Genomic DNA, 139,627 nt, shown 5'->3' with positions numbered 1-139,627 from the left:
GGGAGAAGGTGGCCTTTCAGGAAGACCAGCACTCATCCCACAAACAGCAGGCACCTGCCCAGGTAGTTGGCTCGCCAGTGCTCTGGCTGAGGGGTGGCCACTCAGCATTGTTCCAGCTTGGGACAGTCCAAGCTTCTCCCTTCACTGTTGTTTTTAGGGACTTTGCCCCTTGAGCAGTGGTGTTCATGGCAACATCATCTCACCCATTTTGCTGTCCCATGTGTCATCATTTGGGGGATTAGGACTAGCGGGCAGGAGCTCATGGGAGCTGTACTCTGCAGGCTTGGGGCCTTTGTGAGGAATATGCATCATGTGTGCATGGGGAGAGTCTACTGGGGCAGAGGGAGGGAAGGTCCTTTCTGTATAAAGGCAAAAGAAGGAGACAGAGGAGGAGGACCAGTGGGCAGGAACAAGTCCCCACAGCCCAGCAGTCCTCACACATAACAAATGCCCTAGGCAGGAGAGCTCAGGATCCAGGTGTGGAGCTGTGGCAAGGTGGCTCCTGTGTCATCTTGTCATTGTGGCTGGGAGGATGTTCTTGTCTCCACAGTGCGGAAAGTACTTGGCCTCTGGGTCAGTCCAGGCGGGCATCTGATTCCCTGCTGTGACCCTTAGGCCACCATAGGGCAAAGTCACCATGTCTTTTCTCTGTACAAGGTGACAGCCACAGTCTGTTTGAGCACAACCATGGCTGGACTGAGACTTGGCCTTGCAGATGCCTTGTCGGTGGTCCCTCCCCTGTCCACAGATCATGGGAGCTGTGTTGCAAAAGTCCCTGAGTGTCTCTGATGAGAGGGCTGGATGAGCCTTCTGCTGAAAGCTTGGTGCTTTTATCCATTTTCTTTTTTTGCCTGCTAGTGACTTCCCTTTCAAAGGGAGCTCCAGGACCAGGGATGTAGAGCATGTAGATCCCAGGATCTTAATACTGGGATCCCCATCCTTGATACTGGGATAGGACAAGGACTGGTTTTTTATACTTTGTGGCGTCAGCTGGGGGAGCTAGCTGGGACCCTGCACAACGTGGCCCCAGCCAGGCAGTGGCTAAGCTTTCATCCATGGGGAAGAGGGGGAGCTGAGAGGTCAGACACTAGGAAGGTAAAGGATGAAGTGATCAGTGAGATCCAGGAGCTTTCGAGCAGGGTGGACTTAGGGGTCAGCATGCAGAGGGCTGTGGACACACACTGTGTCTGTCTCACTGGGAAGGCTGCAGGACAGAGAGCGCTGCACGGCTAGGCAGCCCAGGGGCCCATCCTCGGTGGCGACCGGGAGCTGAGGGCCCTGGGTGGTGCTGGATCTGCCATCGGAGCAAAGCAGGACACTGGAGTCTGCCTCGCACTTGGTGGTACGGCTGTAGTAGGGCTCCATCATGTGCCGGAGCTCCAGGGGCATGGTGAGCGGCAGGACCTCAGCTTTGATTACAGTGCCCAGGTGGGCCTCAGAGGATGCCTGGAGGCTCTCAGAGCGGCTCATCTTGATCAGCAGGTCAATGGTTTTGTTCTCGGTCTCAAGGAGGCAGTTTGCCAGCCCTTCCCCATCTCCAGCCTCCCCAGTGGCCATACATTTGGTGAGGGCCCCCTGGTCTTTGCTGTGGAGCTTCTCACTTCCCAGGCTGATGTTGCAGGGATCTTTCTTGGCCTGCTGGACCTTCCCCAGACCTTCGGAGGATCTCTTCACTGAGAGGTCCAGAGGACCCTCGTGGGGTTTGGTGGCTTTCTCCAGTGCTTGGTGGATGTGGTAGAGCTCCTTTCGGATTTTGACCAGCTGGTCCCTCAGCTCTTTTTGCCCAGGGGTGTCCTCTTTTGCCAGATCAGACAGTTTCTTCTCCACCTCTTGGTACTCCTCTAAGGTTTTGGACAGGTCCCCAATAAGCACTGTTGTGGCCTCAGAATCTGTCATGGTGGCAGAAGTTTCTTGGGGTCTGCTCTGCTTGCAGAGGCTGTGGTCCAGGCCAGCACCCACAGAAGGAAGAACTTCAGTGTCATTGCCCCTCTCCAGTTCCTCAGGCCGGCCCGCGAGGACCTCCGTGTGCCAGTGGTCCAGGGTCTTGTGGATGTGGCCAGGGTTGGCCCTTGAACCACTGCAGAGAAGTAGTGGATACAATCAGTAGGGAAAGAGATAGGAAAAATTCTTGGGCATATGTCCAGGGCCAGAATTGCCAGATTCAGCCAGGGTACCTCCACTGTCTGCTGCCAGCATGAGGCCCTTCCAGGAAAGGCTTTGATCTGGGCATGCAGAGCCCTGGCTGGACCCACTCCTGCCATGGTTCTCCCAGGAGGTGGATGGACCCTGACACAGGCTATTGTCGTGAGACCCATTGACAAAGGGAGAGAGACCAGCCTGGGGAGATTGTGCTGATAAGTGATCCCCTCTCAGCTAGCCAAACCTGGATTCTCCTTCTTCCTGGAGAACGTTGATGGAAATGACCATCCCACAGTCCTGGAGGCCCAGTTGGAGGGGATCTCTCCAGCTAGACTGAGAGCAGGGAAGAGGCAGCTGGAGATAGAAGACCATGGAGGGCTTCTCCAGAGATCACTCCTCTGGGTGCCAAAAGCAGTGGGTTTTACAGCGACATTTTCTTGGAGCCACAGCTGGAGTTGCACAACCAGGGGAGAACTAAAATTTTGTTAAAAGGGGCTGTGCACATTTCTAGCCCCAGGTAAAAGGAAATGTTTGGAAACGTGACCCTCCCTCTGGGCTTTGAAACCAGAAGGCAAATCAAAGGAATGCAAATGTGTATGTTTAAAAATAGACAATGATTGCTCCAGCAATCCTCAGATATCTGGGGACCCTAGAAGAGCTTTTCAGGTGCCTGGGGAGCACAGGTCCACACCACACAGACACCTCACCACTTCTGGCTCTGTATAAAACAGAGGGAAGCAAGGGCCAGCAAGTGGTGATATAGCCCGGGTGCATGGATGGACCTGAAGGCTATTCAGGTCCTTTGCTCCTGGAAGGCCTGTTCTGAGTGGGCGTTGGTATGGACCACCAGCCTGGTGTGTGCTTAGCCCTTGGAGACTCATCTCATGGTTTAGAGGCAAGTGGGGGGAATCAGTAATATGACAGGGTATTAAGATGATGTTTAGGGCCAACCAGACGTGAGGAAGAGGCAGAGATCACAAGTATCTTACCTGCTCTGGTAGCTGAGTTTTCCAGGCATCAGCCTTTCGGGTCCTATCAAATCCAGCCCATTGGCAGTGAACTTGCTCTTCAGGGAGTTGCCTGGAGGGCTGCTGGGCTCCAGAGAGGTCACCATTGGTAAGTCTGTCTTCTGGATGCTGCCGGGCGCAAAAGTGCCGTCTTTCATCCCCACCATGTTTTGGTAGATGTCAGTGGCTGGCTTTTTGCGCACGTTGTTGAGGCCCAAAGCTGGGTTGCTCTCCTCTTGGGACAGCCATTTCTCCTCTTCTTCCTGCCCTAGCATGGCAGGATGGCCAAGCTCGGAGGCTGGCTCCTCTCTGACACTTTTGGACCAAGGAAAACCTGTCTTCAGAAGTGGTACCTTCAGCAGCCCTGGCTTGGTTTGCTCACTGGGAGGTTTGGCTTGGGGTGGCGTGGGCATGACAGAGCCTACCTGTTGCTGGGCTTCTGGCTTGCTGGAGGACATCTTCCTTTCACTGGAGCTGAAGGTGTGCTCAAAGAGCAAGGGGTAGTAGAAGCGGGGAAGGAAGGCTGAGCGCTCAGGGCTCTGCAGAGGCTGAAAGTGGGAGGCATGTGGGTGCATCAGCTGTGTTGTGGAGGCCAGGAAGGGCAGCTGAGCCAGGTGCGGGTGTGTCGTAGCACTGTTGGCCATGGTGGGGCTCAGGTAGGAGAAGAGGCTGGGGTTCAAAGGGTAATTAATACCCAGCAGTGAGAGGTTGAGGCCCTGAGGTTCATGGTAGTCACTGTAGGCTGGAGGGGGGTAGCATGGGATGATGTTGTTGTCAGTACAAGATGGGGAGACCTCAGGTGTGTTCCTTCTTTGCCCGTTTGCCACCAGCTTCCACTGCTCCATGAGGATCCCACTGCTGGCCAGGCATTTCTTTGGCACTTTGCAATGCTTTGGCTTAGCATCTAGGTCTGGGGAGGCCATTTCCCTGCTTTTCATGACATGGTTCTTGAGGGAGAAGACATCTGTGATGATGAAGTCAGGCTCTACCTCCTTGCAAGGCTTGTCCCTCTTGTTCTTGAAACCGAAGACCAAAGTGTTCACTTCTGGTTCAGCTGGGTCACCTTGGCAACCTGCCTCATTTTTCTCTTTCTTCTCCCCTGCATCCATCTCCCTCAACAGGCCAGCAACGTCATCCTCCTCCTCTTGGAATGGACCACCTTCTTCACCAGCCCCTTCAGCAGGCAGGATCTCCACCCCTGACATCGGCTCGTCCTCGTGGCCATCCCTGCCAGATGCCTGTTTGGTCCTCACTGGCCCTCCCAATGTGGCTGAGGAGTCACAGATCTCCTGCTCATCCTGCCGCCCGCGTAGGCGAGAGGTCTCCGTTGTGTGCAGGAGCCGCAGCTCCGGGTGGAGTAGATTGCCCTTCTTGTAGGGCCAGTCAGACTCGATGAGGAGGGAGAGGGAGTTCTTGCACAAGCTGTACTTCATGTGGTTGTAGAGGTGGGATTTCTCCATGCAGGTGAAGGGGCACTGGAAACATTTGTAGTTGTACGGTTTGCCCCATGGCCTCGGGATGTAGTGGGGCTTTTTTGGCTTCCTTTCCTTGTGCTTGTAGACCGACGTCAGCTTGCAGCCCATGTCATCCTTGGACATGGTGGTGGGTGCTGGAGATGGCTCCTTGTAGGAATGGAGGGGCACAGCACGAATCTTCCCACACCTCTCCAGAAACTACGGCGTGCCCTGGAAGAAGGACAGCATGGAGCTGGTGAGCTGTGTGTGTGTCTCCCTGGGATGATGGCTCTGCTCCATGGGCACCTCCTGGTCCCAGTGGAGCTGCTGGGACCTTGGCCTGGAGCTCCTGTGTTTGGGATTTAAACCCAAGCCAGTGATGGAATTTTTGCCCAAGCCCTATTGGTATGCCCATACATGATGGCTCCATTTTTAACCCTCTGTCAAACCACCCCAGAGGAAAAGGAAAGCAAACACTATTAAAGGCATTGAAGCTAAACCACCTCAAGCTGATGCTGAAGTTCTTAGGTGACCTGCCCACCCAGCCAGAGCCTACATGGGGCAGCCCCAGCACAGACCAGGGACAATTTCCCTGCTGAGGGTAGGGAATGGAGGAGAAACCTGCCCGCAGCCCTGAGCGCTATGCTGGGCACAGACCTGCACAGCTTTGCCATCTCCTGGGGTGCCATAGTGCTGGAGCCAACTAAGATGTTCCCAAGTTCACATGCCAAAGCTGGTGCAGGGCTGGGCTTAATGCAGATACCTGCAACCCTGCACATGAACGTGCAGTTGTGGTGCAAAGAGGACAGTCGGATGGACAGACTGGATGGGGAGAGGTTGCAGACTGACTGCCTTTAACATGGCGTTGGCTGCTGGAAAGGTAGTCCTGCCTCCCTGGCTGTGCGGGGCTGATCCTGTCCTGTGCCAGGACAGGTGTAATCCAGCCTGGAAAACCAATCTGGGCTAAAATGCACCTTCCCTCTTCCAGGTGGCTTCCCCAAGATCAAAAAATCTGGGAAATGTCCCCCACAGCCCTGCCATGCAGTGCTGGCCCTTGCGTGCTTCCCACTGCAGCCTCCCTGGGGATAGTGGGGTCGTGCTCCCGCAGCCTGTCACCCCACCTGCCCTGGGAGCAGGCAGGGGAGCACAGCACCCCAACTCCTTGCCTCCCGGAGAAGCCAGATCTGCAGAGGCTCCATGCTCATGAAATTAGGCTCCTCCACATATGGCCAAGCAGCAATCTCCTGCAGTTGCAGGGCACCTGACACCAATGCACATGCCTGCATCATCCCTCCAGATGCCACTTTGCCCTTGCTGGCTTCTTCCAGGCCTGGGGAGGGCAGCAAATGTGAGGGCTCATTCTGCATGGGTGGGGCTTATTTCTCAAAGGCCAGATCCTTCCCCCACACGGCAGGTCCCAGGGCAGAGCTCTACCCCAGGAGATCTCCGCAGGCAGGCTGATGTGGGGATGCACAGCCCACGAAGGAGAAAGGGGCAGCAGCATCTCCAGATTGCTCCAATGTAGTAGCTGGAGCCATTCAGGGAAACAGTCTGCTCCCTGGCTTTTGGGGAGAAGGAGACGAGTTTTCCAGGACGGGAAGGGAAAGAGTGCACCCCTGCGCACTGGGATATGTGGCAGCTTTGGGCAGCCAGGACCAGGAGCTGCCCAGGGGCAGGTCAAGGCAGTGGCTCAAGGAGATGACAGCCCCTGCAACGGGCATTGCTCCCCACCGGACTGGAGCATGCCTGACCCATCCCAGCTGTAGCCTGCATCCTTCTGCACATGACCTGGGCAGCTTCCCTGCGGGGCTGGGGGAAGCATTGCAGCTCCTGGGGTGGGACAGACACAGCAGGGCCAAAGAGTTGGGATCTGAGTGGGATGGGCAGGGAAGGGGCTCGAATGGGTGCAGCACCACACTGGGAGGCAGGTTGCCATGTAGCTCTTGCGATGCTCCCCACCTCCTGGGGCTGGATTGCATTCCTGCTGCAGACAGCTCCCCTCAGTCAGCCCAAGTCCTTGGGGCTGGCTGCTCACCCTGCAGCCCCACGGTCCCGCACTTCCCTCCCTAAGCATCCCACTCCCGGTACACATCGCTGCCTGGAATACCGTGTGCCCTGCAGGAAAGGTGGCCTCAGGGACAGTCCCAGCAGCCCCATGCCCAGGCGGTGGCTGTGCTGGGCCGAAAGATGCTCTGTGCTCTGCTTCCCACTCTCCTCACTGCTGCCACCAAGGGGCATCACCTTCCTGTGGGAGCACGGTGAGAACATTTACGTGACAGAAGTGGGAATTACATGCTCAGGATCCTTTCCACTTCTTCCTGAGGTTTGTTGTCAAACAGCAGAGAGTATCTCCTGCCTGAGATGGGGACAGAGAGCAAGCCATGCTGTGGCATCCCCACAGCATGGGGCACAGGAGCCTGTGGCACAGGAGCCTGCAGGGCGGGCTGAGCTGCATGCAGGGTTTGGGGACAGCCCTCTGCATGCCCAAGTGTCAGCTGAGCTGGAAGCTGACCCCGCCACTAAGAAAATAGGCAGAAAATAGGCAAAAACGTCCACTTGTAATGAACCCGTGTCCCCATGGATTTTGGGGGAAGCTCCAGGAGTGCAGACCTGACCTACAGCAGCCAAGGCTGATTTCTCCCATCACAGTAGGATATGCAGACAGAGCCCGGGGCCTCCTTCCTGCAGGTTCACTGCAGCCAGCGACAGCCTGACCACTTGCCCAGAGGGATATGCTTGCCCTTGAGCCCTCAGACACTTTCTGTGTGCATCACGCCTGTAAGCCGTGAGAGCCCTGCACACACACTGCAATGCTCAGGGGAGCAGAAGGGATGCAGCAGCAGTTATGCAGGATGGGTCCCTCTAAGCATCAGTCCCTGGCTCCAGCCACCAAGTCTGGGGTGCCCTGAGGACCCTGGATGTAGCTGTGTCCTGGTCCCTTGCCCCATCTCCCTGTACACCCACCCTGCTAGAAACAAATAGCAGCTGAGTAGAGAGCTGGGTGCCTCAGCCCTGCTGCGATGCCCCTGCTGCCTGTTTGCAGGTCAGTTGAACAAATATTTGCTGTTTATATGCCAGAGGCAGATTAAATCTTTGCTGGGAGACTGGAACTGGTTGTTCCATTCCTGCACACCTGATCCTCCTTCTCCAATGCTGTGGCAAAAGCCATTCGTTCCCCTTCTTTGCCTGGTAGTGCAGGGGACAGCAGGGAGCCGTCCTGTGTGGGGACAGGCAGCTTGGCTGCTTCCACCTCCGTAACATTGCAGAGAGGAACAGCAAGAGAGGAGAGAGCAAAGGAAAAGAAGGGGAGAGGGTGGGAAAGTGCCCTGCATGTAAGGCAGGCAGGCTCCGGTAGAGCGGAGGCATCCCCAGAGCCGGATCAGGCCCTGCGGAGCTGGGAGACAGGCGTTGCGGCTCCTGGTTGCTGAGCAGTTCCCGCACCAGCAGATCTTCGTGGTCTGCTGAGTCTCTCTCTGCCACAACACATTATTTCCAGTGAGCTGTCAGCTGTGGTGGTGGGGGCCGTGCCTGGGGGCAGCGCACGGCGGGGACTGTGCACCTGTGCCTGGGAATTGCAGCATCCCTGCTCTCCTCCCCGGGAACGCCAAGGGGAGGGGGGCATGGTCAGATGGAGGGAGCAGAGTGGCAAGGGGAGAAGAAAGAGAGGGAGAGACAAAGGGAAGGAAGAAGGGAGAGATGCTCAGGAAAGAGATCTGCAGTCCCTGGTACTCCAGTACATTAAAAAATCCCAGCCCCAGCCTGAGCTCCAGACACAGGGATGCAGGGAAGTGCATACAACTGTTGGGGCAGCTGTACTGCATCGCATCAAACGTCCATGTAGCTCATGTCTCTAATAACAGTCAAAAGCAGATTCCCAGGATGTAGGGCAAGTGTCTATTGTACTGTTCTGATTTTCCTAACCCCTCAGCCATCACGACACATCCCTACAGTAGACCAGGTGCTGATGCACGCAGCACGTGGCAGTGGTCCTCCCTACCATGAATCTACACAGGCTTCTCTTGGAGCTGTGGAAATGTTCAACTCCAAAAGCATCCTGCAGCGAGGAGTTCCCAGCACACCGCTCAGAGCTTCATCCTTCAGCTTCCCAAGCTTTTTGGTCCCCACAAGTTTCATTTGGTGTCCCCAACTCCCTGGCTGGAGGAAGCAGCAACCATGGTCCCTGTCCACCCTCCAGCCACATGGTTCACCATCACACCCCTGCTTCACCATCTCCTTTCTAGGCTGAAGCTGGACGTACAGCCAAACCCTTCCATACCTCTTCCCCTTCCCTGAGCCTCCTCTCAGTCTCTGGCAGCCATTTGCAGGAAGGGGCTCAGTCCAGCAGGTTTCCTGTACCAATACAAACCAGATAGGCACACCCACTGCCCGTCGCTCAGGGGAGGGAGAGACAAGAAGACTCTGCTGAAGGACATCAGTCTGGTTCAAAGACAGGTCTTCTGCAACCTGTGTGTCCATCAGAGAACCTCTACCACTGTGGACTTGTCCTGATCTGCTTTTGCAGACCCCCAAGAGCTTTTCTGGCTGGAATGAAGACCCTATCTCTCAAACTGATGTCTTCCCTTCTTTGCCACCGTCCTCCAAGTCCTCCAAAGCTGTGTGTAGGCTGCCAGGGAGCCACAACACTCCCATGGAAATCGGTTCTCCCCAACCTTTCCCAGATGGCCATAGGACATGGCATGGAGGAAGGGACTCAAGAAAGGCACTGAAGTTCTCCACTCAATGACACTGCAATGAACCTCCTGCCTCCCACCTCATCCTGCAGATGTGGGCTCCCATGGTTTCTCATGAGCTGGTTCTACCTTGCACAGGGGGGAATTCATTTGGCAGCCCCCTGCACACCCAGCACCAAGTGCAGCGACAACTCTTCTCTGCACCTATGTCCATCCAGCTGCTCCCTTTTGGGCTGTCCAGGTCGCTCATGCTCCTGGGGCTCAGCATCACGCCAGTCTGTGTGTTCCCGGCATTGATATTTGTCAGCAGCAATTGCCATCCCAGGGACCTCACTGCACTGATGACCATGATAGCCAGGGCAGTACAGTGGGGAGCAGGGGTTAAGGTAGCTTTTCTATGAGATCTCACAACAACCCCATAAACCACCCCTTTCCTGCCATTAGCTGGACTCTCCCGTTGTGGTGCTTCCCATGGGGTTTTATCCCTTTTTTAGCAGCGCTGAGGCTGGAGCAGCCAGATAGGCATTGCAGGGAGGGGAACAGGCAGCAGCCGGGAGCCACCGATCGATGCAAACCACTTTCCCTAAGCTACATGCTTTTGCCGTAGGGGCTGCTTGGCTGTTAGTGGATATTGGGTCCCTTTTTTGTTTTCATAGCCTGGGGTTGTGTGATTTGAGCTTTTAAGTGTTTATTGGAGGCTTGGACAAGGGCAATTGGCCATGGCAAAGCAGCATGCACTCAGCAAGAGGAGGGAAGCCTGGCTGGTGAGGCCTGGGAGCTCTGCACTTCCCGAACCACACCGCTGGTGGCTGTGTGCTGAATCACTCTTGTAAAAGTGACTGTGTGAGACCATCCTGCTACCTCCGCCTTTGGGGGTCCCTGCATCAGCAGCTTTGAAACTATTCCCACTTCAAGATGTGCCTTCATCTGGCTTGGTCTCTGTTGTTGCACCAAAATCTATTCTCTTCCCAGAGCCACATGTCTTCTGAAAGGCCTGGGGTTTTGCATCTGTCCCAAACTGCCAATCCTTCCATGTCTGCCCATCCACCGTGTCTTTGCATGTAAGACCCAGATGCTGTTACCCATGTCCTGTAGCTCAGTGTGGTTCTGCTGCCTGGAGGGTTCTTCATCACCAGTTGCATGTCTCCATGTGTAGGGTCACCACCATGTGCTTCACATCCAGGGGGCAAGCCAAAGTCAGAGTCATGGTCTAAAAATCTGATAGGATTTGGATTCCCAACCTTTAGTTTTCTGGTATTCAGAGGAATCTGGAATTTTTGGTTAGGAAAACTCATATTTCCTTTACAGCTTTTGGTGAGGGCCACCTGCAGACCCAAAGCCAGTCTGTAGCCCTTCCCAAAGAGCAGCCCAGACATCAGGTGGCTTCATCTTTGTGAGTACTGCTACCTTTCCAAGTGTGGGCTGTCTGGGATCACCTGCCCAGCCTTGGAGTCTCCTTCAGGCCAGATGATGAACTTACTCCCTGCTGCGTGCCAGAGCCACAACACCTTCATGCACACAAGTCTTCCCTAATTTTGGGTCAAAATCTTCTCCCATCTGTGCACTTATTCAAGAAGCATTTATATGTCTCTGACCTCTCCTGACCACTCCTGCCTCTAGCCTCCATACCCAAAAAGCATCTGTCTGTGCCTGAGTCTCAGTTAGCTTGAAGATTCCCTGGGGCAACTCCAGCATCCTATGAAAAGCATGCATGGTAGCAAGCGTTCAACCACATGACAATGAATTGGAGTCATCATCTTCTGCCTGTGACACACACAGCACAACTCACAAGCTCCTTAAGAGATGAGATCAGGCCATCACAGCCTCCGGGCTACTCTCCAGAGATGTGAAGGTCCTCTACAGCAAATGGCTTTCCACCCACAGCCTTTCCCGCTGCAAGCCCTTCAGGGAAAGAGGCAGGTCCTTGTGAGGAGATGTAAGACTGTCTCTCCACATTATAACAACCACCTGCACAAGCTTGTGGCTGGGCCCCACTGCAGAAGCTTCCTACATCCTTCTCCACCTCCACGTCTATCTGCTAATGGAGCCCCAGGAGACCACAGGCTCCCAGCTGTGGAGTCAGTGGCTCAATGGCAAGAAGACTTCCAAATCTGTGAAGACAATATCAGTCTCCAAACGAAAAGGTGCAGCTGGATAAAGGGGAAAGTGGCTGTGCTCAAGCCAGGAGGGTCAGCAGCGTGGCTGGAACCTAAAGATATACAGAAGAGATGGTGTCCAAGGCTGGCATGGTGAGCAGGGGAAGACAATGATGCACATGAAAAATTCTCATACTTCTTCCAGTTTCTATGGCTTCTGAAGTTTCTTTCCCCACTTACAGTTTTCTCCTTCTCTTGCTGGTCTGACAGCCCAGGATGGCATCCCACTGCCTGTGACCGCTGTCCTGGGAGATGCCCACTCAGCCTTCCACTGGGCAGACCTTGGGGGATGGTTGCACATCTCCAGAAGCCCCTTCCTCCTGGTCACCTGGGCCCATCCCCTCCCGTGTGCTGTGGCACACAGGCATCAGTCTGCTCAGGGCAGTGAGGGGCTCAGCTCTGCTGATTCCCAGAATCTGCCTCTTCCTCCCACCACAGACCAAGCCATGTGAGGGTCCTCAGTGTGGACACAGACATTGGATCATCTCTTCTGCCCCATTGTGAGCATGGGTCCCGAGGCTGGGTATGGACACAGTGCACCCTGCCACCTCCCCTGCGAAGCAATGAGCTCTGTTACATAACAAGGTGCATTTTCTCACCCCTTGTCTTCATGTCCCCATTCAATGCTTCCTGCTTTCTTCAGGGTCTTTCCCATCCTTTCCTCTCTCGGTTCAGTTCCTGCAGAAAATGGTCTGGCTCTGCTCATGTGATGGATGTGGCTCCTTTCCTGCAAAGCTGCTTTTTAGCCAGTTGGCCCTGGATGTGTCCTGCTTCACAGGGTTACTCCATCCCAGACACAGGACTCTGCACGTCCCTTCACTGAGCTCTGGCAGGTCACTGCCAGCCCATTTCTCCAGCCAGGACCTGCACTTTGCATTGCTCAGCACAACACATCGAGCCTGGCTGTCCAGCCAGTTTTTGACGCACCTTGTACTTGTCCTTACACCTCCAATTTGGCCATGAGGATACTGCAGGAGACCATGTCAGGGGACCCGCTAAGGACACATAAACAACGTCACTTTCTCTCCCGTTATCCAGGCAGCCAGTCAGCTCCTCGCGAAAGGCAGTTGTGCTGCTCCAGCATGATTTGCGCCTGGTAAATTCACCCTGGCATCTTCTTGTCGTTCACAAGGCAGGAAAGGACTTTGAGGAGGACTTGCTTCAGAGCCTTCCCAGAGCCCAGGATGAGGCTGGTCTACCCTGGGCACTCCCTGATAGGTCTGATAAGGCACCTTGAGCCAAGAGCCATCGCATTCCTGCAGGGACCTCTGCACATCTCAGTGAAGCATGGGATGGAGGAAGCAGTGCTTGGAGGATTGCTTGGCTGTCCCACAGCTGACCCTCTTGGGACTTTCTGAGATAGGTCAGTGTCCCTGGGGACTTCCCAGGCAGAGCCCTGCCAGTGGCAGCCACCCATCTGTCATTTGGGATTGCCCCATGCAGCCAAAGAGCCTTCCTCAGTGGATCATCAGTGCACTGACCTACTAGTAGACACACTCATTCAGTCTCTTCTTCGTGCTGCACCCTCCTACCAGCCTGGGAAGGCAGGGATGGGGAGGGCAGGGCAGGACAGGGGACTGCAGGTCACGGGTGACAGACCTTGGCAAAGACAGAGTACACCCCTCCTTGGCTGGGATCCTGGCTCTCCCAGGGCAATCCCCAAAAGATCCCCCTTCCCTAGGTTAGTGGACAGGTCTCTTTTTAGCCCAAACATGGCCAAGATGGGTCAGTGATTTCAACCACCCCTAGAAAAGGGGGGCTGTTGCAATGTTGTTCCCACACCTGGGAGGATTTGGGCTCGTCCCTGCTCCTGCCTGCCAGCTCCCAGCACCAGCTCCCAGCATCGGCTCCAGTCAGCAATTTTAGGATGCAGCCAGCAAGGGAAATGTTTAAATCCTGAGAAGGTCTAACCAGCCACTAAGTAACTGCTGCCTGCAAAGGACTGGGTATGTTAAAGGTAAAAGCTGATAAACTCAACTGGGGGGGGGTGTGTGTGTAGGTGTGTTGATGTGCCAATCTGGCAGTGTTGTGTACAGTACAGATGGTAGCACTGGTGCACTTTGATGACCACATCCATGAAATCTAGCCTGTTGTAAACCCCATTTCAAAATGGCCCTGATTAGGAACCTCCCCTGCTTCTCCCTCCCCATCCTTAGATGAGCACAAGCAACTCCAGCCACAAAATAAAAAATGAAAAGGGAAATGGTTTGCTGCTGGTTGGGAGAGCTTGGGAACAGCAAGGGAAATTGCAGAGCAAAAGAGATGGTTGGGATCGACTCCAGTGAAGGGGCAGGAGCTGAAGAAGCCAGAAGACCTCTCGCAGGGGTGGGATCACCCTGACTCCAGGCCAGCAGGCAGGGATACCCACAAAGTCTGCAGGAGAGAAACTCTAATTTTTCCTGGGGGATAGCACGCTCCCAGCAGAGAGAAGGGACACGGCCCAAGGAAGAGGGGACCCTGAGCATGCCAGGCAGCACTCCTTTTCACAGCCGCTTTGCAGGCAGATTCCCTACCACCACACCAAAACACATATTTAGTCTTGGGCAGGAACAATTGGGATGCTGTGGGCTCACCTGCAGGCAGTGGATGCCTCTCTGCCTTCTGCATGTTTCTTGATAACGGTGTTTGGATGGTTTTTTTTTTTTAGTGCAGATCAAGGCAGCTCTAGGGTGATACTGCCTGGTGGTCTTGCTCCCTGCATTTCCAGGTCTTTTCCCCCCCAAAAAAGGGCAGAGTGGCTCAGCCCCTGGCCCTGCACCGAGGGCAGCGTTTGGGCTGCAGCATGGGGACTGGAGCCAAAGGATGTCACTGAAGGCAGAGGCTGAGATGCCAAGCGGGCAGGTAGCATTTGGCCATGAAATCACCCAGTGAGGTCTGTACTGGCTAAGGAATGACCAGGACGAGTAATAACGGCCTGAGGCAAAGCCACCGGGACTTTACACGCCGCTGGGATGTTATTAGCTGGAGCATAAAGCCGGGAAGGCAGCTTATTAACCTGTGCTGTGCCGTGGCACCATGCGAAATGGCCGTGCAGCCACATTTCTGCGAGTCCTTGTCTGCCCAGCACTGCATGTCAGCAGCAGTGGAGGGTGCTGGCCAGGGATGTCAGGAGCAGCTGCTGTGACAGTCCCAGAGATGCCCATGCAGGAAGAGGGATGACTTTCTGCCTCCCCCCTTCAAACCCGGGTCCCCCCAGACTGCATCTGGGTCAGGCAGGGCTCTGTAATGCCTGGGGTCTCCAGGAAAGGGTGAGAAGATGCAAGGGGGATGGGGGGGGTAACATATCCACAACCTCCCATCCCGGATTTTTACAGGGGAGAGCTCAAATTTTTCCTGTGAAGGCTGGGGAGTGGGATGGGATGAGTGCAGGGTGACCCCATGCAGCTGTGCAGGCAGCATCCAACAGATGCCCAAAACCTTTCCCCATCTCGGTCCCAGGGTTTGCCACCACTACGATACACATCTAGGACTGACTGACCTGTTTTCCTTGCCCTTTTTTTTTTTTAAGGGCCTAAGAAGGCACTGACTGCTGTGAACTTTTCCTCATTACGGGACCTCTTGATTTAATTGCTGAAATTACTGTAAACATGCATTCTCTGGTGTAAGGAGGTATATACATAGTCAACACCATCAAGCATTTCAGTAACTAACGTCCTCCAACAATTCAGCACCTCAGTTTCATTTTCTCTTCCATTAAGAAGGATTTAGAGGAAAAAAGATTACAGATAATATGGGTAATATTGTCTTAATGTTAAATTTCACCCTTCTCCTCCATTTGTATTTCTTTTTCACAATTCCAAATACTTATCATGTCTCCAAGTCTGCAAGAAAAACATTGCTCTTCTTCATTATTATAGGAACATGGAGAGGTAAATACGTTAAAATTAATCTGCACTCTGTGCCCACCCAGTCTGGTTCCCGACACATTGCTTCATTTTTCAGTGAGAAGTCAGACCTCTGCAATCCACCACATGGTCGCAGGGAAATGGTCCAAAATCCACCCCAAACTTTCTATTGTCAAAGACTCGCGTGAGCAAATTCCCAGCGAAGGCAATCGGACCTGTCATTAGGAGAGCAACCCAAGCAGAAAGGCCCCATATGACCTCCCCAGTGCCGAGCGTCTTTAGTAAGGAGTTACAACGCTTGCAAAGAGACTGGCGAGTTGGATCAAAAAGCATTACTTGGGAATGATTGTGTCCCTGCCCCAGTGGTTCCTCTGCCCATTCCTGCAGTTTGCAGATCCCCTGTCCGGGTACTGGCTCCTGCCCCCCAGCTGAGACCCTGGCTGCAGCACATCCATGGGGTGGCTGGGGTTTTTTTTGGAGAGTGCAAAACCAATGGGAGAAGGCAGCTTTTTCCCCCTTCAGGTCTTTGGTGCATTTTTTTCCCCTGCCTGGACCTACAGTGAGACCCTTGGCTGCCCCCCAGCGCCTTCCCCCCCCCCCCATCCAGCCCCAAAACAGATTGAAATGTCAGGACTTACAGCTCAGCCCCCTTTTCTGTCCCAGCTGGGTTCCTGCTCGGGGCCAGGAGGCTGCAGGGAGGCTGGGAGAGCAGGGCGGGGGCTGTGCCCCCCGGCTAGGACCCAGCGTTCCCAAACCCCGCTGAGGCAGGGGGCAGGTGACTTCCAAAGCTGCTCCTGAGCATTTACAGGGTTGTTTGCAGGAAACATCAAACTCGGGAACAGAAGCACCAACCCAGGAGTCATTCCCCCCCCCCTCGCCGTCCCTCCCCACCCTCTTGCTTGGTCTCATTTGTACCGATTTGCCCCGCAGGCTTCTTGCTGATTTGCCATGTCCCTGGCTGGGCTTTGACCAGGGAGGGGGAGCGGGAGCCAGACGGGGAGCGGATGGGGGGGAGCCAGCCATGGGGAGGGTGGTGGGGAGAGGGATAGGCCAACAGGAGCCTGGCTTGCCAAAAGCAGTTCAGACCTAGAAAAAGCTTTAATGTGCACAGACGGAGCAGGCTGGGAGCAAAACCAGCTGGGCTGGCAAGAGGCTGGTTTGGGGCTGGGTGCGTGTGTGGCTCGGGGCTGACTCCTTGCTCCAGCCTTCTGCCCCTGGGGGGAGGCAGAGGTGGGAGGGGAAGGTTAGATGTGAAAATTCCCCTTCCAACATCAACTTTTCCTGTCGACAAGTGACGGGCAGGATGCCAGCTTGGTTTTCTCCGGCATTAATCATTTACCTGCTCCAGCCGCCACCCTTGCCCTGACAACTCCTGCACCACCTCTCCAGGGCAAGATACCCCACTTTGTGCGACATGATGGACTCCTCAAGCTAGGACAGCCCTGCTGTCATCCCCACCCTGTGCCCACCCTGAAGCTTCTGCCATCGCCCCCACTCCACGTCCACACTGGAGCTTGTGCCTTAGGATCCCTGTGTGGGGCTGAGCACCATCACGCATGGAGAGAGACAGAAGCCCCCCAGGGGGGTGATTCAGACCTTGGGTGACCCCCTTCTCCCTCTGCTTGTCCCTTTCTCCTACAGCAGTGAGGCTCAGACCACCCAGTTTTGGTGTTTGGTACCCACCTAAGGGTTGGCCCTGGCTGGAAGGACCAGGGACAGCTCTAACCCGAGAAGCTCCTTGCAAGGAGACGCTGGATGCTGCCCAGACATCCGTGTCAGGCTGACCCCGCAGTGCATTGTTTAATGCAATTCCTTAAAATGGGATCCTCCCAAAACTGCCTGATGTTCTAGCCCAGCTCGTCTCTTTGGGGCCAAGCAAGGAGACCCTGTGTCCTCCTTCGTGGTTGACCCACCAGTTCCCTGCCTGGCCACATCCTCAGTTTAGGATCTCACAGGGCTCTGGCACCAGTGCGAAGTGCCGGATCTGGCACCGAGCACGGCAGCGCGGGGACCCAAAACTGCCTCCGGTGCCCTCTCGGCTCTGCACCCCCTGCGCCATGACGGGGGGGGCCTGGCTTTGCTCTTGTCCCTGAGCCGTGGCGGGGACGCAGCCCTTCCCGGGCACTTTGCAGGCAGCCGGCCCCAATCTGCCGTGGCGCAGGGCCACCTGTGCTGGCTGCCCACGCCATCTGCGAGGGGGGAGGTCGGGGGGAGCCGTCTGCCCCCCCCACCCGGGTCAGCGAGCAGGGGGACAGCCAGGGGGGGACACGGCTGACTCGCTCCATGTGAGGGTGCTGGCACTGTCACCCACACCCGGCAGAAGGCAGAGGAGGGTATGGGGGCAGCCCCCCCACAGGTTTCTCCCAGGGTCTGCTGCAGTGGGGCTGGTGGGGGGGGCATTTCTGAGCCCTTTGGTGGGGTCCCTGGGTGGGAACAGGCTGCACCCCGGTCCCCAGGTGTGAGCAAGTGCCTCTGGATGTCCCCTTGTGCACGGGAGCAGAGATGGACCCCGGCCGAGGTGTGTCTTTGGGGGTTTCTTGGATCTGGACCCCCCTGCGCTGTGCACATGGCTAGGCATGGGGCGGGGTCCCATCCCCTCCTGCCCAGGACCGCCCCGGTGCCAGCACAGGGGTGTCCCAACGGGAGCAGCCTCAAGCAGCCTCGGGAGCCTGTTAGCAGGCAGGAAAGCTGGAGATGACTCTGATCTGCCTTCCTGCTTGTGCTGGTGGCAGCCGCCATCCCTACCTCCCTCCTGCTCAGCTCCGGGAGCATCCTGGTCGCCCCCGGCCGCGGCCGGAGCCCACCGTGTATCTGGAGCTGTACAACTGCCGGAGCCTGGCACTGGCAGGTTCATTCCAGGAATCCCCACGGGCGCTGCAGGAATTGCTGTCCTGCTCGCAGGGGACGTCGTCCTTTGATGAGACGATAACGGAGCCTGCCCTGCGCCTTCCTACAGGTAGCCGGAAAGTTTTATTCATCACAGGCTGCTGGAAAGGTCACGGCGTCCTTCTCCCTTTTCTATTTCTGGCCCATGCCCTTTCACAGTCAGAGCGGGGAAGCACTCCTGTCTGCTGGACCCCGGACACGCAGTCTCGGTGCAACTGCATCCCTGATGCCTCGGCTCTGGAAGTGCATGGGAGGGCTGCAGGGAGGATGCTTTCCAGCTGCCCGCACGCTGCCCGTGCTGGCTGGGCTCTTTACAGCCCAGAAAAACTGCTGTGGGGTGATGAGAGCTGTGTGTGGGCTCAGTGCCGTCAGCTTTAGCCCTGATGCAGGGAAATGATGGGAATTTTGGGATGTGGGCAGCACGTGTGGTGCTGCTGGAGTCTTTTTGCTGCAAAACCCACAGGAGAGGGGTCTGGCCCCAGGTGTCATGGGCACAGACGTGCTCCCAAGGTAATGGGGCTGAAGCAGCCCATGCTGTGCCTGGCGTGGGGCAATAGTGGTACAGTGGGGAGCATGGGTCTGGAGGGTCCGTGAGAAGGGCTGAGCCCTTGCCCAGGGGATCAGTCCTTCAGCACACACACGCTGGCAGGCAGCTGACACCGGTGATGGGAGGGAGAGTCACAGGAGCACTGGCAAAGCACAGGCTGTGGGGTGCTCCTGGGTTTTACTGATACCACCCAAAATGGGGAGCAAAAAGGGGACATCATCACAGACAACAGGAGATGGAAAAATGGGATTCACCCTGAAAATTGCCCTTTGCCCAAACACTGCATTTTTTTCCCTAATTCTGGGAAATACCCAAACATTCATCTGAGCTCTCGTCTCCTGGGGGACCAGGCAGGATCAGCCCAGGGATCCACTGGGCTTCCCAGCTGCAGTGTCCTGGGATCACTCCGGATCCATCTCTGCATGTATGGATCAACTTGCAGCTGTACAAGGAGGCCCAGCAACCCTTTGCACCCTGGCAAGGGTGGCTGTGGACCCTCATTGCCACCCACTTCATCCTGGCACATCTTCGGAGCGTTGTGAACCCAGGAAGAGCTGCAGAGGAGCCCAGCTCCCGTTTCCAGCCTCCCCACCTTGCCCAGCCACTGTTGTACTGTTAGACCCAACCTTGCTGTACAGAGCCCACCCTTTTCCAGCTCTGGGCCAACCTGAAGAGGCTTAAGAAAAGCCCCAGGGAGCTTTTTCATGCCTCTTTGTTTGTGGAGCAAATATATTCCCAGCCCTGAATCTATAGATTGGCCCTTAAACTAAAACAACCTCTGGGGACCAGAGAAACAAAAGTAGATTTTGGTTGTAGTTTGTTGTGTTTTGTATTTTTTTCATTTTCTTTTTCTGAGTAGACAGCCTTTGCCCAGGAGGGGTTAGCATGAAAAATGCATGTGGGGATTGGGGGAATGGGGGAGTGTTAGGAAGAAGCTATCGATCAAGTATCTCCGAAAGCCACACAGCTGTGCCAGCCCCGCTGCCTCTGCCAGCCCTTCCTGGCACTCCTGGTGCCCAGCTCAGTGCCTGCCCCGAGTTTGGGCTGGGGCAGCTCATGTCGTGCCCAGGTAACTGCCCTGCCTCCCAGAGAGGAGCCTGTGCTGGAGACCGATCAGATGCCTCTGCTATCCTGGCCCTGTCTGTGGCTCCCTCCGGCTGGGCTTGCAGCTTGCTCCTTGCAATACAGCAAGTCAGGACTGGGGATGGTCCCTTTTCTCCCCAGATCTGAAGGCTGATTCTCCCAAGCTCTGCAGGACCATGATGAAGACCTATGGAACTGCAATAGGTCTGCCCTCTGTGCCCAACAACCCACCTGCCAGCCCCACACCTCTGTACTACTCCACTCCAGCAGATCAAAAATAATAACTACAAATAATAACAAGCCCCAGCTTGATGCAAACACAGACGGCAGCATTCAGCACGTGCATCCTGGTGCATTGCACAGCCTGAGCACTGAGGCAGGCGACAAGCCCCCCTCCTGGCATGAGAAGAGCAAGCTGAGGGCGCCTCCAGGTCCATCAAGCACTGGTGCTTGCAGGAGACTGGAGACATGGGTCCTGCTCTCAGCTCTGGAACTGCACTTGGCGTAGTCCATGCAGGGCTGGTGTTTCCGTACAGGCAGTGCCCTCACAGCCACGCAGGGGCTGTAGGTGCCACTGAGAAACTTGGGGTATGATCCTTGGAGTAGGGCAAGGCACTACAGGGGTAAAACTTTCTCCAGATGTTGCTCTTGAAAGCATCAGGAGTGGGAACATCCAGGGATGGCGCTGGAGTGGATGCTTCATGCTATTGATGTTGCCCCCAGTAAAACCAGCACTGCTGGCTGAAACCAGTCTGGGGGCTTACTTTAGGCTTCAGCTTCACCAAAAGCGCCCTGAAATTTGTCCCAGATTTGAAATTTTGGAAGGGTGGGAGAGGAGAAAAGCGGCAAGGAGAAAACAGTGGGAGATGGGGGTGGTTTGATCCCGTGAGGGGAAAAAAATCCCTGACATCTTTGCTTCTCTCTCTGGCTGGGCACTAGAGTAGGGTGCTGGGCACCTCTGTCTTTGCCAGTGGGCACCAGGATAGGGCACCTGGTGGTACCTGCCTTGCCACTCCTTTCACCTGATTTTGCCCTGCTCATGAGACGTGTGTACCTCCTGGCCTGGGGGTATGGCTTGGTGTCCTGCTTGTGGCTGGGATTTTGCAGTGGGGAAGCTGAGTGCAACTGGCATGGCAGGAAAGAGGAGGGGGCTCGAAAATCTGGAGGGGGAGTTGCACTGCCCTCATTTCAGTGGGGCAAATCTGAGAACATTTGCCACCAGGAAGGGTTTTGAAAGGTAAAGTCACCAGCAGTCCATCAGCTGTCCCCTTCCCGGAGCCAAGGGGATGCAGCTGCCAGCAGCTGATGGCTGGTGTCCTCTACTTTCCAAGGGATGTGGTCCAAGCCATGGGCAGGGGACTCCCCAATCCCCTGCTGGCTCTTCCTGCACTGCCTAATCCTGGTGATGCTGAGCTGTTGAGAGGAATCAGACTTTCCCCTCTCACCCAGGAAAAGCTCACAGCAGCAGAGAAAGAGTTTGGTCCAAATCATTAACCACATGACAGGACACCCTGCACAGACCCCAGCTCCTTGCCCACCACTGCCAAACCTCCCAGGCACATCTCTGGCCCCTTGGTCATGGGGGCATCAGACCTTGGGTCTGTAACCCAACTTGGTCACATGAGATTACCTTCAGGATTGGCAGCTCCAGCCATGCCCAGTGCCCTGGCACCCACAGGCAGGATGCACCGTGCTGCCCAGGCATACCTCCATCCTGGTCCAGTGTCGTGGGGCGCAGCCGCCCCTCTCCCACCCGTGCCACCCTGCAGAGCTGGCTCTGCTTGCAGAGGTGCCTCTGACTTAACATTGCAGGTCCTCTGAATCCCATCATCTAATTACAATCTTAATTACGATCTGTGGCTGGATTCTGATGCCTTGATGAAAAGCTGCTCCCCTGGGCTGACCTCTTTGTACATGCACAGGGGGACTGCAGTGAAGACTACCATTGCACGGGGCTGACAGGCAGGACTGCGGGAAGGTGAAATGCACAGATGGGAAAACTGAGGCACGGAACAAGGCAACATCCTCAGCCTGGTCCTTCCCTTGCACACACAGAGCAATTTTATCACCCATGCACTTGCTAGGGGTGTATAAGCAGAAATGCTCCAAAACATTAATTTTAATGATTTTGTCCCTCTAACTCATTTACAATCACAGACATCTGTTTTGCCTGGGACCGTGGGGGCTTGCTCAAGTCATGGACTTTACGGAGGTTCCCAGCCCCAAACGCAGCTGGGGCTCCTCAGTCCCCACGTCACCTTCAGACACAGTTGCTAGCCCAAAGGAAACCAGAAACACCACCCCCGCTATGAATTCTGTGTGGCCGCAGAGACCACATAGCTGTTGCTAGGATTGTTTTCCATTCAGCAGGACAAAAACTATCTCAGGCATGAAGTCTGTTCCCCCACTGTGAGGAAGGGTATATGGCATAGGGAAAACCGCAGCAGGTGGGCTGTATAGAGCCCCCCATACATACACACATGCTCACACACAGACACACGCATAGACAGACACTCACCCGGCACACTTTGTTTTGCATTTTGCCGCTGCGTTGCCCCCAGCCCACATCCCCCATTCAGCCCTGGCTGGGAATGGTTGCCTTTGCAAAGGAGATTCCAGCACAGGAAGGTGAGGGCAGCCAGGCAGGTGCTGGAGGCAACAGGCTGAGCAAAAGTGCTTTTAAAAGTTGTTTGATAATTCCTTTTGCTCCTTTGTAAAAGGCAAGGGGAGCCCCAGTGCGGCCAGATGGGACAGGACAGTGCCTGGGTGGGAGATGTCTCTGAGCAGCCAGGCGGGAGCTGTGCGCTGCCCGCAGCCCAGGCAGACATCGACAGCAAGAAATACAAGCAAACAATCCCGTAGTTCGGGATGCTCTCCAGCTCACGGCATCAGGGTTAGCAAGGAGAGAGGCTGAAGCTGTGCTCTACCAGACCCAATCTCCCACACACCCAGTCACTGTCCTGAACTCTGACTTGCACAGGCACTGCTGACATTGAAAAGCATTTAAAAAACCCCACTAATAACACTAATAACTGCCCCATCCCACCTGCCTGCACAACAGCCAGGCGCTGCTGCTTGCCACAGGAGTGGTTCGGGTCCCTCGCACCTTCCCCCTCCCCGGGACAGCCTGCTGGGGTAGGAGATGACAAGCACTTACCTGCACTCAGGACTCCTCTTCCCTCGCCGCGGCTCCACTCCGCCTGATGTTCACTCTGTGAAAGTGGGAAGCGTTTTAGATCATGCAGTAGGTTATATATTGTCTGCAAGTCTGGCCCTAGGGCGTCCATCAGTTGGTCTTGCTTTGCTCCTGCCCCTATATGGAAGATGCATCACATGCTCCGTGGCTCCCAGCTATCAGCCTGCCGAAAGGGGGAAAGAAGAAGGAGAGGAGAAAGGGGGAAGAAAAAAATTAAAAGGATCTTCATCATCATGAAAGAGGCAGAGAGAATTTCTCAGTGGAAAACCCACCAGCCAGAAATCCCTGCCTGACCCGAACTTTCCCTGCTCTCCTTTTGTTATCCGTGGCTCCCAGCGGCCCCCTTTCATCTGTTGTTCAAGGCCGACGAGATGTGAAGGCGCCTTTGCCTTGATCCCGTGCTTGCCTCGCTGCTGAGCAGGTGAGGGGCTACGGCTTTGCTTCCAAATGCCGCCGTCCATCTGCAGCTCTCTGAGTGCAAAATATTTATCCGTCCCCAGTAATGCCCCTGGTGCTGTCAGGCTGGGCAGGGGTGGAGTGTTCCCAGGGCTTTCCAACCATCCTTCCTGAAGCACAACCGGATACCAGGTCCTGGGGCATCAGGGCCACCATGCTGGTGCAAAGCTCTTGAGGTGGCATCTCCTGGAGCAGGGTGCTGGCCAGGAAGAGCTCTGTGCAGTGCTTGGGAATGGGGCACCCCCCTTCACCTGTCCAAGGGAAAGGGGGTGGTGGGGAGCTGCTGGCACATAGTCAGGCATCTGTGGGTGTCCCAGCCACCACCCCAGTGGGGACAGTAAGGACAGGCAGGAGGCTGCTGCACCTACTGTCCTGCCAGGTGTCCCTGATCGTTTGAGGACATTTCTCCAGCAGTAGCAGAGAAGTTTCCCCACTTTTACCCATCTACACCCTCCCCAGCAGCTGGGGTGTGCACATGGTTGTGTGGGGCAGGGACTGCAGGCTGTGGGCAGAAATCCCTGTTTCACCACCTTCTCCAACAAATTTTACCTGGTACCGCTGCCACCATCCCACCAGTTTCCCACGGCAAAGCACCAGCCCTGCTTCTCTGCTCACCTTCTGGGCCTCTTGGCTAAGAGCCAAGTGGGGCACATCTGTCTCCCTTTTTGGGTAGGGCCTTCCCAGCTGGAGCTCCTCTGGGAAAGCATGCCCCAAGCAATGTTTCTGGGTCAGCGCAGGAACTGTCACCCCAGCACCGTGGCTTGGTGCTCCCAGCAGCCGTGCAGGTGCCTTGGCCTCCTTGCTGAGCAAGCCTGTCCTCAGAAAGGGGACACCAAGGTAATGACATCCCTCCCAAACCTTTCTTGGAGCATGCCGTCTTCTGGTGGACTTGGTCGTGTACAGCACAGGTGTATTGTTTCTCTGTCCAAAATTATGGATTCCTGTTTTTCTTACAAATATGGTGTTTTCTTTCCCAAATATTTTTCTTTTAATTTATATTTTGTCAAGGTTCAAAAACTATGAAATTTTCATTAAAAACTTGGTTTTCTCCCTTCCCAAAACATCCCAGCCTGGTTTAGCTGGACTGACAATGTGCTCATAAGGTCTGAGACCCTGCTGGCAAACCTGTGTCTTTTTCTGACCTTCATTTCTACCTCCTCCAAAAATATTTGGAAGAAAAATAGTGTTGTACTATACTACTTGATTGAAACAATTCCGTAACCTTGGGTACACTCACAGCTGAGCATGGGAGAGGGACCTTCCATCTCCAGCCGGCACAAACTTGGGGGAATGTGACTTTGAGGTAGCATCTAATAGGACCATCTAATTACATGGCATCTAGGACTGAGTCCCATGAGGTTATGAGCAAATTTGTCCTTATAACCACGTTAGGAGCTGAAAGGCCAAGGCTCAAGCCGGTAGCATGCCTTCACAGAGGGTCTGTCTGGCTAGAAGGCATCTAGCATGTCTGCTGCCTTTGGCTCATCTGAGATGGACTGAATAGAGGTCTCCTACCTTGGATCTCATGCATCCACCCTGGTAAAGCTCAGAGAGCTCTTCCTTTGGCAACCCAGCCTCACCAGTTCTCATCTTTCTGCCAATCTCAGAGGGAAAGTCCTGGAGAGGCCAGTGCCTGGTCTGACCATGCTTTTTCCAGACAGACCATGGTTTCCCCAGAGACCCATGTTCTCACAACATAATTGCTTCTCATGCCCCTGCACGTTCTGGAGCCTTGATACACCACCGTAGAGGGGTCTATGGCAATGCCAAAATGGGTGGTCTTCCCAAACTCATTTAAAATAGCGGTGTCAGAGTAAAGGATGTGAGACTGGACCACCAGTCTCTGGGGACTCGCTGCTGTGTGTCAGACCTGGCTGAGGGCTACTGGGTGAGACCAGAACCTCTTGAGACCTTGTAAGAGTCCATAGTTCCTTCTCTCCAGCAGAGGAGCACAGTCCCCTCTCAGGACCCTTTCTCACAGCCACTGCTGCTAGCTTATGACCTGGGACATCCCATCTTATAGGGTCAAACAGCTCTATTTACAGATGGCTTAATGGAAGGGTAAAGGTGAATTATTCCAGAGGCAGAGTAACTCTTTGCCTTTCTGGGGAGTTCTCATCCAAGAGGGGAATGGCACTGCTGTTTTCTCCTTAGTTTCAACTGCACTTGGGTCCATTTCAGCCTCTTAAGGTTTTCAGTTACTCTTTCAGCAATCTTGAATGTGCAGTTCTGGTGCTGGAGTTTCTTGCTGGATCTGTACTTTTCCTAATACTTTGCCACATATGGAGATGGTCTGCCAGCTTTCGCACTGGGTACATGCCCCCTCTTCCCTCCCATGGATCACCACCCTACCTGAATAGAAACCTTCATCTCATGCCGATGTCAGCTTGGTGTGACCTCCCACTAAGCTGCAGGTGTCCTTGCCCAGATAACAGAGGTGGCTTCAGCCTTAAAGCTCAAAGGCAACACACCCTCTGTGCCTGTATCCTGCTGCCCACTTTGAACCACTACGCAGCCTTCATGGTTAGCTTGGTGGGAGACACCATTCTTGTTGCTGAATGACCCAGGAAAGCTGAGTCCTGGTGCAAACTCACACTTTTTCTGTGTCTTGCTGAGCTGGCTCCTACCCAACAGACTCAACCTGCTCTGAGGAGTTGGGAACAGGAGTCAAGGGATCAAAGCAACCAGGATAACTAATATCCCCACAGTTTTGTAAATCTTCCTGTATCTACGAATGGCTCCTAAAGACTTTGGAAGGGGATGGGTAGGAAGACCTAGCCAGGCACTGCTAGGATAGGTGCTCTACCAGGAGTTATTGAACACAGAGAAACCACATCTGGTTCAGAAAGTCCCTCAGCTATGACTGGTTGAAGGCTTGGAAAGTACCCAAGAGAAGTCTCATCTACGTTAGTTCTGCTTTTGTCCTCTCCCCTGGGCTTCTACTGTTGAATGCCACACAGGAACCTTACTAGAAGGACTTTTGGCATGACCTTGTGTAGCCACCGGGTTCTTCTGTAATGTGGGATAGGGCGCAGGCACTGAACAAGACAAAGAAGTCTCAGGTCAGTTCCAGAAAGGCCCGGATGATGTCCTCTAGACCTAGTTCAAACTTTCTGTTTCCCTTTTGGGAGGACTTATTCCCTTGACCACAACCTCCCTCAAGTCAGATGGACAATTAACAGCTGTGCATATCAATTTTTTGAAAAGAAGTTTCTTCTCTGAGGACTGAAGAAAGGACCAGTTCCCATTTTCATGGAGTCTAGCATCTGGAAGATTTTGCTCTTCTGACCAAAGCTAAAGATTGTTTCACTGGTTCACTTAGCCTGTCCAATAGAAAGTGCCACCGGAAGGGCTTTGCTGAAGGCCTCAGAGTGGAATACTCAGGTGCCTACATGTCAGTGCATAGGAGAGGTGTGGGTGGTTGGGACCTGAGACTACAAACCTCAGCCTGGCTAAGGACAGAGGGCTCTGTTCTCAAAGAATAAAGTCAGCCTAAGTCACCCTTACCTTTGCATCTGGCCTCAACCTGGTGAGAGGAACCTCCATAGGAAATGTCAGACACCTGTTACGGCAGCCTGCTCCACCACAGCGTGCAATGCTGGAGTGGAGAGGCTGGGGGAAATCCCTGCCAAGAGAGGGAATTTCCATATTGCTGTGTGGGTCATAGGTGATGGAAACCATCATCAGTGATGGAAACCACTGTAAGTGCTGGAGAAGACAGAGGCCTGAAGGGGCTGGTGCCACAAAGTCTATCAGCTTTTCCTGTGACAGGGTAGCTCAAGAGGCTGGAGGCAGCTGCTCTGACGGAATGAAACTGGAGCCCATATCCCTCCCTCCTGCAATTAAAAAGGTGGAAAAGGAGAAAAGAGCAGCTTCGCTGGTGACCTTTCCCTCTTGCAAATCTCAACCTGCCTCACTTGATACACCAGCATCAGGAGCAAACAGCCGGGCTGGGACCTGGCAGACCAGTAGTGGCACAGAACTACCCAAGGAGGTTGGCCGTGTGTGTGTGTGTGTGTGTATGCACACCAGAGCGCTTGCTTTCTTCCAGCCTGCAGGCTGCTTCGGGGAGGGGGAGCGGGAAGGGTTAGCTTGCCAGCTTCTCCCGAGGTCCACTGAGAGGTGTCTGTAGGGCTTATCTCGAAGAATGTCAGAGTGCATGTGCTCCGTGAGACGGCCTTTCAGAAGGCATCAGTCCTGCTGTCACGCAGTGGACCACAAATCGGGAGTGACAGCTGTCTCCGTGTGCACCATCCATCTGTGGCAAATGTGTCAGCTAGCTGAACACTCCAGAGGAAACTGCTACAGAGCTGGGGAGGAGGAGGAGGAGAGAGAAAGGGGGAGTGAGAGAGAGAGAGAGGGGGGAAAAGCAGCAGCAACAGGGGCAAAGACTGGCAACACGCAACTCAGGAACGCCAAGGGTCCTAAACGGTCTTGGAAGAAAGAAGCAAAGGGTTGTTGTGTGGTGGGCACCTCCTCTGCTCCGCGGAGATGTCCACTAAATCCAAGACTTCCTCACAATCCAAGAACCTCAAAACTCTCCATAAACATTAATGATGTCATAAAGCTGTTCTAAAAGGTGGTATTGTTAGTAAGAGTGCCACAGTGGAGGGAAGAGGACAAATAGGCATGTCCAAGACCATGGCTGAAGGGGCAGCAGACCTTGGAAGAGGATGCAGCAGTCCCGATGCCACCCCAGGCTCTTGCTGCCACTCAGGGCCAAGGAACAGGTCAGACACTGAGGCAGAGTAGCTGTTCCCTGATGTCCACCTATGGATATAATTTTCCCCTTTTCTCCTTTCTCATCTTGTCCTTCCCACGACACTGAATTCTTTGTGGTGGGTGAATTTGGTGCTGATGGGAAATCTCAGCCATGGGAACTGCTATAGTTTTACCGTTCTTCTGAGGCAGGTACAGTATGGTTAACAGAAAGAAGTCACTTCTTCCCTTGACTTTCTCCACTCATCCCATTCAATTGTGCTTGAAGAGGTGATTTCTTGGGCTGGAAGAAACTTAGTACTTATAGACCGCTCACTCTTTAGATGATACTAAGAATGTCAGTTCACCTCACTTGGCATGTGTTTTTGATGCTTTTCCAATTTTGAGAAATTGAGATCCTCTATCAAATATTTACTAAGGGCACAAAACAATCTTGGGATTCTCGTACCAACTTATTGTCTCCACTATGGACCCCAAATTTCAGTTGACAATGGTAACTGGGTTGTTTCTGGTCATGGATGGGAGCACAGGAACAATTTAATTTCCAGCCTTAAGTTTTCCGGATGCTGGATGCCGCAGAGAGCAAACTTTGCCACCACCAGGCCAGGAGTTGTGTAATGATAAAAACAGCAGTTTCCCACAGCAGGATCCAAACTTGGACCAGACATCTCTTGAAACCTGAGGGGATTTTCTGGCTCTGAGTGCTGTTGCAATGACTATAAAGCACTTTGTCCATTCTCAAGAAGAGAAGAGGCGTAGAAGAGAATAGTACAGTTGGAAGGGACCCACAATGACCACCTAGTCCAACCGCAGCCCTTTCAAACGTTCAGCGTAGGAGCTGGCAATTATAGCAAGCCAAAGCTCCTTTTTCCTCTGAAATCACTGGGTTTTCAAGAAAACTTTCCAACAATGGAGGCATGAAATCTCTGGCACCAGTTAGGACAAGCTGGACATCTCCCTCACCACTACAGTGCTGACAAGGAAGCCCCCAAAGCAGAGGCAGTGACATTTCCATGTTGGCAGCCCCATGCAGTGGGCTGGGGATGCTTGTGGGAGCAGAGGAGCACAGCTGGTGGGGCAGTGGCCAAGCAGCCAGGAGGGCACAGGGCTGCCTGGGGAGAGAAGACCTCCAGCTGGGAAAAGGGAGCACCATGACAAAGGTCGGTGATCTCAACTGTTTATGCAAAGTCACGAGAGATGCTAAAAACTCAACGCAATTGGATCTAATTACAGCTAGTTATGGGTCAATTTAAGTGCCAAATAAGCAATGCAACAATCTTCCTGTTGGATTTGAACAATAATCCCTCTAGCAGTGCTTATTTATAACATTGCTTAACCAAACCAAGCAGTAAACATAGCTATAACCACTTGTCTAGGAGACAAGGACCTGTTAACCAACAAAGCTAGTGGAAGGTGCTTCCATAGGGAAAACACAGCAAAGACACTGAGGTTATTCCCAGCTGGTTTCCAACACTCAGAGTGGTTGGAAGGAGAGCTGCACATGAAGTTCATGTAACACATGAAGCACAGTAAGTTCAGTGACTGAGCTACAAAAAGCTGTGTTTGTCTGGCAGAGGTGAGTATCTGCTTAAGAATGGAGAGGGCAAAAACACTGAAAAAAGCAAAACAGTTTATAAAGAAGGGTTAATTCTTTATTTCTTAGCCAACTAAGAACAGCTGGAAATCAGGGCATATGCGTTAAAGAAAGCTATGGAATAAAAGTTATCCAAGGAAAGGTGAGAGCAGAAGCAAATATAGTCCCAGCACAAGCTGTCACAGGAAATAGAGCATCATGAATCAGGCTCTAAACAAGTGACTCCTTCCATATCATTAAAATTGCAGCTTCTCTGATTGCCTTGCTGACATTTGGATGCTGGAGTGCTTTGTTCCCATCCCGTATTCGTTTTGAACGTGTACAAATGATTGCGTTAGGGACAAAACACAGGAGAGTCGGGCTGGATCAGATCAGCAGGATGCTGCTCACTCTTCAGTCAGCTCCCAAAGACATTTCAAAGAATAAATATGGAGATCTTCAAGGGACTTCCAAAACAACAGTGAGTGGCATCTTAATTTGGGTGTGGAAACCTGAAGAACAGACTGGAAGAATGAGGACAGTGTAGCACCATTCAAGAGGAAAGCATGCCCCCAAATTATTGAACTTCTCCAATCAAAGGTGTCTGGGAGAAAATTGAGCAACGATGGCACAGCTAATGATCTGAGTAATAAAAAAATTGACAGCTGAAGTCTTCATTGTGTTTGTGTGAAGTAGCTCCACCTTGTACCTATATAAAAGATGTAGCTAGAGTTATTTTGTAATAAATATGGGCAACCAGGATGACCCCACAATATACCCCTGCCTGGAAAGTGCATCAACAGTTTGGGTGCAGATATGCCCAGTGACTCGGAGAAAGGAGCTGTTGGCTTTGCTTCTCTGTTCAGGGCTTGGTCTCTTCAAACCCCTCCAGGTCTACAGGAGCTGTGAGAAGCTCTGCACCCAGTTCAGCTCACCTGGTCACATCGTCACTTGTACTATGTCTTCCAAAACATGAGGCTGGACAGAGACATGTCAAGCATTTTTACCCATCTGATCTTCTGTTTTATTGCTGTTAAATGCTTTCACAGATCTCCTGGTTGCCACTGGTCTTTGGTTGGCAGGGTTTCACAAGGGCATGTGACTTGTATATGAATAATGGTTCTCTCGGCAGGTCTTTTAGCTGCTTGCTCTTCCTTTCTCCTCAAAACTCTCCTGGGACTGACCTTTGGTCTCTGTTTGGTGGCCTGGCCGTTTTCTTGGCAGCTGGGAGAGATGGAGCCTCCAGTCTGCAGGACTCTTGCTGCAGACAGAGCTGGTCCTGCTGCCTGCCTGTTGGGATGCTCCCAATGCTTGCATCGAAGCATAGTCTTCACAGGCACACCCCAGCCGTCTGGATCTTGCCACACTTGCTTTTTGGGAAGGTGCTTTTCATTAGCCCAGTAAATACCCAGACTCCTTTAAAAACTGAGTGCATGGCAGGGCACGGTATCCTTTGCCCTGCCTTCCCTCTCTGAGTGTATGGATCTCACACAGCTTGGTTTTCTAATGAGGGACTGAGCTGGGGTCTCACCTCCCTTCCTTGCAAAGAAGTGCCCTTCCTGGGGGACATCCCTGGCTGGATTCTAGAGTTGCAACTCCATGTGCTCATTTCTAGACCTTTCTTCTAGGGGTCTTCTTGTCAGTCCCAAATCTGCAAGAGAAGCAGAATGAAGGCTTGCACTTCTGTGTCCCTCCAGCCTAGGCAGGAAACTCTGTGGCATCTTCTGTCAACTGTGGGCTCAAGTGTGCTCCCCTTGCTCCTGTCTTCTTCACCACACCCAGTTTTCTGGGGACGGCTAGCACATATCACAGGCAGAATCTTCAGGCAAAACTCAACAGCCCAGCACAGCAGATGAGTCCCTGGCCAAGAGCAAGGCAGAAACAAAGCTCCGAGCCCTGTGCACCCACCGCAGACCCCATCCTCCCCAGCTTACCTGCTGCCATGAACAGCCTTTGTTGCCGGGACAGACCCTTGTGATGCCTTGCAGTGACAGCAGCAAAGCTGACCCTGCACACAGGCAGGTCCTGCCCAGGGGCGAGGGTGTCCGCTCGATGCACAGGTTACTCTGCGCTGCCTTATGGAGTCAGGCTGCCTTCAAGAGCCATTAACACCACGGCAGGGAGAAAGCAACAACAAAAGACTCTGAAGCTGTCTCTTTCATGCCTGGGAAAGTCCTCCCTGGGCTGGGGGTGCCAAAGCCTGCAGAGGCAAAGCTCTGGACAAGGGTGAGACACTTACAGCTGAAAAATAAAAACAAAACAAAAATGAAATCAGAAGCAGAAAAATGGCAAGAGCTCCTACAATCTACCTGGGATGGTTTTACCACCTGGGTAAGAAGAGCAAGAGGCAACCAGCCTCAGAAGCCAGTGATGGTGGTTATAAAGGATGGAAAAAGCTGCAGCATGAGCAGTTGCAGCCATGCAGCTGGGTTCCTGTTCCACTGTTTTCCCACCTCACTTTCACTCCTCAGCCTTTGTCCCTTGGGAGACACTTCTGTCCTCCAGCCCTGTTCATCTCACCTCCTCCAGCTCTCAGTGGGACCTTCCCATTCCTGTCCCCTGTTGTATCCTCTTCCCATGGGACCTGAGGCAGCATCTCCTGGGACGTTGATGCTGGTTGGCTGGCCATGCACACGCTCGTTGGCCTGGTGGTGGTTCTAGAAGATACTGGTGCTTTCATGTGGCAGCATTTCTTTGGAAATATAGGGCAGCACTTCGGGTCTTTCTCTCGGACTAAGCCAAGAATTTTCACAAAACCTCTTACCGCTTTTGAGATTGTTACTATTTTGACCAATTCAGCTGAAATGGGATCAAGCACTTCGGAAGCTGAAGGCTGGGACAGCCAGTGTGACTACATGAACCTTGCTGCCCTGTTGCTTATCAGATGTCAGCACCTGGTGGAGTCAAGGGTTGCTGGAGCTGTACAATGAGGAATTAGAGGAAAGTCCATATCAGTTGACATGATCTGGGGAGAACAGGCTTCCTTCAGCTCCCCTGATGCATTTTTGTAAAGGATGAAGTTTGGCCAATGATGAGAATAGCTCTGTGGCAAGCTGCTTTGGAAGTGCCTGGTCTGGCACCATGCAATATATTGATTCAGAAAACAGAGAAAGATAAGAATAACCTGCTGCACACTGAACAAGCCAAACACTGGCAGTGAGTCAACCCTGGCGAGTTGTGTCTGTCTGCTCCACCAGTCACCTGCTTTTTAAACTGAATGTGGAAATCAACTGAAAAATGGCAGAGTTGAAGGCAAATGTCAAGATGTGAGAGCAGCCATGAGGGAAGAGGGCAGGTCCAGCTCTCCTGGTGCTGCAAGGTGCCTGAGATGGACAGCAGGGAAGGAGGCCCTTTGGGAGGGGAAGGGTGAGGAGCGTCTGGGTGAGGGTCTGGAGAAGCCTGCCCCAGCTCACCTGGGCCACTCTTGGCACTCGGTGGGGCCAATGGAGGCACCGACAGCATCTGTGGGGTGCTGGGAAGGGTGCATGGAACAAAGGGAAGGTGCATGGAAGCTGTCATCCTTCACTGTGACCCACCATGGGGGACAACACACTGCACCACACAGAGCTCAACTTGAAGGTAGAGCCCCAGCAGCTTCAAAGCAGCTAAAGTGTACCAGATAACGGCAAGAGCTGCAGACTGGAGAGGAAGGGGAGAGTGAGAATCCCTTCCAAGCAGCCGAGGAAGAAAAAAAAAATCAAAAAAGCACATTGGCTAGAAGGTGCTTTACAAAGTATTTATGAGGTGTGCTCTTTAAAAATGGATAAGCTGTGCAGTGAGACTGCAGAACTACTGCAAGCACCAGGGACGGGAAGCTTTGCTGCCCAAGGAAGGCCAGGATGAGCGAGCCTATGCTTGGGGAAGCAGCGTGCATATCAAGTCCTTGCTTCTGTGGAACCCCTGGCAGGCTGCAAGACCTGCACTGCCTCCCTTGCACTGGCTTACTCCTGCTCAGGATTCGGACTGAAAGGGAAATTTTCTTCCAGCTCCTTTCTCCAGAAGCTTGAGTAGCTCCTGACACCAGGGTCATGTCCCACCTATCTTGAGGGGCTACTGCATCCTGGGTGAACCTGCTGCCAGCTCTGCAAAGCTGCCCTCTCCTGCAGGGTAGGGCCAGCATGCAAAAAATAGTTGTAGGACTGGACGCAAAGCAGGAGTACTGGACACCCTCTGTCTTTGGCAGCAAGATGCTGCAGGCCAGAACTGGCTGTAGGCTGGATGAGCCAAGAATATCAAAGAAAGGTACAGCATGCTTGGATGCAGCTTTGGAGGTGGAGGATGAAGAGGATGGAGGCAGAGTTTTGTAGGGCAGGGATAAGGGTCAGCAGGCAGGCTGGGACCAGCATGTTAAGCCAATACAGCGGCTGGGCAAGGGCTGCTGCACTGTGCAGAGACCTGCCTGCTCCTGTCACCCCTTCTGCAGCACCTTCACACCCCCAGTCTCTGTCAGCCGGATCCATCACCATGCTGGCTGTCCTCCCCGGGCACGTCCCCATCCTGCCAGGCTCCATGGCTCCGGGCGCCGCGTTGGTGGTGCGAGTGCCGCAGCCCATCGGCACAGGCAGTGTGACATGATGTGATGTGGAACAGCTGCTCGGTGCAACACAGCCTCCTGCGGGGAGTGGCGGGGGGGGTGTGTGGGGGGTGTGTGTGTGGCATCGTATTCACATGGGCTGGGTCCCCCCGCTTGCAGCCAGCCAACGGGTCGTGAGAAAAAGAGCAGCACTGTCAGGGTCCATCAGCCATCTCGGTGCTGACAGCCACGGGGGAAGTGGTGGGACGGCGGGAGAGTGCATGGCAACGGTCATGATGGGAGGCAGGGCTGGAGGGGGATGGTCGTGGCTCCCCACCAAACATGGGGATGGGGCAGGGTCCCGAAGGGCTGGGGACACGTCCCGGGTTTGTGTTTCCCGCAGCGTGCTACACTGGTGGCTGTCCTCACACTTGGACTTGGGCTGTTGAAGCATCCTGTAGCTCTGCTGCAGGAACGTTGTCCCTCCTGCTGCCCTGGGGAAAAGTCCTGTACTGGGGCACTTTATGATCTTTGGAAGAAGGGGCAGGCAAGTCAGGAGGACTAAAAAGATGTAGGGACGTTATTCAGGGAGAAAATTAGAAGGGCTAAAGCCCAGCTAGAGATTAACCTGGCTACTACTGTAAAAGACAGTAAAAAAAATACTTGTATAAATACATTATCTGCAAAAGGAGCACTCAGGAGAGTCTCCAGCCTTTATTAGATGTGGGAGGAAACATAGTGACAAAGGATGAGGAAAAGGCTGAGGTACTTAATGACTTCTTTGCCTCAGCCTTTAATAGGAAGACCACTTGTTCTCTGGGTACCCAGCCCCCTGAGCTGGAAGACAGGGATGGGGAGCAGAATGGAGCCCCCATAATCCAAGGGAAAATGGTTAGCAACCTGTTACACCACCTAGGCACACACAGGTCTCTGGGGCTGGGTGAGATCCATCTGAGAGTACTGAAGGAACTGGTGGAAGTGCTCACCAAGCTGCTTTCCATCATTTATCAGCAGTCCTGGCTGATCTCAGTCCCTTAGTTGGGTTGGTCCCAGTTGACTGGAGATTAGCAAATGTGGTGCTCATCTACAAGAAGGGTGGGAAGGAGGATCTGGGGAACTACAGGCCTGTCAGCCTGACCTCAGTGCTGGGGAAGGTCATGGAGCAGATCATCTTGAGTGCCATCACACGGCACATATAGAATAACCAAGTGATCAGGCCCACTCAGCATGGGTTTGTGAAAGGCAGGTCCTGCTTGACTAACCTAATCTCCTTCTATGACCAGGTGACCTGCTTAGTAGATGAGGGAAAGGCTGTGGATGTTGTCTACCTAGACTTTAGAAAAGCCTTTGACACTGTTTCCCACAGCATTCTCCTGGGAAAAACTGGCTCCTCATGGCTTGGACAGGTGATTCTTTGTTGGGTAAAAAGCTGCCTGGATGAGTGGGCCCAAAGAGTTGTGGTGAGTCCCCAGGACTCAGTGTTGGGGCCAGTTCTGTTTAATATCTGTCAATGATCTGGATGAGGGGATTGAGTGCACCCTCAATAAATTTGCAGATGACACCAAATTGGTTGATCTGCAGGAGGGAAAGAAGGCTCTGCAGAGGGATCTGGACAATGGGCTGAGGCCAGTTGTATGAGTTTCAGCAAGGCTGAGTGTCAGGACCTGCACTTGGGCCTACAACATCCTGGCTTGTATCAGGAACAGTGTGGCCAGCAGGAGCAGGGCAGTGATTGTGCCCCTGTACTCAGCACTGGTGAGGCTGCACCTCAGATCCTGTGTTCAGTTTTGGGCCCCTCAGTACGCGAAGGACATTGAGGTGCTGGAGCATGACCAGAGAAGGGCAACGAAATGCGGCAGGGTCTGGAGAACGTGTCTGATGAGGAGCAGCTGCGGGAGCTGGGGTTGTTTAGCCTGGAGAAGAGGAGGCTGAGGGGAGACCTTATTGCTCTCTGCAACCACCTGAAAGGAGGTTGTAGTGAGGTGGGGGTGGGTCCCTTATCCCAAGTGTCGAGTGATAGGATGAGAGGAAATGGCCTCAAGCTGTATCAGGGGAGGTTTAGACTGGAGATTAGGAAAAATGTCTTTCCTGAAAGAGTGGTCAGGCCTTGGAACAGGCTGTCCAAAGAGGTGGTGCAGTCACCATCCCTGGAGATATTTAAAAGACGTGTAGATGTGGTGCTTAGGGACATGGTTTAGTGGTGAACTGGCAGTGTGAGGTTTACTGTTGGACTTGATGATCTTAAAGGTTTTTTCCAACCTAAATGATTCTCTGTGTATTCTGTGTGTATGAATCTTCTCACCAGCTTAAAGGGTGAAACCCTGCTGAGTTGGCCTATGACAACCGAACTTGTAGAGATGGGTTAGATGATCCAGAGACCTGAGTGACACAGAGACCCTGGCCCTTTTCCTGCAGGCCTCTGAAGTGCCTTCAGGCATGCAAGAACCTTCCATCATTAGAAAGGCTGGACGGAAACTAATTGCCCCAAAAAAGAAAAGCTCCATGTGCCATCCCCAGAGCCCCAGGCCTTCAGGATTTCTATGGGCAGCATGAAATTAGTAAATTGCTATTTGTGTGATTTCCTAGACCCCTGCCCATAGGACATTTTTGTTCTGTCATATAATGTAAACTCCAGGGTTTGGATGCTCAGGGAATCATAAGTAACTGGAAGGAGAAAAGTAAAATATAATGTGGTCTCTAGGAGAGCTGCAGGCTCTCCAGAGCATCTCCAGGAACACAGCACTGACACAGAGCTGAGGCAACCACCCTGCTGCAGCACTGACATTTCTTTATCTGCTCCTTCTGAGTACCTCAGTTTTCCCCCACTTGCTTATTGCTAGAGAAAAAAAATATATAAACAGCCAAAATTGATTTTTTTTTTTTTAAATTATAACAAACGGATGGATTTCATGGCAAAACAAGTCTCTGCAGATCCAGATCCCCTGGCATCCATTGGTCTGCTCTGGCCACTCAGATCAGCCTGACACCATGGTCCTCCCCGTACCCGGACTGCACTCAGCAATGGTACTGACCCCTTTTCAAAGGAGTGAGCAGCATGATGAGCTGGAGGAGGTCAGGCCCGTTACGCTCAGTGCCATGCAACGCTCCCCGAGGGACTCCCAGAGCGCTTGCAAGCTGAGTGGGTTGGGTAAGGACATGTCAACGGGCCAGGTCACCTGGGTTTGGTGCTGGTGGTACCTTTGCTGAGCCTGGAAGTTACTCCACTTGGGTACAGTCTGGGTATTTCTTGTGCCGGCCAGTGCTGAATGTAATGGTCCCCCCATAGGTACAAGTAACAATTCATGCCAGTGAAACTGGGATGGGCAACCATCCTTGGAAACAGTTCTTGCAAGCAACCCCAAGCACGGGGATGCTCCTTGCACTGGCCACAAATGGGCTACACACAGGTGTCTGCACCTCCTTCCACTTGCAGACATGAAGCTGTCTTGTCACCCAAGGAGCTCATCAGATACCTTTGTTCTAGCCAGTTACCACCAGCGTTAGCAGCAGGCCACCATCACATCTAACCTCTGCACAAATGAGACCTGAAATGTGGAGCTCAAGTGATCAGTGGAAGGATGACATTTCTGTTCTTATGGTCCAGGATGTCTCTGCAAGACCAGCTTCTCTTGGCCGTGAGATACTCTGGGGAAATCTTTTCAGAAAGCCTGAATGCCCTCACCAATCCAGACACCCCTCCCTGACTTTGTTTCAGAGCAATTCAAAACAAAGCTAGAAACTCCCCAGCATGCTACTCCATCACCAGAGCATGGCTGAAGGGACAAGCAGACCATAACAGTCATTAACCATGATGTTTTACTGCACTACTAGTATTTGCTTAGATGGTACAGGCATGGCACAAGACACAGGAAACATCTCTTTTTCTGTCTGATATGGTGGTGTCAGAGAAAAAGGAATGATGGGCTGGGCGCACGTGCTGTAATGGAGATCCCCAGCAGGTGCATGTCTCCCTTAATGAAGATGGAATAATTTCCCATCTTCATCAATAGGAGTTTCCACTCAGGTGGAAACACTCCCAGGTATTTCCACTCAGGAAATCAATATAAACTCAATTCTCAGCAGCAGTCTGTGTTCTGTCTTAGGGGGCTCTCTTGTTCCTCCAGAGGCTGAAAAGCTGGTAGCAAGTTGGGACCATGATTTTTGGGGACAAGGCTGTGGACAGGAGCTGCTGGGAAGAGGGGATCAAGGTGCCTGACTCTCTGATGGGTGCTGTACGGGTGGCTAATCTGCTGGCTTCTCTGCTGGGGCTGGTGTTAGAGGAAGTGTGTTAGTGAGGCCCAGTCTGGGTGGTGACACTGAGGACCTGGGGGAGACAAGGGTGGTTGTCCCAGGCCTTGATGAGGAGCAGTTCTGGTGTTAGTGCATGTGTTTCAATGTCCCTGGGCATCAGTTGCCTTCTTCCTTCCCAATAGACGGGGGACCCCCAGCAGGGTGGATTGTGTGAAGAGCTGCTGATGCTAACCCATGCATTCATGTGTGTCCCACCTCACTGAAGAGGTGCAGAGGCAGCTCTTGAGGACTTGCAAATGGTGCAGGGTGAGGGAGGTGGGAGTGGGCACATGGATGCTGAAAGAGGTGTTTCTTTTCAGAAGGCAAAAGCAGAGGGTGGACAATAGCAGAAGGAGATACTCAGAGGGGAGGAAGGTGGTGTCCTCTTGTGAACTGGTCTCCCAGGTCCAGGCTTGCACATGTATGTATTAAACACAGAGTTTCTGCCCTAGCTTCTAGTTGCTGAAGGCAAATAAAAAAGGCTTGCCAGGATAGCATCCCAGGCAGCTGGTGAGTGGGACAGTTCTCTAGCCAAACCAGCTGTGCTGCTGTTTTCCCAGCAAGCATGAAACAACCTCATAAGAGACTAATCTCTTGACCTTCATGCAGCAGACTCCAGCCCCGGTGCCCTCCCTCTGCCACCCCCGCCCTCCATCCCATTTAGCCTGGAGGTGCCTGGAAAAAGGTGAGGAGCAGGGAGAAAGCTCTCTGGTTCACTGATCCCATCTCTCCAAGGCACAGTAGGCGCCTCAGCACCATTAGAATGGCTGGTTGTTGTTGTCATTGCTGATTTCTGTACTCTTCTGCCTCTTTCTCCCTGACTGGTTTGGTGGCCCTGTCATTACCAGGTTTCCCCAGCTGCCTGTCATGGTCCTACTGGCCTCAGCATTGCCTCAGGCTCTTGGATAACAAACAAGGCACAGAAGAGTTCTTGGGCTTCCATGGCCTTAATTAGCTGGTGTCATTTTAGGGACGTGTGTCCTGCTGGCCGCAAGGAGACAAAGACAGCTCAGGAGGCATTTTTAAATGCATCCAATTAGAGGGGGCTTTAGAGACAAGCAGTCAGCTCCTGAATGTCCAGGGGCCCCTGCCAAAAAAACCTCATGTCCTAACTGGAGACTGATGGTGAGTTGTTCTTCCCCCGGTAAACACAATCCTCCCTTCAGCATGACCTGTCACTGCTGTTGCTCTGCTGGCCTTCACGGTGTCAATCCTGATTTTTACACCAGCACAACTGATGGCAGAACCAAGAAACCTGCAAGTGAGTCCTAGTGTACTCAAAGCTTGGATAGTTGTTGATATAAAACTAGTCTGTGTTTTCTCTGTCTCATTTACACCGGTCCTGGCTCTCCAAAGGAACTGCTGTAGCTGCTGCCTGGTGTCTCTGGACATGGTACAACTCTCCTGTCCCATCTTCATTGGCAGGATTAGCCTGTGTAATGACAGGCTGATGTGCCAACTTCTCAGCTGGTTTCTTCACGACCACAATCATCTGCTGCTGAGATGCAGCCCAAGTTGATGCTTCCTTCCTAAGGAGCCATCACACATGAATGTCCTCTGCGGGCTGTGCGCTGTAGGCTGCCCACCACAAGCACCCCTTCACCGCTGTGACAAGCCCACGCCCAACAGCATCAACAATTAGAAGGCACCCTGAGGTCCCACAGAGTCAGTGGCTGGCTGATTTCACATGGACATCTCCATTGGCGTTGAAGTGACCTAAGTTATCTTGAAACCAAATGAGATGCCGATGGTGGAGTGAGGGAGGTAAAAATCATGAGTGCTACAGGAGACTGAGATGTTTGTTCCTCGACAACTGTATGCTGGTGCTTGCAAAGCCCTTGTAGGGAATGCTGCAACCCAATTGACCATGAACATCTTCAGCCAAACATGAACACATTCAGACTGCCAGAGCCTTCCTGTTACAAGGTGCATTTGTCCCTTCTCCAACCTCTGTCATGGCTACGACAGGTCACCTCTGGCACCTGCCTATCCCTCAGATCTAAGGAGGTGCAAAGGGAGGTCCCTTAGAGGCACTCATCCTCCACCACTGGCCCAAGTCTTCTGTCACTGCTGCACCAGGTAGCAGCACCCAGCACCATCTCTTTAGCCTCCACCTTTCTGCTTCCCCAGCCTCCTCAGCAGGAGGCAGGTGGGTCAATGGCATCCCCTAGGGCTGAAAACTGGCAATTAAAACCTCCTGGCAAGGGGGTTGCCATCCCACCCCCAGTCCCGGACACGGCATGGGGAAGACCAGGATCCACCGTGGCTGGGCTCTGTGGCAGTGGCAGCCCAGCTCTGGACTCCAGCTGGCCTCTCAAAGAGTTAACGCCAAGCACCAGCCATTAATATTCTCACTGATAACCCCAAATACCAGCCCTGCACGGCTGTCGCTTTCATTAGCGCTGAGAAAATGAGCCCTTCAAAATAGGACAGGCAGCTGGGGGGGCGTGGGGAGGAGGGCTCTGGGGCCAAACACGCAATTTTCCGTGCGATTGACAGATATTAAACCGCCTTCCAGTGACGTCAGGGGTCACTTGGGTGATGGTGAAGGATTCCCCAGCCCCCTTCGGCCCCAAGTGCTCCAGCCCTCCCTGGGTGGGTGCCCCCCACCCTGGTGCTGCTGAAAACCCTGCTGCCACCCGCGCCCCAGCACCGGGGTGCTGCGCTGGCCATTGCCCCGAGCGGCTGCATTCAGGGAGGTGTGCAGGGCGGCTGTCACATTACATCAGTGTCCCAGCCCCGATGCGGTGACTCGATTAAGGTCCTTCGCCGCAGAACCAGTTAAAGAGTCAGCGACTCGCTCAACCGGCTGGGCAGAGCCAGGGGTGATGTGGGCACCGCCAGGCATGGGCACCTCCCAGGGATCGCGCGGAGGAGGAAAGATGGAGTCTAGGGATTTTTTCCTTTTGAAATGTGGAAAGGAAAGCGAGATCCCTGTTCAGCATGTGGGGAAGATCATCTTCCAAATAACCCCTCCAGGTGATGCTGAGCCTGCAGCACCCCAGATCTCCCAAATTTTGCTTTACCATGTGTACGCCCTGAAAAGCCAAGCCCACAGGGCAGGGCTGGGGAAGGATAGCTCAGCCAGGGGTCAGATCTGTTCCTGTCTCCATCACAGCCTCTGAGAGGGTCCTGGGGAAGTTGCCAGAGTCTGGATTATTTTTTCAGCTGTTGCATCTTCCAGTGCTCCAGCTGGAGCTGTCTGCTCTGCATCCCACCTCTGACAGCTGCAGGATGCTGCTGAGGCCAGAGAGGGTGATCTGATGTGATGGGTAAACTGAGGCAGGGGCTGGATGTTTGAGCACACATGTTATCCAAAGTCATTATGGCTTTAGGACTCTTATGAAGCTGTTGGCTTTGTTTTCACAGAAGGTGCTGCTGTTGCAAAGGGTAGCAAGTCCCGTGGCTGGACACACCCTGCTGTGACAGTCTGAGAGGAAAGGACTATACCAATTTGTGGCACTGTGTCTCCATTCCACTCCCATGGTACATGGTGAGGAGCAAGTCATGCAAGATGCAGGGTGTGTGACTGGGCCCTTCATCCACCTTGCACCTGGGAGGCTTTGCCAGTGAAGACTGGGGAAAGAGGGGCTGTTTTGGTGACAGGCACACCTCCTCACCACCAGCAGCCGTCTACAAGGGGCATGCGGTCCAAGCTCTGGTACAAAGGGAGACTGAGGTGACATGGTCACTGGGTTTATCTTTCCCTTGCTAACTAACGGGACTGAAAAAGCTTGTGTTCATGCTGGGTGTAATCTGGGAAATGAAGATCCAATTTGACCCATGCACAGGGTTGACGAAGACAAACCTGTCCATTCCTTGGCATGGCATCTCTCACCGAAGGTAATGAGAACCAGTCATGCTTCAACCTTTCTGGTCTACACAGTCCAGGAAGACACCAGCATGGGTGCTTTTTAGAGGGCTATCACTGGTGGAGCACCAGGAAGCCCAAAGAGTCACTGTTGTGTTTTGGAGGGGTCTGTAGGGTTGAATTTGGCAGAGCTCCATCCTGTGACGTAGGGACCTTATGGTCCTGGGGCTGTCAAGGCACTGGGCTACCCTCTTCCCAGCCTGTAGCCAGCTCCTGCCTTGGGAATGGTGCCCTGGCTTGTGCCTTGTGCATGCCAGAGTGACTGCATGTTCTTCAGGGCATGGTGCTCCTCCCTGCACACCACCAGTGGCATCCTTACAGAGCTGCAGCACACTTGGGACTGGAAGGGGCCTCTGGAGATGGTCTGGTCCCACCCCCTGCTCAAAGCCTACCTCCTCCCTGATCTTTAGGGCATGCCACAGAGCTCTTCTAATCTGCACAAGCAGTAGCTGGTCCCAGAGAGTCTTCTGGCTGCCAGGCATGGGAGCTAGCACGGGACCTCCCTGGAAATGTCCTGCTAAGGGGGCCAGAGCTGTTCACACCCAGCTCTGATGCAGCTGGGAGATGACTGGTGGAGAAGATACACCCATGCCAAGGTGAGCAGCAAGGTGGCATGTGTCCCCCCCCAGGAGACACTGCTGGAGGAAGAGGGGTCTGCAGCTTGCTTTCCACCTCTGCTACCTTCAGGCTGATGCCCCTTGTGCCAGGAAGGCCCAAACCTGGAGACCAGGGACCCAAATCCCTCTCCCCAGCATGAGTGGGGCAGGGGCAGGCGCTGCCTGCAGATCTGGTGCTGTGCTCAGCCCTCACTGTGGAGCAGCCGGCAGCGTGTATGACAAGCCAGACCAGCATGGTGGATTGCAGTAATTATCGTGCCGCCCACAGCTGAAGGGGAGCATATGGTAAGGAAAAGGAAACTAACTTGTATTTTTCCGCACCCCCGGGCTCAGCCTTTCTGGGGCTGTCACAGTCGATTTGTGCTGCCTGAGCTGTTTCGCCCCGGCTGCCTCTGCATCCGGCAGCTCCCTCCCAGGCAGCGGCGAGGCTGGTGCTTGCTGCTCTCGCAGCCCCTTGTGCCGGGGAAGCTGGCTGGCAGCTCCGTGGGCTGCAACCAGCTGTGGTCCTACTCCCCATCCCTGGTGGGATGTGACCAGTGCCATGGTGGGTGGGGAGCTGGACCGTGTGGGGTGGGTGCTTGGGGTGGGGTGGTGGATGCGTCTGCAGCCACGTGGTTAAAAGGGCACCTTGGGGTGCAGGAGGACCTCAAGACACTTGGCTGGAGCCTGACACCCACTCTAGCATACAGCTGGGTTTGGAGAGCTATCTACCGCAGCCCTGGGGTATCCATCAGCTCTGTGCTGTCTCCTGCAGGTGGGTTGCTCCCCACCAGATCTCCACTGCAGCCCCTAAAGGGCACTGCAAGCTCTATGTGGAGCCCTCCCCAAGCCACTGCACTGTGCCAGGGGCAGCAATTCATGAGGGTCTCTCCATTCCAGTGATACCCTGCCATGATGTGGCATCTCAGGTGGCCTCAAGGAGGCCTGGATCTGACTGAGAAGGAAAGCTGCTACCTTAATCCAGAGGTCTCTCCCATTCATCTGTCTACTCCAACTACTCTTGCCAAAAGCAATGGTCAATGTAGCAGGCAACTTGCCTTGGTTTAAGCATGGTGGTTTTCATGTCAGCTTATTGCCAGTGGGGACTTGTCGGGTATGGGGTGAAGTGCAACATCTCTATGAAGAGATGGAGAGTTTCAAAACCCGCCTGGACACAGCCCTGTGCCCCCTGCTCTAGGTGTGCCTGCTCAAGCAGGGGGGTTGGGCAAGATGATCTCCAGAGGTCCCTTCCAACCCCTGCCATTCTGTGATTCTGTGAAGCCGCCAAAAGGTGTTAGGGCGGCTGCTGTGCCATCTGGCATGGACAGGTTTACGATGAAGCTGGCCATGTCAGGAAAAGGATGGTACCAGTGCTGCTGTGGAGTTTCTTCAAGGGTTATGAGCCATGGGAGCCACTATGTGTTGCAGTGCAGGGCTGTGCCAGCAGCTGCCTGGGCAACCTCACCAGTGTAACCAGAGACTGGTTGCATCTGCCAGCTGGGCACAGATTCATCCCTGGAAAGCAAACTTCCATTTTTCATTTAGAAATAGGAATTGGGAGTTCCCAGTTGCATTCCAGACCTGATGCTGCTGCCAAGGGGCTCTTGGAACAGGCTTGACTGAGCCGCTGTTTCTGTGCAACATGATGTGAAACTGTTTTTCTCAACTATTGCTTTTGGAGCCTGATGTCTCACTCTTACAAGGCAACAGCTCACGGCTCCAGTTTGAGACAGAAAGTCTGAAAATGGGGTTGAATCTCTGGGGCGGAGAGGACCACTCAGTCTGGTTGACAGGAGACCTTTGCAGGATGCAACAGCTCAAAAGTCTTCAGGTTGCTGCCCTGATGTTGTGATACACTAGCTCTGGTCACCCAAGTACCAAACAGCGAGGATTTTGGGGTGGGTCTGGTACACACAGGCCATAGGATGCACCACCAGCATTCCAGAGAGTTTTATGTCTTTCGGAGTAAACTCAATGAGCAGGGAGAGCTCAGTCCCCAACAAAGCCCTCACCAAACATCAGTAGAATGAGGGGAAATAAGGAAAACATGGGCCTGCGTACGTGTGCTCTGGAGCTGCCCTTCCCACAGTCGTGGTCACCTTCCTGGGCTCATTTCCAGACCCTGGCAACCACACAGCCAGGAGACCATGGCTGGAGAGAGCAGCCACCAAACTCCTTCCCCTCCTCCAGCAGGAGCATGGTCAGGAGGTGCCTGTGCTGGCCCATCTCAGTCCTGGGCCAATTTGCTGCAGTCCCTATCAGTCACCGGATATTAGAGGAGAGTAGCTCGAGCAGAGGCTGGTGGTTTTTAGGACACATCCCTCCACAGCCCGAAGAGCTGCTGACCTCCTGGGCACGGCGTGAGGTCCATCTGTTGTGTGAGCCTCTAGCCCGGGGACAGATTGCATGACATGGTCCTGAGCATTGCTCAATGCTGGGACCGTGTCTCCCAGGCACGGCTGGCTCCGGCCACTCCCCTCCACTGCCACGATGCTCAGACGGTGCCTCCAGCCCCCCCGGCAGCGGTGCATCTCTCCCCCCCGCTGCTGATTAACATCCCAATTATGCACATATAGAAATAAAAGGGGGCTGTGCAGCCCCTTGGCTCATCGATAACCTGGAGTGGAGGGATGATGTGCACAGATAACATGAGCATCAATTAGTTTCTCTCTAATGGCAGGAGGAGGATTGGGGCTGTTGTGGGGGGGTCATCCTGCAAATGCAGAGCTGGAGCCCCAGGAGTGACCTAGTTTGAGGGGGGTGAAGGGTGCGGCCGTGGTGCAGAGAGCCCTCTCCATGCCTGTGTCCCCTCCTCATGCAGGCTCTTTCCTGCTGTGCACCTTGGGTTTGCCTGCAGGACTCCAAAAGTATAACCCGCACCCGCTGGGCTGCCTTCCCATTTCCTCACCTAGCACAGGAGCCTTTCTTTTGGAAAAAAAATTATTTGGGAGAAAAAACCCAAACCCAAGCTCAGCTCCTCCAGCCAGGGGTGACTAGATGGGAGCTGTGGGGTGGGCTAGGAAGGAGAAGACCCCCGGGAAGATGCAGCTTGGTGCCTCCTCCCCCTGCGGGTCCCTGACCTCCTGTTTGCCTGTCAAGAGCAAACTCCACCACTGAAACACCCCCTGTCAAATTAGTGAGTCAGAAGACGTAAGAGAGACCACCGCTGCTAATTTGTACATTAACTGGTTCTGACAGAAATATTTCACAAGTGAAAAAACAGAAAATGTGCCTCAAGACAATGTGCAACTTCCGTACCAGCAAACTTCTGCTTAACTGTGCGGTGCCCGAGGAGGGGAGACCCTCTGCCCTGACGAGCCCCGGCAGGAGCACGGGGATGGTTTTAGTCCTAGAAGCTGCTCCTAGAGCGGCTGGATCAGGCCCTGAGTCAGGGAGCTGCAAGCAGGCAGCTGTGGCCTCACCAAAATGGCATTGGGGCCAGCAGGTCCCAGCACCACTCCGTCAGCAGGGAAGGGGCTGTAGGGGTGGAAGGGGCTCAGTGACAGCCCCCTCCTCGCCCCGGGGATGGACCCTTTGCAGCACCCCTCCATCACCCACTCTGCTTGCAGCAGCTCCCTGGGCTGGGGTCTGCTCCTTCTTGTCCCCTGCCCCAGGGTATGGCCTGTCAGGGCTGTCCCTATCATCATCACATGGGATGAGCCATGGGCTGTAGGCTACAGCCATCCTGCTGGGAAAAGCCACCAGTGCAGGCAGCTCCCAGCCATGCCCAACCGAACTCCACTGTGCCCCAAGGGAGAGAACCAGCATGCCAAGCCCTCCTCAGCACGCATGGGAACATCCCTGAGCCATCCCGTCCTGTTGCCCAGCACTGCCGTCTCCTCTCACAAGCGTGTGATCGCAGTGGTGGCCAAAGCTGGTGGCCAAGGCCCGTGCCGAGCAGGACCCCATCCTGCCACACTGATGTGCCGAGAGTGAGCAGCTGCCTGACAGGGATGCCACCTGGCCCCTCGCCGTGACCTCTCACCCTGCCCTGTCCTTCCCTGCATGGGTGCTAGCCAGGGCTGGCACCGGTGCATGGCGGGGCGTGAATGGGAGCTGGCGCGGGGCTGAGCTGGGTCCTCAGGCCAGCAGCATCAAGCACATGATCTGTTGTGGCAGCTTCTCTGCAGCCTGGAGCCAGCCCCGAGCGAGCACTGATGATGGCTTTAATTGCTTTCAGATTCGATAGCCCAGCCCATGACAGCCAGGGCAGCGTGGCCACCACAGCCCCAGCTGTGCCAGCTGGCCCCAGACCCTGGCACAGCCCCTTGCCCAGCCACCTTTGGATGGAAAGGCCAGGCAGGAGGAGGAGAGGACTCGCCCTGGACTGGGGCTTTCCTTGTCATCCCAGCAAAGACTTCTCTGTGGCCTGCCTGTGCTTATGGTCCGGATGGGGGTGGATGCCTGCATCGACCCCTGAGCCTCATCCCTGGGGAAACCCACCCAGTGGCCAGCACAGCCCCCTGCGATGCCATCACAGCCCTGCTGCGAAGCCACCTGGCAATGTGCCACTGTGACACTGCGACCCCCAGCTGAGAACCCCACAGCAGCCCCACCACCACTCTCAGGGTGCAGCTCTGCTGTACGCCCATTCGGGGGGGGGGGGGGCATGTCAGAGGGCTCTGCTTACCCATCAGAGCTGGGGACACAGAGAGTCCGTGATGCAGCCATGATGCCCAGGCCTCTTTGGTGGCAGCATGTGGCCCCTGCCCATTGCCTGCATGGCCATGTCAGGGGGCTGACCCTGGGCAGTGGGGTGTGCCCAGGCCTGACCCAGACCTTGGGGGCTTCTCTCCCATCTGAAGGTCCACTGTCCCCCACCCTAAGGTTCTCCCCCTGGCCGATGGTTGTTGTGTGGGGAGCCAAGGATCTCCAGAGTGGGGGTGGGAGGGGCTGCTCAGCACCTGCAGTGGCACCCATGGGCTAGCCCTGATGCAGTGGTTCCTGTGCTTACATCTTCCTCCTCCTCCTCCCCCAGAGCACTACCAGACTTTGAGCTGCTTCCCGTGGCTCCAGCCCAGACCATGTTGGTGCAGGCAGCTGCCGGCAATATCTCTAATGGCTCCCTGCCTGCCAGGCAGCCAGTGTGCTCAAGGGGAGCAGGGTGAGCACCCTGGCACCCAGAGCATGGGTGGGCCATGTGTCCTTGGTGAGTAGGACCAGGCAGGACCCCTGGCCCCAACAGCACCAGCTCCCGCCGGGGATGCCAGGGTTGGCGTGGGGTCACCTTGTGGGCAGCGTCCTGTTCCCCCCCCAGCCCCCACCCTGGTGTCTGCAAGCTAGGCAGCAGCAGGCAGTGGCTGGTGCGTGCAAGGGTGAAGGCAGTGGTGGGCTCCTTCATTGCTCGCCAGCTCCTGGCAGAGCATCAGGTTCGGCTGAGGATGATGAGGGGGCCAGGAGCTGGGTGGGTGGTGCAGAGCCTCCTGCTCGGCTGAGCCGGAGTGGTTGCTCACACCCCTGATCCATTATTGCGGGCAGTGCCAGCAGGTGGTCCAGGGCAGGGACTGCATTATTGACGAAGGGGAAGGCAGATCCCGATGCAGGCAGCAGCGGTGCAGGCAGGGCCCCCTCCTGCAGCACTCAGCCCCGGGCAAAGCACTTTGCCTGTGCCGCAGAGCCGCAGAGCAGCCAGGCCTGGCCTGGGGCGGCCGGCCCAGCAGCCGCAGCCACCGCAGAGCACTTTGGCAGCGGCCTGTTCCCACAGTTGCAAAACATCCTCCTTGCCCCGGACGATGCCAGGCTCGGGGCACCCCGGGGAAGGTGGCATGGGTTGGCAGCCATGCCCTTGCAGACCCTACTATGATGCCGGCACTGCAGCTCTGCCCCTCTCCAGCCCAGTGCAGCGCTGGTACTGCTCTTTTTTAAGCCTCCCTCTGTCTCTAGGCGGAGATTTGTGGCGTAAAATGCACAATATGTTCTATCTGCCCTGTGGGAACCATAAAATATTCACCAGCAGCTCCCATTATAGTCAGAGTGAATCACAGAGAGTGCTCGAGCCCTCGCTCCTTGATGTGCCCCCTCCCTGCACAGCCCCGGTGTGGCTGCAGGGCCCAAGCGGTGGCAATGCCAGGGCCTGACGAGCAGCTAGTGCCCACCTGGATCCCGCAGCAACGATCCACATTTCCACCTCTGGTCCTGGGAGACACCCCTGGACTCGGCAGGTCAAGGGGTGGTGACCATGCCGATGGGACAGCAAATGCCTTCACCTGCCTGAGCATCCTCATGGCCACGCAGGGAGGAGCAGCATCGACCCCGTGCATGGAGGGGACCGGTGCTATGGGCAGCAGTAGCGTGGTAGGCTCATGTGTCCACAGCTCTCCCAGTCCTACCAAGTGTGACCTGGCGTTCCCAGGGGTGATTTGGGCTGTCACTTGGTTTTTTGTAGCCATTATCCCTTGATTAGAGTCTTACAGCTCTTCCAGGGCCTGGCAGGACAGCCCCTGCCTGCTTGCTACCTTCGTTGTCACACATGTGCTCCAGCCTCTATGCTGTTCATATGGATTGGTACAACAGCACTCCTCCTCCCTCTCCCCCCGTCCTGCTGTCCGTCCTTCCCTTCTGACCCACCGCTCGCACTGCCTGTCCCCAACTCCCCCTTCAGACCTCAGGGTGAAGACATGATGGAGGCAAGGGATGACAAATTCATTGATGAATCAACACACTACTCCAAAGCTGATGTGTCAAATACAATTATATCTTTTGACACACAGTTATATGTCATTATAAAGCAGTTAATGCTGGCTCAACCCTCGTGAATCACACACAATTATGGCTTGATGTCACCTCACTCTCCCCCACAGCCACTGCTCTTGGCCATTGCCCTATTAGTGGCCCTGGGGGTGTCCTGAGGGCTCCCAGTGGCTCGGGGCCACGAGCAGTGTTGCTGCCATCCACACACCTGCTCCTGGGAGATGCTTTCCTCTCCATGCACCAGCCAACCCAGTGCCTGAGCATCCCTGGCTGCACTGGGCACTTCTTTGCCGAGCTCCTGGCATGGCAGGATTTTCCCCCAGCACGCTGGCTGGTGGGGGGCTCGCCAAGGACGTGGCTCTGGAGAGCCATGGCCTGCAGGGAAGGCAGGACACAGTTGCCCACCCGGGCTGGCCACACAGCCACCATCATGACAAGGGCCACCACCAGGTCACTGGGCTAAGATGTCCGAGCGTGTCCTTGGCATTGATCAGCACAGAGCTGAGGTGGGGGGACAACCCATTCCTGCATAGGGCAGACCCGTGGTGGCAACTGGCAGTGGTTTTAGCCATGCAACCCTCTCGGCATCCCTGGGAGGGACCGGGCAGGAGGAAGCAGGGCCCACGCAGGCAGCCTGCCCACAGAGGCGAGGGCAAGGGGCTGTGCAGCCGTGAGGGTTAAACCCTGCCTCTGCCGACACAGCTCCTCTCCCTGAACAGACTGAGGGGAGAGGAGGGGAGCGCAGCAGTGCCCTCCCCGCCAAAATTAACTCTCCATCTGTTTCTCCCTGGCTGAGGCTGATGGCTTGTGACAGGGCCTCCTGAATGCAAAGATGTTTCGCCTGGAAAAATCTATTACAAGTTGCTGTAAGAAAGACCGAAATCCTCTCCTTCTGTCTCTCCGTACTGGTCTCAAGGTGCCCACCCCGGGCAAGAGCGGGCTGGCGTGCAGCCGGCCGCCTCCGCTCAGCCGGAAAGCTCTCCCCAGCGCCAGCCTGCCTTGCCCCCGGCCCAAATGGGGAGGCGGGAGAGAGGGTGGGTGCTGCCCTGGGTGGTGAGGAGGATGGAGAAACTGCTCCTTCTTCCTCAACCAGGACACGGTGTTGGTGAAGCACCAGACATGGCCCTGGCATCATCACACCCCTCGGCCATCCTGGAGCCTGTTGTGATGTTTATGGGGAATCTGAGGCAGGAGCTGCCCTGCCTATCGGCTGCTGCCCGACTCTGGCTGGGACAGGGAGCTGGAGCCCCTGCCCCAGCCAGGCAAGCAGCGGATGGGCAGTGGGCAAGCAGAGAGCAGGCAGCGACTGGGCAGCGGGCAGGCAGAGAGCAGGCAGCAAGCAGGCAGCAGCCAGGCAGTTGGTGGGCAGCGGGCAGACAGCGGCTGCCCTCTCCCGGCCACGGCACAGCCCTGCTCGGCACTGGGAGAGGGAACATGCTGTTTGATTTATGGGAGTTTCTGGATTGCACTCTATTTCGTCCCATTCTGCTCCCCTGTGCATCCCTTCCCGGCCCCCATGCCATGAAGCGCAGCCAAAGAAACCTGAAACTCAATTTCACGTTTTTTTTGTGCTCAGGTCTACTTTCAGGGCACTAACAGACACCCACTGCTCCATATAAATGGCTTCAAGACTCTTTGTCCCCAAAATCTCATAGTGAAGAGCTGGCCAGCACCCCTTCCCCACTGTCCCTCCCGGCACCACAGCTGAGCACAGAGAAACCAGGCAGCTTCAGTAAAAAACAAAACTTTATTTGGTCCATCAGAACCTGAGTTTGAAAACCACCCTTGGATAATTCATATCATACAGGGATTACTGATCTGATTTACAGTTGATAAAATATCCTATGTTTCTTAAGAGCTGGAGAGTATTTACAGGGTTAAAAATATTCACAGCTCAGAAAGACAAAGAGAGGAAAAAAGTGAAGGACACATCATCTTGAGGAGGAAGGAGAAGGGAAGAGAGAAAACGGATCAACAAACGAAAATACGGACAGAGCTTGGCTCAGCAGCCCCAGCTGGGAGGCCAGGAGGGTGCCAGGGCAGCCACCCCCTGCCCAGCCCTCGGCTCCCTGGAGCGGGAGGGAAGGACAGAGGGACTCACTGGGCAAAGCCCACAGCCTGCACTTTGCCCTGCCCAGGCTGGCTGGGTGCAGGATGTGGGGTGCAAGATGCCCCCCAGCATGGTCCCTACCGGATCAGGGCCCAGCATCTCCTACCATCCCCCCCCAGCAACCTGGGAAGGAAAGGGTAACACCAGGGGACCCCCAAAACACACACACACACACTTACACACACACACGCCCGCACCAAGACACAATCCCCTGAAACCATGGGGTCAGCCCCTGCCACGGGGCACTGGCCAGGGCCAGCAACACCCTAAGGCTCTTACAAGCCTTTGCCTTGTGCTCACTACCTTCCATGGGGCTTGGCCTCTGAAGGACGGGGCTGTCTGCTCCTCCTCCCTGGCACACGGCAATGTGGTAAAGCCATGGGGAGCCTCTCCCCGAACCCTATGTCTGCACCTGCTGCCCTCCACCCCTTACCTCCACAGGGCATGGGGACAGGGGACCCCTGCAGGGCAGTGCCCTGGGGACTGAGCCCAGCTCGGAACACATGGCTTCTCTCCAGGCACTGCTTTCAGCGGCTGCCTTTGCATAGTAACACTTGTGTGATGAGTTGAAGGGGGTCCCTACTGCCACAGCCCCCCCACGAGCATCACCCCATGACCCTGTTCCCTGCTCTGGAGCAGCAGCAGAGGAGGGCACCTCTGCATTTTGCCCCGAGGTATGGTGAACACCCGGCAGCAGCAGCCTTCTAAAATAGCCCAGCGCCCTCTCCTCCCCAGCCCCAGCACCCAGGACAGCCAAGGCGGATGCGGGTCCAGGCGCCAAAGTGGACCCCGATCATAAGCAGCCAGCATGGGCAGCACCACAGCGGGGTGACCCCAGCACTCCCCGGCCCACCTACAGTACCTTGGTGCCACACTGGTCCTGGCAGCGGACAATGGGGGGAACAAGACAGTGGGAAGGACCTGGGGACAGACGGAGGGTCACACAGATGGACAGACATCAGAGGTATATTCTTTTTTTTGCAGCGCCAGGGCCCTGGCACCACGGGAAAGAGCAGAGTCCTGAGCGTGGTGCCTGGGAAGGGCCTTGAGAGCAATCTCCAGCCCCCTCCACGGCTCCCACAGCCCCCCACTGCAAGCCTGGGGCAGGCCGAGGGCACTGGGCCCCAGAGCGGGTATGGGGCAGGTGGGATCCTGAGATGGCCCCATGCCCCCAGCTGCTCCTTATTAAAGTGCACGGGGCGCCAGTGGTGCCAGGGTGGTGGGCAGAGCTGCTCCTGGCCCTGAGAGCTCGCCCTGGCCCCGCGGCATGGGGCAAAGTGCTGGGTGTGATGCTTCAGCTCTGCCCCACTGCTCAGCGCTGACAGCTCGGGGAACGACCCCAGGCCAGAGGCTTGGTGAAAATAACGGGGGAGCAGAGCAGGGAGGGGGAGGCGCTTTGTCATAGGGGCCGTGGGCCGTGGAGCCCAGCAACCTCGGGTGTGAGCAGAGGGTTGTGGGTGCCCTTCGTCGACATCCAGTCATTGAGGAAGGCCTGGGTGGCTTTGCGGTGAGCCAGGCGGTGGGTGATGGAGAAGCCAGCATTACCCTCCAGCTGGGAGAGGATCACCAACACCTGCCTGTGAAAAGAGTGATGGACTCAGGGCCAGGCAGCTGCCCCTGCCTCAGCAACCCCACCACCTCCTGCCTGTCACCCCAGTGCCCACCCTCTTTCCGTACCTCCCTGCCAGCCCCAGGCTCTGCCTTGCTCCAAGCTTCCCAGGGGCCAACAGCACCAGGCCCTGCTCTCAGCGGGCAGCCCCCCACCAACCCACCCCTGCCTACCCCGGACCTGTGCAGGGGGGGCACGCTGTCCTGCGTTTTGAGGCTGCCACGTGTGGAGACGACGTTGAAGCTGTCGGTGCAGTCACACTGGACGTGCAGGTAGGACTTGGGGTGCCGGTTCTCCACCACCACAATGAGACCTGCCCAGCCGTGTGTCAAATAGTAGCAGGTCATCCCCTCACGGCCCTGGGGTAAACAGCAGGGTCAGGGGTGTGAAGCCTCTGGGCACCCCTGCCTCCAAATCTCACCCCCTGGAACAGCACCTTCCACCTCCAGCCAAGGACTGCCCATCTGCTGGGGTAGCCCATGCTTCCCCAGGGAGCAAAGCGGGTGGGTGTCCATGTGGTAGGAGGGGACTAGGCGGCAGCCAGCACTGGCACAGCCCTGCCTGACTCCTGCCAGACCGAGGATACAGCAGAGGCAGGGTCCAGGCTCCTGCTGGCACCATCACCCCCATCCCTTCCAGCCCCTGCCCCATGCCACCTGCGCCCACCTCGTGGCGCTCGCCCTTGTTCTCGGTCAGCAGGATGATGGCATCAGCCAACGTGGTGGGCTGTGCCTCCACCTGCTCCACCATCACCAGTCGGGAGCTGTAGATGGCCAGGATATAGCTGGAATAATCAGTGGCTGGTCGGCTGCTGGTGGGACTGGATGCTGTGGAGACACATGGAGGAAGGAGGGGAGGGATCGGTGAGACTGTCACCAAGCCCACAACCCCCAAGAGCAGGGTGCTGCTGGGTTGCTGCACATGCAGGCAGCCTCGACCCCCGGCAAGGTCCCCACTGTGAAGATCAAGGGCTTTGTCACCTCTGCCTCCCGCAAGGTCTCTGCCAGCATTACTGTGGGGAGGGCAGCCCAGCCCCTTACCCTGGGCGGCGGCAGGCCCTGCCAGGGCGGCGCTCCAGTGGTTGAAGGCACAGCACACAACAGCGTACTCGCCCGGCTCCAGCATGACGTCGCAGTTGACGAACTTCTTGACAGCTCGTTTGCTGTGAGCCATCAGCCGGCCCAGGCTCAGCTTGTTCCCGCTGGTGAAGGTGGCCCGGAAAACCATGATGCATAGATCCAGCAAGTGACTGTCCACCATGTCTGACCGCCTGCGCCGGGAGGGGAAGAAGGGTCAAACATCACCTAAGCGCCCTGCCGCGAAGCACGTGGAGGTCACAGGCAGGATGGTGGATCCAGTGAAAGAGTCCTCCCGCTGCCCCAAGTGCCCAGCCCCAGGAACCAGTGTGTATTCAGGGCTTGGGCTACAGCAAAAATATGAGCAGACCCTGAGAACTAGAGAAACAGCAGTGGGGGCCCATTGCCTGGGATGGCATGGGATGAGAGGGCAATGTGTTTGGGATTTCTCCTGGGTCCGGGTCACTGCCTGCAGCCCATGCGCTGCCCAAGCTCACCTGCTGCCCTCCTGGAAGAGGGCAAACTCCAGGGCGGCACGCTCCAACACCGTCAGCGATGTCACTGTCACTGGCCCGTTGGCCTTATTGGGGAACATGCCCTGCACACGCACCTCGTGCCAGTCTGAATGGAGCTTGCAGATATCCACGGAGTCAAAATACCTGTGGGAAAGCTGGGCTCAGCCTCAGCAGGGTCCTCTGCAGGTACAGTGCTCTGCCCCCATGCCCCAGCACGCTGCAGCTCATGCAGCCGGGAACAGCAGGCACCGGCAGGTCACCCTCACCCCCCTGGGGATGCCCAGTCCTGCCTGCCCCATCTTGACCCCCATGTCCCATTTTCTGTCTCCTGCCTGGTTTTCCACCCCACAGCCTCTGCCTCCTGGGCACTACCGTACTTAATGAAATCGCTGTACTCCATCCAGAAGACACCCTCGCTGCTGCCGTGGGGCATTAGGTCATGACGCAAGGGAGCCGGCCAGTGTGGCCACTCGTCGGACCAGCTGCCGTTCCAGGAGAAGCGGCCCCAGGGGTTTCGGAGCCGCAGTAACCTGGGGGAAGGGGAAAAACGGTGTCAGAGGCCCAAGAGGAAGGAGAGTGCAGAGAAGATCACCTCTGAGATGATCTGCCAGCTCTGCAGACCCAGCCAGCCCCCTGTAGAGGGCACCATGTCGCCTCTGCCCCTGCCTTTCCAAGTCCTCACAGCATCCTAGATCTAATTTGCCGCCCCCACATGCCCACGTCCTGCAGCTCTGGACCGGCTGTAGCTCCCTCTGCCCTTCCCTGCCCAAAGGGCCTCCAGCCAGGTGCTGCGGGGAAGGGGCTCAGCGGAGAAGGGGCTGCTGAGTATGTGCCTGGAGCTGCACAAGCCCAGGAGTGACATGGATGAAAATGGGGCTTCATATAGCACCCAGGCCATCAGGGGCAGCACCCCTTTCATCTCCCCACCCTCCAAAGGTGAGAAGGATGCCCTGATTGCTTCATTGAGTTGAAAGAGCTCAACTCAATCCTCTGCATCTTGTAGAAGACCAGGTGAACCATTCTGTACCATAGGGCATCCTGCAGCAAAGCGGCTCCGGACATGAAGCCAGTGCCAGGCAAGGACAGCTTATATGACAACAGCATTTACATGACACCCTGAGATGGAGAAACAGCCCTCGCTGGCCATGAGGACGGGACACCAAAGAGTCCTCAAGGTCTTGCACTCAATTATCTCTCCCAGGGTTTCTGCTCAGGCCGTTGGCAGGAACATCAGCTGTAACATGTCAGCCTCCACCCTGAACTCACCTGAAGCCTTGGACATCCCGCACATCCAGGATGGAGTAGGCGTGCCGTGGACGCAGACCCATACTCTCGTAGACCATGTCATCCACTTTCATGTTCCCTCCGCCACAGGATGCGCCCATAAGGAACCTGTACAGGGGACAGCAAAACCCTCAGTGTCCTGCCAGGCCTGGCATGGAGGGGAAGCTCGTCCCTACTGCTCAAGGTGTGGGACAGATTCCCCCCCAGGAGGCTCCTGGATATTCCCTCTCTGCAGCAACACTGTAAACCTCCCCGGAGCAGTGCCCAGACCCTGCCTGCCAGAGCTCTGCCTGGGCAGCAGTGAGCTCCCTCCACCTGCTCACACGCATGCTTGAGTGCAGGCTCCATGGGAAGCTTCTCTAGCAGTGCCCTCACCTGCAGGGCTGAAAGCCCTGCCCATGCATAGCAGAGATTTGCCCAAACCTTGCCTGTTTTCTGCCAGGCCCTGGGGTCCTGTCTGTCTCTGGTGGCTGGCAGGGCTCAGCCACACAGAACGGCAAGTGGTACGTCTGCCTCTACTTCGCAGGCAGCTGGTCCTTTCTGCAGGGGTGACAACAGGCTATTCGGGGCAGGAGGTCTCCACTAGCCAGACTTGCAGGGACACCACATGCTGGGACCCATCAGCCTCCCATGTAGCCCTGTACTGCAGGCTGGCAGGAGCAACCCTGCCTTCAGCCAACCAAACTGCCCTCCTGCTCCTCTTGCAGGAATGATAAGCAAGAGAACTTTGCTTTTGCTTTGCCTCCTACAGACTGCCCATAGTCATGCCCAGATATGACCAGCAAAGATGCCCTGTATGGGTGGGAGACAAGTACAGGGTCAAGCACTTAACAATACAAAAAAACTCAAAGCAAAGTAAGCAGGCTCAATGCCAGCCAGCCACTTCAAAACTCCTGTAAGACAGCAGTAAAGGTGAACAGAGAATCCACCAGGATTTTAATTTCATATGAAAGTTAAACAAAGGAGAAATAATTTCATAGAGCTTAGAGGGGGAGCTCCATCAACACTCCAGATTAATGCCAAGGGTGGTGGACTGCACCCTAGGTAATGCACCTCTCCTCTGAGCCTCTACAAAGGAGAGCGGTCCCCCTTGCCCCCCTCTTCAAGCATCCATGCTCCTGCCACAGTGCCCTCCTGCCTCGTCTTACCCAGCCTCCTTAGAACTCAGCATTTTGGCCCAGATGAGGTCAGTGTCAATGGGCTCCTCGCGAGGGTTAGTGGAGCTGACCTGCAGCATCAGGCTCTCGCAGGGGGCACCCGTTAGTGTAGCCAGGCCTTCAATAGCACGCCCTGCCTGGAGGGCAAAGTACGAACCATGAAGCTTGGCCAGCGCCTTCTCAATGAGGGCGACCCACAACTGCTTCCTCTGGGCCTGCAGAGAGAGAGAGAAGCATGTCATGAGCTGCCCCAGGCAGGAGATGGGAAAGAAAAAGGCAGTGCACACAGACAAGGCAAAGCCCCACTCACTGACCCCTGCCAGCCCTCCCACTGCGATGGGAGACGGAGAGACAGGAGCAGTAAGGCCAAGCTCCCAGGAGCTTGTCTGCATGAGGCCAAGAGCGACCCCATTCACTGGCTGCTCAGTGTTTTGCTTGCACAGTTTAATTCCTCTTGGGAAAATGTCCTGGAGTGAACACCAAGAGACCTGGATGCCAACAGAGCTGCACCCCGGGGTGCTCAGGCAGTCAGGCTGGCAGTGGTGGATGTCCATCTTGTAACCTAACAGTCCCTTCCTTCTGCTTCAACCTGGATTTAAAAATGTTTAATAATGGAAGAGGATATGGAGCCCATCTGGAACAGCTGCACACCGTTGCAAACCAAAACCAACACACCTTTGGCGGAAGAGGCTGCCTAGAGCACGCATGGCTGTGGGACTTAATGGATTTTACCCATCGAACAGAGGTGTTGTTTCAAGGACAAACTCCAAAAACTCCCAGGCAGACGGACAAAGTCCTCTACTCCAGCACAGGGACAGTGGTAAGATGTAATGAGAAAATGCAAGTTTTGCAGGAGGGAAACTCTCCCTGGAGTAGCTTTACTTTGGTGCCAAGCTATTGCTTTTGGCATCACTAGGCTGATAATGGATTCAGAAAGAAATGCAGAAGCTGCATTAATGCACCCAGAGGTCTGCAAAGCCTCCACTGGCCACGTCAATGCAGGCTCAGGGTGCAGACTTGACCTCTATGTCCAAGCCACCATTGTGGGTCTTTGGCGTGCCGCAGGGTGCAGTCACCAGCCACACTTTACTCCTGGGAATATTCAGGCTGGGGGAAAACGCTTCCGCCCCAGCCCCTGCCTGCAGGGAGGACACAAAGAGGAAGGTGTACGAGGGCAGAAGGCAAGGAGACATTTTCTGGCCTCCGGGTCAAATTGGGTTCAGTACCCAGTGCTTGGAAGGCAGCAGGAGAAAAGCACTGTCACACTGTGACTGTGTGCAACTCACAGGTGGCAGCCAAGAGCCGGGAGAGGAAAGGAGGGCAGTGAAGGTTTCTTTCCAATGGATAAAGAAAGCTTACAAGTGCTTTTCACTGTTTTTTGAGTCCCTCACTCAACAAAATTCATGTTGTTTTTTTCTGCCTGATCTGCAGCCAGGGAGCTCTGATAAGAGCCTGGTTTTCCTTTATTTTTAAAACTCTCATTTTTCCATTTTTAGCCCCCACATTCAGTTCACACAGCTAAACACTTGGCAGAAAAATCTTGTCACGATTCAGATGCCTCTGGAAACAAAGGCAAGGCAAGCCCAGTCCATGTGAAAACCTTAAATTAAAAAAAAAAATAATTTAAAAAGTCAAAAAAAGCACACTTGAAATTTTAAGAGAGGAAAGATGGATGGAAAAGAAAAAAAACCAAGACAGGCAAACTTATGCTGAAAATCATGTGTTTGACTGGATCCTCACTGTCTACTGTGAGGCAAAATGTAGACACAGACTCCTTCTTCCCCTCTCCAAAGATTCTCCTTCCAGCAGCGCTGGCAATGATTTTGCCCCACTCAGTGTCCCTGGGGGGAATCACCCATTCTGCTGAGGAAGCAGTGAGGCAGCACAGGCTTGGCAGTGCCGTACCTGTGCCTGCACAGTGCGAAGCCCCTGCCCGGACCCCTGCCCCTCTGCCCAGAGCCAGGGATAAGGGCTCAGGAGGTGGTGCTGCCAGCCGTGCCAGGACTGCCACCCCGTAAGGCTCGTTAGCTCTGATGCAATTATCAGTTGCCCCAGGACTGGGCCACCTTCATGCTGTGGAGGGCTCAGGTCACTGAGCTCACACAGGCTGGGGACTGTGCAAGCTGTATTGACATTAAAGTTCCCCAAATATTCTTTTTCTGGGCCCTGTTTCCCCAGCCAGAGTCCTGTCCTGACACCTGCAGCTCACACAAATGTGGTTTGGGGCTGCATGTACTTTAAAACAGAGAATTGGGATTTGCAAAACGAAGTCCAACCCAGTGGTCCTGGGTCCCTGTCTCCTCCTGACAGCAGCACTTTGTTTTGTTTGGCAGATTTTCCTGCCTGAGTTTCAATAAAGACGTTCTCAGTCTCCTTCATGGATGTGATCCCAGCAAGTGCCCCTGGGCCTGGCAGGCAGGGCAGGGCGTAATGCACAGTGACGTCCCAAAGTGGCTGAGGGAGCTTCGTTAATCCTAGCAGATGCCATGAGTGTGCTCAAAGCAACCAGGCACTGGCTTGAAACAGGCTGATTTGTTGTGCAATCCCCTCCCTCTCCACAGTCCCTCCCTGGCAAAGCCAAGCTGCCAGACCGCCCTGCAGAGGAAAGAAACAGCTTTCCCTCAGCCCCTTGCAGTGCAAAACAGAGGTTAAAATATTTTCCTTTTGCTGTGAAGAATAAGTATGGCTTCTCCTGCAAGTGAAGTGGCTGTGGTGCAGGGAGGAGTGAGGGAAAAGCAACTGCAAATGAAATTTTTCCATTGCAGCCTGGAAAATGCCAGAAAGGGCCTAAATAGGTTTATATTATGGCCTCAAAGAGTTCAGTTGTCTTGAGGGTGCAGCAAAAAGCAGGGTCCTGAGCTGCAAACGCCCCATGCAGCACAGAGTAGGGGCCTCACGTGAACCACAGCAGTACTCTTCCCACTGCCTCCGCCAGCCCTCTCCTGGGAGAGCTGGGGATGAGCCTCCCCCTGCCCCTGGAGCACTGCTCACCCCCACACAGCATCCGTCTTGCCCCAAGGGCCACTGACCTGTGAGAAGAGGAGGTACCCGCACTCATCGCACGGCAGCATGTCATCCACCAGCACCGTGGTCCATGTGCCATCCTTGCACAGCCGCACCTGGTAGGCACCCTCGGGGCACAGCGTCCTCGTGATCATCACCCTCTCCACCAGCTCTGGCCGCTCGGCCAGCACGGCCAGGGCGCTCAGGAACCTGCCGGCGGGACGCAGGACGGCCTCAGAGAGGCACGGGCAGGCAGCAGGCAGCTGCCCATCTGTGCAGCACAGGGGACTGTGGTCCACAGCTGCTTGGTAAGGGGTGAGGCAGAGGATGGGGTACATGCCTGGGGGTATAAATGGGTTTGAGTAGGGCTGAGGGGTCTGATCTGGAGTTGGATGAAGGCAAGGAAAGGAAGAAGGGGTAGGAGGGTGTCAGCCTGGCTTGCTCCCCCTTACCAGCAGTTTCCCAGCAGTCCCTGCAGGATATCAGAGGGCCTGGGTGTCCGAAACACCGACCACTTCACCGATCGGTCCTTGAAGATGCTACAGTTGATTTCATGGGGTCGCAGCCACTGTTTCACCCTCTGCTGCACGCTGTCACCTTCTGGGAATCCCACAGACTTGGGCCCAGGGTGGAAACTGTCATCTACAAAATTGACTTTGTTCTGCAAGAGTAAAAGGCAAGGAGAGCATCAGTGTGCATCTGTACGGCACACAGCTCCCTGGGGCCTCCTGGGACAAGACTGGCCTGGAAAGCCCCCTACTGCACCCCCAGGAGTGAGAGCAGAGCCCCCAGCCCTCCCACATGGCCCAGGCAGCCCCTTCTGATGCCGTGCTGTGGAGCAGGTCTGGGACCGGGTGTCTGCTGGCAACGGCAAAGATGGATTTTGTGCATCAGGTCCAGCATTCCGCTCTGCCACGAGCTGGCTCACCCCTCTGGCCCCCAGGCTCCAGACTGCAACTCAAATCCGCCTTTTTCTGTTTCACAGGAACCTCCCCAGGCAGGGACTGTCTCGCACTTTTGTGCTGGTGCTAAAAGCTGGACCGTGGGGGACCTTGGCTACTTCTATAAGTGGCAAAGCATGCGAGCAGCAAGCCTGCGAAGAGCCACCTGGCAAGCAAACACTCCTCAACCCAAGCCCTGTGCTAAGGGCTGAGCTGCCCCTGCTCTGGAGTGAACGTGCTGGGTTTGGCAGTCCTGTGTCAGCCCCGAGACTCATCCATAGAGGACGTTAGGGGCAGCGTTCGCAATTGGATTCAGCCAGACCACAAACAGGCAAGCAATTCCAGAGTGAAGGTATCCTACGTCTGAGCCCACCTGCAATAGCTGCTGTGTATTAAATAAAATAGGATGGACTGAAGGGTAGATAATCCTGTAGGTATTAGCCACAGACCTTAACGATTCTATGATTCTATGAACTTCACCGAGTGGAGAAGGGCAGCTTTTTCAGACTGTTTAACACAGGATGAAATAAGAACCAGGTTTTCTTTGTTATTGTTAATTACATGAAATTAAATTCTTTCAGCAAAAGCTGGCTGTAATTTAAAATAGCTTTTATGCATACCAAACTAGTAGTTGTCCTTCCTCTTTTGTTGCAATCCTACGTGAATGCCTTCTATGTTGTGCCTCAATTAGCACTTCCAGCTTCTCTTTTGCAGAAGGGTGTTTTTCAGCTAATAGATGTCACTGTTCAAATACCAATGTGGGCCACAAAGGACACGTCACAGGGCTTGCTGGATTTCTCAAGGGGAGCATTTGCTGACAAGGGGTGCAGCTGCCAAGCAGCCACCTCTGCCGTATCAGCCAGCAACCTCATTGTGCCACATCCCAGCCTCACACACTCGCATCTCAGGGTGCAGCTGAGACTCCCCAGGAACCCGCGGCGCTGGGCAGCGCAGACACAGAGCAAGGCAGCCGTCCATGAGTCAGAGCCAGTGGGTGCTGCAAGCTTTCTGTCCCCTATGGAGTCACTGCGGTGCTTTTCCAAGCAGCAGGAGTGGAAGAAACCTTCAACCTCTTTGGTATCATGGCCAGAGTCTCACCAGAGCCAGGCCAGTATTCAGCAGGACTGCAGGAGCCTGAATGTGACCCCAAAGACCTCACTGGCACCAACAATGGTGGCAATGCAAGAGCAGTAGCAGTGCAATTCCCCAGCAGCATCAGGAAAGCCTGCCTAAAAAGCTAATTACCTTTATACCATGATGTCTCCCTTCACATATTTCTAAATGCTCGAAAGAAATTGTCACTACCAATATCCCTGGAGATGAAGGGAAAGAGAGTCACGAGCACTGCAGAGGCAGCATCAGAGCAGCGGGGAGAGGAGCAGGTAACTCCTCTCATGCCCGGCAGTAATAAGGCTGCTCATAGATGATGCCAGACAAGGAGCCCTGCTTATTTCTCCTGCAAGGGGATAAATCCAGGCATTGGACACCCTTCACTCCTCCTGCTCTGCAAACAACCCTCTTTGCACCATTCTGGACCAGAGACATGACATGACCTTATCTGCTGCCACCTCCCCAGGTCCGCATGGGCTGATGAAGGCCATTGCTTTGCCCCACATGGTGTGGCTGCCAGTAGCGAACTGTCTGACAGGTGGAGAAGGAAAACAGAGATGGAGCCTCCCCAGCATACAGAAAGGCTCCGCAGGCAGAGGTGCCAGAGAGTGGCACAGACAGCAAGAGTCCTGGGTTGTCTTTCTAGCTCTGCAGAATGTGCTGATGCATGCTGTTCTTTGGAAAGGGGGAAGGATAGTTAATCAGAGGAGAGAAGTGTGAGACAGCAGGATAAGCAAGAAAGGGGACACCACAAGACAGGGAAGCAGATGCCCAGTGCAGGGGCAGCTAGTGAAAGAGGTCAGCTCTGCTCTTCTCCCAGACAGAAGAGAAAGGGTAAAGCTAAAAGTGAGGGCCATGCACCAAGAAGTGTTGGAAAAGGCACCCCTGGAATAGTGGAGGAGCGAGCACCCACAGCAGGAGCTTGGGCATAAATCCCTGCAGGGAGTAGCGCAGCAAGGCAGGCTGCTACACACAACTTGGGGCATGCGGACAAAAGGCGGAGGAGAACTTGGACAGCCTGACAATCTGCTCCAGGGGAAGGCTGAACAGCCTATGAAACACTGCGGACAGAAGGAAGTTTTGAGGCTGCCTTACAAGCCAGCCTGAACAGCAGTATTGGTGGGAGGCTGCAGGGACACCAACAGCAGAGCGAGCATGCATATGGGAGCAACTCTGTCCCACCACTGCTGTCAATCCTTCCCTCAGACCTGCAGAGCCCTTGACTTACCATAAACAGCATCAGAACATAGCAGTGATTTAGTTTTAGGGGGATTTTCAGGAGATGGCCCACGCTGATATAATAGCCCATTATTGCTGGCTTAGCGAGCTGAACAGGCTCAGCCAAGGCTCTGACCGAGAGCTATGCTGGATGGGGCAAAGCTCCCCTTCTTGGCAGCAGCAAGCTGCTAATTCAGCTTGGCCATCTCTCATAATTCATCCTTCAGGCTTGATTCCACTGGATATAACAGATGTTCCCTGAGTACAAAAGAGGCTATTCACTTGCTTAAAAGAGGGAGATAAGCAGAATCAGGGTCTCTCTGCTATAAAGACACACACATCTATTAGGATGGACATGTAGCAATTAAAAAACCCACAACCCCAAAACAGGATAATTCTCAACAGCTTCCTGCCCGAGCCAAACATCATTGTGAACCCCAGTCTGCGCAGCAGAGGCACAGGCATGGACGCACTCCTTCGATCAGGCAGAAAAAGCCTTGTCTGTACGTCAAAATGGGACTGCAACTCCCTTTCCATCTGGTCCAGAAGAGCTGGAGACTTCCCCCAGGAGGAGGGCAGAGAAAGAGCAGCATTCACAGGAGCGTCTTATGCCACTCAAAGAAAAACTGGGGCCATCACCGTGCTGTTTGAGACTGAAACCCAACAGATCAAGCCAGATAATTCACAGTGGGAGGGGAAGGTGATAGCATGGGCCTGAGACCCTCAACTGGAGTCAGGGTACAGCTAAACCTCAGCCATCCTTCACAAAACAGGGGTGAGCCACTTGCAGCTGCAGCTGTGCCTTCACAAACACCAAAACCAAGAACACCAAGGCCCAGCTCACAGTTCTTGAATGCTTGCAGTTGCAGGCAGTGGCAGCAGTTCCTCTGCCTCCACCTCTGCCAGTGCTCTGAGCCTCTGCCTGCTGCATCCCCAGGTTTCCTGCACCCACATATGTCACAGTTGCTGCCCACCGACAGCAGTACCACCAGCAAACCTGGACAGACTCTTTGACAGCCCTCCCCAACCTTGGACAGGGAAGGAGCTCTACTGACTATCTAAGAATGTCCCCTTCAACCCAGATGTTCTTTCTTACTTATTTAAAATATCACTATGTTTCAGAGTGTTAACGCTGACTCCCTCACCCTTGGAGTGGCAGTGAACTGCATGGGTCACTTTTACCCTAGAGATTATCTTGCACCAATTTAAAATATTACATTTTAGTGTTAACAACCAGCATCCAGCTGATGCAGGTGAAGATCTTCTCTGGGACCCAATACACAGAAGGCAGCTTGCCTATGCCAAGCAATGCCCTAGACCCATGGGGAAAGCTTGAAGAGGGTCCCCTCCATGTGAAACCAGAAGCAAGACTAGTTGAGCAAACACTCACCTCCCGGCAGAAGGTCACAATGTTTTCCCACAGGGCTTTGGCCTCTCCCTCGTCTGTCTGTCGCCTCTTCTCCACATGCATGCTCTCCCGTCTCTTCAGAGGCTTGAGGCCCTTGCGCTGGGCCACGTACTGCTGTGGGGTATGGCAGGCCACGCAGTGCTTGGCCTTCAGCTCGTTGAGCAAGGTGCAAGCGGGACAAGCCCACTGGCTGGGCCTCTCCTGACCAGTGGGCAGCTGGGACGGGAAGAGGCGGGCAACCTTGCGGGCAGATGGGGCCCTGCCGCCGCAGGAGGAGCAGCTGCCCTTGTCACAAGCCCCGCAGTCAGGGCAGCGGGGAGATGGCTCGCCCTGTGTCCCATGCTCCTGGAAGCCATGCAGCTTGGAAGAGCCACAGACTTTGCACTTCTGGGCCTGGGTGGGGTTCTTGAGGGTGCACTTGGAACAGGACCAGGTGGTGAAGTCAGGGCTGGAGGGGCTGCATGGAGTGAATCTCACTGAGTCCCCCACCAGATTGATGGTGTCACTGCCTTTCTGGGTGCTGCATGCCTCACATTTGCTGGCCCCGGCAGAGTTAAGCAGGGAGCAGGAGCTGCACTTCCAGTGGGACGGACTGACCTCCATCTCCTCCTCCAGCACGCTCAGCCGCTTGTTGGACAGCAGCTCCTGGAAGCGGGCAGCCGGGGCAGCCCTGGCCTGACCCTGCGGAGAGCCCTTCTGCCCTGCTGCGCTCTGAGCCACAGGCTGGGAGGCTTCGGGGCCTGGCATCTGCAGCTGGGGGGGCACCTCCCGGCGGCTTCGGGGCACAGGGTTGTTTTGCAGCCCTGGGGAGAAGGGACTGAAGGCTGGTATCTTCTGGGCCTCTTGTTCCATCGCCACTGGGCCCTGGGTGGCCACAGCATCACCATCAGAGATCTCTGCAGAGACTGAAGGCTGTGGGTTAGAAGGGGCCATGTGAAATCCGGCAGGGGTGATGACTTCAGGGACGACCAGCGCCTCTGGCGGGATCTTGGGCAGGGAGAGCTTGCGTGGGCCACCACAGGCAGAGCAGGAGTTGGCCACCGGTGTGTTGTGCAGCGTGCAGCGCTGGCAAGCCCAGCCACTCTCCAGCTCCGCTTCATCAGGGCTCTTCCCCTCCGAGTCCTCGCTGCTGCTTTCTGCTTTGGCAGCCTCCTCCTTGGATGTGCTCTTGGGCTCCACAAGCACGGTGGGCTTGGGCAAGACACCGTTGATGACAGGCAAGGGGGAGCCGCTGGGCCCTGGCTCTGGGGTGAAGCCACATACTTCACAGGTTTCCTTGCCCAGAAAGTTCCTGAAGGTGCAGCGGGCACAAGCCCATTTCTGTTCCTCCACGCTGAGCCGCAGGATGTGGTTGAGGTCAGGCTTCTGGCGGGGGGCTTCACATATGGAGCACTGCCGCTGGCCAACGGGATTCAGAAAGGTGCAGCGGGTGCAGGACCACTCGCGGACAGCAGCCATGGAGCCAGGAGAGTGGGAGTGGCTGGAAGAAAACAGAAGAGAGTGTGAGGCCAAGACCACACGATATGCAGGGATACCATGCATTTCCTGGACTGGCATAGTCAGGACCTTGCTTCCGGGAAGGGGACAACCGTCAATCCAGTCATTGCTCTCCATGCACTTTTTCCTCTGGCACTGACAAATGATTTCTCCAACTGCATGGCAATGCATTGGCTTCCACCCAAAATACTTCAGGAAGGGCACAAGAAACAGCCTTGCAACCCTGCTGACCCCTCTCTCATTGCAGGGGTGTGCCCCAGCAAGCAAGCACACTGCCTCCGCACCCCACCTTGACAATTTTGTACGTCTGCAGCTTGCTTGTAACTCTCTAGAGGAGGTGACACCTGCTCTGCCTTCTTGCTGTTCACAGGGTCAATTCTTTCCTCCTTCAGTGTCACTCCAGCCCACTTCAGTTTCAGTTTCTGTTCCTGTCTCTTTCCTCTCCTTTTGACTTGCCACCATGAGCACACCACTTATCCACACTAGGATAACTGTGTTATCCCACACCAGGCACCACCGAGCACAGGAAAGAAGGCTGTGGTGTACAGCGGTGCTTTTTCCTGCCTATAGGCTTCAGGGCCAGAAGGCTGGCCCAGCCAGCCTGCGAGTGGTAGCTCTGTGCTGGAGCCAATGCAGGTTGTGGTAAGCCAGCGCCAGGACAGCTCACCAGCAGGTTCTGAGCTCAGCAGCAGCTCTGACTCTCCCCAACCTCTGGCAGAGGGGCAAGGCATTTTTGATCAGAAATGGCTGTGTGGGGCACTGTGCCCCAGCTCCAGCTCCTGCTCCGCTTACCTGGGAAGTGGAGAGGCCACAGACCCCTGTCGTCAGCACCAGCCCTCGGTTTCAACTTCCGATATTACCTGGGAATGCCTGAAACCCTGATGGGGGAACGGGTCCAATGCACATCACAGCCACCTCACTCCAGGGCAGAAAGTTGTAATAAGGTTTTCCAGGCAGGTTCAATTTTCAGAAAGCAAAGTGCAGCAGCAGCACCAGTTCCAGAAGCCACAGCAGTTTCTGGGCTTGCAGGAAACAGCTCTCCCTCACCACAGCCCTCCTGATGCTCTCAGGAGGGTGATGCCACATTTGCAAGCATGCTGACAAACAGCAGAAGGAATCCCAGCCTTGCACGGTGCCCTTTGTCCCCTGCTCAGCAACATTTCCTGAAGCTTTGAGCAAAGGTGGGGCTGAAACAGAACTTTCTGCTTCCTCCTCTTTCACATAAGGACAAAACAGTTCCTCTTCAGGTAAATGTGTAGCATGAGCCCAGAGGCCTCCCTCCGTGCTCTCCCGCTCCCAGATAACGCAGCCAAGTCTAAAGCCCCAACCTTGAACCCAAGCTCCTTGCCAGCTGCACCTCTCTCCAGCTGAGCTGGTCCCCTTCCAACCCTTTCCACTCTGCCCTGCTTGCCCGAGACCCCAGGCAGGGCCAATTCTGTAGAAGCCGCCTCCAAGTCCGCCCCATGCCCTCAGCTCTTCCCAGAAACAGCAAATTCAGGCCATCCCAGAAGACCAAGGAACCAGCAGCCTAGATCACGGGGGCTGCACCCCAGCGTGCTCACCACTGACTCCCTCTCTAGAATCCTTTCAAGGAGCAGGTTCAGCCACAACACAGGCTGAAACAAAGAAGGTAAAGAGGACATTTGATGCCACGGAGTGCAAGCACAGAAAGCTATGCTATGCTGGTGCAGTCCACAGAGGGAACTGGGTCCTGGCTGGTCTCCAGCATCCCAAGCAGCAGCACCTGCACAACCAGCTTCCCAAGGCAGCTGAGCAGACTGCATTGCAGCAGTGGGGTCTTGAGGGGACAGAGGATGCAGCAATAACTACCCTGGGGAGGAGGAGAGTGACCCTCCCTTTGGCTGGGTACACAAGAAACTCTCCTGGGAATACTCCAGCAGAAGCAGCAATCCGACCATATTTCCAGTTCATGTCCCACAGCCATCAGAAGAGCAGCTTCCCCTCAAAAAGAGATCAGATACAACCTTCAACTCCCTTCTTAAATCGAATGTTTCTCTAAATAAAGCCTGAACCCAAGAATTCCATTTTATTGCAAGAGAGCTTGAAAATTCATTCTGGTTCATATACCATGCCTTCATAGTTGGAACTTTACAAAATATTTATTTACTGGAGTTATCTGAGGAATCTTTCCCAGCTAAGAGAAATATAAACATTGATTTTTCTGCCTGAAGTCCTACAGCTGTGAGCCACACTGTACAGTCCTCTTCCCCATGGCAAGACCATGCCCACAACTGTCTGAAAGGGAGATCATTCTTCAAACAGATAAATGGAAGGAGCTGTGTGCCTGGCTTCAGCAGAGACGGGGAAGCAAATGGGGCCATGAAGGGCACTGTGATCCTGTCACACCCGTTCACCTTACTGGATGAAGTTCATCAAACCACAGGCATTACCAAAAGGCAAGCAAAGGCTGTCAGCAACCTGCACCATCCACATCCGTCCTCCTGCAGCATCCCATGCTGTTACCCACGGCACACTGTGCTGGAGAGCACTGGCTCCAAAAAATCCACCCCTAAATGGAGGTCCTGTGCCGCTTACTGCAGATAGGGACCCTCCAGCCACCAATCTTCCTGCTGCACACATCACTCTCGCACCCACGGTCCTACCCAGCAGGCAAAGGCTACTGGCCATGCAACCACAGGACCATGGAAAGAAATCCCTTTCCATACCAACAGAGAGAAAGGGAAAATCAGGATAACCTAAAAGACAGAAGCACCACATGAGGAGACAGTGGGACACGCCACATCATGCCAGACCTGCTTGATGCACTATCAGTGACGAGCTGTGGGCTCAGGGAAGGCAGCACCATTTCACTTGGGCAAGCTCCAGACAGCAAGAAGGGAGGCAGAAGCTGAGACACTGCAGTGCTCTGCCCTGACACTGCACACGCTCTCCCTCAAGCTCTGATACTGGCCTTGGGGAGCTGCGATTGCTCCCCGGCCACGCTATCCCCCTCCTGGTCCTCTCCTCTCTCCCACACTGCAGGAGTCTGCTCCCAACACTGTCCGTTCCAGGGACACCATTCTGCCCACTGCTGGGATTTTCACCTACATGACTTTCTCCACTGACAGCTCTCAGGAAAACCAAAAAGCCTCCCAGAAAGGCCATCAGCTATTCCCTCAAAGATCTGTAATTCCCCTTGCAGTGGGATTTGTCTTTGTCTGTCCCCAACAGGCCACTGGTTCCCCAGCCTTGACAATTAGCAGGACACCAGACTGCAGCCTGCTCCAACCAGGCTCCTGCCTAGGGCTCATGCACAATTCAAGTACCTGCATGGACTTAATATAAAGGTCCAAAGATCACAGAGGGCACAAGGCTGGAACCCATACTCATACGGTACAGCCCATACCAGCACATGGTGGATCGTAGCAGCAGCCTCTGTCCAATACCAACACCTACCCCTTAAAAATGAACTGGCTGAAAGGAGAAACCCAACCACAGTCTGCCCAAGCTCTGTACTTTTCTCTTCAAAGCCTGACTGGCTCCTTTCCCAGCAAGCAATGAGCCTGCGTGAGGAAATACAGTTGTCTCCACCATCTATTCACCAGGCCCATCTGCTGTATGATAACACATACGCTCTCCAGCCCCAGAAAACACAACTGATATAAACATCACCTGCCACGTTCCCAGGCGCCTGTGCAGGAGAGGAGCTCCTCTCAAAAACACCTGCTCCACAGTGACCCACCCGGAGAAGGGCTTTTTCTTGGGAAGGGGATACTTTACAGGGAGCACGATGGCACAAGCTCTCAGTAGCCCACCAGACTGCCAGCAGTTATCTGCTAGAGGCTCTGGGTGCACACAGCAAGGAAAGGGCAACAGCTGTACCACCCCACACCTCCAGCAGCACAGGCAGGGCTGGCTCCACATGGCCATACTTCCCACCACAGAAGCTCTACCCAATCAAGACAGGGTACACATCAACTAGCAGGAGACATCATCACATTGGCAGGACTGCACCTACCTTAGCAGTCACAACAGTATAACTATAATACTTTAAAAAAGAATACAGAAGGTACTCAGCCAAGTAGACAGTTTTCAGCATGCTGATCAGGTCCCAGGGAACCTTACTGCTCGCTCTGCCTTGCAGAGTTAGGAGTGCCAAAGACAGCCCTCCACCGAGGTGACAGCCTGCAGAGAGGGGTGCTGGCTGGGATGCCTAGGCAGCCTTCGCACGCAGAATCTGGCAGCAGAGCTGCCCGAAGGGTGTGTGGCTTTTTCCCTCTGGACACCATTTCTGATTGCACAGAGGTGTCAGGGAAGGCTGTCACTAGGAGGGAAGGGAGAGTCACTGCAGGGACATCATTTGCTTCCCTCTGACATCCAGGAACTTTCCTCTAACCAGAGTGGAGCAGACCGTTAGGACAAGACAGGGGAGGGATTAAGATGGCACCAGCTGGTCACCTTCCAAACCCACCTTGGGAAAGTGATATCCCACCCTGCATTCTGCTGAGTGATGAGTTTAGGAGTCTCTGCTGAGCTTGTGCGTCCTGTTGCTACATTGCTTGGCTCCTACACAGCCATCGAACAAGGAGTCTCTACCACCTTTGTGTGTCACCTGGGACGAAAGGTTCTTCCAGAGCCTCACCAGAGCAGAGCAAGACAGGAAGGAACAGGGCAGGGTGCAAGACCGGTAAGTGCCCAAAAACCTGCAGTTTGCATCTTTCCTGTGGGCATGGAGCTGGTGGTGTACCAAGGCTGTGTGATGTGCAGCTAAGCTCCAGGGCAAGAGATGGCAACCAGCCCTGCACAGAAGCACATTGGACTGTCAGAGTGAATGGTTCGAGGTGACCTGGGCACTAGAGCAAGAGATCCCAGAGCTCTACTGAAGACCCCACACTGGTGCCAGGATTATGTGAGCTTGTGTCAATCGCACGCAGTAACAGAATCAGGCTATTTCTCTAAATAAAACTCTTCCAGAACAGCTAAAGCTTTAAAACTTACTGCTTCGGTTCTCTCCTGCAGTAAAAAAACCAAACAAGTAAAAATCGATTGTTCTAGTCAGCAACATACAAACCCTGAGTTCCCTGAAACAGAACGCATTGTAGCAAAATCCTCTTGTTTGACAAATACAAGGAAAAGCACTAGAACTTTGTGGAAGAAAAAGAAAAACCACAAAAAACCCCAAACAAAATCCTGCCTCAATTGTCTGTGAGGTCCATATCAATTCCCCTCCTCCCCATCCAGTTGTTTTCTGTTTAACTCCTTTCAATGCCATAGCATGCTCTGACCTAAGAGAGGACTGCTGAGCCATCTCCCACATGGACATATCACCTCTCCAGAGCCTGCCGGAGCAGGAGATACCCATGTCTGTGCAAGAAGGGGGTGAGGGAGGTCAGGAACCACATGGCACGGCTCTGGTAGTTGAACTGTTAGAAGCGTACATGAATTGGGATCATGGCCTGCACATCATGAAGCTCAGGCAAAGAGATGCTGTTGGCTGAGCTAACTCACTCTTGCACAGCCAGGCAGAGGCTGGTAGGCTGGACCAGCAGAAGGCTGCAGCAGATATACTGGCAAAGCAACACAGAAACACTGTGAATAGGGACTTTCCACTTCTCACAAATTTTTGTAGGAGAAAAACAGTCTCTGATTCATACTTCTAAACCCTGAAGGCTACAGAACTACCACCAGCTCTGTGCTAGCATCATACAAACAGGGCAGGTTGCGTAAGTATTTCCAAATCCTGCCTCTCCCACTTTACCAAAGCGACACAAGAAAACAACACAGGCTTTAATACTAGTGACCTTCACCCAGTTTCAGGGTGGTACAGGCAAAAATAAAGCACCAGATAGGACCTGCCCCTTTGCCCTCTTCTACTTTGCACCAGTGCAGTTCTACTGAGCAAGGGCAGAGACAGCAAAGAAAACCTCCCCTGCGCTCACCCATGCTTTCTTGGAGGCTCCTATCAAAGCAACCAAGGCAGGCAGTACCAGGCAGGCCCACTGCAAAGGCACGAACATGCCCACAAAATAGGGGCCCTCGCTGGGCCTCTCCACCTGTGAGCAAAAGCAGCACCCCACTTCCACAAGAGTGGGCATGGAGGGTAACTCAGGTCAGAAAGGACCTTGGCGGGGTCTCTAGACCAAACTCCTGTCCAGGCTGTATCTCTTACAAGATCACAGCAGGTTGTTTGGGTTTGTTTATACAGTCTGGTCTTGGAAACCTACAAGCATAGAGACTATACAACCTCTCTGGGCAGTGAACTCTACTAACTGACCCTCCTTGAGGCAAAAATGTTTCTCCTTACATGCAGTCTGATGCTCTCCTGTTTCATGCTACGCCTCTTGTCTTGTTTACTGTCCTCCCACCACACACTGCTGTGAAGAAGCTGGCTGTCTTTTGGCTGATGTCTCCGTAAGCATTGGTAGACCTCCTTCAAAGCCTTCTCTTCCCCAGCCTGAACAAGCCCAGTGCCCTCATCCTCTCCTTGCAGGGCATGTGCTCCAGCACCCTGACCATCTTAGTGCCCTTCCACTGAACTTGCTCCAGTTTGCCGAGGTCTTTGCTGTATGGGGAAGCCCCAAACTGGATGTACATTTAGGAATTCAAGCGACAGTCTCACTACCTCTTTCTGGGTTGCACTCCTGCTCCCCTTGCAGAGCAGCAAGGGTGTTTGGTACCGTATGGGTCTGAGCAACCCTGCAGAACAGGGTTGGTGGCTTGCATCCTCCTCAGGGGAGAGGCAAATTCATTAGCCTTCTCATACCAAGTGGCTCCTTCAGCAAGGACTGGAGCTGGGGCCTTGGTCTGAGCTCCCAGCTGGACCATTCTCTTTGTTCCTTCAGCCTGGTGCAAGGGATTCACAACAGCTACAACCACACAATTCTTCCTTTTGTTGAAGCAGTTGATGAAATAAAGACTTCTTGATCCTGAAATATTAATTTTTGAGTGTTCCAGCGAGTGTTCCTCTCGCTCTTTAGAGTCAATCCAGGACAAGCTGTCAACTAGTTCCCAGAAACGCAGCTTAGATAGGGGAAGGAAAAACAGCTGAGGCACCAACCCGTTCCATATCCATGCCAAACTCTCCTCTGGCCAGGACACCCCTTCTTTCTGGAGTTTACCTCCTCCCAGCACAGTATCAGTGCTCCTGACCATTTACTGGGACAATTACATCTATGCAGAAAATAACATTTTCCACTGGTAATAACTTGAAATGAATTGAAGCAGGACAACTGGATTTGTTCTGTTTAATAAAGCAATGGTGGCAGATAAAAATCACTCATCAAAGCAGAAGGGAGAAAAAAAAAGCGCCTAATTCTGCAGCAGGAGACTGTGCAAGGGTGCAAGGCGCACTTTAGAGTGAGTGGGGCCACTGAAGACCCATTCACACTACATAACCCTCCCCAGAAGGTGCTGAGAGGCTCAGATAGACACTTAAAAGTCTTCCAAGCTGATGACACACTCCAGTTCCTGGGAATTTCTTGGTCCCATCACACCAAACCTCAAGAGGTTTCTTGCACAGTTTCTATTTAGTTTCTACTTTTCCCACACTGGACATAGCTCTGCCACCTCAGATGTGCTCCACCATCCAGGGAGAGAAGAGGCTGTGAGTTTTAATGAGAATTTCTCAGGTGAAAACTGAACTCAACTAATGAGAAGTCTGAGAAAAAAAAAATCCACTGGCCCCAGATGTATGGAGTTAATTCAGCAGTATATTTTTCTGGCAGCCAACAAAACCACATAACACACTCTCAAACTGCAGCTTTCCCTGCAATTTACTTTGCCATCACCTCCCAGAAAACAGGGCTTGTTTGTCTCAAAAATTACAGATCTTAAGGGTGAGAGGGGACATTTTGCTGCAGGACAGGGAAGAAAGGAATTCCAAGGCAACGCTCTGCAAGTACAGCTGCTTGCAAAGGATGCAAGTTGAACAGAGAACAAGCTCCTCTACCCTTCACTGGTCACAGAAGAGGGCACAAAGAACCTGTCAAGAGTGGGGTGCAAACATGCACTCCTGTAACATGCTCCTGTAACATGCTCCAAAGCCTGGATTTGATGAAGGAAGTGAGTTGATGAGACCATTGTCACTTGGAGACCCCTCTTCATAGCTGAAATCCCTGGCTGGGTTTGGCCCAGGAAAAGGTGAGAAGGAGCAGAGTCTTTGAAGGAATCTGCCCATCTGAATACATGGTCACTGGAATTTCATGCCCAATGCTGCTGCAAGAATGCAAAGTGACACACGTCTGGAAGGAGCATGCCTCACACTAGCTTTCCTCCAAGGCTAAAGACAGCACAGGCAGCATCATCCTAAACTGATGCACTGGAGACAAGAGCCTTTTATCATTCTTCATGCAAAACCATCAAAGCAGAATCAGAATCTAGAAGGCTTGTTTTGTGAGAAAAACAGGACGTGCATCATTAGCCTTTAATATATCTTAATTGCTTTGGTGTTGTAAGACACTAATTTTCAGAAGAAAACCAGTTTGGCTGGCAGAGCGCTGTGCAGTACGGGCATGCTGAGACAAGACCATTCTCAAAGGCTCCTTTGCTAATGAACAGGTTACCCAAATCTCTGCCAGGGCAACAAGAAGAACCCCTGGGGATACAAAAGGAAGAAGCAGACTGAGTGTTTCAAGGAGGCCAGCAAAGTCCAAGTTCTAGCTTTCCTCAAATGTCATGAGCTTTTGCATTCTCTGGGTTCACAAGCTCTCGATGAGGGACCAGGCATCTCACTCTAAAGAAGAACCTCCTGCACCTACCCAAAGTTATCAGGATACAGGGCCCAGATGAGATGGCCAATGGCAATATGACCTCTTCAAAACTCAAGATGGAGGCACGGGGAATGTGCTACAATGGCACTCAGTCACACTGGATCATCTTGGGACAGGCTTTGCTGCAGCAAAGCCGGCAGGAGAAGAGCCTGGGAAGGTCTCTCTGGAGCCCCAGCCCTGGGGACAGCCACCAACACAGCCTCAGCTCCTCTCAAGCTACACTGTTTCTCATTAAGATCAATTCCAGCCTGTTGTTATAATTAACAACCTCATCTTGCCTCCCTGCATGCAAGCATGGGAAATTTCTGCAGTTGCAATTACAGTTCACTTCTAAGAAAACAATTTAGCACAGCACTACTGCTGCCATCATTCCTGGGCTCAACTGCTTTATTTACATTTTCTGTACCTAATTTCCTTGGTCTTTTGGGTATCTGGGGAAAATAAGAGCAAACAATATCAAGTTCCAATTGCACCTAAGTATTATACTAGGTGAGGAAAGTTTGTGTTATTAAGTCAGCCCAGCACCGTACTATGTATATGCTTAAACAGGTTCGATAATGTCTTAATACATTGATTTGGCTCAAGGTGGTGAGGAACTGAATGGCCCCGATCCGTATCTTGGCCTTACTTTCACTACACTAGTCACTGACTAAAATCCACCTACAATGGATATTTGAACCCACTTAGGAGTGAATACACAAAGGAGGTACATCAGTTTTATAGGGTTTTGTCACAGTTGCATGAAACCGGTGTAATTTGGGGGTAGAAAACACAAAGGATCTCTGCAGATACCCTGGTACTGCTAAAATATTTGGGAGCACCTCAGCATGCCTGCAGCTCCCACAAAAGCTGCTCTTTTAGGGGAAAAAGGCCCACAGTCCTCCGGCAAATGCAACACAAGAATTCCAGAATTTTTTTTTTGTTAAAAAACCAAAAGACCAGAAAGGCCTGAACCCTAGAAGACTGACAGATCCAAGTAACATTGGATACTTGTAGCTTCAGCTTCTTGCACACTTAGAGCAAGAAGGCACTTAGAGAACAGTAGATTTGTTCTTTAGAAAGTCTGTTAAAAATTGGTTCAGCTATCTTGCATGTTTTTTATAATTACACTCCATCTTTGGTCTGAACAGTGTCCCAGAAAGTTTCCCATATACAATAAAGTTGTCCAGCAAAATTCATGAGCACCTGAAATGGAAGAGGATTTAGACTGCATTGAAATCAGTCCCACAGACTAGGATGATGCATCTTACAGATAAATAAAAACAATTACCTGTTTGCAAAACAGCTTCTATAGAAAGGTTTTTTTTAAAAAAAAAAACAACAAACAACCCCAACAAAAAACCCCAGACTTTCACACCCAGCCATCAAACCAAGGCCTCCATGCTAAAAAAACTGAAAGACAATGTGATCCACAACCCGGACAGGGTAAGGATGTTGCCAACATTATGGGGAAACAGAAAGATTACGAGAGCTGCTGTAACAGCTCTTGGCCCTTCAGACTCATCTTTTACAGCAATGCCAGAGGCAAGTTCTTCTGGAAAGAGCAAAAGGGAATTTGGGAATTACATTTTCTTGAAAGGTTTTCATGAGAATGACTGCTCACAGCTGTGGTGCCAGCCCAAGTGCCGTAGGAATCTCCAACCACTGTCCAGTGGGTGGCAATGCACACAAACACTAAAACTTCCTGGACCTTTGACTCTCCACATGGAGATGACAGGAAAAAAAACAACCTCAACATCAGTCACCAAGGAAGAGGGCTGATCCCACACCCCAGCCGTCAGGGACAAGTCTCAGACACTGGCATCAGGGGTGCTCCTCGCTGTGCAAGGCGCTCGCTGCGTATGTATGCTGACAGATGCCCTGGAGCCCTGTTCGCTCGCTGATGTTGAGAACAGGTTTAGTACAAATGTGCATTGCGGTTTTACTTCAACGGCCCCAGCAGGAGGGAGCCTGCAATTATTCACACGTGAAGAAGCCTGAATGCTTCTGTGGAAAAGAAGAAAAAATTACAAACTCTAAGAAAATCCCCTTGGTTAGGAAGGAAGACTTTGAAAAATGGGCAGGGGCTCCAAAAACTTATTTAATCATTCCCTGACTGGCCCATAAATCTTCCCCTGCCTTGAGGCAGCTCAGAAAACTTGTCAAGGGCCTATGAAGGGTCAATCCTGGTAGACACCTTCCCTGGTCAGTAATACAGATAAACTGAAAAAAGGTGAAACACAGCAGGGGAAAGAGCGGTTCAGCTGCCAGGCAGTAAGACAGACCATGGTCAAAAGCCAAACAGGTTCAGATCTGGCAGATGAGGAGAGATGCCTGCTGACCAGGCGGCAGCGTTCAGCCTCGACTCTCAGGTGGACTCAGGACTGTGTTCTGGCCCCTTGAACTGTTCAGCCCAAAGGACCATGTTCTGGCCCCTTGAACACAGCAGGAGAAGAGATTATTATAGAGCAAAGACACCCTGGCAACATCAGGACTGACAGAATACCATCAATCCCATCACATACCCAGTGGGGACCAGTGAGGACACTGAAACCTCTGGGATGAGCTGTAATACAACCCCTCCATGGAGCAAGGTCCTTTAAACCTCAAGGTGTGCCAGAAAGAGGGTGGGAGATACCAGGAGCACCTAAAGGCCTCCTGGGTTCCTGCAGGAACCTGAGGACAACACACCTCGAGCGACATGAAGACAAATCACACCCTGGAGGCAGCCTCTCCTCTTACAGTCACAAGGGCTCCCTGCTGATCTGGACAAACTAGTGAGCAGTTTAACACTGTACCTGTGAGAAGGACACATCATACAGATGCCATGGCCATCAGGAGCACAGACCTCCAAGCTACTGAAGTTAGGCTAGTATGAGATATATAGAAATCAGTGGAGATCAAGAACAGCAGTGAGAAGATTTACAACCAACATGCCAGATCTAGGAGGAAAAGCAAGATACTGGGGAGAAACAGTCAGGAAGATTGTGTTCTTTACTACTAATATTATGCCAATTAATTTCAAATGAAAGCATGTTTTAATTTAAAAAGGGAACAAAAGTTGGTAACAGCAATGAACCAAGAGAAGATCCCAGGGAAGAGCAGCATAGGGTTAATGCCTCTCTCAAACCATTAACAGTTACAAATAAACAGTATCCAGGGAGGCCACAGAACAAGGACCCCTTCACCATGTCTTTTGCCCACAGAGGAAGAAGGGCAAGACTTTGCTGCCTTCAATGCATCGCTGAGACGTAAATGAGGTCAACATACCAAGGAGAGATGTCCTTCTTTCATTCCATCAAGGATGTGGGCCGCTCCCTCAGATCCAATAGTTGAGGGGTCTTCCTCTGAGGTCCCTCCTCTGTTACTGCCTCTTAACCATCTCCATAGCAGAATTGCTGGGCTGACGCTGACCCAGGCCCTGCCATCAACCCTTCGCACCAAGCCAGGGGGAGACATCTGCTATCCACCCCTGCAGATTGGCCATGGGAATGCATGGTGCCTGCCCAGAGACAACAGGATGGGGACAGCTTCATATCAATTATAATCTATGATGGGAATAGTGGGAAGGAAGGCCAGAAGAGTTCAGTGTAAAGATTTCAGATGAAGTATGGGAGGGAATGGACTAGAGGACATCTCTTAGGATGTCTCATGTCTGGAAAGCATGGCATGGGACAGGATTGAGGAGCTGTGAGTGATGCTCTGTGAGCAACTCCACCTCACTCTCACAACTAGCACCACCAGCTCAGCTCCAAAACACTGCCCTGTACTTTCAGAGAGTAAATTAAATCTCTTCTTTCTAGGATGAAAAAGAAATTCAAAGCTATTTGCTGCCTTTGAGGCCTAAAAGGCAAAATACTGCTGTAGGAGGACACCACACAAGTCTGAAGAGGGCTGCCTGCCCCCACCGTGTGGCCCTGCAGGGGTTGTGAGGCAGTGGGAGCCATCCCAACACAGGCACAATCATGGGGAAGGAGGTGGGAGAACCCTGCCGAGCCCCTCTCTCCTTTTGTATCACCAGTTCCCAGCCCTGCTCATAATCAGCTCCACAGTGCAGGCCACTATTTACTTGAGAAACAATCATCTTTTTCCCTAAATTCTCCCTGAAAAAATAAATCAAGGCATAGCTCCAAGGTGCAATTAAGAAAAAAACAACAGTAATCAAGAGCTCGGTACCATTTGGGATGGATGGAGAGAGAAAGACTAGTGTTTCCATGACGTCCAAGACTAAGGACAACAGTGCTGCAGCCTGGCGGAGTGCGAAAGGAGAGCCCCCAGCCTCTCCTCCTCTCCTGGAGCTTTAACTTGGCCATCATCCTGGCTCCTGGCAGAGCTGCTGCCATGCACTCTTCCTGCAAACAAGGAAAATTCTCAGGGCCCAAACCTATGCTGCCAAGCTCTGCAGCAGCACCGTCCCACACTAGACCACACAGCACCCATCCCGCAGCTGCCAGCCACACTCGGGACACCACAAGTGGGACCTCACGCCCACCAGCAAGAAGGAAGGCAGCAGGGCACTGTGGTCCATCACCAGTGGCTGTTGGGCTCTCTTCAGGAGATTAACAGGCCTTAAGGAAAAGCTAAGCCAGTCCTGTGCCTCAGGAAAGCAGCTCATGCTCAATAACCCAGCCAACAAGCTTTGTACTGATCTGCAGAAAGATTGCCAAGGGACAGAGGAAGAGAAAGGAGCTCTGGCAACTCCCGACATCCCTGGAGTTCAGCCTAAGGCTGGATCAGGGCACGGTAACCAAGAACCACAGCCATGCTACAGATGTCATCTGGCAGCGAGGGGAAAGGCGAGGATGGTGGTTCCTCCCAGAGCCACCAACTAGCATGCCCTGCTATCTCTCAACATGCTTGAGCAGCTCCTTTTTGACAGGAGATCAGAAGGCAGAGGGCAACCTGAATGTCCTCTCTTTTACTTCAGGAACCACAACTGCAACCCCTCCAAAGAACACCAATCCCAGAAGAAGATCTCAGTGCACAGAGCAGAAGCCCAGGGCAAAGTCCCAGGTGAACTGGGCATTGGTGTTCGCACAAACATGCACACACTCACTCTTTCCACCGGGTCCTTGGATCCACATGCAACTTTCAAGCACACTCACATTTACTACCAGGTCCTGGATAAAACCTGCATGAAGCTTGCTGCAGCCTGTTGCACTGGAGCCACATCCCTTCACGCTTTACTGACCTGGGGTGAAGCACGGCCAAGGGCTTGCTTGGTCAGTTGGGCTGCCAGGCCTACATGGAGAGCACAGGCTTCAAACAGCCGTAAACCCCACCAACCTCACAGGTAGCTCCAGCCTCTCCCGCTCCTGGATCATTCGCACCTTTTCCAGCTGTGTTCCCAGGTTATGTCAGGTCAAGCAGATGAATGCAAGACCACATAAAATTTGTTGCTGCATCAGCTGTGGCTTTGGGAGCTTGTTGCCATGCTGCAGCCAGCAGGCTTTGCTCTCCTTGCAGGCTCTGGGGGAGGAAGAACAAGGTGGAAAAAGCCGCCTCAGGTACTGTTCAGACTCAGGGCAAATGAACCAGCATCTCCTCCACGCAATAGAAGGAAGAAGCAATTTATTCTGACAAATGATAAAAGCCTGCAGCGGGGTTGGCCCTTTCTGTCAAAGCTGGTGTACCACACAGAGGCTTACGTGCTGTAGCAGAGAGGGGAGGATACCGGCAGTCAAGTGATATATGCATCACTCACAGAAGGAGACAATCAGCGACTCAGAAGGACTAGGCTGCAAAAGATACCTGCCTACCCAACTGGGATCCTGGTGACAGGCAAGCACCACGTGTGCTAGCCAGCCATCACCCCTTGTCCTCTGCACCCAGGGCTGCCAGCGAGCAGCAGGGGCTCAACAAGGCCCTCAGACACACACCACGGCACCTCTCAGCATACCCCTCTCTCGAGGGGTCTTGTGTCTCATCCCTTCAGCCTTCAGGGTTGAACATTTGGGCACAAGTGCCTTTAGGGTGAGACACAGAATCTAGCAACGTGGCACAGGTGGGATGTTCATATTTGCATCTTGAGCTTGTAAGTGAAGTTCAAATTGGCTGTGGAGGGTTCACAGTCCAGAAGGCCAGGAAATAAAAGCTCTTACCTTGTAGGGGACCTGTAACAAGAAGGATCTAGGTGTCTGGATTAGCCAGGAGAACAGGCAGCGGCACAGAAGTCCCCTCCAGAAGCAACGTAATTCCAGTGCCCATTTGGTCTCCAGTGAATGCACAGGTATGGCTGTGTCCTCCCTAGCTTGCAACACTTCTCTGGCTGCTAGACTCCCTCTTTCCACAAAGCAAATGGAGAGGTTCTGCACAGAACTAGGAATGATTTTCATACTGCAGCCTAAAAAAACACTGTCAGCACCTGAAAAAACTAAGACTTCACACCTGCACACACTTCTACATATGTATCTGTGCAGCCCTGTGCCTGCAGTAGACAGTGGTGTTTTGGAGAGCCTTGGATTCTCCTTCCATGGGGCCTGTTACCTAGACAGCAACCAAGGCACTGACAGACCACAGGTCCTGCCCAACCACTAAGTCTAAGACGTGTCCAGAAACCAAACGTGAATTTCTCAAGTCCTGGCAATGCTCCTTCAGCATCCTCTAAATTATTCTTACTTGATAGCATAATGATTTCCAAACCTTTGGGTCAATCCAGACTTGTTCTTTGCAAGCAGTAATAACTAAGTGTGGGAGCACGCACTTGCCTGCATCCCAGAATAGAAAGCAGCTGGAGTTGTATCTGAACACTGCCAACGGGAAGATGAAAGACTTTCAGACACTCCTCTTTTTCCGCTGACACTGTCTTTATAGGCTCTTCTCCCCGCTCTCCACTACATATACAGCTCCTTTAACTGCCAATTTGCCACAGGTGGTGAAGCTCCAGATGCTCCTGGGAGGCTTTTCCAACTTTATTTATTCTATTTAAATAACAGGGGCATATGGTTTATTACAGCTATTAAAGGGTTCATGTATGTACGTATGTGGGGAGAACCTTAAGAGAACAAAATGTAGTCTGAGCCTGGGATTCAGAGCTACCAGGATTTCTGAGCACCCAGACACTAGACACCAGCACCTGGCCACAGAGGAGCAGAGAACCTAGAGAGGAGGTTTATACCAGCCCAGGAGATCATCAGGACTCCTGTCCCCTTTCTACAACAGCTGCCACCCCCTGAACAGGTTGAAGGTCCAATCTCCAGGACAAGGCCAGAGCCAGAGATCAGGTTAAACAGGATCTAACCAGAAGGTGAAACAGCTACACATGGCCCTTGGAAGCAGAGTATTCATGCTGAATCAAGCTGTGGCTGCTCCTTCTACAACCAGGGGACCCCTGGCTAAGGACAGACTCAGGTACTGCCTGTGTGCAAGGACCAAGGCAGGCAGGCAGCGACCTCCCTGCCCCCTGCTATCTAGGCAGCCCCTCGGGGGTAGGTGTGACAGGGCTTATAAAGAGGGTCTCTGTTACCCCAATTTCACTAACATGTAACAGCAGGCTCTGTGCATGAGCCCAGCTCAGAAAAGCTCCTGCAACACGGCAGCCCAGCTGGGCAGGATTTCTCTTGGCACATGAAGGGATCCCAACAGGGAAAGCTGTCTCAGAAACCTGCTGATGTGTCCTTCACCCCAGCTGCCAAAGAAGCAGCTGTGGTACTACTGGAGGAGCTCAGAGACCTGGGCATAGGGATCCTTCAAATAAGTATCCTGATCACCTCTCAAGGTCCAATTTGAAACAGGCCCTGGAGAAGCAGAGCACAAGGTGCTTTTTGAAGGAGGATCTAAGCATGGAGGCACAGAAAGAGGAGCCCTTCAGTGCTATGAATCTGAGAAAGTGGAGAGGGAGGGAAAGCAAGCAATGATGGTGCTGATTTCTACAGTTATGTTTTACAGTAAAGACTTATGGCTCTCAGGAGGGAGGGGAGGAGGCAAAAAAAGGAAACAAGAAACTGAGCTCATTAAGCTGTTCTGTCATCTGAGGAGCTGGGACAGCTTCAGCAAGGAGGGTGGACTCTTGGGACCAAAGGACACTTTATTTCCCCCATTTAGCTACCCACACCTGAGGTATGTTTGAGCAATCACTTCAAAAGCAATCCCTACAGAGGAAAGCAAGCTGGATTAAGAGGAAGCTCTACTTGTTTTCTTTTCTCTGTCTTTAAGCCAATTAAGAAATTATTTTTTAAGTGAGGGTCTGCGGTCTACCTCAAAAGAGCCTGGGCCCCCTGGAGAACAGAACAGCACAAGGGTGAGGTGGCCATCTGGATTCAGAGCCCTGCAGTCCCTACACACCACAGGGAGTGCTGACCCTGTGCTTTTCCTCTGCAAAAATTCCAGCTACTCCAAACCCCCAGAATCCCACCATATTCTAACACACTTCAGCAGCAGATGCCTTTCCCCTTTGCACCTCGGTTTCTGCACTGGTACATCACACAAAAAGTAAGCCTTGTTGACATCAGGCAGACCTATTCTTGCATCTTTCAACACTTGCCCAGCATTTTAAGACCTCCACGTAGAAAATGCCTTTGAAGCCTCACAGCCAGCCAAGAAGAGGCTAAGACAAAGGTATGGTCTGTACTTTTATTCTGCTCTCGTAATACCTGGCCTCAGTGCAGGGCAGTTAAGCTCAGACGTGGTGGGGAGGGGGCTACAAATACAGGTGGAGCACACATCCAAGGATACAGTATAGGCAGCTGAGAAACATGTTTGCCAGGACAAATGGCTCCTGGCATGGGACTGTGCAGATAGATCCCTTCTGTGAACCAAACAACAAAGTCTCTGCCCTTCATCCACTGCATAGGGCTATTTTCTGCCACTCTTCCCAGCACAGCCTGCAGAGGATACATGCATTCTGCATCAGAAAACAAAAGCACATGTGTATGCAGGGTAGTTTGGAAGCACAGATCCATTTCCCCAGATGAAGGCCACTTTCTAGTACCTTTAAGAAAAGTGAACAACTTTAGATGACATACACCTGAATGACATCATTTGCAACTTATGCTGGCATCCCTCCTATCCCATGTCTGAGGCTGTTTCACACCTCTTTCCAACAGACCAGGTGTTAGTACTGGAGGCTGGGGTGGGAGAATAATTTTCCTGTTCCCACAGACTAGAGAGATGTGGGACTAAGGCTAAAGATGCTATGGGCCCATAACTGGAATGTCCCATCAGGTTTCCCTGGCTCTTTAAACCATGCACACTCAGGACTCACCCATAGCCCCTGACTCCCAGTGCAACTTCTCTCTCATGTGGGGAGGCTGGAAGAAGAGATTTACTGGTGGCTGCCAACCCAAATTGCTGCTTGGCTAAGATTTATGCTGCAATTTGTAGTGCTGTTAAAACAAAATAGGGAGAGTGGTGGGGGAAGCGAAAGAGAAAATGAAAGAAAGGGGAAATGGATCAGGAGCAACAACACAGCTCCAAAGCTGTCTGCTCCCATCTCCACTGAATAAATCACCCTGCATTTCCAGCTGCTGTACTCCAGCCTTCAGTTCCTGCAATGCTAATACCTGGGCTCATTTCACAGAGGGGCATGCTCAGGGTACGGTTAATAGAAATCTGTTCATCTCCACAGCAGGCTCAATAAATACAGCAGAAGGTCCAGGGCACCTGCAGGCTGGCAGCTGCTCCCAGGACTTCCAAACTGCAGCCTCCAAGGCTCCAGAGGGCAGGAGAAGGGACACCCCCATCCCAAATGTCACCCCCTACCTTCTACCTTCTCGTTCAGCACTGGTTAAATGCCATTCTTACCTGCCAAGGTCAAAGGTGAGCTAAATTACCCACTGTACCTCCAGGAGCTTGCCATTTCTGCACACTAGATCTGCAGGAAAAAGACTGAAGTAATGGATCAATATCCTTGCATGTACAGAGAGCCACACGATTCCCCCACCAAAACCCCCACTGACCCCTGCTCTGAGGAGAAGCCAAGGAAAGGTCAGAGTAACTTGCAGCTCTCAAGGAATCCTGGCTTTGTTCTGCAGGACTGGATGCTGACACATAACCTTCAAGAAAATCAAAAGCAAAACCTCTTTAGTGAACTTTAACAGAACAGCTTTCTCTTGACATCAGGGAAACTCACCCCACCCTGAGCCACCTGCTCTGTCCCGTACCGCCGAAACCACGGAGGAAATTCAGAATTACATCCAATGAGACCTTGGCCTTTCACCACCTCAGCATCCCTGCTCTTTACGGACAGAACCAGGCCAGCCTTGAAGATTCACACCTCATTACAGAGACCACCACAGGGCAATTTAATGAGAGGTGAAAATACCAACCCAACTCTGACTGTACAGGCATTGGTGAGCTCTCAAGCCCTGCTAACTACCTCCTCATGGTGCTCCAGACAGCAACTCAGTCCAGTTCCTTCTTGCAAGGGAGATGGGAGAAGATGGGATCCTGTGCACAGGCTGAGTGCCACCAACAGCAGTGGATCTGTTTGTGCATGTGCAGCTGACCTATAAAGGTCACTTACTTCTCTCTCTCATATACCTGAACTTTAGAGGGGACAATTATCAACGGTTTCCAAGAAAGCCAGTGGGATAAAACATGCTGATCTTATTGTGGTTTAGCTGTGAATGCTTCCTCTTTTACAGCCTACTTGCCATTTTCATTTCCTTGCACTGATGGCTTCTAGGACAGTCCTGGGCCAATCTTTAGAACCAGCACGCAGACATAAAATACCCCTGGATGTGCACAGCAGACCCAGACCTGTGCCCCCTGCGGCGCAGCACCCAGTGCAGACAGCAAGATGGCCTCCTTCAGCATGTTGTGATCCCCACCAGCCTAAAACTCTCCCCTGCACCTTCCTGCCCCACTGGCACCAAGTGAAATGTGGCAGTCAACAGTGCCTCGAGGCTACCCAGGGCAGATGCCGTGTCACCGGACGTCATCCACCAGGACACCATCAGCAAACCAAGGGGCTCCAGGAGGACACAAAAGCATTGCACCACATCAGAAGTCCACCACACTCTCACCACCCCATCAAACAAAGATTCAACACAGGAACCCACACTTGACTTCAGATTCAGTTTGGCATCACTGTGCACTTTGAAAATGGTGGTGTTTGGTTGCTCTGGCTTCTTGGAGACAGGAGGACTGGGTGGGTTATGTGGAGCTGGAAGTGCCAGGAACAGAGCAGAACAATGCTGTGCTGGGGGCAGGCTGAGCCGCACAACCACCCAGCACCCCAGCCTGCTCCTCTGTTCATGCCCCATGCTCCAGAGCTACTACCACCTTAACTGAGCCAGCAACACATCCATCCAGCTCCTTGAGCAGTCAGGCAGGCAGTAATTACCAGGGAAGCCCCTACAAGTTTTACTGTACCCTGGAGGCCTCTGGACTTGGTAATTCAGACCATAGCACTGTTTACTGCCTCGTAAAGATGATACATACTTAAGTTAGTGCTCTGACAGCTGGAATCTACAGGGTACTCCTGGCTTGAGCACGTGCAATTAACCCCCATACGTCCGCAAACCACAGAGAAGTATCCTGCCATCGCAGCAATACAGCAAAGGCCATGCTGGGGCTCCTCTAACAGCTCAGCATCCCTTCCCTGCAGCAGGACACAGCACTTCCCACCAAGGAGGAAAGCTCCCGCTCTCATTTAAAGCTCCTCAACCTCTTCAAGTCACATACATTCTCACAAACAGCTCTTGGGTAACCTCAGTACACATGCTCCTCAAGGGCAACCTAAAGGACATCACTGCCAACCCAGGGACATGGACAGAGAGGAGAGAAAGAGCGAGCACGCGTGCCCTGCCTGCAGCAGGCTCAACACTGCACAAGACAGATGAGCCCTGTCAGCTACCATGCCCTCCCCACCATATCACCACTGACAGCAGTCCCTCCAACACAAGCGAGCTAGGGGCTGCAGTGCCCACACCAGCATGCCCAGAAGAAACAAAGCATCTAAACATTTGCTGTAGGAAAAGACAACCCAAGGAAAACAGGCCATTGTGCCAAGCTTTGCTAGGAGATTCTCTAGGGCGTGTGTAAAGCAATGATGTGCCCAACACACGTCATTGCATGTGCCATAGAGGCTGCTGGGCAGGACAGCAGCAGCATCAATGATCAGTCTGCTCTATGCCATGGGCTGCAACCCTGCAGCTCCTGCAAAAAATTCTTTTCCATGTTTCAGAAGCGCCAAGAGTTTCTGCATTTGTCCCTCCCTACAGACAGGCACAACAGCTGTGGGGTAAGGCAGCAGGAAAAGCCTCAGCTCCTCAGCAGGGAAGGTTAGAAAGGACCCATTTGCTACAGCTGGTGGCACAGGTCCAACAGGAAGTCCCAGTGCTGCATGGGGCACGTGCTAGCCACCAGCAGCGCTCTGAATAAAAGGTGTCTCCTCCTTGGTGTCCCAAGGAATTGGGGGGAAAAGTACATATACATGCATACATACATTTATCTAGTTTCCAAGGTATGCAGGTCAAAATAGGGTTTTCAGAAAGATGAAAGATCCTGCTTGTGTCCACCTTCTCTCCACTCCACAGCTGGGGAAAGCTACAGAATGCCGGGGTGTACAGGCACCCTGTCCCCTCTGCCCTACAAGGTGGAAAAAGCCAGCCCCCCAACATCTTTTGCTCTACTGCCACATTTGAGTCTGCCACACTCCAAATGCAGAAACCCAGCTCTGTGTAACTGCAAGCCTCAGCACGCAATACCACTGAGTGCTTGGAGCAGCAGGGCTTGAACCTGTGTGTCTGGAGACAAAGCTGAGCTCTGTACTGCTCTGGGCAAGGACAGGCAAGGCTCCTCCAGCTCCCAGCAAGCTGCCGACTTGGCAGCCTTTAAGCACCTGCAGCCCAAACTCTCATCCTCACCCCATGCACTGCCCTGACTCTCCCGCTGATTGTCCCACCGCCATCCAGAAGGGCTGCATTCACACTTCACTTCAAGTTTCCTTCTGGTTTGAATGTCCTGCTGCAGCCTCATAAGTGCCATCTGTAACACAGAAGCAGCTTCTTACTCTTCAGATCAGTTCTTCACAACCCCCCACGGTGACCTTCAGCACCTACCCCTTGCAGGGATTCAATGATGCTTGTGGGCACGGATGCTCTGAGATGCACCGGCTGGCACGGGCTGCCGGCTGCAATGCTAATGCCTTGCCAGCACCAGGCAGAGAGGGAAGGCTGGCAGGCATGGCAGGGTGAGAAGCATGGGAAGGTACCCAATTCAAACAAAAGCCCAGGGCAGTTTGTTGAGGAGAGCGGCTGATAAGGCACAGCTACCTGGGCGGGTTGCAGATCCCTGGGCAGGAACAGACAGATGCAGCTCCAGCTTGCCAAATGCAAACAGCATCCAACCAGTTTATCTTTCCTCTCCGTGTTCCTTGAACAACTGCCCTTCTGTTTGCAGTAGCCCCACTCCGGGGGGGGCTGTTTCATCCGAGGGAACAAAGGCCTGCAGAGGGTTCGTTCAGTACATGCTCCCCTCTGTCTCCTCCACGCATAAGCACCAGCCCCCAGCCTAGATGGGATCAGCGCAGCCTTTCAGTGCCACAGCCAGCGCTTGCAGCGGGGACGCTGGCGGATGAAGGGAGACTCAGCTCTGCATGTCTTCCCCTCTCCATTTCTGAATCGTGTTAGCCAGAGCCCCAAACCCAGAGCCACTGATGTCAACGTAGATTAAGTTACCAGTCAGAGAAATCTAGCGCTTGCTTTTTGCAGCAACCAGTACCTGATAATTTTGGAGGAAAGCAATGAGCTCCAGAAGGAACCCGGAAAACAGCTGGACACCAGGCAGCACTGAACAGCTCAGAGAGGGGAACGGACCTCCCTGCCTGCTCCATGGGCAGGAAGCAGGAGGCTGTTCTTGCCCTCACTCCCCCTATCACAAGCCCAACACAGCAGGAGCATGAGGTTAATGCAGGTACAACTCCCTCCAGGACAGTGTTAGGTGGACAGGCTTGTGGTTCCCACCCTAGCTCTTTCACATGACCCCGGGACAAAAGAAAAATAACCCCCTCACACACACTTTCCTATATTTTCTCCTTCCTTGCAGCAGCTCAGCCAGGCTCCTGAGCTTCCTGCTGTCATGTTGATCTACCAGCTCCTTCCAGAGAGCTGAGACTGCTTCACAGTTCCAGGCTACATGTGTGACACCTCTCAGGGGTGCAAGTGATTTGCCATGAAATGCTAGACCAAGTTCCTGCCTCTGCAGCCAAAAAAAGTGAAGGGAGCAATGTGGAAGGGTTGCTCTGGAAAAATCATTGCTCTGGCTCCTCTTAAAAAAAATTAAAAACAAAACCAAAAAGATTTACCACCTACCAATCCCTTTCCTACTCCACTCTCAACACACCTGCATCTGGAAACATGCCTGCTCCAAATAGAGCACAGAAGGGCTCTACCAGGCCCTCCTACTGCACACTGCCACGACACAGAGTACAAGAGGCTGGCTTCACAGAAAAATCACACCTCTAGAATCTCTTCCCAAAAGAGGTGAAGAGGAGAGGACCATGGATCTAGGCACAGCAAAAGTTGGATGCTAATCCCCTTCATGTATCATAGCAACCTGAGAACACCAAAGTAAAATTACCCAACGCCTGCACTTGGAGAAGGACCTGAACCTACATCCCTGGGAGCAAGGGTGCTCAGCTACTGCAGCATCAGGGGCACCCCAAAACCTGGTAAAGGTGCTACTCTCGTTTCTTAAGGTTGGCACTAAGGTTCTCCACACTGTGACAGCAACACTCCAAGCAAGTGGTACAGGCATTTCTGTTCAGATTTTAGCCAATTTCACTGGGTAATACATACACACAAGCGCTGATTGACCCCTTGCCTTGGATTTTGCCCTCTCTGTGGAAAGGGTAAGGGGGCAGGATGGCTCTGCTACCTGCACTTGTGGGAACTGGAGATGGGAAGGTTGGGGGGCAGATGGTGAGCAAAGGGAGAGTTTCTTTGGGCACCTATTGAGAACTTTGGTCTCCACTACTCTGTACCACCCTCCAAGTTCTTCACGGCTCCAGAGCTATAAATAGCTTCAATTTAAACAACTAAGAGGCTTTGTGAGCAAGCAGACTGCTGGAGCAGCCAGCATGGAAAGTGGATGGACAGGACTGGAAGCCTCACGCAGATGAAACAGCATACCCACTGCCAACTCCTTGCACTGCACACTTTCTTGAGCAAGACATTATTCCAGCTGCCACATGCTTCTGTGAGAACTGGCAAACAAACAGTTACAAGCCCAATGCTCCCATCAAGCAGGTATTCATGACAACCTGCAGCATCATTGCTCTACCAAATCACAGCTGAACTTCGATGCCACAACAATTTCCAGAGGGAGCACAACCCACACAGGGATGCATCCACGCCACCGCAGCACCTGGGGAACATGCCGGTGTGACGAACAGCTATGTGTTGAATATCAGAGTTGATGTGAGTACCCCTGAGGTTTGGAAGAGTGGCCTCTTTTTTCCCCCTCTTCATCCCTCCTATGTGTATATAGAGTCGGAGCATATTTTGGCTATCCCCAGCTTTTTCATAGCCACACACATCTCCGTTCTTTGCATAGAGGCTTGGGAGGGGAGTTGGACCAGCTGGACCCCAGAGGTCCCTTCCAACCTCAACCAGTCTGTGATCCTTGCAAGGTGCAAAATCAACTCTCTGAGCATACCCCAAACCAAGCAGGTTGCTGATAAAAACTGGGCAACTGTGCCTGCCCCAACCACAGCTCTGTCAGGGTAACTGTACATCAAGGAGCACAGACACAGGCCTGCCGAGGCTCTCAGACCTCCTGAGCCTGATGCCTGACCCAAGGTCTGGTGACGGAAAACAAACAGGGAAGCTCTGCAGAGTCACCTGATGCTTCACCACTAGCTTTTCTTCCCAGACATCTCACTCCTCCTCTGGGCCTTGGTTTCCCCAACAAGTAACACATCCTCCAGATACCAGTTCTGCTTATGCTGCACTCGGAGGTGAAGTGCCACAACCCAGGAGGGAAGCAAGATGCTGCACACAACCGTATCCCCCCTCCACATGGCTCCCTGCCATCCTTTGAAATGCCAACATCCCCTTATTAACATCTCGACCAGCCTCAAGAAAGCTCAAAGCCCCTGAGACAAGATTGTGTGATGCTACCCAGCCATTTGACTTGTTGCTTTTCAAGCATTTCAGTCGTGGGGGGTTCAGAAACACCAAGGTCTTGGATGCCTCGCTCTGGATTTCTCTCCAGAATTAAGTGGTGCCTCTGGAGAGCTGGGCAGGCAGGTTCAGCAAATGCCCTCCCACCAGCTGCCAACAATGAAAGCAGGTCCCCTCACTTCCCTCTAAAAGCAGAGGGATGTATATATTTTTAGCATTAAAAAAAAGTCTGTTCCTCCCTCCACAGTCATTGAGGCCCAGAGGTATTTCATTCTGAAGAGGCTTTTATAGAAAAATACAAAGCCTTTGCAGAATGCTGCAGGAAACCCCAGAAAATGCGTATTCTCTGTAAAAGGAAGGACTCAGAAAACCTCAGCCAAACTGAGTGGTGGACAGAGACACTTAGATTCACCTGCACAGACCTTGCAATGCTTTCCCTAAAAAGCCACTCCTGAGCGGAGTGAACTCAAGCAATTCTCAGTGATATGAACCCTTCACAAGACATCCAAAGTGCTCTGCAACCCAGGAATCCTCCCAGCCCACCAGCCTGGTGCTAACACGTACCCAGCTCTGGTAGAGCCCTCACCGAAAGGGCCCAGCAACCCAGCAGGTCCAGCAGGAAAGAGCCCCATCTCTCTGATGGTCCCATCAAGATCCCACTCACCTCTGAGTCCCATCAAGATTTTGACCAGGACAGGACTCTGTTGTCCCTCTTGATGAATGCTGGGGAATGAAGACTAGATGAACAGAAACGCTCCCTTAAATCTCATCCGGGAGACAGGTCAGTGCCCTAATTTCCTCCTAACACCTTACATTGCGGAAGGATACACCCTGAAGAGCTGCCACCACCACTTCCAGCAGCAGCAGAAGCAGCCACCATGAGCCCACGGCTCCCAAACCATTGAACTGCAGCAGCAGCAGAACTAACTATATCCTGCCACCAGCACCCAGACTTGTGGCACTGCACCTTGCTGCTCTCAGCTTCCTGAAGGGTTTGGCTTGTCAGGAAGCTCATCTGTGATAGGTCTGCAGGCTCAGCAGAATGCTCTCATCCACAACAGCCCAGGCCAAACACCTTTAAGTACACGAGCAAGGAGGAGCCCAAGGGGACTTGTAACTAAGCCAGAATTTGTCTGGCTACACACAGCTACCAAGGATGTATTTAAAAGTAACACCCTTGCCCTAAGCAGAGACTTCAGCAATAAGATTCCTCTAACAACCATGCATATAACACTTGGTACCTCTAGACTTTAAGTAGCTATGTCCTCCTGGCGTTCTGGGGAAGGTAGGGGCATGGTCCTGTTTAAAAGATGGAACGCTGACATATAGAGAGGGACCGTGCAGCCTGGTCCAGAAGAGACCAGGGGCTCAAATCTGGATGTCACACAAGCTCTGCTTCTACCATTAAACTCCTTCTTCTCCCCTGCATCCACCTATCTTCAGCACACAGGGTGCTCCAGACCACCCAGCCTCACCCAGGCAACAGGAGACAATGCAGCCTCCTCCCAGCTTCCAAAATCTTGAAAGCCAAACAGCACTGATTTCTTCCCTTATTCTCACCCCACCCTGAGGAAGCCTCCCCCGATTCCCCCACCACATACAGACCAAAGTCACTCATGAAGCATTTGCATCCCTGTTTTCCTGCCAAGGAAGGTCTGCGTTCATCCCTGAGACAGACCAGGGCAGGCTTTGCTCTGTGCTGCTCTAGAGCAGCAAAAGTATTATTGGCTCTGAAGGTGGCCACAGGCAGGGATAGGAAATCAGCAGGAAAAGCAAAGTCTATCCCAGAACTCCTGTCCAGCCTCAAATTGACTCCCCAGTACTCTACTTCCTTCCTGCACTATAGGACTCCAGGGACAAGGACATTCAGAGGCAGGGCTAGCTACCCTGACTTGTTCTATTGACTTACTTCATTTTTTAAAGGAATATATTTGTCTGTTCCTCTCTGGAAACCAATCATCCGCTGCTTCTTCACCCTGTTGTTTCACCCGTCTCGCCATGGGAACCGCAAGTACTTTGATGCCTGACAGCCTGGCTGATCTCAGCAGGTCTTTTGAACCCACTTCCATAATCGCTGCCTAAAGCAGATTCTTCCCACGCAATTCACTGCTCAGTGAATCATGGCCAGTGATTTTCCTGTCTTCAGGAACCATGCAGCACTTAGCTGTGATGAGTTCTCTTCTCCCTTTAGCAGGGGAAATACATAATTATCAGAAAAACCACTCCTGTCCTAACAGGACACTGGCTTTATCTGCACTGAGACCGGCAGTTCCTGTTCTTGCCCTAACATCCGCTCCACCATGAAGGCTGGCTGTTCAGGAAATCTATTTCCACATGTCAAGATCTCACTTAGTTTCTCAAGCTCCTCCAAGCTACAGACTTTGAATCACAAGCAGTCTCAGCTGGCACACATGAGGCTGCAGAGATCCAACCTTTTCAGTGCCTGGTGCCAGCGTTGCATTGGAAGCTCCTAAATCTCAGTGCTGGCTGTGCACGGGCATACCAGGGTATTCATCTGTGAGCCACTGACACCTTCCCCAACTCTTCAAGGCAACAGGGGAAAGAGCAGCAGTCTGGAAGTAATAATGCTGCAGGAAGGACCCAGATCTGTTTACAGGATCCCTCTAAACTAGAGGTGACAAACCTACACAGCACAGAGCGCCGATCAGAACCGTGGGCCAGCCACAAAGGTTGATACACGCAGCAACAGATGTTGGGAACTGCACAAAATGGCCTTTTGAAAGGCCTCTTGGGCATTGCTAGGAGTTCAAGCCCATGACTGAGAACAAAGGCAACACCTAACTGGTTTTGCACTGTTACCAGCTCAACAAGGAAACACAAGACAAGGCTACAAAGGAGCAAAGCATGACATCGCTTGCCTCAGTCTCCCGGAGTTGCACACCAGACACCATGAAGCAGATCCCAGGACTCGCAGCAGCAGAAAGGCAAGAAAACAAGGACTACACAACAGATACTACATGACCATCACAGCAAACGCCTCCAGTGGAAAGCCACAACAGCTTGGGGACATTCAGAAGCAAGCAGCTCTTCCTAAAAGACTAGCGGCTCCGAACAGACTCAAGCAAGTACAAACACCCAACGAGTCTGGAATCTACACAAGCAGGCATTAGGCAAAGGCTCAGATATTACTAGCACAAAACACAGCAGCCTCTGTAGCAAAGCCCCTGGGCAGAGGATTATTAGATGCTTTTGACATACCTCTCAACCTGTCAGAGACTGAATGCAGGACACCAGCCCTCTAACATGTAGAAAAATTCCTCACTGCAAGTGGCTGATGGGGAAGGGTCAAAGGCAATGACTCAGAGACACATCTGAGGTGCTGATTTCCTCAAGGAGGGATAGAAATTGAGAGTTGGAAACACTCAGCTCTTTTTCAGAGTAATCCTGTTTTGGTGTGTTTCATTCCCCTGGATCCCCAGTGAAAGCGTTCCACTGCTTTTGCATGAAAATAGCTTCTCTTGCTCTTTTGACTTCAGAAACTCTTGCTACTTATTGCCACCCAACCTGGAGTCAACAATTCTCCACCTGCGACACCTACAGTGTAGTTGGGAGGGCAGAAAGAAGAGGAGCCACAAGAACATGGCAAACTTGTCAAAGGAACCGAGATCCCATTCCCAGGCAGCCACCATCACAATTTAGGTGAGTAAGGAAGAGCTGGGATGAGTCCTGCAGTCTACTTTGCAGGAGACATCAGCAGCCCTGTAAAAAGGACATGGCTTGGCATCACTCAAATGAGTGGAAATCTGGCTCTAGCTTTCACAAGGAATTGAACTGAGCCTCTGAATGAAAGGACCCAACACCCAATAGGATGCAAAGCAAGTTATCTCCCAAATGCACTGCCCCGGATTCAAGCTGAGAGGTAAGCAGGTAAGCAGGCTCCTTCCCCTCCTCCTTACCTTCGCACCCGGTGGTGTAAATGCTGATGCTGCCGCGTTATAAGGGCACTTTCCCAAACAGGGCCACTGTGACTACTCCTATACCAGCTCACGGCTGGGTGTCCTGGGTAGGGTGCACTAGTGAAGCCATGGTCCGACTCCGTCTCTGCAGCCAGCGATGAGGCAGAGCTCCCCATGGTTCCCCCCTACCCAAGCCACGCTGAGATTTATCCTAGGTTAGGTCCAAGCCAGTGGCACGAGCAGTTCGGGTGGAATAGGCGAGGTGCTGCGACATGGGCTGCTGTAAAGATGCCAACACACTGGAGAAAGGAAGGTCGGTTCTGATCAAGAGTTAAAAAAAAAAAAAAAAGAGAAAGGGGAAAAACAGAGGAAAGAAAAAGAGAGAAAGATAAGGTATGATTTAAGCAACAACCCTCTGCTTTTAGAAGCCTATTAATGCATGCTCTGACCAGGATCCCCATCCCAGCACTTACTGGGATGGGAAGGGACATTTCACTGAACCCAGCTTTTACTGCCTGGAGATGGGGAGTACAGGGGCTCTACAGGAGGCTCTCCCCAGTTAAGCACCAGGAGTTCCCAGGCACGGGGAAGCAGCCCGGCTAGTGGCGGAAAGCACACCGGTGCCCAGCAGAAAGCCCTTGCCACCATGGTAAAGCAGCAGCAAAAGAGGCAACCAAGTTTCACTTAGAGCCCAAACCAGCAGCCCTTGGGAAATACATGCACAAAAGGTTATTCTGAAAGCTCCAGGGTCTGACTGGCACACCAGGTTTTTAGTTACCTCAGCTACGAGGAGTACGACTTGATGGCTTGTATGCAGTGAGGAGATTTTATTTTTCTTGTATGCAAAATAAAATATCACTCCTTTCCTGTTCCCTGCTAATGCCACAATAAGGCTGAAAATGGACAGACTGGGCACCTGCACAAGAATGTTTTCTGTGACTCTTTCACACAGTGCAGTGAAATACTTTCAGTGCACGCCAATTTTTAGTTGATACAGAGCATCTCCCTACCCACAGAAGCAAGTTTGGGCCTTTGACTGTTTTCCCCTTCTCCCTCTCTCTTTCCTACTTTTTAGAATTTATTCTTTGAGCTTCCTCACAGTTAAACCACAGAAACGTTTCATGTCCTCTAGTATTCAAAGAAGTTTAAACATACACATGTCTCTCCTTAAAGGAAAAAGGCAGGGCAATCTGGATGCATGTCAGGAGGAATGGATCAAGGGAACATTTAACAGAGCAAAAAAGAAGAAATGAGGAAGAAAAAAATTAGCACAGCTGAGCTTATTCAATTACCACCAGGACTTAGAGATGAATGAACTGTAGAAAGACCTTTGCAAAGCAACTACGTTCCACAGTAAAAAGACTGAAACAAAGACTCCTAAAATACAGTTTTTCAATCCCAGGATTGTTCTAATGGATCAAGAAAGGCCTTGATAGATAACAAACTCTTGCAGGCGGCAGCTCAAGGAGCAGGTGCAGTTTTGCTATGAGCTTAATACCGGAATGTGCCGGCATTAAGCCATTAGCTGGAGAACATTAACTGCTCTGTCGTGGTCTCTTCTCTGCAACCAGCAAAGCCTCGACTAACACAATAAAACTGAAAAAAAGCCCAAGAACACAATTTTCCCTACCTCGATTTCCTCATTTTCATTGGTCTGCCTTACTGCCTTGCATCAGCCAATGCGTCTCCAGACTTCGCTTCCTGCTACCTGCCCAACAGCAAGATTTCACAGATTTTTGCAGACCCAGCCAAAATGGATCCCTGGCACTTCCCCTCTCATTTCCTGCTATTCAAGCAGTTAATTTGTAACATATCTGATTTTCTGGCTAAATGAAAGCCATGTGATGTGAGGGGAAGAATATTTCCAAGTATCATCAGCTCGAGTCTGACCGGAGACATCACTTGTCCCACACTTACAGCATGTCAGGCTCTTCTGCCACAGCCCTCAATGGCTCGCCCATAGCGAGCGCTGTACGTGCTCCAGCCGCCTGGCTGCATGGCAGCAGTGGAGACATGGGCAATGTAACTAAGAAACCTGCTAGAAGAACAAACTCTGTCTGTCACCTCAAGACTTGGTTTCTACCATGATAAAGTAAATAAATAAAGGCAGGATCCTTGGTCAATAGCCTTTTTCCCCCCCCTTGAGCAGAACTAAACTGCCAAATAAAGCAATTCCACAGGCTGGTTCAAGACCACTTCCTCAGCTGACTCTCAAGCTGGAAAAGCAGAACCCTTTGCTTCCTCCTCCTACACACAGAAACACCAGTTTTAGCTCACCACAACAGGCAAGAGACATGCCTGCTGCCCGCACTACTGCTGGCTCCCAACGCGTTGCTTGTGTCGTGGCCCGTCCTCCTCTGCCAGGTCTGCACGAGGGAGTCTGAGCAGGCGGCTCAACACAAACACTCTGCAGGGAGAGGAGAGGCTGGGAGTCTTGCTTTAAAGCAATGTGGTAAAACCCCATGGTGGGCGGAGCTGGGGAGAGGAAGGGATCTATAAATAGGTGGAGGATAACCTAGCTAAGTCGTAGCGATCTCCAAGACTGTCTGGTGTAAGTGGGTTGCTTGGACTGCGAGCGCTGCATGAAATCGGATTTCTCTGGGCAAAGCAGTAAATCCTTTTCTTCAGGGTCACCCCTCATGCCAGGTGAGAGCAGCCAATGAACAATATTTAGGGGGGAATGCTGGCCCAAGGAGGAGAGAGGGTGAACCTGCTCGAAAACAGGAGGAGTGGCAGCATTACAGCTCAGCATAAAGCATGTATGTGCTCGCCATGCTGAGCCAGAAAATGCCTTTGGCCAACACTAAGCAAATGAAGAGCCTGCACGAAGTAAAGTGAGAATGAAACCTACACTCTAGCAAGGGAAGGGGTCAATTAAAGAAGCCTACAAAGAAAAAAATCCTCTCTGGAAGCACCCAGCCTTATTTTTGAGGAACTTCACCCACCAGGCAGGGAGATGCCCCAGAAGATGCACTGCAGGCACATCACCCGTGCTGAGCAGGGAAGGCTTCAGCCGTGGAAGGGGAGCAAACTGCCAAGAGCTCCTCTGCCTTGGCAGGACGGAAAGGGATTTTCCTCCTAATAATGAACTGCTTCCACCTATCTAATCAGGAGAGGAACCAACAATGAACAGATTGAAGTGTCTTGAGAAGGGTGGATCGCACTCATGAAATAAACAGCTAGGCACCTTAGCAAGATGCTGAGTTTGGATTTTGGGTTTTTGCCCCTTGCAGCTGCAATATTTACTAGGTTTCAGCTGGTGCTGTTTAACTGCTCCCAAAATACTGCTTCCAAAATAAAATCAGATTTGCTCTTTCCACCCCCAAGCCACTTGCACCTACTTACCCTGATCTGTTGTACTTGATGCAGACTCTTCCTCAAATTACCCCACCTGCACCCTGAGTAGCAGGCACTTACAGCGAGTTCAGGACAGCGGAGCTTTCCCATGGAGGTTCCTCCTGCTGCCAGGACAGCAGAGCAGTTGCCTGGATGCTTCCAGATAAACCCTATTCCTCAACGCTAGTGAGCAGGGCTGACCCTTTGGGCCCAGCTCTTCTGTCACACCACCTACAGCAAAGCAGGCAGGAAGGGTGGGGATCTGGGTCTGCCCAACCCCTTTTCCTTCCCCCTGGTTCCAAAGTAGATTTTGGCTCTGAAGAGAGAAAAAAAAATAAAAGGAAAACGTGGAACTAGCCCATGTGTTTCAATGTATCTAGGAAGCTACAGGATCAATTTTTCCTAGGATCCTCCTAGGATCAGCCCCAAGCTCTTCCCTTTGGCATACAGCAGGAAGAAGAGACAGAGGTCCCTGGAGCTGCTCCAGCCCACTAAGGAAACCAGTGGGGCAAACGGAGCCCAGCTGTTCCTACGTGTAGAAGCCCCCTCCTTGTGATGGAATATCCCCCACACTCCTTTCCTTATTAATGTATTTGTCTGTGCAGCACAAGCCAGCTCAGCTACTGCCTGAGTTTTCCAGCATCCCTTGGTTCTCAGCCTCCGAGGCTCAGGGACAAGACTTTGTCACTTTATTAATTCCGCCACTCCCCCAACCTATAAATGAAGTCACCTCTGAGCTACTCCCTTGTTCCAGGGAAGATCCAGGAATGAAAACTCAGCCACCCCGCACACCAGACAACTCTTGTCTGAGGTGCCAGGCCAGCAGCTGGCCCAGGAGAGGGCACACCACGTATGTGGGGGAAAAACATCCCTCAAAGCTGTGCCCAGAGGAAGACACATAGCAGGAGGCTTAATTCTAGGATTGAAGCTGCAGGTACCAACCCTCCTCTTCCCTCTGCTGTGTGGACTCCCTTGCCTGGGGGCTAAGACAAGCTGGGACCTGGTACCACCCTCCATGGGAAAGGAGGAGCTCTCTACTCTCACTCACATGCAACCCGCTGCTTGCAGGGAGAAATATGGGTTCCTGAAGAGCCCTGAATGTCCAGTCCCCACACACTGCCCCTCCTCTCTGGAGACTGCAGGACATAACTCACACATCCTAAACACAAAGTAGCTTGGGGGCAGGTGAGTGCAGCTGGAGGAGCTGTGGTTGGCTTGGGGCATCAGGCTGGAGACCACTTCATACATCATGAAGACAGGGCAGACCTGTGACCCTCTACCAATCTTGCCACCAGGCGGAGGAGGAGGAGGTCTCCCCACCTACCACCCAAGGAGACACACGCTCACAGGCATCCGGAGTGAGCAGGGAACAGTGTGCAGGTATGGGTAAGGCAGCGTAGAGATGTGTTGGTGTAAGAAGGTTATAAAGTCACAGAGGACGTCTGGCACAGGATAACTGAAGCAGGATGCAGGGTGGAGTCCTGATGGTGTGTCATGCCAACCAAGCAAGGAAAAAAAGCTCAAGCATTTGTGTGCATGGCAAACGACACACAGCTAGGCTCCCTGCTCTGCAGGGCAGGGCAGCAGAACCTGAGGACCTGCAAAGCCAAGTACCGGCACCAAGCAGAGCATGACTTGTATTCACCATGCTAAAAGGACCCGGACAAAAGAAGTTGGCCCAGGGGAGGAAGGGAGAACAATCTCTCTTTTTCCACAAGGCAGGGAGGAAAAAGCAGACAAGCAACAAGACATCCACCTCAGATAGATGCAGGACAGACTGAAATCCAAGATACTAAACACCCACACAGTGAGAGCTCTATGGCTCAAGTGCAGCAAGAGATCCTGCAGTCACCTGCGGGACCCCTGTTGCAAAGCAGCCAAGCAAACTGGAATGCTCCATGCTGAGCAGGTACCTTGATGACAAGAGACAAAGTTTTGCTGCTCTTTCTTCCTGTCCTCACCTGCCAAGCCAGCACTACAAGGCAGCCGGAGTGCTGCAGTCTTGGCAGGAAATTAAGGTGTCAGCAAGTTCCAGTTCCTTGCAAAGCTTCTGGCAGGGAGGGGTGGGAAGGTACCTCCAAGGACAGACTGAGGCATAGGTATAACAGGAAGGACAGGCCAGCAATTGGCGCACTCGGCTGGAACATGGGAGGCTTTTTTTATCCTTCATGCTATACCACAGGACTCCTGTGTGGCTCGGGGCATAGTCTGTGACTCAGAAAGCACTGCCCTACCTCCTAGGGCCAAGAAGTCTTCAGGTTCACAAGGCAACTAGGATGACAGGCGGTGTGCAAGCACCACAAATGGGAGGACAGGTTAAAATGGAGAGAAGGCTAAAATTTACCCAAATGTTGTTACGGGGCAGCACAGCTGAGAAGAGAGAGGCAAGTCAGATGTTCTGGCCTTAGAGGAAATCTCGGGGACTGGAAGCTGCAAATGAGCTATTTTCGAAATCATGGTAAGAAATAAGATTGGTGTGCTACTTGCGGAGATATCATTAGATGAAATCAGCTGCCTGGAAACAGATTTCCAGATGGGCTATTAATGAGGTAACAAGATAATTTAACCTGGAGTCCTAGACCAACACAGAACAGGACCTCACACTTCATGCTATGCTTCAGCAAAGTCCAGAACAGCAGCACATCTTTCTGGCCACAGACATTAGCATGCAAAGGCAAGCCTGAGGATCTTTACCTTCTTTCAGCTGCCTTGAAACTGGTTCTGGCCCAACATTAACACAGAAGAAACTCACACACAGCAGCTGAGTTGGGCTGAGCTGCATTTAATGCCCAGCACTGACTCTTCGTAAGTATGCAGGCAGAGGAAGAGATGTCCAAAGCCTGAAGTGAAAGATTGATAGAAAAAAGTAGATTTACTGTAGAGCCAGCTTAGCCACAAAGCAACTAGCTTCCAAGTCTGAAAAAGTTTCCTCTTCTGCCTTGCACAGGACACTGTAAACCAGTGATAGATTATCCAGTGAGCTACTGGAAATCTATCAATGTCACTTTGAGAGAGGGGATTATACAGATTTGAAAGGACAACCAACATCCTAATTACAAGCTACAGGGAATAAAAGAGGGAGAAGCAGTGGAAAGGAAGGTTTATTCAAAATAAGGGTTAACCTCAAAACATTGACAGCTGAAGAGCAGGAATGTCCTTTTCTTAATAAGCATGAAAAAGCAGCAGGGTCTGAATGTACACACATTTAAAAAAAAAAAAACAAACCCAACAAAAAACCCAAACCAAACAAACAAAAAACTGAAAACCAAATCTCTAAAACCCTAGTGCTTTATTAAGTCAATTAACATTGCTTCAGTGAAGTGCAATGAGCCACTTGTATCCTCCAGTTTAGTAGCCAATTGTGGCTGGCTTCTGACTGCAGTGTTAACAAAAGCATGTGTGGGCTGGCGTGGTTTGTCTCATTAGCAACATCGCTGTAATGCCACAGAAAGACAGACAGGGGAAGAAACAAAATAAGACAAGCCACAGCATCCAATCTTGGGAAACTTTACCAGCAGATCTAATTTCCAAATCTTTTCCTCCCTGTATTTATAATCCTGTAGCAGAGTTCTGTCATCCTACTTAGTCCACAGACTACCCCAACGACAAAACATGCCAGGTTGAAAACTCACCTCGACAGACTGCCCACTGAGACCAGTTGCATTACAAAAACCAGAAAACTTTTCTTTGCCTGTTACCAATATGCCATAGGTTTAATGGGAAGAGCATAAGAAGGGATGCTTTGCAGGAAGCACACACACACGGGGCTTTTGCCAGGAAAAACGCGTCTTGAGTAACACATGTGCTCTTAGTTTCCTCTTTTTTTCTGAAAGGTTTAACTACACTCTGGGTTACCCAGCAGCAATAAAACATTCCCCCCTCCTTTCTCACTTACAGCAGAGTGTTGATTGGTAAACAGCAGATCTTCCTGTCTGAGGCTGTGCCAGCCTGTGCAGAACAGAACTGTTGTTATTGCACATTCACAGCTAGAGATAAACATGAATAAGAGCCACGAGTAAGAGCCAGGCACTGGCTCTCCAATACGTTGCTTTATCAGATTCACCTTGATTTGACTGTTTCTGGCAACATCTCTCCCTCCTGAAGGGGCAAGATGGCAAAAGTAGAAAGGACAAACATTAAAAAAGAAGACAGAAGGGACAGCAGCGCAAAAAGCGCTCTTCTGTATTTGCTAACATTCATGAACTGTGCAGCTCAGACTTCCACCTGCAGTTAAAACACTCAAAAGCACAACACGGAAATAAACGGGCCCAGCAAAACCAACCTCCCAAAAGGAAGCAATGGAAAAACAAAGTAGCTTTCAACACATTTTTCAAGACGAATCTGCATCGAGAGCCATGACTTGTGCAGGACATAAAGGTTACAGTGAACTAGGGAAGGAAAAAAATTTGCAAGTCATCTTCCATTTGCAAAATGACACTCTGCAATGACGAAAGAACAATAAACCAGCCCAGGAAAACTGGATACTGGAAGTCAGATGACGGTTTCTAACCTTTCAAAGAGCAGATCTCTGGACCAGCTACTCCAGAAGCACTACGGAAAAAAGCACAGAGTTAGTTCCAACAAGTAGTTCCTGGACAAGTTCATGACCTGCACAAGGGGACCGTCTTCAGCAGTAGGGAACTGACTTGATGACCCATGACATTCCTCCCAATCACTCAGCAAGCTGAATTCATAGAGGGCCATAGGTGCCCAGGCATAGCACAAACACAAGGTCAGACCCAAAAGGACATCAGGGATTGTATCTTCAGATCATGCTAAGCTGACAGATAAGCAGAAAAAGAGTTGGCCACCACGGAAGGGAGGGGAAGAGAGTTGCAGCAAGGAGTGGAGTCTCACAGGCAGTGAAAACCCAGGGCATGGACTTGGAAAGCAAAGTCTCAGAGGCAGAGGGTGGAGGAGATGTCCCCTGAGCACACTGTCCCCAGACACTCCAGCCACAGCTTTAATTCTAAAACAGGTTAGACAGATGGTAAATATGCAATTTTTCCAAGCCACATCCAGCTGCATCCCTTGCTAGAGACACTCCCAGTCTTCACCACAGTGCCCTGTCCAGAGCCACACAGACTCTTCACACAAGGGCAATAGTACCTGGCTATCTCCTTCTGCCATTTTTATGCAATTTGGTCTTTCCTGGCTTTAATCAGGCACCACGACCCAATTTCCAACCAACTAGCCTAGATTTAAACCACCATGTCTTTGGCTGTGCCTCAGGCAAGCGCAAAGGTAGGATAAGCCTGACAGACAACAGTGGCATTTGGCATTTCCATCTCAAACAACCAGGAGATAAAAGCATAAGAATCACCGAGAACTGCACAAGGGGCTGCTGCCTTCCCAGTGAGCACAGGGAACCAGGAGAGCACAGGGAAGGTGAGACAAGGAGAGTGAAACCCAGAGGGGGCAAGAAGACAGTGCCTCTTCTAGCACAGCTCAGTGTGATAACCCAACAGAGAAGCATCACATTATTGCTCACCCCTCTCCACCTCCAGATTACACCTGTACGCTGTCCTGGGCCGTTCTGAAAAACATGTGAATCCTTCTGCACACTGATGTCATAGCCATGCCATTATTTCTGTTAGGAGGTGAGATTGTAATTGAAATTTTATGACCAGAATAACACCTGGTACAACTGAAGTGACAGAGGTACAATAGTGCCTGACACCACTATGATATTCCCCTTTCCTCACCGGAGTAGCTGTACTGGCTTACGTCTCCATCACAAGCGGCTCCTCTTCCGCTACACTAGGACAGCTGAAACTGCAGGATGTGTTCAATTACACAACACCTTAAACAATATTTGCCCATGAGAGCAGTTATTTGAACAAATATAACAATCACATGAGGAAAATGCCGTACTCTAAGATGAGAGGGCTGAAACAGAATGCAGATGCTTTGAGTAAGAAGCTGCCTTTGCTACAGTGAAGCCAGCCCTAACGGGCCATCCAACGTACCATCCTGCACCGCAATGGAGCTGGCCTCTTAACCAAGACCAGCTGGCTGCATCCTGAACCCACATTACCCCAAACAGGCAGATGGAGAGGAGATCACGTTACAGGAGTCACTCTCAAACGCCTAGCAAGACACCCAGTTGCCTAAGCCTCATATGGTGCTACAGACCCCCAACCTTTCCTCCACCAGGCTCTGCTTGCTAAAGCAACCTGCATGGCAAGGTCAGGCAACGGGAACAAGGGCTTTCAACACCTGCATCAGCATTCACCAGACACTCCAAGGCTGCATCAAAACTCATCCAAGAGCAGGAATGTTACTTCATCCCTCCCACAGTTGAGAGCTAGCCATGGCAGAGATCTGACACCTGCCTGTTGACAGTCACCAAAGACCAGAGTGCTCGTGGCCTGGCTTCATTGACCCCAAACGGCAAAAGATTCCGCAGACCTTCTGCAAAGGACACTAAAGTCACACGGCGACTCCAGCTAGCCCATAAGCATCCGGGCAGACCAGATTGGCCAACACACAGCACGGTAGCGCCCATTCAATTAATCCTGGCCTGGGAAAAGGCCACATCAGCCTTGCTCATTCAAACACAAGGACGACACCATCAGACACCCTCCTGCAGTGGACAACACAAGCGTATCCTGAAGGTACAAGCTCTGACTGGTTTCCCACCACCTCATCCTGCCTCTGCAGAGCAGGCTCTGAAGCACCCAACTAAAAGCAGCCCAGCCACATAAGGTACAACACAGTCATCTCCCCATCCCAGTCCTGGGCTGGGAACTGCAACACCACTGTGGTTATTACAAGCAAAGCAACAAAGAGTTTCTTAAAATAATTTATTTCCCTGCCCTCGCACTGCCTCAAACACACCCTGGGACAGTCAGGTGGTTTCCATGGCTTAAGATTGCAAGGTCCTGGAAGACCTCACATTTTCTCTTCCACTCTTAGAGTTTCTTCTTCACCGTGAGAAAAGCTGGGAATGCCAATATCCCACCCATAAGAGCACATGGCCTTTACACAGACAGTGAGGAGAGGGGAACACTCAAAGAAGCAATGAAAACCAGGAAGATGAGAACGAGGCACGTGAGAGACAAGAAGCAGGGTAACCGTGCTTACAAACCAGAGGAGAAAAGGTCTTTTTCCTCACAGTCCCTCCCAGCCCAACACAGAACCAACTGCAGTCAGACAAGCCTCTCACCTAACAGTTTCTGCTCTTCAGGTCCAATGTCCGGTCGGTGTGAAGTCAGCCTGGCATCCCTGGAATCGAACGGCTGCTGTTGGCACCAGCTGAGCGGCCCGGTTTGAGGAGCATGCTAGATGGTCTCTGTGCAGAGCTGCTGGTAGCACACCAAGCCTGCCAGAAGGAGTGTCTGCTGCACCAAGCTGATGAACAGAGGGGAAAGAAAGCCACGTAAGAATAAATGGCTGCTGAGACTCCGGGCTGATCAGCGTCACACCAGCACGCGCAACCAACCTCACATTTTAGGTTCTTCAATCAGCATCCACTTGAACTACAGCTCTTGGAAGGCTCTGTGCTTCCCATGGCATTCGGCTGGTGATGGGCTGGAGCTTGGTCTCGCCTGGAGACAGAAACTGCTCTGCTTTTCGGTCAACTCAGATTCTTCACTTGTGGTTTCAGAACCTTTGGCAGTGACTTTATAGTTCTGTTCCCATGACTGGCCTTACTCCCTCTGACTGGTGGTTGCTGCGTAGCATTCTGGTGAGAGCTGTCGTCGTACCAGGTAAGGCAACACCTCAAAAGCACCACAGGATCTTAACGATAAGGATTCTGGACAGCTCTCAACAATTAGCAACAGGGCAGGATCTCCCAAGGGGTCTGCATGTGAACGCAGGGATGTCTAGAGGAGCACACTGCCTGAATGTTCAAATACAGAAACAGATGTTAATTACTCTGCATGGCCAGGACATTGTTAGCAGTTACACCTACTGGAAATTCAAAAGTACAAATTTCTCTATGTCAGGCGTGCCCATCCCACCCCCAGAAGGCACAACATTTGAATACTTGCCTCGGCAAACCTCCCTCCCCCAAGACATTTCCCCTTCCCCCTTCATATTCTCTCCTTTCAAAACAACCTGCTTTAATGAAATTCATACTTTGCGAAAGTGCCATCTCCTCTGGGATGGGCTTTTATCAGATGGAAGCAACAAGAACCCTAGTCCATAACTGTTTGGCTCATCAGCACACTCTCGCTTCTCTATTTTAGATTGGGGAGGGAGCAAAATAGAAAGTAAGGATTCAGCCAGAACAATGTGATCACTGAGCCTCTTTGGGAGCACGGCGGAAGCACACAAGGGCAACAGACCTGATTTTGCCCCAACCACCTTGCCCACTCTCTCCACAGTCAGGCAGGTGCAGCATGATGCCCCTGGGGTCGGTTATGGTGAATTCACAAAGAGCTTTTCCGTTGCAGTGCTCTGCACCGCTGAGATTTCCAGGCAGTGTGGAAAAGATGACTGGTGGTGAACACCTGGATGTGCGCTGCTAATGAAATCAAAGCAGCAAATGGAGAATGTTATGGAGAGGGCAAGAGACACCATTCGGGAACCAGTAAAAAAGTAAATAAGGGACTGATTAAGGTTCAAAAGGACCATCTCAATCCTTTTCAACCGAAGGGTCTGTACAGCAGACTGGGTGCACAGGGAACTTCTGGCCCACAGCATCTCCAAGGCACTCGGACAACCGAGCCGCTCCTGCTCACTGGAAAGGCTTAAGACTTATGAGAGCTAAAGAGAGAGCGAGACAAACACCAGAGGACGGAGTACCCCACAAATGCCTACATCAATCTATGTGACACCATGTCATTTTTCCTGCAGGAGACATGTTTGCATACACATGGGCTAGGTAGAGAAACCGCTTAACACCCAGCAGCTTAAAAAAAACCCTTTTGGCTGTGCTGAAATTCCAAGGACTGCCCGAGCTCTGCCTGCTGGCCTGAGTCATGCAGGCGGGTGACCAACATGGACAACCTGGCAAACAAGACCTTGACCACACCAGTGCTGCAGCTTCTCTAGACAGCAGAGCTGCCATGGCAGGAAGGACAGAGCCCAGCACACAAGGACCCTCATGCTGTGTTCCCACTTCCACGGACCAGCAGAAATATGGGGGAGTTAACTTGTTACCTGGCAAAGCTGTTTTGAGAGTTAGCTTGTCTGCAAACCTTTTTGTTACAGGAGCAGAAGGACCTGTAACTGTAACAGGAGCAGAAGAACACAAAGCAATGCAAGTTGGGAAGCTGCCTGTGATATCCTCAGGAAACCAAAATCATCTGGGCTGGCACTGGGAACAAGATGCTGAAGGGGAAACTCGGTGCCACAGGAAGTGCCACATTAGAGATGCAGGTGGTCGATATCACTGGAGGGGGGATGATGGCCTTTTGTAAGGTCTTGGTCTCTATTTTACCAAAGCAGACACGTATTGATAACCCCGCAGCTTTGGTAAGGGCTGCTAATCCTGGGAGTGGGGCGAGATGCCACCTTGGCCTCCCTGACACAGTGCAATGGCCTTTGTCCTCTAATGCCGATGCTGTTCAGGCCCACAGCATTTAGTTAGGGCCCTGGCTTGCTACAAAAAGGGCTGCATTGCAGGAACAGAAAAGCTATTTCTTTTTTTATGAACACACATCAGAGTTTACACCATTGGCAAAGTGCAGAGGCACGCAGTTGCAGAAGAACAGAGATATGGTTCCAATACTGTTTCAAATGGGCAAGCCTGAAGACTCGGCTTCAGTTTTTAGAAATCAAACTCGATCATCTCAAGCTGGCAAAAATGGCCCCATGTTCCCTCAAGTTATTTCCTTTTCAACTAGGCAGGGTACAGCACAATAGGAAATACCAGCCGTTATGTACTCAACCTCCAGAAACCCAAAGGGCCAATTCTAGCAACCCACGGCAGCTTTCCAATCCTCCCTGATCTATTTGCCGGAGTTAGACTGAAAAGCATGCTGCCCCCAAGCTATTCAGCAAACTCCACGTCCTGCTAATTACATCAATATAAATGTATTATCTTGGCTGTCAAACATCGGCTGCCTGAACAGGATGACGCTCTGCAATGTAAATGCAGGAAAACAATTGCTCTTTCTGCTGGTGACACATTTCTTTGGATCTTATTTCCTTTTCAGGGCTCCCCCTTCTCCCTTCTGCCCATGCACCAGGGCAGCAGCATTTTTTCCAGAGCAAGAGGAAACAGCACACAAAAACCCTCCTCATCTTTTAAGCGACCAAACATGAGCAAATTTTGGGAACATCACCAGGATTTCCTATCAGCCAACCTGAGAGCTGCCAACGCACAGGGAAGGGAGCTGTGAAGGCAAGAGTTAAATGTTTCTTGTGCACAGGCAACAGCCCTCCTGCCCCTCCTGGCTTCTTCAGCTGCCATTGCTACACACAAGGCAAGCGACAACACTGCAAATAGCAATGAGAGCACGACAGAAATTCGGTAGTAGCCTGCTCCTCCCTGCCAGGCTCGGTGACGATGGCCTGGAAAGGGTTGCATACTCTGGCAGGGTCTAACAGCAAACAGCAAGGTTGAGGCAAATGCGGGCAGATCCAGGAGGCTTTTGGGGAGCAGGCAGACAGCATATCTTGCTCTGAAGAGTGGGATTATGACGAAAAATGAGGAGGAAGCCACTGACTCACCTGTGCCACCCACATAAGCAGCTTTCCCAAGGCTGCACTGTGTACGACCTTTCTCAGAGCCCCAAGTTCTAGCAAATCAGCTGTTCACGAGCTTCCTCCCAAGGCTGTGCGCTAGGAGAGAGCCATCTGAGCAGGATGGGGTCACCCAGCCCTTCTGCTACCATGAGACCACTCTGAGTCTGGGCAGGACGCCCAACCTTTTCTATGTGCAACTTTAGCAGTTTTGGTTTGTTTTTCAATATTTATTCTGATTCAAAAGACATTATGCCTGGCCCATGCCTCAGGTTCCCTTACGCACCAAGTTGTCAGACTCAAAGAGGCTGCTCGTCTTTCCTGCCAAAGCAATACGGCTTAGCAAATGCAGCAAGTCACATCAAACCTTCAAAGGCCTCTGCAGCCCTCCAACCCCACCCGGGGAAGGGAGCAATGTTGGGTCTTGCCTTCTGCCTTCAACTCTTAAAAGCCTTGGACACAAACAGAAGCTGATGCAACTTTAAACTAGTTTAATATCCCCACATACATAAAATCACGGTAATTTGAATCATACCTCTCTGACACGTTATGCTACCGCAGCTCATTCCTGGTTCACTCAGAGACACATGCCAGGCTGTTTGGCAGCAGGTCTCGAGAAATGGCCATGCAAGAACCATCAGCAGACTTGCGGCATCACAGGAGGGTGGTCTGCCACTCAACCGCCCTCCCACCACAGGTCTGCTCCAGTTTAGGAAACGTGGCAGCTCACACAGAATACAGCCCTGAAGTCCCTACAAGTCCCAGGTAACGATGTGCAAAGTCTGGCAAGCCTGACAAGGGCTACAGTCTGGGACCTGCAGCCCATCTCCGTCAGCCAGCGGCTGTGATCTGCACCGCTCACCTCTACCTTGGCTCCCTCTAAACCAATCTCCCTGGTCTCCAGTACCTCCTGACCGACCCACAGCAGCTCACTGTTGTCCATGCACGAATGCCCCAGGCCATGTACAGTAAGCGCTTCTCAGATAACCTTCTGTCCGACCGTGAAAAACCACCCGTCTGCATCCTGGGCCTGAAGGCCCACGGAGCGCTGAGCGCCAGCTGAGATTTCGAGCTGAAAAAATGCTTGGAGGAAATAACATGGCATTTCAAACACAGCGTGCACATTATTCAGTCTCCCCCAACAGTTCACTAGACAACCATCCCGAACCGTTTGTTTCTTGATGCTGGGGAGGGAAGGGATGTATCCCAGAAACAGGCGCAGGGAGGGGAGAAGAGAGCTACTCAGAAAATGGAGAGACTAGTCAGCGTACAGAGCCTTTTCCATCCACTGTAACAGACTTCTGCATCCAGGGTCTGGAGGCTGACACGCTTACAACTGCAGCTGAGCTGATGTGCAGTAAAATCCAGGGCTCTTGATGAGGCACCAGTGCCCAAGCAGCCTTTGGATGCTTCAAAGACCCAACCATAAGAGCCAGCCAACCGATTCCAAGGGGCAAACTCGCAAATGCTTCAGAAACTCTGCACAAAACCCTGCTTAGCCCCCAGCAGATGGTTTTCTAACCTGGAGGTTAGAGCATAGCCCTGAAGGACAGGCATCCCCAGCACTCTCGCGGGCTCTGCCGTGGTCTGGCCCCGGAGCTGGTGCTCAGCAGTACTGTGTGCCCGTTAGCCGCTGTAAGCGAGGCTTACCTGCCCAAGAGGAGAACCGGGAGGTTTGATCTCCCGGTACCGAGACCGGAGCGTGCTGTAAGGGCTGGGCACGGGCAGGTGAGGCATCACAGCGCGGGGATTCACGAAGCCCTCCCCATCTCCCCAGGACTCCCGGCTCCGGTACAACCCGCCGGGGCGTGCGGCCGCAATGGGGTGCGAGGAGGGCGGCCGCTGCCCTCAGGGCAACTCATAAACCCCGGGGAAGGCACCCCAACAGTCGCAGTCCCCCGAGGCGGGTTCCCCGGCTGCCATCGGACCCCGGCACCGGGACCCCACCACCCCCGGCCTCCAGGCCCGGCTCCCGCCGCCCCACGCCGCCAGCCGGACTCGGGCCCACCGGCAACAGGTGGTGCGGGGCGGCCCGGGGGAGGCCAGAGCCCAGCCGGGGGCTCCGGCCGGGAAAGCGCGAACCCGGCGGCGCCGGTGGGAGCCGCGGCCCCGCGGGAGGCCCCGGGCGGCCCGTCCCCGCCGTCCCCCGCCGCCGCTTACCTGGGGGATGAAGGCGGCCGCGCTGCTGCTCGCATCCCCCCACCCGGCCCCGCAGTTTCTCCCGGGCAGAGCAACTTCCACTCCCTCCCTCCTGCCCGCCCGCCGCGGCGACCGGCCGCTCCGCCGGCGCCTTCCTCCCGCTCCGCCGCCCGGCCCGGCCTGCCCCGGAGTCCCCAAGCCCGCCCTTACGCCACTGCCGTAGCGTAACGCCCCATCCCGGCCAACGGGCATTACGGCGCGGAAACAGCGCAGAAGCTGTCGTGAATAGCGCGGGAGAACTACAAGCCCCGAGGGGCACCGCGCGGAGGGAAGCGGAAGGCGGCGGCGGAGCGGGGAGCGCCGGGAGCGGTGGTTCGGAGCCAGGGCGCGGCTGACGGGATCCCCCCGGAGGGCACGGGTTCGGTAGAAGCGGCGGGGGAGGCGGCGAGACACGGCCGGGAGTGGGGGGGGGGGGGGGGGGGGGGGGGGGGGGGGGGGGCGCCCTGCCTTCGGGGCGAGGACTACACCTCCCAGGGTGCTTTGCTGCGGCCGGGCCGCCGGGGCAGGGCGCCCCCCCGGGCGGGAGGGTGGTATCGGAGGCGGCGCCTTCCCCGGGGCCCCAGCCGGAGGCCTGCGGGCCCCGGCGCTCCGGCCGCCCGGGGCGGAGGGTGCGAGGGGTAGCGGCCGCGGTCCTGAGCTCTTCGAGTGAGCGCGCCTTTTCTTCCGAGGCTACGTATGCCCCGGAGCGTGTCCCAGCCCCGCGGGCGAGCCGCCCCCGTCCGCTCCCCGGGGAAGACACCGGCCTCGGGAGGTGGAGGGTTTAGGCTCGGGCGTGCCCGGGGCTGAGATCCGAAGCCCGGGGCTGAGCAAAGGCAGGCCTCCCGCTGCGCGGCCAGCCCAGCCGCCTTGGAGGGAGCCGCTGAAGCCTGGCTAATTACAGCCCTTAATGACCTGGCGGCACATGAAGCGAACGTGAAACGGGCGCGGAGCTGCCTCAGCCCTCCCGGCGCCGCGGCCGCGCTACCGCTCGGGGTGGCGGGGAGCCGGGGGGCGCGGGCGCGCAGCGGCTGGAGCCTCCGTGGCCTTCCCAAAAGCTCCCCTCTGCGCCCCGCAGCCCTCGGGTGCTGCTGCGCTGCCAGGCGGGACCTGCTCATCCAGCCAGCTTCAAATCTACGTCCCCCCCCGCTGTGTCCCGACGCTGCCCTCCTGCCATACTCACCTGTTCAAGAAGCACCTTCAAACCCTCCTGCCCCGCCAAGATGAGAAATGGGAGCTGTTCGTGCTCGGGGTGCAGGGGTGCTCCCCTCCCAGAGTCACGAGTGAAAACAGGGAGGGGGATCCCAGATGTGAATCGGCCAAGCTGGTCCAGCACACGCAGATGTGAAATAAATAGTCGTTTGTTCCAGCAAAACCAGCATCATTCACGCCACAGCACATGGGAGGGGGGATTAATGGTTGCTAAATGAAAAAGGACAGCTGCTTAATAGGGGAAATGTTACCTTTAGGCTGTTGGACTCTCCCCAAAGGGGACCCGAGGCTTTCTGTGCAGGCAGTTGAGGGCAGCTGTGATAACAACACGTTTGGGAGACCTGTCAGTCTTCCGTAAAGAAGATGCAGGGACCAAATGCCAAGTGGATAGCTTTTGCTTCAGTTCAACTCTCTGTAAGATGTAACTGCTAGTCATATCAACACATTTATTTGTAGACAGATGGCTTCTAGAGGCTGCAGAAGCAGATCTCCCTTTGTTTTTCAGGGGCGGACCGGGAAAGAGCAGTCCCCTGCTGCCCTCACTCACAGGCAGGTTTCCTGGACTGGGGAAATGGCAGGGCTCGGTGCCCACCCAGCACCCAAGAAAAGCACAGGGGAGGTATCCTGACATAGGGGCGCGCGGGGGTCGGCACCCAAAAATGTCTGCTGGGGCTCCGGACAATGCCATTGTAGGGCAAAACCTGTCAGGATCCCCAGGGGAAAGGGTGAAGTTGGGCTTACAAAGAAACCACTGGCTACACCACAATGGCTGTTCCAAGACCTCTCAGCACCTAAACTATTGAGCGTTAGCTGTATCGGGAGCTCAGGCACTCAGCTCAGTGACACATCTGGACACCATTCAGTGTTGACACCATTCCTTCAACCTTCCTGAGTAGCAGCTGGAGACATGGATCCTCAAAGCACCTAAAATGTCTCTGCATGCTTATGTGTGGGCAATTGAATTAAGCCCCTTTTGTTATTCGTATTTATAGAGACATGAGAAGTGTGACTGAATAGTACTAAGTGAAAAGAGGAGTCGCGGAGTCACTGCATACTCTGTGTGGGTTTCAACATTGTATCTACATGGCACAAGAAAACCCAGCTGCTGACATCTGCTCTTCTGGTGTGACGGGGGACCTCCTGGCTGAAATTCTGTTATCAGGTTGGTCCTCTGTATCTGGAGAATAAACATCTAAAACTAATTTTGCCCACCTACAAAGCTATTTCAAGTATTCTGTGTTCTGTTAGGAAGTCCCCTGAACTGGGATTCGCATCACCTAGTTTTAGATGTATAAACTGAGGCGTGTAAATTGTACTGCTGTCACATCTTCATCTATAAGCAATGGCGAAAGGCAGAGGGTTCCAGATATTCCAGATAAGTTCCTATTTCTGTCATTGATTGTAAAGAGAATCAAACATTTGGCCAACGCAGCAGAGGCATTAATACTTCAGTGAGCTGCATTCCCAGAAACAAATGCCTTAGTGGCACTGAAAGCCTTGCTGAAGGGAAGTGTCATCCGCTGCTCTGCCCTGATACAACCTCATCATCTCATCACAGAAAGCGATCACATTTTTCAGGCATTTTAACTCCTCGACGACTGTTTTCCATCTTCTCCACCTGCCGTGCCTTCTAAAGGGGCTCATTCCATGTTTTTTTCCTGAGGACTAAAGCTGGCTGCCCTGTAGCTGCCCAGGTCATGAGTCTCTTTTTGGTGGTGGTGCAGAACTTGCTTTCCTCCAGCTGCAAAGGCTCTCCCCCAGTCACCATGACTTTTCCAAGCCAATAGAGAGCAGCCCTACAAGAGCATCAGCCAGTTCTCTCAGCGCTCCAGGCTGCAGCCTCTCCAGCCCCAAGGACTTGCACAGTTGAGATCCAACAAGCAAACACTGTATGAATCCTCCTGCATTCTGCTATCAGTCAGCGTAGGCACAAGCACCGAGATGGCTCCATATCCTCAGTGTCTCCTCCGGTAAACAAGCTTGCCTGGCGCTGCCTGTGAGCTAGCATGCAAAGGGATACCCTGTGGGGTGGGAGGAACTGGGAGCTGACCTGGAGCAGACACAGCTAGCCAAGCATGAAGGATGGCACACGCAGCGTTGACCAGGATGGGGGGATGCACAGGGAGGCTTCTTGGCTGAGTTCCTGCAGCCAGTGCTGGAACCAGCAGCTCCTGCTTGAGGTGCATCGGGCAAGAGAGAGGAAGGGCTAGCATGTTCCCTCTTCCAGTCCTCGCTTCCCAAGACACCAAGCTTTTAATGAGTGTTTACCTCCTCCTCAGCCTCCAGTTTGCCCTACTTTAGGACTGGCAAGTGGCTCTTTTCTGGGCTCTGCCCTCATCTGCAGCCTGAGGAAGAAGGAGGTCCTGACAGCTCTCCAAAGAGTGGACAGCAACTCATGGCCCAGAGCATAGGGTCTGTCACCTGTCTGGGAGGAGGTCTTTCTCCATGTATCCTTGAGCTTTTGTAATGGAAGGCTTTTTGCAACGAGACAGGTGCAAAGAAATAGGACTCTTGACTATAGTATATATATTATATATGTGTATCTGTCACTGATCAGAGTGGTTCTAATATTTTTTTAGCTAGTAGGGATCTCAGAAGGAAGTCATGTACAAGACGACCTGCATGTACTCCCCTTACTCCTGTGTGTACGTATGTGTACAGACATTCAAGGGAACAATATTATACAAACCCAGAAGAGTTTTGATTTGTCAAAACAATCCATCGCCCACATTTAGCACAAGAGGGAAATTAGACTCAAGGATAACAGAGGCCCAGAGCTCCCAAGGGAAGAGCCACACTGTATTTGTAGAGGCATATCGTTGTGCAGGTCCAGCATGCTGCCAGCAGTGTGGTGTCTTACAGCGGGCGGGTGGGTCTCCTGCTCACCGAGTGCCATGTGCCACCTTCTTCAGTGGATGGTGATGAATCCTCCTGCCATGACTGTGCCAGGACATGGAACATGTCCCATATTGCCTTTTTTAGTGGGGTTGTGACAGTCAAACCCCTCCCTGATTGAGAGAGAGATCCATTCCCTCCACCTGGGGAGGGTTATCTCTTTCAAAACGCCCAGGCGATGCTGGGGCCCCACAAGCTGACCCACACCAGTCCTTGAGACTTGGGACTCAGTCTATGGCCTACAACAGCCACCTGGGCCCCACAACCTAGGGACGCAGGGAATCAGGGGTGGGTCTAGGGCTGCTAGACCTCTGGGGATATCTGTGGGACTTGGTGGGGTTACCACCCTGTAGTCCCAGGGGGTCTCTCACTAAAGGGGGAGAGCTGTCAGGGCTTCCGCAGCAGAATCTGGGAACCCCAGAGGTATCAGGTATCCCCGTGTGCGTGGGTGTCCTAAGGAGATGTCAGGGTCCCCAGTCCCTCACAAGCCTTGCAGAAGCGTGTAAGGGGGCCCTGGAGGTGTGCGGCAACCCAACCAGCCCCTCATTAGCAGGGCAGGGTCATCAGGGGACCCCAGGGGGTTGGGGCATCCCCAGCAGTCACTCACCGGCAGGGAGGTGGGCTTGGTGGTATCCTCAGGGCACGGCATGTGCAGACAGGAGCCAGGGGAAGCCTCCTCGCCTGCAGCGTCATCAGGGTCGACCAGGCTGAGCAGCAGCAAGTTGGTGCAGGCAAACGTTCGCTTCAGGCTGCTGCAGTTTTGGGGAGGAGCACTCCTGGGGAACTCCACACTGGTAGGGCTGACACATGTGGGGCAGAGGTAGTCATAGGGACCCCCACGGGAAGGAAGCATAGGTTGCAGCCCCCCTGAAGCCCCCACAATCCCTCCACTAGCCCTGTTGCCCCCGTTGCCACCGATAACCCTCAATAGCCCCCATTAACTCCCCAGTCTCCCCCTTGACTCCCTACCTTCCCCAGTGCCCACCCCCAGGACCCTCAAGCTTCCCCAGTGCCCCCTCTGCAGCCTCCCAGTGAGGACCTGCAGGATCCTACTGCCCTCTCACAGCCCACAACTGCCCCTCCACTTTGTTCCCCAGTTGCCATCCCACTCTGAGCTGCCTTTTACCCAAGGAAAGAGACTGCCGTGGGGTTGTTGAGGGCCTGAGGGGCACCCAGGCTCAGCAGGGGCCTGGGGTCTGCAGGCTGAGCATGGGTGCTGGAGGTGGGGTCTGCAGCCACCCTGATCTTCTTCGACTGCAGGAGGGTTTTTACCCCTGCGTCGGCCATGGCCCTGCTGGTGCGAGTCCGTACTGGAGGGATTACAAGAGGTCTGGCTGCCCCCAGGCACAGCAGAAGGGCTCCTGCCTGTTGCCTTGACCTCACAAACACCATCTATACTGGTCACATGTGGTTCCATGAGGTCATGAGGGGCTTCTGTCCCAGCCCCTCCCCTTACATGCCTCAGGTTACCCTTTGGATTGCTGGTTTAGTCATTTCTATCCCAAAAGTACCCACCAAAATACTTGTAGGTTTAGCACACGATTAGGGGCCAGTATTCCCCAGTACAAAGTGCCCTGGGTATGTGGGGCCAGCAAGGGCAGCAATCCTCTGACTTAGAAAGGGCTGAAGACAGTGAAGGAAGTGCTAAAGGGTGAAGAATAAAGAATTTTGAACAGCAGTGCCTCTTCTGCTACCGCCTCTTGGCAGACAAGTGGGATGACATAGGTGGCAGCTTAATTTTCACTGGAAGTCTGTCAGAATGGATTGGTAGAAAAGGGCTTGCTGGATGAGAAGAGGACAGCTGCTGTGTGTGTGCATGCAGGAGCAGGAGCTCACCATGACACCCCTCCTTTGAGCAGACTGCTCCACAACCCCCTGGGACCCATAGCATCTCTCCTGTTACTCTAAGGCCCGCATTTTCCTGCTGCCAGATCTTGTCAGGTCAGATAAAAAGTTGAGGAAGGGTGGGCTGGAGATCACCAGGCCTTAGCAATAATGCTCAATGGAGGCAAAAGAAGCTCCCATACTAGTAGCAACGGAGTAATGTGGACTAAGGAGAAAGTAAATGACAGAAAAGCTGAGGCGATGCAGAATAAAGACTCTTTTATAGAAGAGAGAAAGCAGCTGCAGTTCTGGCCTTGTTCGCTGAAGGAAGAAATTAGCTTTTAGCCATCAGTGGTGCTCATCGGGTTCTTCTTTCAGGGGTGGAATAATTTCTCCCGTCTCTAAAATTCTGTCCCCCTGATGGAATGAGAGAGGATGGTGAGCATTTTCTCCTACACCCACCCAGTCTCTCCCTTCCCACAGCACTGTTTTTCAATTAAGCTGCAGCTGTCCCCACTTCCAGAAAAGTAAAAAAAATCTTACTACAACTTACTCAGACCACTCTCAATTCACTCAACATTTCTCAGGATTCTGAAATAATATCACAACCAGGTTATCTGAAGTCTGTACTTGCTCTACCCCTTTTTTTCTCAGCTATGGAGCAGGAGCCAAACATTGTGAGACTATGTTGTTTTAAAAACCTATATTGGACTAACAGCACTGCATAACTGCCTTCAACACAGCACAGCTTTTGGTGAGTCTCCAAATCCATGGCCTGTAGCCCATGAAGAGCTACGTAATCCCTCAAAAATCAGATCTGCCCAGCTGCTGTCTCTACAGCTTCAGGCACTGCCTTGGCCTACTGAGCTGACCTAACTCAAGTGATTAATTAGGCTGAAGTCAGAGGCCCACAACTTGACCTTCCATATGTTGCTATGTGGTTGTCAGGGTTGGACCTTCTTATAATTTTATTTTAGATAAAGCACAATTAGGCAGCTATTTTGCAAAAAAAAGTGAAACTGGCAGAAATAGCAGAGCTAAACTGATATGAGAATATTTGCCCACTGACACACTACACCAAGACATGAGTTAACAGCTCAGAGCAGTCCAAAAACCCGAAAAGACCAAACAATCTGACACCCTCCACTTTGTAAACCAAAGCTCAAGCTGGGGGTGGTGTGACTCTGTCTCTTTGGGGACGCCGGAGTGTAGGCACCTTCAGGGATGCATGGGGCCAAGCTCGTGTGGTCAGAACCAATGCCACTTGGCTCCGAATTCCTCCCCAAACCACAAGAAACCACAACAGGCACACAGCTGGGCTTGTCCCTTTTTGGGGGAGTGGGAGCATGCAGCCATGGCTTTCTCCGGTACTTCACGCCCTGACAGACCCAGCGCTTCAGCCTCCCATGAAATTGGGCACAAGGAGCAAATTGAGATCCAAACAGGAACACTTCCCTGTGCGGTCTGTGTGCGCTTCTCCAGAGCAAGAACCTGCTCCAGTCGCTACTGGAGATCCCATAAGGGAAGGTTTCTGCTTTGCACCCAGGACCGGCAGTGCTGTCAGCCAGGTCCTCAAAAGTTGGCAGCTACAGACGGAGGTAACACTGAAACAGGGACTGTCTGCTCTGAGGCTGTGATGAGAACTGCTCAAAAATACTCTAACTGCTCCAGGGCAGTCTGCCCACAGAATCAAGCTAGCTCATCCTTCTAGAAATTCTCCCTGCACAGCTATGGCACAAACCTGCACTTCTCCCTAAGTCACCCCTTTTCTGCCTGTTTTATTAAGTTGGAAGATAAACGTATTAATAGACTTACTGGGAATATCCGTGGATTGGACATAACAATACCGTGCGGCATTTTCTGAAAGTGATGAGGGAGTGGGGAAGAGAGGGAAGGAGGAAGGGAAAAGGAGCATTACCCAGATGAAGTACAGAAGATTTCCAAAACAGGGATGACAACCCTTGTAAAACACAGGCTCTACTGAGTACAAGGCTCATCAAGCCGGGTTCCTCCAACTAGTTAAAGAAATCCCTGTGGTGAATAAAATGACACCTCCCAAGCAAGACAAGGCTGCAGCAGCAGGAGGCCCGTCCCATCGTCAGTGCGTTGGCTGTTCCCCTTCCCCACACCAGCAGCTGCAGCCTGGTTATCCCCAGGGTCACCGTTCCTCCAGGGAAGCAACAATTAAGTCGCAGCTTTCCAGCTCACAGGAGGCAGCATGGTCAGAGCTGGTCACTACCACAAAAGACGTCAAAAAGATACATATTTGTGCCACCCAAGTGGGAAACAGGCAACGGGAAGTCACCTTACCCAGCAGCAGATGCTTAACCGGCACGTTCATGCAACCCCTTACGCGATCGCGTCTTACCTCAGCCCCCCCCCCCCCCCACGGGCGGCCTCCTTCTAGGGCTTAACCCGCGATCCCCTCACTCCCCCTGAACCCGCTTCTTCGCGTGTCCGTCAGAGGCCGCACGGAAGGCCCGCACCCACCATGACGTGGTACTTTAGGTAGTAGAGGATGATCCAGGCGGGAACCACGACCCGCACCAGGACGAAGCCGCTGGTCTTGCAGGCCTTGAACAGCTGCGGGGAGAGCGACGCGCGTCAGGACCGGGCCGCGGTGGCCGGCCCGTCCCCCGCCCGCCCCACACCGCTCACCAGGTGCCGCCAGAGCCCCCCGGGCTGCAGGAAGCGCTCCCAGAAGGCGGCCACCGGCCCCGGCCGCCGCGGCGGCAGGACGGGCTCCCGCTCGCTCAGCTCCTGGTCCCGCAGCCAGCGGCGCCGCAGGGCGCGGAGCTGCTGCACCCGCAGCTTCTCGTCCTCGCTGTACCCGCTCATGGCGGCACCGGCACCGCTCCCGATTCGGCTCTGCGCGGCGGCGGCGGCGGGCGGGCGGGCGCCGTGTCCTTCCCTCGCGGCGCGCCGCACTGACGTCCGCAGGGCGCGCGGTAATGCGTCATCAGGGTGGGCACAGGAGCGAGCCCGGATAGCTCAGCCGGGAGAGCGTCACCCTGACGCTGGGAGTCGCGGGTTCGAGCCCGACCTCCGGCGGGAGGGCTCCTCCTCTTCCTCGGCGCGGCCATTATGGCCGAGCTGGAGCTGGGGAGCCGCTTCCAGCGCCGGTTCCTGGCGGCACGGCAGCTCCGCTCCTTCCCCTGGGCGGTACGGCGGGCAGCTGAGGGTGGTGGCAGCAGCCCGAGGGGATGGGGAAGCCTCAGCTTTATTTCCTCTGTTTTAGGAACTTGAGCAAAAGCTGCGGGCTCGGCCGGGCTCCCCGCTGCTCGCGGAGATCCTTCAGAAGGTAAGGTGGGGCGACCCGGTGTCAGGGCGGGAGGCCTGGGCTGCCCGACGCCACCTCCCGCGACCATCGCAATGGCGGGGTTTTGCCCGTCATCCCAAGAACAAGTGACTTTGTGTCACAGGTTTTTCTTTGGGCCCAGCACGACAGCAAATTTCCTTCTCTTCCTAGTATTTAGCTATTCTTAGCATCAAAATTAAGGCCCGTGTGCCTGAGCGAGCAAGTCAGCCCGGCTGACCCTGTGCCCCAGCAGTCCGCAAGGACGAGATCCAAGTCGCTCTGGGATCCGTCAACCCTTACTGGCCTTAAACTTTGCGTGTGGACAGGAAATTGCAAATAAGGCAGCGAACCAAAAAAAGAGAGGAGAGAAAGGCAAAATAGAACTAATTGGACTCTCTTTCCACTCAGTTTTGGTATTTACCTTCTGAAAAGTGAAAAACACATTTGCGGCCACAGTTCTGTAAACTAATGTACCAAGCAGAAATCACCAAGTCTCATTTTCAGGTTCAGCATTGCTTCTTTTAGCTACAGATGGAATCATAATACATTTCATGACACAAGGAGCCAATTAATGGCTCTGGTGCAGTTCTCTAGCCCCACACTGCCTTACATAAAACCTTCACTATTAACTGGTTCCAACTGCTGTTCCTGTTTCAGACGATTCTCCACCCTCTGTGTGTAAAATATCCCCCCTCCACCAAGTACCGAAGATGCTTTCTAACAGAACTCATTAAAAAGGTAGTGCTTACTTTTCATGTTGGTGGCAACCCCTTTTTTGTTGTTTTGTTTTCTCCTTGAAAATATGCCGGTTTTACTTTATGGGCCAAGTTGAATTATTTGCATTAACAAAAACTAGCATTCAGTGTATATATTATGGCCAGAGATGTATTGAAATAGTACATAATGTGTGTATGTTTTCTGTTTCGTGACAAACAATTTGATACCTGAAACTGCCCTGTTCATTTTCACACAGCATGAATCCACAGCGGCCGAACCCCTGGATGAACTGTATGATGCACTGGCAGATATTTTAAACGAAGAAGAATCCAGTCATGGTTACAAAAACTACTTACTGGTAAGAAGTAATGCTGCATTGTTTTAAGTCACTTTTAATCATCTGAATTAAGCAATAATTGGTTTTAAAAGTAACCCCCCAAAAACCTGAAGTGCTTCCTACCTTTTTACAGGTGCCAATATTGATTGCAAACTGTAAAATCCATTGTCTGTGCTGATCCATCTCTCTCTTTTTGTGTGTGTCCTCCAGCCCACGGGAGAATGTGTTACCCTTTCTGAGAGTGTGGCAATTATCTCTGGAGGAACGACAGGGCTCGTCACATGGGATGCTGCTCTTCACCTTACTGAATGGGCAATAGAAAACTCTTCAGTTTTCAGTAACAGGTAACAATGACAGCACAGGTGGAAAGATGGGAAAAGAAGCCAAGATATTTTCATTCATATTGTGAGCGAGCTATGCAACTGTAATGTAATAATATACAATATTTACCTCCCAAATAACTGAAATGACTACACCCATTTGCTACTAGCTAACTGCTGCTCTGGTCTGTTCTGCAACAGACAAATTTTAATCCAGGAGAGGATCTCGTAGTTATTTTAAGACAGCCTTTAAGATCCAAACCCTTACACCGTGCAGTTAGGCATGCTGTGTAAAGTAGGCTGTTCAGTTGCAGCGACTGCACTACCTAGCCGGTAACTTTAACTAATGCCCTTCACTCCATGATGGGATTCATCCCACCAAACTTTAGAAGATGGCCATGCAGGTGTGCACATCTAATTGCATTGTCTAGACTTTGATCATGAGCAGTTGAGAGGAACAAGGACTTTTGAGGAAAGAATCAGCTAAGTCAGCCTTAAATATCGACCTCAGAAGGAAAGGAACTGCACTGCTGATGTGTCTGTTTCTCTCCACTGACTGTGAAAAGAACTGGACAACCAGTTTTGATGGGGACAACCATGCTGCAGAAGTCTAAAAACATTTGAGGCATATCTCACCCCAGCAAGGGAAATGCTTTGTACCATATGCAAACGCAGTATTTCAAGTACTTTATGCTTATTGCATCTCCAGTGCTTACCAACTCTCCCAGTTGTGAAACAAAGATCAGATTGTAGATGGTTTACTCAAAAATTATGGAAATAATCTGTAACTGATTTTACCTTTAGGTATACTTAGAACTTTTCCATTTCCTAACTCTATTTAGAGTCCTACTAAGTCCTTCTTTTACTCCGTTACCCTTCAGGAGAATCTTGGAACTAGGAAGTGGGATCGGTTTCACTGGAATTGCAATCTGTAAAACCTGCAATCCCAAGGCATATGTATTTAGTGATTACCACCACTGTGTTCTCGAACAGCTGACAGAAAACATCCGTTTAAATGGCTTTGTGTTGGAGTCTGAACCTACTCGTCCCATCCAAACAGAGCCCCAAAGCCAGGAGGCAGAAGCAACGAATTCCCAAAAACCAAAACTAATTGTTGCAGAACTCGACTGGGGCTCAGTTACAGAAGAACAACTGTTGGATCTTCAGCCGGACGTCATTGTTGCAGCAGGTGCATTACACTTGTGATTACACCTCACTGTCTGTTCTCATGCAGGAATACGCAGTTTAGAGAGAGAAACGCAAAGGTATTTGTGTGCAGGATTCACTCAACCCTACTCCAGTTACCATATCTGGAAGTGTGTGGCACATCATCTCCCCATTCATTCCACCATTCTCTCTCTTTCAGATATTCAACAGTTGTTTACGTAAGACTGAAAAGTAAATTATTTTTCCCTTCTGTATTAAAAAACAAATTTAAAAAATCCAGGAACAGGAGATGATAAATCTGCCTCGTCAATAACTGGCAGCCTTGGTGTCCTCTTGAGGGATAACACATATTTTAAAAGAAAGTAATTTTTTTGGAACTTGCCAGTGTATAAATCTGGAGGGAGCTTATAAAAATCTAATAATGGAAAATCTAGCAATAGTAAAATGCCTTAGCTGTAGCTACAGGATTTTAATCCCTGATTTGGGACTGTGCAAAGCAAAAATTACTTAAGAATTTAGGTGAAAAAATGACAAAATATTCTGCTTTTGTTATCAAGGTATCACAAGATGCACTAACTGAATTCTGTAAAATGAAGTCACTGGGTGTTACCTAAAGCCAACCACACTCGAGAGAACGCACAAACCAGCTCAGGCTGGACTCCGGGAGGCAGGGCAATTCAAACCTGAAGGTGATCTATAGGGATCTACTATTTGCTCTTACTAGTGACTGCAGGACGTTCCCTTGCTACATCGCATCTGGAGTAACTGGTGCGTCTGTTACTGGCACGTGTAATACCAGCCTCGACATCTCTGTGTAGCAAACCACCACCTCTCGAGTATCAGTCCTGAACACAAGACCGACGCATTTCAGAATCACAGTGCTAATGAGGAAGGCTGGCATTTTGTATCCTTTAGTGATGTGTTTTACCTTTCATTGCTATTTCTGCTCAAGGAAATTTTTCAAGATTAAAACAGCTGCAGTGCAAATCAAGTCTTTTGCCGTCAACCTCCAAAATACAGATTTTGAATAACAGTTTTGCTCTGTAAAAACAGTCAGAACAGAGAGTACCAATGCACTTTTTTTTTTCTGTCTTCCTTAAGATGGGCTTAAATACAATGCCTGACAAGCCATGTACAAAAATGAACATGGATTTTTAGTAATTTTGGACTGATATCAGAGGTGAGGGCAGCTTGACATAGCACGTAAAACAGAGGCATTTTCTCAGATCTCTTCTTGGGAATTTTTTAACCCCTGAATACGACCAATTGTATTCTCCCGCAAGTTGAGAATTTTCTATTTTTGTTTTGTAGCTTTCATTCTGCTTTTTGCTCAATTCTCAATAGATACTGAATGTTTTCCTTCTTGCGCAGACGTGGTATACGATCCAGAGATAATTTTAACCCTTATTGGTATGCTACAAAAACTCTCCGCGTCCAGAGCAGACAGAAAACCTCCTGAGGTTTACATCGCTTTCACAATTCGTAATCCAGACACATATCACCTGTTCCAGGCCGAACTCGGTAGGTGCCTTTTTCCATCAAATGTATAGTTTTTGCCTCTTTCTCCATCACTTAATCTGTAGCAAAGATGAACAGGAGCAATTTTTGGTGATGGGTATTCTCCAATAGTGAGATTCTTATCCTAGAGCTGGATTTAAGAGCGGTCTGCCTAAGAGCAGTGACATTTCCACAGGGATTTGATCAGGAGATTGGAACTTAGCTTTTTGCTACATCCTGTCTATCACAACTCGCGTCTGTTAGTACCACCTTGAGATGACTTGCAAGTGTGGTGGCAGTAGGAAACTAAAAAAGGTTTAAGCTTAAAGGAGGAAAGCCATCTGTGCTGCACTGTCACAGTGATAACATTCGAGATGCAGCCTAAAACCTTTATCTTAGCTTAGCTGTTCTTTGAGGGTTTAAAAAAACCTAGAGATTAAATAAAACAGGGAGGGAGTTTGGATTTTTCTTCATATACTCTTCAAAAGCCTGGCTTTTGCAGTCTACAGCTGGTCTACAGCAGTTTGTTAATTCACAGAAATACGCTGAGCACGTGGCAGAAGCATTATTATTAATTTTTCGAAACACATAAGCATTTGCCTGTAGCTTGCTTTAACAGCAAGCAAAAGATCTCTTCTTACAAAGCTCGACATGCAACTTTTACCCTTCATTTTATTAAGCGGAAAGATGATTCCCAGTGTTTCTCTTTACAGATAAAGTTGGGATCGGATGGCAGATTATTCCAGCCCACAGCAACAGTATTTTTCTCTATGACATGCAGCCAAACGTAACTATTTTACAACTATTTATATAGACTTGGCAAATGAGACATAATTCAAAATTTCAGACCATCAGGAGCTGTCTTGTCCTTGCAACAAAATTATCTTGAATTCTAGAAACATAACGGGAGAGGCACTGAGGATACAACTACATGCACAGGCTGCTGTCAAAGTGAATTATGTTTCTTCCTGTAATTGTCAGCATATATACAAGCTGCTGGCCATGAAAAGTAGCTGTGAACCTCAAGCAATAGGAAAAAAAAAAGCCCTAACCATTCTGCACTTTGATTCTGTAGAAGACAATAGTTGAACTGTATTTTTTTTTTCAACTGTGTTTTGATTTGTAAGTAATGGAGGCACATCTGCAGGATCACAGGATGAGTATCTCACACCGACAGCATTTCATAGTAATAAATATTTTTAATATTAAAACCAGCTGTAATTGTCTGCTCTTTTTTTATACTTGTCTATATATACTTGCATATCTTAAAATGGAATAATGAATAATACAGGGAATGTAGTAGATAGTGTCGCAAGCTTACATGATGCTGTAAGAGGTAATAGACTCTGCTGTAAATCAGGTGCATCTTTACTCTGCTGTGGTGACAAAGATCAGAACTTGATTTATGTTCCTCTCACATAGGACTGTCACTTTCACAACTAGCTGATCGGAAGCCCTCCTCTCGGACCAGCCAGAAAACAAATAATCGTACTCTAGAGCTGTGCTCTATGTACACTGCAAGGGGGAATAACTGTGCTCACCTTCTTTGAAGCTTTCCAAGATCCATTAATCATTTTCCTGTTGCGCAGTATTGGCCCTGAAGCAGAAATCAAATCTGTTGCTCTTTCTCCTCCAACTCCCTTTTCTGTACCTTGTTTTAAAAGCTACTTAAAAGAAAATGAATGAATATTTAGCTTCCTCCTTCTGTAGTAATGGAGAGAAAATGGGTGACAGGTAGCTTGAAACTTGAAGGATCGTCTTATTCTTCAGGCTGAAGGAGGCCAGGACTGCTAGGATTAAGTTGGGTATACAGAAGTAACCCCAGCCCAGGTTTTAGCTACCTCTCCCCGAGAAGTAAGAATTCAAAGAGGTAAATGCACACTAGCAGCCCAAACAGGAGCTCCTTTATCTCCCCTCACACAAAATTCTTCCAAGTCTCTCAACAGTTCTGTACGGATGGCTTATTTTGGATCTAAAAAATTTTCTTATAGGAAGATGAAACATCTCTAAAGCTTTTGCCATTACTGTTTAGTTGGAGAAGTGCCTGATTTAGCTCCATGTGCACAGCAATGGCTAAAGGGGAATGGCCAAACCACTGGACAGGATTTTAGTTGAATAGCGAGCGTGTGGGGAGAATCTATAAATACATACATATAGGCAAATAAACCGTTTATGGATCATTCTTCAGTCAATAAACTAGTGAAATTGCCAAAACCAAAATCACTCTCAACAATCTCTTTTCTCAAGAGAGCGTCTACTGTAGCCACATTGCAGAAGGGGAAAGGCAAGATCAGCAAATGGCTGTCTGGCTTGACAAAAGCAGATACTAAACAATTACTCAGTAAGCGGGTTTAAAAATGCTAGTGCAGAACCCGTTGTAATTATCTACTACCACTGAACCAGGAACCCTGAAGAGCAGCAACCACATGATAAAACCAAGCACATTTATTCCTTAAATGACTGACATCTGTTTTCTAATCAAAAAGGTGATGAAAAAAGCATCTTGTAAGCATTAGGTCTGCACATGAATGCTGATATTAACAATAAAAAGATGCAGGGTGTACCTAAGTGAGCACTCAAAAGGAAGTGCACTTTTATTAAGTTATACCTACTTTAATAATAAGATTAGGTTTTATTTTTTCCTTTTCTATTCATCTGTTCAAAAAGGGGTAAATTTTATGTTCTTTCTCAAGGTAAACAGACACATTCACTTCAGTGTACAAGGACACTACTCACAGAAAGGTCTATTTTCATCTAAGTGCTCAATAAAGCTGTCACACACCAGTGGCTGTGCTTTCACATTCTTGCACACACTCTAAAAAGGAAAGCAACTTAGAAACCAAATGGTTCTGCCTCAATAAAATCAGACGAGGATATTCAGTGCTTTTCTAGGGAAGTCTAGCCAAGAATATTAACTGGTTGAAAAAGTAAAAAACCCACTGTATCCTCAGTTTAAATAAATCAAATAAAAGGCATCTCCTATTTGCAAGAGAACATAGGCAAATCACCTACTGAAGTGTTTACTGTACAGCAGGTATAATCAGTAAAATTTTATGTATGTGTTCAAGTATCCTCACCAAAAAGTGACCTTTAAGCAGCACAGGTAACAGATTTTGCACGTATGAGTTCCTAGAGTAGCTAAACCTCCCTCTCACTACCTAAAGATTCATCCCAAGCGATAAGAAAGGAAAGGCACTCCAGATGGCAAGGCTCAAGCTCTTCAGCACAGGAACCACATCGTCCCTCAAGACTTACACTGTGAGCACACAACAAATAGCCTCAGCTGTGCCTTCAGCGCTATTCTCTCTCATGTAAGCTCAAATTGTAAAGAGGTGTGTCCAAACACTTGTTTCAAGAGAAAGTAGTTAGAAACTGCAACTATAGATAATACAAAGGCATTTATTCACTGGTTATCAAATCTGTGCAGCTCCAAGAATGGATTAGCCTTTTTGATACCCTCCTGCCCCCCAAAGTCATTCATTCTGCTTAAGCAAAGGAAGAACAGTCTGGTCCCAACTCTCATCCCAACGCAGCTGCTCGGATGCACGAAGGTTTTTCCTGAAGTTGTGAAGTTTGCCTTCCAGTGCAGGAAATCCCAGGAAAAGCATCTGTAGGTTAAAAAGGAAAAACACAGAAAAATACCATCGCATTACATTTTAGGCTCATTCCAGCCTCCCCAGCGTTAACCCTCAACTACAGTACTGCCATAGGAGAGCACTCTCTGGTCTGGCCCTATTAATAGTGAGCAATGACAACATTTAAAGTGTTCTGGCCAGCTTCAGATTCATAAACAAATAAGAAGTGAGGCCAATAACATTCACCAAGCAAAGCAGTATCTTCTGAGAATGCAAAATACACAGATGATAGGCAGATGCAAACAGGTGGCTCACGTGGTGGCACCTTTGCAGTTACAGCTAGTGGGAAAGAAAAATCAGTCAAGCCTTTACCTTTAGTTGTTCTGCAAGCTCATTTGAGTCCCTGAATATCAGACCATTTTCATTGTGTTTCACAAGTTCATGTAAACTGTGAACAAAAGTCATAAAAGAAAATGTGAGACAAGAAGCAGCAAGTGGGATATATACATTTAAGAAGTTGCACAGTGACATCCAAAGAGACCAGGCTAGGGTATCTGTAACAGTATGATCTAGATGGATGTCTAGATATGAGCTTCATACCTGACAAAATGGAATAAAGAAGGCACTTTTAAAGGTTTAAAGAGTGTTTCTCCCTTCTATGTCAGGCTATCTAAATCTACCACTACAGTACAAAAGGGGCCTCACTGGATATACATTCAAAATCAGGGCAATAACCTACAAAGAAAATCTGTCAATGGTCCAGTTCATGAGACCTTCACAAAAGACTGTATTTAGAAGAGCTACTGTTTCCCCAAAGGACTGTAAACTGTAAGGCTGGCTCTGCATACACTCAGCCCTTCACAGAACACGGACACCTCTATGCAGAAGGAAGCTTTTTTCACATGAAGTATACGGAAACAAAGGATTACAGGGTAGGTTTTTAAGGCAATTGGTTGCATTAAATGTTCCCAACTCTGTAGAAACTAGTGTTAATTTTTTAACTGAACTTAAATAAAACAAACTTGATTTCTAATTTATCTTATTAAAAATAGTTACTATGGCATAGTACTGGAATCTCATTTTATATATGCAGAAGCTGCAGAACTCTTGTTCTATAAGATTACTGTTTTATACGATCCACTTAAACTATCAGAATAAGCAAGTTCTTACCACTCAAAATATATTGCACACACAGGTAAACAACAGCCGAACATATCTACCACTTTCATGGGTAAATCCAAACCACTCGATGATTTATGGAGACACACTCCCAGATCTGCTGATCCTGAAAAGCAAACAAAGCAGACAAGCATTTGAATTCTCTGAAAGCAGATGATCTAGCCTCACTGTAAACTTTTCTCTTTATGTACTACTTTGGGTGATGCAAGCTAAACATGAGCTACCTTCAACACCCTCCAGACTGACTCAATTTCAAGCACTCAGGGCAGGGAGAAAAAGAAGTGTGATCTATTTTGTTAGTGAAGTTAGTCAGGCTTTAGAAACATACCAGGCAAGTGCATATTAAATTGGAGGAAATATTAAAATTTCATGTATCTTAAAACAGCCTTTTTGCCTCTTAATCTGCTAAGAATGGGTACGTGCACAGCAAAACTCCATCACAATCCAGACAGCATATGCTGTGTGGCTCACTAGCGACCTCTTCCAGTTCAAGTGATTTCAAAATAGAGAAATTGATTTTATAGACATTATATTCATTAGGTGAAAAGTACCAAATAAACACAGCGTTTTACAGCCATATAAATCGGCAGGCCCTAACCCTGCAGAATACAGATCAAGTTGAATATGTATTTTACTACATTATTGAACTTACTCACACTTTATGCTAGTACATTGAACATGCCGAGGGAACAGACAAGTTAATTTAGAATTTCAGCTGCTTCTGGTTGCTCAGCCAAAAAATGTATTACTTCATTTACTGAAGTGACCCTGAAAGTAAACTGGAATATGCACAGGCACACGGTATTTCAGCATAGTTAGAAGAAACGAAGAGTAGAAAGAAAAGGCTAAAACAGCAATGCAGGTACTACGCCTAATTCTCAGGAAAACAGTTAAAAACTGTAGTCAGAGAAATTTAGCAGTTTTGCTGGCATGAGTCAAAACAACAAACAGTATACAAGTACACCATCGTTAATTAGCTTGCTATATTCTATCAGCTTCTGTGCAAAATCTGTATCGGTTCTCCACAAATTTGCTAAGTTGCTTTTCACAGTCTCAAGCCTACTTCATAATCCATTATGTACCAAGCAAAAGAGGGTAATCCTCAGCTTCAAGCCACGGTGTACAGATCTGGATATATTTAAAGTGCAGTTTACTTATCAGTCTGTTGTAGTAGTCTTTTAGAGGTCCTTTGCCTGTTCAAAACAGGAGAAAAAATATAAGTTTTTTTAATCAAGGTGACAGAAAATAGCACGGTCTGTGCACCTTACTGTATAGCTGAAACCCCTGTTGCATCAGGTACGTCAAAAAAGACACCACTCGCTCAAAGGCATGTAAAAGACTAATTCCCCTTGAAAGCAACATGAACCTAGACTTCTTGCTTACTCAGTATTTAGAGGAGCCTGCCATCAGTATGCCCCAGTCTTGACCTGCATTTTGCCTCCAGCCATAAGATAACCAAATAACTAATGACAAATTTCATCAGCACAATTAACCCTTCAAAATCACACCAAATTTTAGTTTCCTCTTAATGAGAAAGTTAACCAAACAGCAGTCACTCTGCCTGCAAAACGTTTTGGCAAAACCTTGTTTGATACGAAGGTTCTCTTTTAGAGCACTAAACACCCTTCTGCTTAGCACTCTAAACATCAGATTTTAAGTTTCTTTTGCAGCATCATCTCAATGTTGAGCTTAAATCTTTTGAACATGGAGTAATGCACAGCTGTACTAGACAGGCAGGCTGAGAGCTTCTCCTCTTTAAAGATGTGTCATGATTACAGGGCTGTAACAATCCAACTATAAATCATTACTCTCGTAGCCCGACTGTCTTCACCATCAACAGACGAGTCAGCATAGAACAAAAGTGATTAGCACTGAAAGAATTATAACTATTGAATAAACTATTACCTGTTATCACACATACTAAAGACGGAAGCTTGACTCCCTCACTGATAAACCGCTCATAATCTGGAGAGGATAAATAACTGTTAGAGTTGACAAATATACAGATGCCTGGTTTAAGAATGGTCACAGTGTATTAATTGGCTTGCTACTTCAAGTAATTTCTCTATAAGCATATACCTAGTAAATTTATCAATATTAGAATTGTCAAACTTCTGTAGAAATAAATTATGGTCTGTTTAAAACACACTACTTATAAAGCATTTGTTCTACTACACCGTATTGTCTGTTTCACTACACGCATTTAGGAACTGCAGCTGCAAAGTCTACAAAATAAGCCAATGCATATTCCCTTCTTTCCTGTTATCAGATGCCTATGGAGAGTACACATAATAGCTTAGAAAATAAAATTGCAATTTACAAGCTAGTTAGAAATATAATTCTCCCTGACAACTACTCAGATTGAATCCAGATGTTGCAATTCTGTATTTCAACTACTACTCTTAAACCACTAATTAATCAAATACACCTGCATTTTCACTTGAATGTGGAGGCATCGATCTTTAGAGAAGCCCTTCACAACTGCCCAGAAAACGACGATTCCCCTTTGAATGGGTGAGATTAATTCCTTCATACCTACCTTCTAAAGCTTTTAAAAGGACTGAAAAGTCTTCATCCTCTGAAAGAGAGGGCATTATTAGTGATATTCCATTTCTATCATTTATAATTAATTACTGTCTTTAAGTAACAACAGTCAAGATTTTCCTCACCTTCACCTACATGATTTAAGTATGGAATGTGCTTTTCCTATTAAAAAATCTGCTGTAACTGGTTTTATAAATAGAAGTCTACAACCATATACAATCCTTACTGGCTCCCATTGTTGGCAGTATAGTAGACAAACAGGCCACAAATATTGCACATCTTCAAAACTATCAAGTTAAAAATTTCTGGTTTCTAAAGCTAGTAAACTAAGTGTAGACATTGCCCTGTTAATTCAAAGGTATAGAGAATTCTGCCCATGGTTACCAGAAACGGATTAGTTTCCACTCTCTGCTCCCTTTTTCATACAGAGGAAAAAAAAAGTAAGAAAAAATGCGTAGTACACTTTATCAGAAATAAAAGAGTACATATTTTAGTTTATTAAGCCATTTTACACCACCATGCAAGATAATATCTCCAGAATGAAAGTTAAAGCCAGAAGTAGGAAATCTCTTTTAATCATTCTTGAAGCTGAGCTTCTAGAGTGTAGCTCCTTAACTAAAAACTAACTTCACTTTTAAATCATTCATTTTTAGACACGGAGGGACATTATACAAGTTGTCTTCAAATTCTTCCAGCCAAATGAAGGAAAAAAAAGTAATTTTGCCACTGACGATGTCACCATACCTCTATAAAGTGTCTAGTACGGGGAAGTACAAACAGCCACCTTTCGTGAAACAGTGGTTAAATATTAACAAGAAAAAAAAAAACCCAAAACAGCTATTTGTTTCCAAACCTGTCCAACTTGTGCTGCTGATTAGAAGAGCTGGTCGTCCTTTAGTTTTTATCACATGTCCACTCTTTTCATCCCTTTCTGTAAAGGCAGACATCTCAGCATTCGAAGTTACAGACTCTGTACTACAGAAACAGAATTTTCTGGGTATGGACTACACAAACACAGCCAATAAACACCAATGGAAATCCTACGCTTAACCAGCATGGATTTCCAAACAGTTTGTTTCAGATTTGCTGCTCCACTTCTCTGGAAACACAGTCGTTACAGTACTGAGCTGCAGGGAGATACCTGATCATGAGAGAGACCATTCTTCATCTTTCCTATTGCTATCAAGAGCCTAGCAACACTATTGCTATAGGCACGATTCCATCTTCTAACAAAGTATTTTCTTTAACAAGTGGAGAAAACTGTCAGCCTCTCTTTCCAGCTCTGTCCCAAGCATATAGTAGAGCATGGAGGCCAACAGTATTCTTACGCTACTAAACACAGAACCTATACATTCTGTGGTGGGCACTTCCAAAAAGAAACTGCTATACACTGCAGCTTTCGCTTCTTTTTCTAGCATTAGCCTGGTAAAGTAACACCCTATTGAATCTACTGCAGGAAATAATCTGCATATAGCCAGAGAGGAATATCTAACACTTAGACCAAGACCTTGCAAGCTCTCCACACTGAAAAGAAGGGATACGATAAATGAAGCATCCAATCACTGTCATCTAGTTCAGAGGGAACTAGACAACTGCTGCTGAGTTTCACCTCGAGATATTCTATTACAGATTCCCTCAGTACTTTAAAAATAAAATATTTCTATTATTTCACACACTGAGCATTACATTATCACAGTTTGGTGATTTCAATTACTCTGTCCCCTCCTAGTGAAAATTAAGCTTACTTGCACAGCATCCACTGCTGCCAAGAGCACGCAGAGACCACTCTGCCTGCTGATGTTCAGTAACTTGTCACCCCATGCAAAAGTATTTCTGGTAACTCAGTGCAAGAACTTTATGTCATTCAGGTAAGGACTGTAACTGCATGCTTTCTTTACACATACCATGGCTTAAATGGCTCATAGTCTTTGGCAAGTTTCACGTACAACTGATGTTGAAGTTCTAATGGTGTTTCCTTAAAGTAAGAAGCTGGCTTGTCATACAGCGTTACTGCCCTGTAAGGAAATATATTCACAAATTAAATAAAATACAGATGAAACAAAATGCATACAGTACACTGACAGGCTACAACAGCGCAACACAGAAAGTAATTAAGTGAATTAATACAGCAAAATAATGACTTTTTTGACACTTACAACCTTCTGTATTCCTGAAATCTTCTGGAATACACCAAGATGGACATACTAATCCTGTAAGGAAGGGCTCCTTCCTTGTGTGCACATTCAAGGGGTGTAATGCAACCATGAAGACTGTAGACACCATTGTGCTGATTTTTAAAGTTACTTCATAACCATCTCTGAGCAACTTTGATCTTAAAGCCCTCTAACTGCAAAGGAAAAATCTGCATGGCCAGCTAGTTGTTAATAAAGGCAGTGATGTCTGCCTCACTCCAATTCTACAGGCAGCTTGGCAGCAAACTTCCGTAACACCTGGACTGCCACCTTGTAGTCAATGAGATGTTAATTATGAAGGGTTTTGAAGATTCTTGAATGCCCACACTCCGCTAGCTCATTACAAAACTGAACACACTTCAGTGGTAATGAAAGGGCTCAGATAAGTTGCTTTTCTAAGATTCCTCTGAATCCAGAATCATCAGGACTACGTTATTTCATTTTACTTTGCATACACGCATACAAATTTGTTAGAGGTACGTGACTTACTTTATGTTGCAATTCACCCACAGATCTTCTTTCATTGCATTAGTGACACACAAGTTATAGTCAGACAAACGCCCAAAAAGCTTTTCATACCTGACAAAAATTACATCTGAGTTAGAAACCACAGGAAGACAATCACAATAGCCAGAGAGTTACTGCCCACCATTGCCAATGCTAATTACAAGTCAAACAAGACCAAAAGAAACCCAACTGCCTCCAGTAACTGAAATTTAATTATCAATTATTGATTGACTCCTTACACTGAAGCAATTATCAGTTTATGAGAAGGGATACAGCATGACCCCTTTATCCTCTAGGGCCTAAGAACACCATGCTTGAAAGCCTTTAAAGCGTTTATCTACATGTAACCAATTAGATTCAGCAAGAAACAGGCCTTTAAAGATGAGTTGGAGTGTAAAGCAGCATTAAAGAACAAAAAAACCCCACTACATATCAAGAAATCGTGATAACAAGATCAAAGTTTGCATAATGCATAAAACCAACCTACCTTCTTCACCAGTCACCTTCCTACATGCTTAACAAAGGCGTTTTACAGAACATGCTTTCTGAAATAGGAAGCAGTTCAATGCAGCAAAATCCAGAAATCCTTCACGGAAACAGCCTTTCGCTGATTATATGCTCCCCCCTGCTTCCATTCTTCTCAATTGGTACATAATTTATAAAGAGGAGAAGAAATTACTGTACAAACCATTTTGCAATTTGTACTAGCGGGTGATTTTTTCCATGACTCAGACTCATGATAGTATATCCATAGTTGTGCCAGTCAATTATCAGTTTGCTTCTCCAGAAAAGGCACGCCACCCAGGCAACAGCTATACTAGGCAAGCCTGGAGGATTCTGTTTAACAAATAAAACAAGTAAAAATACTGTAAGACTGCGGTCAAGTGACAAACACTAAGTAACCACCAGAAAAATTAAATCAAATGAGAGAAGTTACATCCACTTTAAAGGAACTTAAAGAACAGAGACAATTTTGTATTCACCAACTATAGAGCTGCCAGTTTCTCCTATGAAGACTGGGAGGAACTTCAAATTTCACCATTGGATCAAGATCGACATTCCCCTCCAATAAGCACACAAACATTTCTGTTAAGATTTATTCTTTACTACTATCCATGCCATTGAAGTTAGAAAGCTCAGCAATTAACAGGAAGAACAAACGTTGAGCTGTTAACAGAAAAATCAAAGTTTAGAGCCAAAAAAATTGTTTGATCCAGGTTTACACCATTGATTAGTCCAGTTTTAGCTCTTAAAAAAATTAGAGGAATGCCTGAGACTCCTAAAAATGCCCTGTAATGTAGTATAATTCGTTTTATTAAAATTAGTCCCAACACAAAACATACCTGAAGAAGAATATAGGATGGCTGATCTATCGTCAGCATTGCGTACAGTAACTGTACTGCCTGCACAAGGACTTTTATGGCATACTGGAAAAGCTTCGGACCAACTGCAAAATAAGAGAAAACCTGGGAAGAATATTGCAGCTCTCCAGAGCGCGCACCTTGTACAGAACCAGCGCCTCTGCAGAAAATTTTAAAATAACCGTACGCTGTGAAAATTTAAACCTGTTTTTAGACAAACATCTCACAATCCCTAGAAATTCCCGTTCTGTGTTTTGTGTAGAAGGAAACTGGCGTAGGTATGGATGAGGGTACGCACAGGGGTAAAAAACCCCAAATTTTTAAACGTCGCTCTCTCAGCCCGCATCAGAACTAGGCTAATGTGCCCCAGCGCAACAGAAACAAGGCTTTAGAGGAGGCCGGGAGGGACCCAGGACGTGCAGCCCCGGCCTGCGGCCAGGCCGCGCCAGAGCCAGCCCACGCACCCGGGCCCGAACCCCGAACTCCGCTCCAGGCTGTTTCCTTTTTCCCCCGTTAACTCTCCTTTAGCCCCTTCCCCCGTTCCCCCCGGCCCCGAAGGGGAGCGCCCGCCGCGGCCGCGCCCCGTCCCGCACCCACCTCGCAGCGCCCGCAGCTCCGCCACGGGCACCAGCCGGATGGCCCCGCTCCGCAGCACCTCGCCGTGCGGCCTGCTCTCTGCCAGAGGGGAGAGCCCCGTCAGCGGAGCGGCCCCCGCGCACCGCCCCGGCCCCCCCCGTGCCCGACCCCAGCCTCGCTCCAGCCGGGCCCCTCGGGCGCCGCCCCCCGTGGAAGCGGGGAAGAGTCCGCCGCCGCTCGCCCTCACTCACGGAGGTAGCCCAGCAGCGCGACGCCGCGTCCGTGCCGGGCCAGCGAGAGGGCGTGGTACTGCATCCGCGGGCTGCGGCCCAGGTCGCCCAGCACCGCCACGCACACCCGCCCCGCGCCTCCCGCCGCCACCCGCCGCCGCCGCCAGAGCAGCGCCGCCAGCATTACCGCGCCCGCCGCCGCCATCAGCCCCAGCGCCGCCATCTTGCGGGGCCGGCGGCGGGAAGAGCGGGAGGGCGCACCCTGGCGGCGCTCCGGTCTGAGAGGAGCGGACGAGCTAAGGATGTGCGGGTTAGCTGAGAGAACAGAGAGGCGGACTGAGAACTGGCGGAATGGCAGAGCTCAGAGGGTCGTGATAGAAGGCACAGGGTCTGGTTGGAGGCCCGTAACTAGCGGTGTTCCCCAGGGGTCTGTGCTGAGTCCAGTTCTGTTCAATATATTCATCAATGACCTGGACGAAGGGACAGAGTGTAACCTCAGCAAGTTCACTGATGACACCAAGCTGGGAGGAGTGGCTGCTACACCAGAAGGCTGTGCTGCCATCCAGAGAGACCTGGGCAGGCTGGAGAGCTGGGCCCAGGGGAACCCGGTGAAATTCAACAAGAGCAAGTGCAAGGTCCTGCACCTGGGGAGGAACAACCCCAGGCACCAGCACAGGCTGGGGGCTGAACTACTGGAAAGCAGCTGTGTTGAGAAGGGCCTGGGAGTGCTGGTGGGCAGCAAGCTGACCATGAGCCAGCACCGGGCCCTTGTGGCCAAGAAGGCCAACGGTATCCTGGGGTGCATAATGAGTGTGCCCAGCAGGTCAAGGGAGGTTATCCTCCCCCTCTACTCAGCCCTAGTGAGGTTGCATCTGGAGTACTGTGTCCAGTTCTGGGCTCCCCAGTTGAAGAAGGACAGGGAACTACTGAGAGGAGTCCAGCAGAGAGCTACGAAGATGATCAGGGGACTGGAGCATCACCCTTATGAGGAAAGGCTGAGAGACCTGGGCTTGTACAGCCTGGCGAAGAGAAGACTGAGGGGGGATCTTACCAATGCTTATAAGTATCTAAAGGGTGGGTGTCAGGATGATGGGACTAGGCTCTTTTCAACAGTGCCCAATGACAGGACAAGGGGCAACGGGCACAAGTTGGAACACAGGAAGTTCTACCTCAATATGAAGAAAAAATGTCTTTACTGTGAGGGTGCCAGAGCAGTGGCACAGGCTGCCCGGAGAGGTTGTGGAGTCTCCTTCCCTGGAGACATTCAAAACCCACCTGGATGCAGTCCTGTGCCCCCTGCTGTAGGTGTGCCTGCTCAAGCAGGGGGTTTGGACAAGATGATCTCCAGAGGTCTCTTCCAACCCCTGCCATTCTGTGATTCTGTGGGAGCCAGCCTCGCCTGAGGGGAGCCGGCTGTAGGATGGGGCAGGGAGGAAGCAATAGGTTAAATCTCCTTTTAAATATGGTAGTGGCATTATCCCAAAAAATGGGTTAGTTTGCTTGGTGTGGAAAATGCCAAGCTACACACAGAGCAGAGGTGTTTTATTCAATTAATTTTTGCGCAAAGATGGGTGCTAGGTGGTAACCTACAAAGCTACCACCCCACGCTGAGAAACAAGGCATTTATAGAATCATAGAATTGTTAAGGTTGGAAAAGACCCCTAAGATCATCAAGTCCAACCACTAACCTATCACTGCCAAGTCCACCACTAAACCATACCCTCAAGCACCACACCTACCCTTCTTTTGAATACCTCCAGGGATGGAGACTCAACCACCTCCCTGGGCAGCCTGTTCCAATGTTTGATGACCCTTTCAGTGAAGAAGTTTTTCCTAATATCCAACCTAAACTTCCCCTGGCGCAGCTTGAGGCCATTTCCTCTCGTCCTTAACGCTTGTTACTAGAGAGAAAAGACCAGCCCCCGCCTCACTACAACCTCCTTTCAGGTAGCTATAGAGAGCGAGACGGTCTCCCCTCAGCCCCCTCCAGGCTAAACAACCCCAGCTCCCTCAGCCGCTCCAGTGAGGTCATAAGGTGGTTTGCCAGCACCTGCACATACATATGATTCTGTGGGTATTTCTTAAAAGAAAAAATACCCAGATTTGTAAACTGAGGCTCTTTGAGCGTTTTTAATCCTAACCCTGTTAGCCAAGTTATATGACAGAATCCAAGCCACTGAAATTACAGCTAGGAAAAACTAGAACTGACTGCATATACTGTCATTCCTCCCAAATCTTTCACTTCTGGAAAATGGACAAAACCCTAACCCTCCCAATGAGGATGATGAAGCTGTAGTGGGTGTAGAGGCTGTATTTATTTCACTTTGTATGTATTTCTGTGAGACATTTGTGAGAATCTGTCAGATGGTGATGGGAAAATGCCAGGTCCTGAGGACAGGAGAGCGTGTCCTCCCTGAGGCAAAACCCAATTCAGACATGTTCTGCCTCAACCATATGGACACAGGCCACCACTTGTTACTGAACAACAGGCTCTAAAAGTATTTCTTTCCATCTTTCCAGTTGCAAACGTCCTGTTGTAAGAACAGCCCATAACCTCAGCACAATCATAGAATCACAGAATCATTAAGGTTGGAAAAGACCTCTAGAATCAAGTCCAAACATCACCCCAACACCCCCATGCCTCCTAAACCATGTCCCCAAGTGCCACATCTACACGTTTTTTGAACACCTCCAGGGATGGTGACTCCCAACACT

General features: G+C 51.7%; 5 protein-coding genes across 16 annotated transcripts in view; 1 reads left to right on the top strand and 4 right to left on the bottom strand.

The window, feature by feature from the left end:
* PRR35 (proline rich 35) overlaps positions 1 to 4,358 on the bottom strand; it is a 4,524-nt gene extending 166 nt beyond the window's left edge. Inside the window, exons 1-2 of the mRNA XM_009514738.2 lie at positions 3,129 to 4,358; positions 1 to 2,077 (exon numbers count right to left, since the gene is read on the bottom strand). The exon at positions 1 to 2,077 is cut by the window's left edge and continues 166 nt beyond it. Coding sequence (XP_009513033.2) covers positions 1,147 to 2,077; positions 3,129 to 4,351 — 2,154 coding nt within the window. The 5' untranslated portion in view covers positions 4,352 to 4,358 and the 3' untranslated portion in view covers positions 1 to 1,146. The remainder of the gene's footprint in view (positions 2,078 to 3,128) is intronic.
* A 47,082-nt stretch (positions 4,359 to 51,440) lies between these two features.
* Positions 51,441 to 111,717, bottom strand: CAPN15 (calpain 15). 8 transcript variants are annotated; one of them, XM_064462206.1, is made up of 15 exons: positions 111,656 to 111,717; positions 106,113 to 106,514; positions 105,837 to 106,021; positions 103,179 to 103,219; positions 65,126 to 66,623; positions 60,919 to 61,127; positions 60,493 to 60,676; positions 57,455 to 57,678; positions 56,289 to 56,414; positions 55,400 to 55,552; positions 55,005 to 55,166; positions 54,472 to 54,701; positions 54,098 to 54,258; positions 53,612 to 53,790; positions 51,441 to 53,399 (listed from the first exon to the last, which is right to left on the bottom strand). In XM_064462206.1, exons 5-15 carry the CDS (start codon positions 66,599 to 66,601, stop codon positions 53,222 to 53,224), a joined length of 3,282 nt encoding a protein of 1,093 aa, XP_064318276.1. In that variant the 5' UTR covers positions 66,602 to 66,623; positions 103,179 to 103,219; positions 105,837 to 106,021; positions 106,113 to 106,514; positions 111,656 to 111,717; the 3' UTR covers positions 51,441 to 53,221. The 8 variants fall into 8 exon arrangements, with proteins under 8 accessions (XP_064318276.1, XP_064318272.1, XP_064318275.1 ...); XM_064462202.1 differs by lacking the exon at positions 103,179 to 103,219 and adding an exon at positions 95,333 to 95,652; XM_064462205.1 differs by lacking the exon at positions 103,179 to 103,219.
* A 5,959-nt stretch (positions 111,718 to 117,676) lies between these two features.
* Positions 117,677 to 120,362, bottom strand: NDUFB6 (NADH:ubiquinone oxidoreductase subunit B6). The gene is made up of 4 exons (XM_064462201.1): positions 120,071 to 120,362; positions 119,903 to 119,995; positions 119,228 to 119,272; positions 117,677 to 117,829 (listed from the first exon to the last, which is right to left on the bottom strand). The coding sequence occupies exons 1-4, from the start codon at positions 120,248 to 120,250 to the stop codon at positions 117,761 to 117,763; spliced, it is 387 nt and encodes a 128-aa protein (XP_064318271.1). The 5' UTR covers positions 120,251 to 120,362; the 3' UTR covers positions 117,677 to 117,760.
* Positions 120,363 to 120,379: 17 nt separating this feature from the next.
* EEF2KMT (eukaryotic elongation factor 2 lysine methyltransferase) lies at positions 120,380 to 125,962 on the top strand. Of its 3 annotated transcripts, none has more exons than XM_064462200.1 (8): positions 120,380 to 120,574; positions 120,651 to 120,713; positions 121,368 to 121,448; positions 121,684 to 121,785; positions 121,975 to 122,108; positions 123,976 to 124,019; positions 124,623 to 124,772; positions 125,462 to 125,962. In XM_064462200.1, the coding sequence occupies exons 1-8, from the start codon at positions 120,497 to 120,499 to the stop codon at positions 125,560 to 125,562; spliced, it is 753 nt and encodes a 250-aa protein (XP_064318270.1). In that variant the 5' UTR covers positions 120,380 to 120,496; the 3' UTR covers positions 125,563 to 125,962. The 3 variants fall into 3 exon arrangements, with proteins under 3 accessions (XP_064318270.1, XP_064318267.1, XP_064318268.1); XM_064462197.1 differs by lacking the exon at positions 123,976 to 124,019 and adding an exon at positions 122,966 to 123,273; XM_064462198.1 differs by lacking the exons at positions 121,368 to 121,448; positions 123,976 to 124,019 and adding an exon at positions 122,966 to 123,273.
* A 1,216-nt stretch (positions 125,963 to 127,178) lies between these two features.
* On the bottom strand, positions 127,179 to 137,175 carry ALG1 (ALG1 chitobiosyldiphosphodolichol beta-mannosyltransferase). Of its 3 annotated transcripts, none has more exons than XM_064462196.1 (13): positions 137,100 to 137,175; positions 136,704 to 136,781; positions 136,089 to 136,192; positions 135,434 to 135,582; positions 134,728 to 134,817; positions 133,951 to 134,061; positions 132,900 to 133,021; positions 132,042 to 132,080; positions 131,408 to 131,467; positions 130,585 to 130,695; positions 129,494 to 129,608; positions 128,696 to 128,771; positions 127,179 to 128,356 (listed from the first exon to the last, which is right to left on the bottom strand). In XM_064462196.1, exons 3-13 carry the CDS (start codon positions 136,125 to 136,127, stop codon positions 128,222 to 128,224), a joined length of 1,047 nt encoding a protein of 348 aa, XP_064318266.1. In that variant the 5' UTR covers positions 136,128 to 136,192; positions 136,704 to 136,781; positions 137,100 to 137,175; the 3' UTR covers positions 127,179 to 128,221. The 3 variants fall into 3 exon arrangements, with proteins under 3 accessions (XP_064318266.1, XP_064318264.1, XP_064318265.1); XM_064462194.1 differs by having other exon boundaries at positions 136,934 to 137,135; XM_064462195.1 differs by lacking the exons at positions 135,434 to 135,582; positions 136,089 to 136,192; positions 136,704 to 136,781; positions 137,100 to 137,175 and adding an exon at positions 135,233 to 135,414.
* Between the last annotated feature and the right edge of the window lie 2,452 nt (positions 137,176 to 139,627).

This window comes from Phalacrocorax carbo, chromosome 10 (genome assembly GCF_963921805.1).
Source record: "Phalacrocorax carbo chromosome 10, bPhaCar2.1, whole genome shotgun sequence".
In the NCBI taxonomy this organism is placed as follows: Eukaryota; Metazoa; Chordata; class Aves; order Suliformes; family Phalacrocoracidae; genus Phalacrocorax; species Phalacrocorax carbo.
Note: the sequence above shows the minus strand (reverse complement) of the source record. Positions and strands in the feature narration are given on the sequence as shown.

Bases quoted from the DNA above. Each gene is read 5' to 3' on its own strand.
- CAPN15 (XM_064462202.1), bottom strand. From the start codon at position 95,508: ATGGGGAGCTCTGCCTCATCGCTGGCTGCAGAGACGGAGTCGGACCAT. The intron at 55,553-56,288 runs GTGAGTTCAGGG...CCCTTCCCCCAG, and splicing joins CGGGATGTCCAAGGCTTCAG to GTTACTGCGGCTCCGAAACC. The intron at 53,400-53,611 runs GTCCGGGGTAGG...CTCTTTTCACAG, and splicing joins AGCGTGCCCCCCCTGCACAG to GCAGGTGTTGGTGATCCTCT.
- NDUFB6 (XM_064462201.1), bottom strand. From the start codon at position 120,250: ATGAGCGGGTACAGCGAGGACGAGAAGCTGCGGGTGCAGCAGCTCCGC. The intron at 119,273-119,902 runs GTGGGTGCGGGC...CATCACTTTCAG, and splicing joins ACCTAAAGTACCACGTCATG to AAAATGCCGCACGGTATTGT. The intron at 117,830-119,227 runs GTAAGTCTATTA...TCATTCCATCAG, and splicing joins CCAATCCACGGATATTCCCA to GGGGACAGAATTTTAGAGAC.
- EEF2KMT (XM_064462197.1), top strand. From the start codon at position 120,497: ATGGCCGAGCTGGAGCTGGGGAGCCGCTTCCAGCGCCGGTTCCTGGCG. The intron at 120,575-120,650 runs GTACGGCGGGCA...CCTCTGTTTTAG, and splicing joins TCCGCTCCTTCCCCTGGGCG to GAACTTGAGCAAAAGCTGCG. The intron at 123,274-124,622 runs GTGCATTACACT...CTTCTTGCGCAG, and splicing joins GGACGTCATTGTTGCAGCAG to ACGTGGTATACGATCCAGAG.
- ALG1 (XM_064462194.1), bottom strand. From the start codon at position 137,135: ATGGCGGCGCTGGGGCTGATGGCGGCGGCGGGCGCGGTAATGCTGGCG. The intron at 130,696-131,407 runs GTAATAGTTTAT...TGTTTTGAACAG, and splicing joins TTTAGTATGTGTGATAACAG to GCAAAGGACCTCTAAAAGAC. The intron at 128,357-128,695 runs GTAAAGGCTTGA...TTTAACCTACAG, and splicing joins AGCTTGCAGAACAACTAAAG to ATGCTTTTCCTGGGATTTCC.